At 39.8% G+C, this 122,527-nt stretch overlaps 1 protein-coding gene across 3 annotated transcripts; it reads right to left on the bottom strand.

Moving 5' to 3' along the window:
- Positions 1–27,494: 27,494 nt before the first annotated feature.
- On the bottom strand, positions 27,495–120,697 carry LOC121672995 (tensin-3-like). 3 transcript variants are annotated; one of them, XM_042045984.1, is made up of 18 exons: positions 120,553–120,697; positions 119,528–119,593; positions 116,123–116,227; positions 92,251–93,510; positions 77,640–77,818; positions 77,181–77,298; positions 76,987–77,070; positions 52,479–52,650; positions 49,494–50,134; positions 48,788–48,874; positions 44,677–44,805; positions 42,246–42,341; positions 38,765–38,842; positions 37,003–37,080; positions 32,725–32,893; positions 31,665–31,733; positions 31,496–31,522; positions 27,495–30,527 (listed from the first exon to the last, which is right to left on the bottom strand). In XM_042045984.1, exons 1-18 carry the CDS (start codon positions 120,680–120,682, stop codon positions 30,383–30,385), a joined length of 3,633 nt encoding a protein of 1,210 aa, XP_041901918.1. In that variant the 5' UTR covers positions 120,683–120,697; the 3' UTR covers positions 27,495–30,382. The 3 variants fall into 3 exon arrangements, with proteins under 3 accessions (XP_041901918.1, XP_041901919.1, XP_041901920.1); XM_042045985.1 differs by lacking the exon at positions 119,528–119,593; XM_042045986.1 differs by lacking the exon at positions 42,246–42,341.
- Positions 120,698–122,527: the final 1,830 nt, after the last annotated feature.

The following is a 122,527-nucleotide window of genomic DNA, read 5'->3' on the forward strand; positions in this document are numbered from 1 at the left end:
GGAATCCTTGAACAACAAAACAAAAAAGTAATACAACCGGGAGATCTAGAACGTTTTTTCATCTGGCTTTTCAAAAGGTTCTCCTATATTTCTCGAGACTTACTTTTTGATATCGAACCTCCTGAATCTTGTGAGGGGTGTTTCTGGGACGAGATATGGGATAAAGTATGGGATCAAAGAGAAGCTTTCCGTGCATACTTTATAATCAGGGAAGCTCTTGAGGAGCATTTGTATGGTCCCATTACCCCTAAAGCAGAAGATCATACTTATCCCGTGGCCGAGGCCGCGCGGCCACCATCCCGGGAGCACATGACTGCAGCCGTGCCGGCGGAGGTGCCTGTGCTGGATGCGCCCGGCCCCGTCGGGAGCGCGCGCCTTATCGCAGACCCCATCCCTGTCTCGGGGTCCCCGGCCACGCGGCCGCGAGTGAGGGAGCGCTGCCGCAGGCGCCGCGGGTGCCGTGGGCCACGAGCAGCCAGGAACCAGGGATCGGGGTGGCAGGCCGCTCTGAGCGACTGGCTCGGAGAGCCCTGTGGAGGGAGAAGCGGCGGTTTCCACAGCAACATGAGAAGCCGCGCAGCGCAGCGCCGAGCCGGAACGGGGCCGCACCCAAAGCAGCGTGGAGTTTGCGGAGCAGAACCACTCACAGGCCACGGAGCCAGTGGCGATGGCAACGCGGGGCCGCGCAGAGCCCAGACACGCACCGGAGCAGCGCCGCTCGGAGAGCGCGGAGCAGCCGCAACACGGGGGCCCGGCCGAGATGTCGGAGTCGGCGAGGCAGCGGCCACGTGGGACCAGCAGCCACAACGAACACGCAAGCACTTGATAGGAGGAGTTGTAGCCACGAAAGTCACAGGAACTGTGAAATGGTACAATGTAAAAAACAACTATGGATTTATAACACGAGATGATACAGGGGAAGATTTATTCATCCATAGAACTGCCATTAAAAGGAATAATCCTAAAAATTACCTGCAAAGTGTAGGAGATGGCGAAGTTGTACAATGTGATATAGTGCAAGGAAAGAAGGGTTTACAAGCAGCGAATGTTACTGGGCCTGGAGGTATTCCCATCAAAGGCAGCCGTTATGCACAGAATTATAAACAATATCCATCCCAGCAACTTCCCTACTCACAGCCTACTTCCCCCTTTTACCCTATACCCAATATGAACCCCTTCCTAAGTTTACCCTATCCCCAGTTTATTCCTAATCCATTTTTCACCCCATGGCTTCCCTATACAATTCCATTTCCCTACAATTCCTCTCTGATGCCGAAGGGGGGATGAAAAGGGGGAGGGAAGAAATTAAACCCTCTCCTGCCTCAGTTTCCCCACAAAGCATGTCCGGAGAGTTCTGTCTCCCTTCTGTCAGCCCTAAGATGTTCCACAGAATCTGTTTGGACATTTAAAGACTCAGGAGGGTGGCTTGTTTTGTCTTGAAACTGTTCTTGTTATGTTTATCCAGTTGTTTTCATTCTCTTTTTATTAAAATAAAACGGGTGAGATGTTGGGGTCCCTCCCCCCTGCCATGGAGCCCTGGGAGATGGGCCCTGGGGGGGAGACACGGGGTTTCCCTGCCCCCAGTCAGCTTCATTTCCCATTGGTTGGTTTGTGTTCCCTGGTGTGGCCAAGGACCCTCGGGTCCCGTGACTGCAGGGTTCCTGAGCTGAGCCCCGGCCATGCGGCTGGAGAAATAAACATTTCTGAAACATCTACCACGAATCTGTCCATATATACTTTGGTTTCCACGGGACTCCTGATTTGATATATGCTTGTTACAGTAATCCCCACTGCAACAAAAATGTAATCTGTGGAACAATTGGAAAGGAAGAGTAGAACTCAATAGCTAAAATGCTTTCACTTCCTAGTGTTTGGGAAGGAAACAATAAACATTCCCTTGCTTGAGATTTGTAGTAAGATACTTCATACACTGTTAAAAAAGAAATGTCATTCTTCACTGGAAACAGGGTAGATGGGAAGTCACATAGCAATTTATATTAACCGTATTGCACATTTTCACTTTTTTAGAGTGGTGATAATGTCCACTATTTATATTTTTTTTTCTCTTCTACTAGTCATTTTGGTTTACTATTTTACTGTAAGTAATCGTACAACAAATTAAAGATGGAAAACACATTACTCTCTGCATAGTTTAAAGTTTTCCCCCCTCCTTTGAAAAACTGCAGAAATTTCTTCACAGTTTTTTTTGATCACTCTCAATGATTTTTGTCACAACTTCACTAGGGCCTGTTGGCATTTGCTGTTTTAATTACCATATAAATGAGGTTGCAAGGGGTCTATCCCAGAGAACATTAGCCTACATATGTGCAGCTACTCACGCTTCAATGCAAGGTCAAGTCTCAGACTAATGTATCAAAAACAAGCCAGTGTTGGCCTAGTCTCCCCCTTATTTTTGCAATAGAAGGTCACTGACTTCTGACTCATTTACCAGCTGCTGATGATTTGTTTGTTTGCTTTTCCTTTTATTGTACCAAATGTTTCTTAGATGTCTGTAAACTTTGTTTTCACTTTGTTTATGTTTTTCTGGAAATGTGTTTTCTCACAGAGGTTTCTGAAGCAGTCATTATCTCTTCTTTCCCAGATCTGTGTTTTGGGCCACAAACTCAAGTAGCGACCTGTCTACTGCCAGATGTTGGATATCACATTATGTGTAGCACAAGGGAAAAATATGCCCAGAACCACAGATTTCTAAGAACTTAAGTCACTTATTCCAGGAATAGTATTCCTGGTGTACACCATACTGAAGCAGTGGCCGCTGGGTGCTATGTTTGTTCACATATGTTCACAGCATGGACCACAGTACCTCAAGCTGTGCATTATTAGGCCCAGCCAGTTTATTCACTTACTAAGTCATACTTGATGGTTTGCATCTGGCATAACTACTCCTTGAAAAGCTAGTGTCCTACATTTGTTTCATGTCTAAAATCAACCAGACCTGTAGGCAGTTCGCTTTCTGTGACATCCATTATGCCAACCAGTACTGCTAACAAAAGTTTAAGGCATTTAACCAAATTTCTATTGGAAGAAAAAGAATGATGGTTCAGTGACAACAAAAAAAGACACAAATAGTGACAGATACTCACTTGCTTAGTGTTACAAAAACGGTGTCTGAAAAACAATTAACTCATGAGTCAACAGTGTTACCATGCAACAGTGTCACTTACTCAAGGGATTAATTCAAAATTAATCTGATCTCAAAGATGAAGACAGCTAGAATCAATTCTTTCTAGTTTGTAAACCTCGTTCCTCCCAACTATGCCTTACACTCTGGTAACATCTGTATGATATAGCTATGTTTTTTCAAGTGCTAAGTAATAGGTTGAGCTTTGTGACTACCAAAGTTATGTGGCCTCTGAAGTTACCGTATCTAATAACAAAGTCCTTTAAATAAAGCAGTGATCTTCTTTTCATAATACTCTTTTAAAATAAACAAAATCTGATTATTTCATGCATACATGGTGAGGGAAAAGAAACTCAAAGGAAACTGTTTCGCACAGGAAGTTTATGGCAGAGTTAAAAGCTTAAGCCCAGTTTTCTGCCAAGCCACTGTTTTGAGCCTGAATCTCATAGGCATCCTTTCAACTTCCCATTTATACTCAAAAGTATAGTCTATTTACATACTTAGCATTTATAATAGTTGAGTTTGATCCCAGCCACAGCTCTCCTCCCACTGCCTCCATGCTGCCATGACCACACAAACAGGGACAAAATGTTTCTTTTAGATTAAATCAAATTAAGGAATGCTTAAGCATAAATGAGTGTGTTTCTAACTTGCTCCAGTGGGATCTGTCTATGCGGAAATGTGAAGCTATGTCTACTCTAATTTGCTGTGGCAAATAAACCCTTTACGTTTCTGAAGAAGCAAAAGGTTACATGTACCCATCAGATACACTTTTGCTCTGATTGCACTAAGGCTTTAAGCCTTATTGAGCAATTAGAGATTTATTTTAAAATACTGACATGGTTCTTTTCCTGTCTTGCTCATTTATGCACTCAGGATTGTAGATAATTCCTGTGGCACAGCATTTTTCAAACACTAATTTAAAGTAGCAGTATCCAGTTCTGTTCAGGTACCTGAGGTTTGAATAGGAAGAAAAAAGAATGGAGTAGTATCTACTGAAGAAAATAAGGAAAAAAAAAGACAAGTGATTCAGTACTGGAATTTACACACTAAAACACAGCTGTGTAGCAATCTGCCACCAAGAACAGAGAACAAGATCACATGGGAGTTAAAACTATGCATTGCCATATGGTAGATTGAGTGAACCTAAGTCTGACAAATAACTGAAGTTTTCTACTTTTTTGCACTTTCAGAATATCCCTACAAATTAAGACAAATGTAACCCAAGGAATAAAAAATGTCACTTATCCCTCTGAAATTGGGACCTTGCCCCCACATTCTGTGAATAAATTTGAAAAGAAAAAGTGAACTATGAGAAAGTTTTCTGATAACAGGAAGAAAACTCCTCATTTCAAAATTGCCTTTCCCTTGTAATCAAATTCCACACAAAGTCTGTCATAAGAATAACATGACAGCCAATTGCTCACGAGAGAATTCTTCGTAGGAGTTTTGCCTGAACTCAAAAGCTCTCATGTCTTTCATCTACTGTCATTGCTTTGGTGAGCTGTTTCTTTTAATCTCAAATTCTGATGGTATCAAATTCATGGAAGCAGGTATTAAGCAAGGCATGGGGTTGTGGAGAGAGGGTTCCGTGCTTGGGTTAATTTACAATATTCTTTGTTGACTTCAAAATATTTTTATAAGGGTAACTTGCTAGGAAATTGTAAAAAAATCACTGCTGCTTTCTAAGTGCTTCAGACTGCTGACTGCCAAAAAAGTGGGGGTGGAATGGGAGGAGTTCAGCTGGCTAAAATATGTTCCATGGAAAAAAATATCTTAATTAAAACATGAAACTTTTTTTTTTTAAGTTTACTTTTTAACTTCTGGAAAAGTAGTCATTGCTATTTTTCATTATCTGGCCTATTTGTAAATGTCCTGGAAAGATCTCTTCTGTGTGTGTTGGAGGTTAGGATTTTTCCTCTTTTTTTCTTTCTTATAGGGAACTTTCTTCCATGTGTTGCCTAAGAGATGATAACTACAATGCTTAAGAGACAAAAGAAGTGGCTGGGAGGAGGAGGAAGGGGAAGGGTGCAGCTTGCTACTGTCTCTTACCTGGGCAGCTTTCTCTTGGGAAGTGCAGAGATACCTTGAGATTTTGGCTGGGGGGTGAGGGGCTGGGTTAGGCCCTCGCGCTCTCTGTCTCTTAGGATCGGGCTGGGGTTTTGGTGCTGGACCATTGCTGCTCAGAGAATTTGCTGCCACTGTGGAGTTTTTGTCCTGCACAGCTTCTTCTTATCATGGGTGAGCCTTTGCTCATAAGACCAGCTGTTGAACTGGGACCTTTTCAACACCCAGTCTCACTGGAAAGGACCCTAGCCATCTACTTGGGTGCCTCAGAGAAAACCCGGGACCCTGATCCCCAACCCCCTCCAGAGGGAGTGTCTCCTGGTTGCTCGTGGGACCCCGGCTGCCACTGCCCAGCCCCACTGTTTTCTGCCACTGCTTTGGGCTTTTTATTTTGCTACAACTTAACCCAACACCCTGTGTCCCCCTACGACTCCTGGCACAGCTTCAGAGTTTTTGCTATACTTTTTTTGCTGCTCCAGGTGTGCTCGCCTCTGCTGTTCCAGCCTGCTGCTCCAAGGTTCCTGCTACAGCCCATTTCACCATCTGGAGGGGCACTGGACCGGCTGCCCCCCGTGAGTTTGCAAAGGAAGAAGCCCCTTTTCAATCTCTGGTGCCGGCTGCGCCGCCATTACCCGTGTGGACAGGTGGCTGAGCTCGCGCCACAGCGCCCCCTGCAGCCGCGGGGGAATCACCGCACCTGCCCTGCCCGGCCGGGAGCCACCAGCGCCCCTGCCGGCTGTGGCCGTGACTGCAGCAAAGGGGAAAGGGCCTGACAGCCGAGAGAAGGCTGGGACTGGGTTTCTGGTTTCGTTTGTTGTTGCTGCTGTTATTGTTTGTTTGCCCTGTTATATGTATAGACTTATTCGAGTAAAGAACTGTTATTCCTTTTCCCATATCTTTGCCTGAAAGCCTCATAATTTCAAAGTTAGAATAATTTGGAGGGAAGGGGGTCATATTTTCCATTCCAAGGGAGGTTCCTGCCTTCCTTGGCAGGCACCTGTCTTTCAAACAAGACAGTGCGCTAAACTAAACTATTGGCAAAATTAGGAAGTCAATTCCTCCAGTGTCCATCAACAGTTCAGATTATTTATATTCTAATAAAAGACTTTCAATGTTTTCAACCTATCCATAGGTAGCAGCTACATGCATGTAACAGGAGAGGTGGTCTAAGAACAGAGTCCTCCACATACATCCAAGAGATAAGAAGTTTGTTTACAGTGAAACACTACAAAGTAAAATTGGGAATCAATTTGGGGATCAGTATCTGACCATAGTGTCATATGTGGATAATCACAGGTCTTTGACAGATATTTGTTAGTGAACTAAAATGACCTGGCTAAATTTTTGCTAATGGCAGGTACCTCTCAGACCTCTTTGACTGTTGCCAAACCATGAAAAAAATCAGCATTGAGAATTAAGTTCAACCAGCAGCTAATCTAACACCATGTTCCCCAGTTCAGGAACTAGGCTGTGAGGGGTTGGATTATCTGTCACTTTGAGGAAGGAAAGTATAGTGGAAGGTGGGATGTGTAGGAGGTCATGAGCCGTAGCAACCTTCAGGAAAATAGCTAACATGCTGTTAGCTTAATTGATACTCTGACTTACTGAAGTAACTTTTCAGTGTAGACAACAAGGAAATTCCATTCCAGGTCCCACTTACGACAGAAATGAATCTGCTTCATGCCTCAGCTACCCCTCTATTAAACACAGATAATGTTATTCTAATATAACTGGGATACTCTAAGGATAATTCCAGGAACGTTTTGCAAAGCTGTGGTAAATGATCAAGAATCAGTGAATAAATCTGGAAGGGACCACAGGAAGTCATGTATCTCAACTTAAGTGACAAGATAGATTATTCTAGCGCATAGTTAATAATGACCTGACTTCAAGAACAATTCTAATCCTGAGCTGGCAATATGATAGGTAACATCTCTAAATATTAAAACAGTCATTAAAAACTTCTCAAAACTCAGTAATATGTATTCTTTTTTCCTAATTTCAAACTTAGTTTCAGCACCTGACAAAAGGCAGAGTGAAACATAAGCTATACCCACAACAAATTTGGGAAACTCTTGTAACCACTTCATAGTAAGAATTAGGAAAGCATCTATGTTCTGAATAGAAAACTATATTCAAGAAATACAGTTTTTTAAACCTAGGAGAACACTACAAGTCTCTGAAAGATCAAAAAAAGAACCAGTGACATTCATGAAGCAAGATCAGGATAACACACTCACCTTCATCCTCTAAGAACAGGATTCTAGTGACCTCAGTCAAGATATTTTTTTATCTGATGTTTTCTGTTCAAGACCAGCTATACCACACAGTCAAAAGTTAAGCTCCAGTACTGCAAAATGCCAGGTTTCATGCCATATATACCAAAACGTAAGGACTATATGAACCCACTATACGGACACAGAATAAGATTTTACTTGTATAGAAGAATTTGAATTACTAGGATATACAGGATCTTCTACATGCACTAGTGCATGCTGCACTAAAATAGAAAGCTATGAGGTAAAAAAGTAGTTTAAAAAATAGAAGGGAAAAAAGGGAAGGTAGGTCCAACAGAACACAGTGCATGGGAAAATATTACATCAGAGAGGGTAAAGATGACTAAGCATTTTTATAGTCTGAATTCATTGAAATTACATTAAAAGATTAAAAATTTTGCATCATTGAAGCAGTTTCAGCCCTATTTAATAAAGGCAGATTGAGTTAACATATGAAAGTACTGCTTGCTTTTATTGTTTTTCAGTATGTGCAAGACATACAAATCTTTGCATACAATTTGCAACTTCTACTATGTAAATATCAACCAGCTGATGAACCTTAGCTAGAAACATGAAGATTTAAAATCTGTGTTCTTCCAAATACTTGTCTGAATTATACAAAGCATAAATATAGCTGAAACATCTGATGGAAGGTCAAGGTTCTCCAAAGGACCCCTATTGTCTCTCATCAGTCTCAGAACCCTGATGTATAGGAACATTAAATGTTTGGCCTCATTCTAACATTTTGTTGTGAAGATTTTATGTGTTTAACACACTGGCGGTATCTATTTGGTGCTGTCATCCTCAGCCACAAGGAACTTAGGCTGAAGAGTATTTGTATATATCTTACAACAGCTGTCTTGGATTTTTCTACATTTTACAGATTTTTGTGTCCAGTCATACATTTTCAGCTCTGTTAGTTGGACAACTTGAAAAGCTTGTCTATTCAGCTCATTTTTGCCTCTCTTCCTTCTTTTCTCTATTCTGCACATAACAGCAGTTTAACAGTGAAATGTGCCATTTCACCTCTACCGTATTTTGCTGAATGTCACAGGTCATGAATTGAAGTGAAAGAAAAACATGGCTGACAGAAAGACAAAAGCTTTGTTTGCTCACACTTCATGAAGTAGGTGGTGGGAGTTTATTTTAGTCTTTTACAGGGTTCACAGGGTGCCAGTGAGGAAATGTTCCTCTGGCTTGGCTTTGATGGGGTTCTTTTGCCCAGCTGGTACAAGCAAGCAGATACACAAGATTTTGGTTATTTGCCTCGGAAAAAACAGGTACCTGCTGTGCCACAGTCACCTGAGGCAAGGAAAGGATAGGCAGGTGGGACTGGGCTGAAAGCATCTTCATTAAGGATGGAGCTAGCATTCTCCATCACAAAAGAGAAATTATACAACTCTGCTCATGGAGAAACAAGACTGAACAGGAAGGAGACTCACTCTTGATATCACATCAGTTCAACTTTCAGCACACATCAAATGTGGGTATATGTAAACTTGGAGGAGCTGCAGAAGGAAGTTTATGCCATTTTGTTTGAGCTGGACTACCTATCTTAAGAAACACTAGTGGGTCTTGTTTAGTATTTGTGCATAAAGCTAAAAGCATAATAATTTTATTATTATGGCCTACCTAATCAGCTTCAAGAGTAGTAGAGCAGTGGAGAAAACTGGCATTGAAAAGGAATACAACAGGGAAAACATGTGATTTGATTTGGGGACATTGTTTGTTTTCTTGTTTATACTCTGCTATTATGGTAATCAGCTCATTTGCTCTAATCTCTAATGAATTCCACCTAATATGCAATCCTGGGCAAGGGCACCCTTTGAAGAACGCATTTGGCATTACTTTAGCTTTATCAAATGCTCTGGGCCAAATCTCCATATTGGCAGATCTTCAGTGGATCTCGGCCAGTTTATATTCAGCTGAGTATTTGACCTAGTTAAAAGTTTGATTAATACCATAGTCACTGTTCTTATCCCAATGCAAAGCACATTTGCACAGAATTATCACTTGTAGTAAAATAGTTACTCTGGGGAAAAGAAAGGATGGGAGTGAAGTAATTTTAAAAAGTTAGAAGGCACGATACCTTCTGTTTACAAGTAAACAGCAAGACCAACTGCTACTTACAATAAAAAAAACATTTTACAATAATAATAATTGCCATAGACAACTCTGACCCAGTTTATACCAAAAGATTAAGGCTGCTATCCCCTACAATTGCATTGTACTCACTATTGTATAACTGAAGAATCTTCTCACCGTAAATGTTTTTGTGAGTCCTCTAGATGCTTCACTTTATCATAGAGTTCTTCCTTTTGTATACAAGGGGACATTCGAGCATGAAAGCAAAAAATTATAAAGTATCTCTTGTGCAATATTTTATAAAATAAACCCATTTATTATGAAAGTATCATTTGGAATTACAACAATTGTCCTATCATTTAGAGCTTTTCTTCTCTTACACCTCTTAGTCATCTCTTTGGAAAAAAAAAAGCAAGGGCAAGATTTTAATGCCTGTTGTCATCTCACTGCCTTTTTATTGAAATTCCTTAGCTTCTGCTATATTCCTTTGAAAATGAAATGTCCAATTCTGCATTCAGGATGGAATAGCCAACTCTCTAATTCCCTAAGGAATCTGTAATTCCTTCATTGCACTACTTTGCAAACTGTCATTTCTGATTGCTGTTGCACATTGACCAGCCCCTACCATCGACCTACCTACTGCTCTGAGCAGTCAGACAACGTTTACAGCCTATCCAAAAGTGGAGTGACACTGAACCGTGCCGTAAATCAAATCTCTCCTGATGGGAGAGGGTGTTTTAAAAGTCCTTGCAAGGAGTTTGAGAAAACAAACAGAGACTTTCCTGGAGTTTCACTGCTGCCAGATAGTTGTTTATTAAGTCTTATCAGAGAAACAGAGTCACTAGTGTGACCCAGGCATAACACAGAGCAGAGAATGAAGGAGAAAGGTCCAATTATCAAGATCTACACAGCCTTTTAAAGACAATTTAACCAATGGTTACTGAAAATGTACATTATTTTCACTTTCCTACCAATTATTCAGTAACATGGCCAGGAACTGCAGAATTTTTTGTCCAATCATTCCAAATTACTTTTACTGCAGAATATGGAGTAGAAAGAAGAAGAAGACGAAGAAGAAGAAGAAGAAGAAGACGAAGGTTTGGAGAACAACAACAATTCTCCATTTTGATATTTTTTGCTCTTATCTATTTACTACAAAGAGAAGCCCAAAACCTCTAAATTTTTCACCCTGTGACAATCTTACATAGTAGTCTATCACCTAATTCACACCATTGTATTTTCTAGTTCTTGTCTGATCGTACACAGTTTTTTCCAAGGTTGGAGGTCAAAACAGTGTTGTTCAGGGGGGTAAAAACCCTTCAAAATAGGCAGAGAAATATTCTCGGCACTCTGGTTCCTACATCAGAGCTGAAACCTTCCTCTGGAGGTTGTAACAACTTCACTGAATTTAAAGTACCACTGGACAAAATAATGTAGTCTAATGCTGTAACACCATTCTTCCATTAGGCACATATGAGTGAAAAGTAAATATGATAATTTTCTGTGATTTCTGAAATTCTGGTGGATTTTAACTAATTTTACCAAATGAACAGTATTTACCTAAACCCTTAACACTTTCCAAAATTTTTGTGCAAATAAAGTAATTAATTTTCATGTGACTTATACTCTCAATATGTTTGTCTTACCTTTTTTATATAAAATTATACTCACATGTTGATATGTCTTATAAGCTGAAATAAACTGTTTGTTAACTGATTATTAAATTTTAACTTTTAGGCAGAATAGGAAGAAAATCACTCTATATTACCTATAAGGACCAGTTCAGGCTGCTTGATGCAGCTTGTAATTTAACTTTTATGTGACATCTTCTCAAAGAAATGCCCACCTTTCTGGAAAAACAATTACTGAATAACTTCAAAGACATATTTTTAAAAAACTTATTTCCTTAGGTCTCAAGAAAAAGAACTACTAAGTTTAACTCAGTTCAAACAGTTTTCTTCATCTTCAGAAGAGATGTAAATATACACCTCCTAAAAAGTGGCACATCAGATAGATAGGTGTCACACTACAACCTTACAGAGAAGCAAGCCACATAAAAGAATTTGCTTAATGCACCTGAGAGACGAGTGAAGCTCAGTAACGTTAGAAACCTTTTATATTGAAACGTTCGTGCAAATGCAAAAAAAAATCTGTTGCTGTAGCCTTCTCATTATTTATTAAGGTCTGATCCATTGTTTCATGAAGTGAGTGGAAATATTTCCACTATAGTTCTAACTGGGAAGCAGATTGGAAAAAGCACCTGCAGCCACACTAAATGGGAAAAGCTGCAACAATCCCAGGAGCAGTAGCTGTGCAGCCTGATTGGCAAAGAAACATCCACTAATTTTACCACTACCAGGCAAGTTTACAGGGGCAGAAACAAGAGTGCTATTCAATTAAGAATACTTCTGCAGACATAGCTAGATGAGAAGGGACAGAAGTCTCTAAGGTAGCAGCTTGCCAAACTACCTCTTTAATCCTAACATTTGTTCCCATGTTTCCTCTGGTAGAAAAAGCAAGACATTTAGAGATGGACCTATGTTGGAATACAAAGACCTTTCATTTCACTATCTAGAGCGAACACTGGAATTGTGCATTTGATCCTCAAAAGTATAAACATTAGCAAATGTCCATTGGTAGGTAAATGTCCTTTCCTTGCCTGTAAGGCTGAACTGCAGGGAAAAACTATTTCAAGCAAGAGGCTGCACCTAGCATCAGCAGACTTGTATCAATCAGCAGAGTAGCTGCAGACCAGAGGACTGCACTAACTGGGTTTTAAACTCTACTGATCTCCATTCCAGAACAAATCCAAGTCAGCCAAAGTTTCCTGGTAGGAACACCAGCTATAAGATCTCATCTAAACAAATGGATGACCATCTATGGCTCTATGTGGTCTTTTAAATAAAAGGCATAAAAAGTTCTAGTAATGGTGATTTGGCCTGTCCAATTTTGAAAATTATAAAACTATTCTAAAAGTTATACAAAATTCTATTCTAACTCCTTGTAGTTGATGATGTAATGACTCGGCTTCTGTGCATGGCTGAATAAGTATAGTAGAAAGTGATGTGACTTCATGGAGCTTCCGGGCAGATGAGTAACTCATCAAGCATACAACAGTAATTCTCCTCCAACTGGGAGTTCAATAGAACAAAGAAAAGAAACTTAAAATCCAGGAGAGGATTAGGAAAATATCTTCTAAAGACATTGCCATGGATTTAACAGAAAAGGAGAACAAGATGAGGCAGCCTTGAAGTGGATCTTTAAGGGTCTATTACAAAGATTAATAGACGCTGAGTTATTTTAACCTAAAACATGTGTATGGCAATGTAGATGTATAAAAATGAAGCCAGCTCATGAGGCACTGTTGGACAGCTGTGACCAAGGGTAGTTTTTTTATGTGCACTGTGCAGCTGTACTTTGACTAAGCAGAATAAATTCTCCCCTGGTGCAACTCCTCTACTACTGCTGTTTGGGTGAACTGGAATAGTGACTAGACATCTAACACGCTCTGGTCTGCAGTGTATGAGTACAGGCAAAATTAAAGACTTGCCTGTAACCAGGATATTTAATAGTTTTTCAGTGACACTAATCATTCTGACTATGAAATCTGATTATTTTCTGGGCTTGATCATGGACTTGCAGTATCAGCACAAGCACTCTCTTAAAAGCTCAGTAAGAAAACGTTATGTTGTAACTGCACTGTTTTTCTCCTTAATTTAACCACAGATTGCACAGATATCTTCTATGAGAGAACCATAAAAATTGTAGGGATGTGGCTCAGACTACATTGCTCTGCTAAAGTTTTTTAGATGTGACAAAGCTGGAAAAGTTCCACTCATACATCTGCATTTACACTCAATCTTTCTTCACGGATGAGAGGAGTCAGTGAACAGTAATTTCAATGCTGTGAGCTCACTGTTGAGAAGGCTCACTATTTCCCTATTTCTTTCAAGAAAAGCAACAAAAGGCAGAAGTTGGATTCTTCACAGAGCATTTCTCTACTTTCCACAAGTTTGCTATGTAGGGCACAGGTGAGGAAGAAAAATGTCTATGCTAGCCACAAGCAATTTTTTATATTTGTAATTCCATATTTAATATAAAGCAGCTCAAAATATTTGCAAAATCAAATGAAAATATTTACTCTGATCCAGCTAGCTGACAAATACAAACATTATTAGGGAGCAATCCAACCTAAAAAGCCTTTGACTAAATATCAGATTTTCAAGTTTCCCACAGATTTCCATAATTGTCATATTTAGATACCATTACTGTAAAGTCATTAGAAATAGTAACTGGTAAAAGAAACAAGTATTATGCAAGGATATGCAAACTTTCCAGTTTCAAGTATAAGAGACAGCTCTTAACACATGAGAGTTCAAAGATGTGGTTAAAAAGGCCTGCTTGTACAATCAGGAGCAGGTGTTGCAGTTTCTTCCTTTCAACATCAATGTACTAAGAAGATACAATTTCTCTTTATAATTCAAATCCATTCTCATTTCTGGATGTTCTCATGGAAAAAAACAAACAAACAAAAAAACCCCCATAAAACCCAAACAAACAAACCCCTTAAAAAAACCTACCACCCAAACCCACCAACCCACAAAACCTACAAAATAACCCCAACAAACCATGCCACAAAATCCTTACCAGACAAAGCAAAAAACATTGTCTAGAGAACACCCATTAGCAGCAGGTTTGAGTTGATTTCACCTAAGCCTTAGTACACTAAAACCATATCATGCTTTTTCAATGCTAACTATGCATGGAATATGCAAGTTCATCATTGCTTTCTAATTCCACAATAGAATACAAGCATTTTAGAATGACATCAGGCACAAATTTTGCTAGAAATTCACTTACAAGGTGTTATTTTGAGATGAGGTTAAAATTTATTCAGAAATGAATAATATATATATTATTCTATACTAATGTCTTAAAGGAAAGAAATGTCTGTGTCAGGGTATGCTGATCTAGTCCAGGACAGAGGTTAGTGATACAGCAGGTAAGGGTGACATGCTGTCTCACTCACAATTCTTCATATTTCCCTCTGGAAACTTTAAGTTTAATGCTGAGGAGAAGGAAGGAGGTATACTGAGCTATCAGAGCGGCCATGGTGGGGATGTGGAGGTACAATTTCCAGGAGAGGGGCACCAAGAGGTCAGCGTTCTCCTTGATAGGTTTCTAGACCCCATTCAGATACTCTTCATTGCCCACATTCACCAAAATCACCTCCAGCATTTCCTGCATTTTAGAAACCAAGTGGCACCATTCCATTTAAACAGAATGGCTTCAACTTTAGAATAAAACAAAGATGAACAATTTACACTGTTCAAAAGAACCATCTCCTCCAAGGATACTGATGGACACAATATGCCCCTTTTCTGTGGAGCAAAAAGTGTACATATAACTGTGCAATCAATCTGTGTAATCTTAACTAGCTGAAGGGCATGAAGGAAAGCTCAAGATCAGAGAAGCATGCTCAAGCAGATCTCAGGCGCTATACAAATGCGCCATCTGCTGGGCAGAAATTTTCAGCTATCGGCAAAAACATCAGAGGAACCCCAGCATTTCGGGAAACATTCAACTACCATTGCTGAAAAAAGAGATGAAAGGGTTGACAATGCTGGGAGGTAAGGGAATATCAGTTAACCAGCCTGACTCCACCGTGGAGAGTTTCTTCATGGCTGCTTAATTCCAAAGGCCTTTAAGCAAGAATCAGTGTCTTTAAAACTTGTAAGTAAGTACAATTCCAAGTACTGCCAAGCACAAACAGTAAATTAAAGGAAAAAAAATTCCCAAGAAAGAGTTCCATTTCCATCCCAACCATTCTCTCCCAACTCTGTTCTCTAAACAATAATAAAGGCAGGTGATCCCAAGGAAATGAGCCAAAATAAACTTGGGTACAGCAGTAATTTGATGGCAATTGGGACTGTCAAGAGTTCTGAAATTAACTTTGCTTTTGGTTCTGTCATCACCTTGTCCGGCCAGACTCCTTAAATTTTCCAGGCTTTCACTTCCCTCCATTTCAGCACATACAGAAATATGATACAGTGCACATACATAAGTATATAAAAATATAACGCAATAACCACGTTCATGATAGCTTTGATTCTGGAAATCTTTGGTTAGTATTTTGGTTACATAAGGAAAATCTAGTCCTGTATAAAAGTTGGGCAAAATTACTTCCACTCTCATCACAGATCTACTTAAATTTTGCCAAGCTTTTACCCATGTGTAGAAATCATCATATCAGTCATTAAGAAACCAGTGGGAGGTAACAGCACCCATTGTCTTTTCATTCTCTTGAACCACCTGGCCATTCTACACTTTACCCAGACTCTCCACTGAAGAGACCAGCACTCAGCACTTAAATCCACATTTTGCTTGCTTTAAAATGCACTACTTCTGAAATTCAGAGCTCCTGAATAACTAACTCCTGTGAGTTAGTATCATTTCTGTAAGAGCAGATATCCTTCTAAGATATTCCCCCTTATGATAAATTCTAAGAAAAGGAAGAAGAAAGTAGAAAGTATGTAAAACTTCAGAAACTAAGCTGGACTATCAGATGCAGATGTGCTCTTCTTGTCTGTGAGAATGCACGTTCATCATGTCATCTAAGACCTCTTCTCTACAAAAAAAACATTTTCTGTCTGCATCACATGTCCCTGAAACAGTAACCCCTGATTAGTCTCATCTTTTTTCTATCACCACGCTGTCCAAGCTGTAACGAAAAATTCTCCATTCCTCTGGACAACTTACAGCTGCCACACAATAGCTGTGTTGTCAGTGTCACATCATTAAGTACTGATGAGCATGCTACTGATGGAGTATCTGAACTACAATCAGCTGCTAATTACAGCAAGGAGGACTTTCAGTTTTAAGCATAGTTTTTAATGAGATATTGGAATCTATGCCCACAGCAGAAATATGTATTAAATGCACAGTCTAGTAAAATGAACAGGTAAACATACAGACATATGTATATAAATTTCATATTAATATATCCATACAAGATTGGTGATATAGCAGCAAAATAATGTATTTAAATTAATTATCTTTGGCATTGTGAAATTTATATAAAAGACATATATACATACAAACACATGTACATATAAATAAGACATATACTTATGCATATGCATGCATATTAAAGGTGTTCAGATAACTTTCCCTGATATATTCAAGCAAGTCATCAGTTAAGCCAACAGTCATATCTTACTGCACAAATACTCCTTTTAGGGTTATGTGCATGCCTCATGCAGGGAACATTAAGTCAGCAGGAAAAGACACTGAGGATGGCACCAAAGATGCCTGTAGCATGGCTTCAAATAGCTGTGTTCTGGTTTGGCCAAATTTAGAAATATATCCTCTGAGAGAAGGCACAACCACCCCTCCCCCACCAGGTTCAGGAAAAAATAAATTTTCCTCAAAGGAAAGTGAAGGAGATAAAAGCTATTTATTTAACAAACACACGGGAAAAGGATAATAATGCTAAATAATAAAATCTCTCCCTGTGGAGAAGAAACCTGGGAAAGTGTTCGAGTCCTCCCTTTGGTCTCCTCGGAGCTGGGGCTTGGCCCAGGGCCAGGCCCTCTGTGCCCGGTGGAAAGTCCTCCTGATGTGCTCTGATGTTAAAGCAATCAAGCAGTCCAGTAGAAAAGGGAGAAAATCCGAAATTCCAGGGAAGGAAAAATTCAACTCTCAGTCTCTCTCCGGAGAAAAAGCAGCTGAACCACTGGCCAAAAAAACTGTACCAGGAGCAGCAAGCTGGGTGCTTCCTCCCTCCCCTGCCACAGCTGGGAAACAAATTGCTATCTGTGTGTGACCTTGAACAAGCTGCAAACTGCTTTGAGAAAGTTTTGTTCAGTTTTCCTTCCCCCTCTCAGGCTCAGTTTAGAGGCATCGAAAGGCACAAAAACTAATTTCTGGGCATAGGCAGCGATATGGGATACACATCATAAGGTCACCCCAAGACAAGCTGGCAATCAGGCAAGTAGAGATAAGCAGAGTTGGTAATAGCAAATAAAACCATTCTATTTCTTGGTTTATACATATGTGTCAGCTTTCTTGCTCCACAATAAAAGCATCACCAAGATTATTACAAACCTACTAAACCTACTATTTAAGCTCACACCTTTTCTTAGGCTAATTTAACCCTGCAAGGATGCAAGTGGGTTTTACAGTTTTAAAACATAGACTCTTAGAACAGCCCAGTCTGGAAGGTCATCTGGCCCAACTTTTTTCATGGGAAAGTGCCATGATGAGATTGTCCAATCCATCTTAAAACTCTCTACCACATCCCTGGGAAGGTTGTTCTGGTTTACTCCTTTCTTAGACATGAATAAGAAAATAAAAATAAAAAAAAAATTAGCCATATCTATGCCAGTCTACCAATGCCTAAAGCACAGCCATCTCAACTACCACAACAATCCTACACGCTCTAGCTGCAGGATCAGGGTTCACATTATGCTACAAGCAATCTCCAGGCACAAACAGCTTTGCGAATGACTTCTTAACTTTTCTGTTTTTCTAAACTGCGTATCATTCAAAAGCAATCTTTTCCCCAGTTCACACAGCATCCTGAGTGCCATAACAAGCTAATGCAGGCTTCTTAGGATAGGCGGGAAAAAATCAAAACCATACAGTAATTCCTTCATTTGGTCCCTTCCCTTTTTTGGCAGGGTAAGTTAAGGAAACTTTCATGTCTGACCATTCTGACGTCACTCTAGCAGTCACACTTGCACCACCGCAGACTTTAACTAGTGGGACCTGTTGGGGAAGATGAAACAGGAAAACCTTGGAAATATGATTGCCTGACAAAAGATTTTGGGAATATGAAAACTACAGGCAACATCGAAATGAAAGCCACTTTTGAAATACCAGGTCTTAGTTACTGAACAACTGGAAAACAATGGTATGGCCACTGAAGTAATCCCCTCTTGATGGAACAATACCCTCTGCTTGCAGGCAGGTCCAAGGGTCAGAGCAGACCCTACTAGCTCAGCAGAAGGGGTCCAAAGAGTAGTTTTTAGAAGTTAAGATGTAACACTTTATGGTAATATAAGAACTCTTATAGGCTGTATGTAAATGCTATAGGATTTGTATCTTGTATTAGATTGGTTAGTGACAATTAGAATATTCAGTACAGAAGATGATTTATTGTATTGTAACCAGGACTTCAGGCACTCTATTCCTTACTTCCACTTCATTCCTTTCCTTCCTTACTTCCACTCTTGCTCTCACACCCTCTCTCTCTCTCTCTCACCTGCTTACTCTCTTGGGCCTGCTCAGAGCTGAGTCAGGCAGCTCTGAGCAGTGCCCCTATACCCAACGCCTTTACAATAAACCGACTGTGTCCCAAGACCTGCCTATAGAGATCTCTCCATTCGTCTCCGTCCCGAACTCACCCGTAACCTACAGGGACCGAAGCCTTTTTGCAGCAGGTGGCTTCAGCAAGCCAAAAGGTACTCTGCTTGACTCTACACACATCTCTCTCATACAGTCAGACAGGTTTCCCCCACAAGTTCAGCCCCAGGTTTCCTGTAGCAGAGTCCCAGAAGTCTGGTTCCTTTAAGTCATTTAATCGTGGTGCAGCAGCAACACAACAGCTCGAGCTGATGGCTCTGGGGAGGGACCCCAAACAAAGGGATCTCTGGGCTTTTGTATCCCTATGGTCTGTGGAAATGTTCCTCACACACATTTCATGCCCCTTACATGTGTCTCCTGGTCATGATAATTGGTCTGGAGCCCCCTCTTTGTTTATTTGGGTTCTACAGAGTCCCTTGGTAACCAGCCACACACACCACACACCCCTGTCTGCTGCCACAGGTCTCCATGCCCTTCGTTAGGCAAAGTCAGTGCCAGGTCAGGACTGGTGGCCAGGGGCAATTTCCCCCCACCCAGGGTACAACCCCCAGCTTGAACTGCAGCTGCTCACTGAGCTGCCTGCACTGGGAGTATTCCTCAACTCTGCAGCTGCCATATTTTTTTTTTTTACTGTCCTGTCTTCCTGGATAAGCTTTGCCTTCAAATAAGCACTGAAGTGCTTACGATGCAAGGTTATGCTTTGGGGACTGGTCCCCACTCAGCAGTTGCCCAGCATGCCTCACCATTAGTCACTTGGTCAAGTGTTTGCATGATTCTTGCTGTTGAGGGACACCTGTCCAGCTTCCCCCTCACCTTTGGTGCCTTCCCTAGTTCTTGTGGGGTCTTTGCTTGAATGGCAAGCATTCAACACTGCTAGGATGCAAAAGTAAATGCTAGCAAACCTCCAAGGCCAGAGCCAACAGACCCAGATGATCTCAGAACTACACATTGTCACACAAAGATCCCAGAGTGACTCAGATATTGTATTTATCCTAACTATCCAAAACTGCACTGCAAAAGACCATGTGGACATCCCACAAATACATTTGCATGTGGTCATACAAGAATGTCATGTTGTGGTACATTACCAGAGCTATAATCTAGCACATTGATCTATCTGGTATAATTAATTATCTGCATACTTCTAAATATGTTCCATGAGATGTGCATTTGCCACTGGCAATTCTTACTCATTGTAAAAGTCAGATGATTCTTTCAGTCTTATCTAATACAGATACAGAAACTGATCCAGCAAAACAATTAAGTTTGCTTATTATCTACGATTCTCATATGCTCTGAAATGAGAACATTTTACTTCATCAAAAATGTGTACAAAAATGAACTGTGAGGTCATCAAAACACTTCAACTTCTAGTCACAATTGTTATGAGGAACAATAAGACAATATTTAATCCTGCTAAGGTGAAATTTGATCATGTTCCAGTTTCTTATTTGCCTATTTCATGGACATATGGGAATAGAATAGACTATTTCAGTTGGAAGGGACTCACACTGATCATCCAGTCCAACTGCCTGACCACTTCAGGGCTGACCAAAGGTCAAAGCATGTTATCAAGGGCCATGTCCAAATGACTCTTAAATGCTGAAAGGCAAGGTCAGGCATGACTAGCTCTCCAGGAAGCCTGTTCCAGGGTTTGGTCTTGGTAAAGAAATGTTTCCTCATGTCAAATCTAAACCTCACTAACTAACTAATGGCTTTCAGCCATTTCCAGTCTTGGCACTGTCTACCAGCGAGAAGAGATCAGCACCTGCGTCTCCACTACTCCTCCTCAGAAAGCTGTAGAGAGCAGTGTAGTCACCCCTGAGCTTCCTTCTCTCTGAACTACATAAGCCCAGTGTCCTTAGCTGCTCCTCAGAGAAAATACCTGCCAGTCCCTTCCCCAGCTTTGTTGCCCTCTGCTGGATCCATTCAAGAACCTTCACATCCTTTTTACATGGTGGGTCTCACACAAATACTCAGTTGTGAGGCCATGCCAACAGTGAATACAGCAGGATAATCACGTCTTTGGACTGACTGTGTTTGATGCATGCCAGGACATGGTCTGCCCTCTGGGCCGCCCAGGCTCACACTGCTGTATGATATTGAGCTGGCTGCCAATCAGCGCTCCTAGACCCCTTCCTGCAGGGATGCTCTCCAGCCCCTCCTCACCCAATTTAGACTTGTGTCAAAGTGCTACTCCAACCTAGGTGCATTTGGACTTGTTAAATTTAATCCCTTTAATCACTGCCCAATGGTCCAAGCTACCCAGATCCCTCTGCAAGCCATCTTGTCCCTCAGGAGAGTCAGCAGCACCTCCCAGTTTGGAATCATCAGTGAACTTGCTAATGGTGCATTCAAGCCTGCATCCAGATCACTGAGAAATATATTGAACAGAACTGGCCCTAGGATTGATCCCTGAGGAACACCACTGGTGACCAGTCACCAGCCAGATGTGGCCCTGTTCACCGCAACCCTCAAGTTCTGCCCTTCAGCCAGTTCTTCACCCAGCACACCATGAACCCACTCATCCCATAGTTGGACAACTTGTCCGAAGAACAGCCTTACCGTGTGAAATACTGAAATGAATTCTTTGTTTAGCTTTGCTTGTTCATGCAGCTATTGCTTTACCTACTAAGCTGTCTTTATCAACTCAACCCATGAGTTTTCCCACTTTCACTCTTCCAAATCTCTCCCCCATCCCACTGCAGGAGAGTGAAAGAGTGGCTGTGTGGGGTTGTCACTGCTTGCATTGCCATTGTCAGTGGGTCCAAGGTCAGCTGGGGAAGAACAACTTCCATTCACACAAGCTCTGCCTTCTCTATGTGTGTCCCTTCTCCTGCACCTGCTGCCACCCATTGTGCTGCTCTGGTGTGCGTCGCAAATAGGTACAAACCAAGAAGTAGAAAAACAGTGTGACAGCTCCTAAAGAGATGCTCAGGAAACCTCCTCTGTGAGGCTGTGCTACTGTGAGCTGCATCACTACAGCTTTATGTCTACATCATTCCCTCAGCTGGCAAGAGGTCAGATCAGGAGGAGATAAAAAGGAAAAAAAAAAATCAGCATTTCTATTGAGTTTTTTTCATTGCGCTTTTCCTTGTGTTCTCATAAAGGTCTCAGAAATGGCTAATTACACGAGAAGCTGAGCTGTAAGTTTTAAAAATAAGCATGCTTCTAACCCTGAATAACTCCTGAAGGTCTAGCACCCAAGAACCCCCAAAACCACAAAGCAATCTTTGTGACATCTTCCTGATTTCTTGAGTATTCTTTGCAATTTTTCATTTCTCAAGGTCAGCATTTTTTTTTAACAGTTAAAGTATTTTACATTTTCCTTAATGGCCTGGTTTTGTCTAGATCTTCCACTTTTCAATTTTTTCCTATATTACTGCCCTTATATAAACCTAAATGTAAGGCAAATGCAACTCTCAACCACCTATACTTTTACTAGAGTAGAAATGAGTAATATTGGTGGTATTTTAAAAAGAAATTAATTAAATTCACACTTACTCTTCCTGTTCACAATATCCCACTTTCCAAAACCCCTATATCTAGTTCTGCAGCCTCCTTTTTTTTCAAGGCTCAAGTTCATACTTTTTTTCATAGCATACCGTACTGCTAAGCTTCCTCTCTAAGGCATGTTGCTCTTCCTTTCTCAGTACAGCCAAAAGGACCTTGTGGATAGTGGGCAAGATTCCACACGGCTTTAAGAGCACACAGTTTTAAGGACACAAAGACCTCAAAAAAACAGCTCTGGAATGTCCCAAACACTTACAAACAGAGATACAGACAAGTCCAGAGATACTAAGTCAACGTCAGCTACTGCAATTCAATATAGAAGGAATGGGTCAAAGTCATGATTTTCTTGGTGCACACCCCTACAACTTTACCCACCTCAGAAATCACAATTCATAAATTTACCACAGTATTAATGTTCACAGGCATTTGCCAACAACTACTTTTCTAGTTTAAAGACAAGAACTTGAGACTGGATTTTTCCTCACAAGCATCTACCATTTTATAAATGATTCATCACCTCCCCTAAACAAAAATAAAAATCATCGAATCAAGTCTTGTGAGACATTTTACATTGCTTCACTTTTACAGAGATTCCATGACTTCAAACTCATGCAGGACTTTTTTAATCTTTCCAGTGCTTTCTAAAAATCTTACCTATTACATCTCAGCAACATCTTGCTTGAGTCTGAAAGCACAGACACACTTAGATAGCCTTACTGTGAACACAGTACTTTAAAAAAGCCTTTGTGTGACAGTGCACACAGTGTATACTCAGACTGCATGTCACTCAGTGAACTGGACTAAGGCATGAAAATATTCCGCACCTAACAAATGTATCAGAGGTAGGAGCAAGCAAAATTCTGAGCTATTCAACATTCTGAGTTATTCTAAAAAAATGAGGCACAAAAGTCCCAAGTTATAGTGAAAGGTGACTAAATATTACCATTGAAGAGAATCAAACCGTATTTGTTCCATTTTTTCTGAGAAACGGGTATGAATGGGTCCCATGTAAGAAGTAATACAGAAAAAATATCAAATCTGGATGTTCTCCAAATGGTGTGAGATCAAATATATATTTGACAGGAACAAATTCATATACAGGTTTCAGCACATGTATATACCATATACTGTAGTTTTGTCACTACGTGATCAATACCACCTTTAGGGATTTTTTTCATAATTGCCTTGTGACAAAACATATTGACACATGTTAAGACAGAGTTCCTCATAAAAATCCTTAGCAGATTTCTAAGTGCTATTTCAAATACCTGATACCTGGTACTTGTTCTGGAAAGAGACTGAAGTGGTCAGAAGTTGTTTGAGTGCTCCAACAAGGAAATTACCATCTTGCAGTTACTTTCAGGGATTTTTGTCTTTTTGTCAGTTGGAGCAAAACATGCTTACACATGAGAAGATGACTCCAAGTTTGCTGTAGCACTAAGTTACATGAATGTATCGTAACTATTTTCATATGCAGGGAGAAATTTGTGTGCTGTGAAGCTTCCTGCTGAAGTCTGAGAGCCTCCTCTCATCACTCACATATCCTAGGTATAAACAGTTACCATGTGCTTCAATGAGAGTTTCACATTAGCTTGCAAATAGAAAGGCTTGAAACTAGTACTTCAATCAACATAGTTCTGTTTGTTTTTAAAGCTGGATTATTCTACTGCAGTAAACATAAGCATGCAGGTCTCCTGGGCCAATTTGATTACCCATCCATAGAGCATTTCATCCAAGCTCGTTTTTCTGTATTTTCTTTCATACCTGCCATTGGCTTTACACAAAAATCATGACATATATAATACAGGTGGCAACAGCGAAAAATCCAAAAGTCAGATTTAGTAAGACTGGATATGAACAGTTGTAGATATTTAAAACAAAATTTGAGGACAGTATGTAACAGAAAATAAGTCATTGTGACATAAAAAGCTAATTCTGCTTTTTAAATAACTCTTCAAATAAATCTACCAAAGACATTAGAAGAATTTTACAATTATGAAAATGTACTTTAATGATTTTAAAGACTTAATTTTTTAAAAGGTCATGCAGAAATTTCAGGTGAATCCATTCGTAAACACTTCTTATCTTACTGGAAAGGGACCAGTGGTTAGTTGCAACCTTGAACATCTGCCATAAAACACTGCCAAACTTGTGTACCTAGAGAAGAAATCTTCATAAGGCAAAGCACCAGCTGTTTGTAGGTCACAGAATCATAGATCATAGAATGGTTTGTGTTGGAAACGATCTTAAAGATCTTTGCAAGGGCAGGAAGACCTTCCACCAGATAAGGTTGCTCAAACCCCAATCCAGCCTGGCCTTGAACATTTCCAAGGATGGGGGCGTCCACAGCTCTCTGCGCAACCTGTTCCAGTGCCTCACCACCCCCTAACTTACAGACTTCCTCTTCTAAACTTACCCTCTTTCTGTTTAAAACCATTACTCCTCTACCCATCATCTATCACTACACTGCCTGATAAAGAGTCCCTCCTCATCTTTGCTGCAGGCCTTAAGTACTGGAAGGCTGTGGTCTCCCTGGAGCCTTCATTTCATTAGGCTAAACAATCCAAACTCCCTCAGCCTGTCTTCATAGGTGCTTCAGCTCTCAGACCACTTCCATGGAGTCAGCATGGCTTCATTAAGGGGAAGTCATCGTTGATCAACCTTCTGTGATGAAATGACTGTCTTGGCTCAAGGGAAAGTGGTAGACATTTTCTTCCTGGACTTCAGTACGGCCTTTGATGCTGTCTTGGATAACACTCTCATAGACAAGCTGTTGATGTAGGGGCTAGATGAGCAGACAATTAAGTGGATTGAAAACTGCCTGCGTAGGTGGGCATTGACAGTGCTGATGAGCAGTGCAAGGTTTAGCTGGAGGCCAGCAACTAGTGGTCTACCCCAGGGCTCCATATTGGGTCCAGTCCTTTATAACATGGTAATCGATGATCTGGGTGGATGATCAGGCAGAGTGTATCCTCAGTGAGTTCGTCAATGACACAAAACTAAGGCTGAGGAAGCTGTGCAGCCTGGCAAAGAAGGCTCAGGGGGAACTCATCAATGTGTATAAATACAAGGAGGGTGCCAGGCTCTTTCCAGTGGTGCCCCATAACAGGACAAGAGGTGATTTTCACAAACTGAAACTCAGGAGGTTACCTCTGAATATCAGGAAACACTGTGAGGGTGACTAAAAACTACCAGAGATTGACCAAGGAGACTGTGGAAGTTCTACCCCTGGTGAATTCAAGCTGTTTGGGCAAATGGTTCTAGAGGTCCCTCTTTAAAAACAGAGTTGGACTAGATGATTTCCTTAGCTCCCTTCCACCCTCAACCACCCTGTGATTCTGCAAATATTAAAACATTAACATTGGTTCAAACACTTGTACTTTATGAGACACTAAATGTCTTCAAAGGAAGGGAACAGTTCCAGTTTGATATCCCTTGTAGTGACACGTAATGCAAATCCCTTCTCAGTTATTCAGCAAGATCCTTTAATACTCTAAAAGGCTCCCCTTTGCCCTCTTGGTAGTTTGCCAGATCTGCTAAGTCTCCTGAAAGCTTCCTGTTTCTGACTTTGGTTTTTAAGAACTTCTTTAGCTATTTGCCCTTGTAATTTCCTTTGTCCACACTGCCTGATACAGTTTACACTACTTGATGCTAGGTATCAACAGCAGAAGCAGATGAGGGATTTACTCTGCCTATCTGGTGAGCCAAGTTTTCTTGTTCCAAGGTTTTCTAATATAAATGTTTTAAAAATTACAAGGCAGCAGCTTCTGCCCCCTTTTTAAAGAGTCTGGCTGTATACTTAAAGGTCTCTCCAAAGAAATTATGTAACTGACAAAAAACAGCCTTTCAAAGACAAAAACACATAAAGGCCAAGAGCTGACTTGTTTAGCCTTGCCAAAAGAAGACTGAGGGACACAAGGGGGAGCAGATCTCTTGCTATGAATATCTCAAAGAGAGAACAGTTATTCATACTAAGAGAATACTGGCATATAAATACTGCATATAAACTAGTTGTGAATATCTCTAGGATGAATACTGAAAGCAGATTTTCTTCCACTGGAGCAAAGAGACTCCAGAGCAGCCTTCAAATGTACCCAAAAGCAGCCCATGTACACAATGGAATCCAGGTTCAAGGACAAGGGTTTAACAGGAGAGACTGGACTCTTGACACAGAAGATCCATTTTACTATTGCATCCTTGTCATCTGTTTCACATTATAACTCATTCTAATAAAAGATGAATACTTTTCATGAATAACTGTCACTTTACACCCACGCATAAACCTCACAATGGCCTGTAGTGATGAATGACAGTCAAGCATAATGAATGAAAAATTCCTGCCAGCGTATGCCTCATAAAAAAGGCATCTGCATGACACACCAGAGTTTATCAGTCTTGGAAATAATCCTGATAAAGCATGTATATAACTCAACCTTCACTGTGTGTCTGACGCACTGATTTTGTACCTATTTCAGCCAGGGGTTAAATTTCTCATGCCCTCTGGAAGGTTTTCCTTAAAAAGCTTGAAAGGTTTTCCTGTAAGCGCTGTGGAGGCACAGTTAGATGGGTACAATATCTCAGAAGAAGATATCATATTCCTCTTTCTTACACTGAATTATGCAATGCAGGCAATAGATACTTTTATACCATTATAACCACAAATTAACTAGGAAAATCATATGCTTTAAATGACTTGAACCACTAACACAGGCTCATGTGAAGTCCTTGAAAGAAATCTCAAATGTTTCTTAAAACTGAACCCCAGCACCCAAATTATTCTTAATTCATGAAGAAGGCTTTGCTTATTAGCTGATTTCAAATGCCAGATGGTAACTTTCATTCAGAACAGACTGCCCTGTGACAATTGTGTGGTGGATTTTCACATTTGTAGTTTTATCATAATTTGAAAGAGGTGGTATCTGAAGAGCAGAGAAAATGACTATACAAAGAATTTATAGACTAAAGACCTTTAGATGCTTCTTTACAGTTTCAAGAAAAAAGTGGAAATTTTCACTAGTAAGAAAAATCAAGAAAGAAACATTAAATATTGGATACAGTGAAACCATTTAATTAAAAACATGGCTTTTATCATTTTTGTAGTTCAACACTGTATGATTATAACAGTATATTTACTAACCACATTAATAGGAGTCTGGCTAAATATATGTGTCAATTTGCTGCCATTAGTTATGAAACTGCATATACACATCTACCAGAAATCTTGAAAGAAAGTGCTATATAAAGATTAGTCTTGTATTTGCCATGAACATATAAGTTTCATTAATATTTTTCTACACAGACTACATAATGGTACATACTGAACTATCTTGCTTTGTGCATTTTTAATTCATTAAAAAGCAAATGCCCGTGGCAATATACCATCCAAAGGAATGCAAAATAGAAAATCTCCCTTAGAAACAGGGTAACTTCTTTTTTCCCACTTAGCAAGTAGAGCTAAACTCCCAGAAAATATCACCAGGAGTGTCAGCATGCAATCCCTCATGCTTTTGATTTCAGCAGACCTTGAGAAAGCACAAGGAATAAAAAATAAGGTCCTAAATGGAAATGACAATACACAGGAAAAAAAAGACATTTTATTTTCAGCCCAAAGGCCAACACAGTTGTCTAGGAAAACACACTAAAATTTATTATCTACAGAAGTGGAAAAATATAGTAAAAAATTCCTCCGCATTTCAATGCTCACAACACACCAGATTAACATCTAATTGAGACTCAAGTCTACTTGAGATGTCAGCTGAAGAAATTCTCTGGGCTTCCACTGGGTGATGAGATTAGGCAACTGGAATCTTTGTACACCAAAAGAATCTTAAAAGAAAACTTGTTCTCATATTTTATAAAAGAAGTAAAGCTCTGAGAAGTAAGAACTGCAATCTTTTTTTGGATGGTACATAAACAATAGTAAGTAATATACCTCTGTGCCAAAAGAACAGAATTATATATTACAAATCAGAAGTACTTGCCTTTGTTGCTTCAATGGTAGCTACCGCACTTTGGATTGCTCCACCCTTCTACAGACACCCAACACCCACTCCTACTAATAAACCACTTTCTCATCCAAATACATTAAAATTCAGTAATTTCCTCTCTCTCTTCCTCATCACCTTCCTTTTAAAAAGCATAAAGTTATTTACACAAAATTGATAGTTACACAAATAATTTGGTAACACTTCAGCTATGGTCACTGAATAAGGTTTTAACATGGTCCTAATACTTCAGGAAATACAAAGAGAGCTGTTAAAAATCCTCCCTATTTTATACAGGACAAATGTAGTTCAAATTGGTGGATAAAAGGATTAAAATCTACAAGTGGGTAAAGTGGCTCATGTATCAACATGCAAAATACAGCATGCTATTTTATTCCTCAGGTTGTTAATATAATGTTGACAGCCACACATGAAAGAAATAGAAGCAATGAAATTTTTCAGCACTTGCCACACTAAAGTTGTATTATAACCATCAGTTCTCATACAGGGGGTCTAGTACTGCTCTTTTTGAGTGAATGGGAGCTACACAGTAGATCTCAGTGGCTTACTCTCCTTGTGCAGGCTTCCACTGTAACCTACTGCATCAATTTTCTGTAAAGCTAAGCAGCATTTCCTTATGCATTTCAAATATCAATGTGTTAAGAAAGATAAAGAGATATGTACAAGTGTGACGGATGTAGAAATCATGACATAAATGCTCTCAAGAAATGGGACAGAGTAACAAGATAAATTACATTCACTTTCAAATTCCCTAACTCGAGGAATAACAAATCAAATATAGTTCCTACAGGTTAAAAAAAAAAAGTTAAAAAATCCTCAAAACTCCAGCAAAATAATGGGGTAAAAGAATCCATAAATATAATTACATATTATGTAGGGGAATAAAACAGTATTGCAGAGGCAGAAAATGGGAAGTGCCTTGTCACTGTAAGACAAAAGACAAAATACCAGACTATTGTCTCCAGCAAGGCACAGGCTACACACACATTCACTTACACAAAATAGTGCTAAGGAGGCAAAGCTCAACATTGGTCTAGTTTAAGAATTATCTCTATGGCACACCAAGATCTGGGATCCACTACTCAATCTCTCACAGGTAAAAATGCATAAATATACAATTTTCATCTTTGCTTTTCCCTCATTTTCATCCTGTAATTACTAAAATGCTTAATCTTCCCTGCTTACTTCTCTGTATTAAAAAAAAATACAAAAAACCCCTAGCTACAGAACAGATTTTCACACTTTTGTTCTGCCACTTCTGCTCTACTGAAAAACTTTCAAACTAAAACAGCTCAGCCTTCTTAACACTAAATACAGAGCAATCTTCCTGAATATTCCACACTGCCACTCCTTTCTTACCAGAAATCAACTTGCACAAACCTTCTTTTCACATACATCTTCCCCTTTCTCCATTCAGTTCTCATCACTGATCACAAAGACATAAGGAAGAGCAAGCAGTCTTCCTCAGATGATCATTCTCCTAAAAACATGTTTGCAAGGCCTACAACTACAATTGCTGCAACCATGGCAAGTGCCTTTGTGGAGATTTTACAAAACATTTTCTGAACAAAAAAGTAGCGCAATCTATTAAGTATTTCTGCTCCAATAAATTATGAGAAACAGCATGTGAAGATATATTAGAAACCCATCAGGAGAAACGTTCTTCATTTATGCTTCATTCAGGTAACAGCTACGTGGGTTTGGGTGGCACCCAGCTTCTTTTGTTTTGTCCTCTGATATAAAAACATTTGTGAAGCATCCTGAAATAAAAGCCTGAGCTCTCACAAGCACAATACACAGATCATCCTCTGCTTTCCTTATTGGGAATGACAATATTCAGATATTGTTACTGAATAGCCTTTCTCCCTCTCACAGTGATTTCCTTTGGTGAAGTCAGCGATGAGCTCTGAATCAAGGATGGAAAGGCATCAGATCTTCTTCTGGGATCCAATCATGACCTTTGATACAAAGTTCACAATGGCACTGGCAGGTTGTTCTGGATCATGTTCTGCAAAGAGGTGGCATACGTTGTCTGTGGCACTGCCTTGCTTCCTGGCAATGAACCCAAACACTCTGCAAGGGCAGCAATCACAGTATGTCAAGAGAACTGACAGATAGGCATTGCCTCATTTCATAAAACAGAAAAGATACTGCAGAAACCAAGCACACAAAGCAGACTTCTCTGTTCTGACGGACAAGGTTCCATGTGACTGCTAAACACAATGGTCCAGATGGACCAGCCAGCTCAGAAAAGAATCAGGAAAGGAGACTGACCCCTTCCTTCTACTCTGTTTATATGGCATCGTGTGCTGTTTTGCTGTCAGAGACATGCTGCTGAGCCTGCGGACGTATTTAATCTGATTCAATACTGCTGTTCTCTTACCTACTTTGGGGGGCTCGTAGTGTGGTGTGTCAGGGACTGCCCAAAGAGAGGTTTTTGAGGGCCACACACCTTGGTGGACAGAGTATTGGAAAAAGGATTTAAGCCATCTATTTGTGTTCCTTTCCAGAAACACAAATGCTGAGCCTCTCTGTTTTAAGTTACTTCTTTGGATTAACGGGTGACAACGTTTGCCTCCAACAGAAAACACTTTGCAATCCACAGGTAACAATGAATTTATGCCACACACTAATATTACCAGGAGTGTTTTCATCTATGTAGCGAGGGAGGGATTTTTTTAAAGCTATCAGTCTAAGTGAGAAAAGTTTGTGTTAAGTCTTGCTGGACAGGTGGAACACAAAACTGAGAGGCAAATAGCTCTAACTTTTGAAACCATAGTCAAATCACAGACCTGCAATCTAAACAAACCATGCTAGCGCTGGCTCCAGACATCCCACCACCACCGATTACATAATTAGGCCCCAACTTGCAAAGGTGTAAATGAAGTAACCAAAGTCTAATTACAGAGGGCTGAGAGACTTTAGTCTCTGAACAGCTTGCTTTCCCTTCCACATTTCAAACAAAAGTAATTTATAACACCAAGAAACTGATCACTTTAATAATATTCCTATAACATTCAGTTAAAAGAGACTCCACTTACTTTGCAGAAAGGCCATCTTTCATCCACCTTGTCCATTAACAAAGCAGTAAAAAAACATAGAATGGAGAAATAAAAATGAAACCTATGTTAGTTTTGGTTTGTTTGCTGGGTTTTTTTGGTAGATCAACAATACAAATAACATATTAAAAATACTACTTGTCATACTTACTTTCTGTCCTGTGGATCCAAAGCACAGAAAATAACAGTATTGACTGAATAATGTCTCCGGAAAAAGAGTCTGGATAGGAAGAAATAGAACAAATTTCAGAAACAGTTAAGATGCTTAGAATTCTAAACAATAAACAAATCTGAAAAATAAACTCTATTTAGTCTTAATTTAATAAAGACAATATATTCCCTTTGCTCTCTCTGAGTGACTTTGAAAGCCACCTGAACTGCTCCAACCAAATAAATACGTATTTAAAATACTAACATCAAGTTTTTGAAACAAAGGAAAACTGACTCTCAAGCTAAGAAAAAGGACTAGGAGCATGAAATGTATTTTTTCTAAAAACTGGCCATTTAGTTTCTATTTTAGTGGGAGAGAAAACTTCGTGGAACCTGTGAATAATTTGATCATACTATGTTTCAAAATATTCACACTCCTAGGCATTACAATTAAAGGTTCTGTGATCTGCTACAAATCATTGTAAACCCCATGGAATTAAGAAGTCTGGCACTTCTTCTTTTTTAACCTACAATAAATTCCTGTTGTCCTTCCTTTGTTATTGTCATTTTTGTAATTGAAAGAGTTTGTAGTAGCCTAACTAGCACCTAGAACAAATTATAAATTGACTTTTTATCATAGTTTTTTATAGGCTATCCAAAACACTGTTTCAGATCCTGGAGATACACATCATCTGCTTAAGTCAGCTCTGTTCAGTGATACTGGTGAAAGACATCATGAAGATAAATTATTTCACTGAACAGGCACAATATCAAATGCTAGCAAAGCCATTACTTTCCCTTTTTATAAGAAATAACAATAAAAAATGTCATATCAAAGTGACCTTCCAGAGTTAAAATATGCCATGTGTAAATAAAGCCCACAGTTTAAAAGATATATTTTCCTGTACTGCAGCCATCTTACACAGTCACCATCATTCCTATAATCCTAGTATCCTCTGAGACAGAGATTGCAAAATGTAACTAGGAACGTCAAATCAACAGTGGCCAACACTTGATAGGGACAGGGACAGATATTCTCGTCCCATCCTTCTTTCGCTTACTTTCTTTGATTATCCGTCAGTGTGATTCCCTGAGCAGACACCTTGAAATGGACAACGGTTGAGACAGGAGAAGGATCTTGCATCAGGGTCATGCTCAAGGCTTTCTGTACTGCCTGGTAGCCTGTGAGGGACTCCATCTCCACTGAATTCAGGTACCAAACGTTACAAGCTGTAATGGAAGAGAGGTAAGACTTTGAGAGGTCACAGGCCTTTTGCTCTCCCTTTGGTTTTAATACCTTTATATCAAAGCCAATGACTATATTTATCTATTACCCATAGATACCCTGAAATTTAAATAAATACAAGACAGCACTAGAGAGTACACTTGTAGGTAGTACTGGAGCAAAGGTATTCCAGAGAGGAAAGAATGGGGATATTTTGCTTTAAAGTTCAAATACATCAGCCAGTAAGAAAATACACATTTGCAGCATACATTCACATGTTCTACAGTTTCAAATGGTATTTGAACTATATTCAAAGAAAACAATTCACTTGACTGGCACGATAAGAATGTTTTCACACCAAAAAGAACTGAGGGTTATTGAAAAGCTCATTTCTCATTCATTCCGTAGTGTTCTGTATATTTAATGATTTCAGGGCAAATAAAACAATTTCCACACTGATGAAAATTACTACATATATTTTTAGGCCTTTTCTTTATTTCAGCATGCACTTACTTCTAAAAGTACTATTCCTCTTCTAGAGATATTAGCAACTTCTGAAATATCTCTATAAAATAGATAATCATTGGTTTCTAAGGCTACCAGTTACTTTTTTTACATGGTTTCATATCAATCTGCAGCGAGCACTAGGAAAATATGTATTAATATTATATAACTTTACATAGTAGTTCTGTACTACTGTAAAATACTACAAAGTACAGTGCCATCTACAGTATAAACTATTATTATTATTATATAGTATTAACAGAATCACTCACATGCTTACTATGGGACTGTGGTATAAAGTCAAATTTACAAACAAATTTAAGAACAAGCAAGAAGGATTATGCACATCCATAGCTAAACACTAGTACCAAGAGATTTTGTGTTGGTAAAAACATTTGTGTAGGTATCCAGGACAAACAACTGTCAGTTGACACATACAAACTACCATGGTTATATTTCATTTGTTTAGCAGTTTCGTTTGGCTTGCCAACGTTACTATGAAAGCAAAGATTAAATTAAATATAACAGTTTCTCTTTTTATATGGCTATTCTGTAATCTGTCTTAAGCTTTCTCCTATGACTATTTACATAAAATTATAGAGCTAGACACTGGCTAGCTCAAAACAACCAACAGTTAAAAACTGCGTAAGCCTAAGTTTGATTCCAGCATAATGATCAGCCCAGTAACTTCAAGCTCTGGAGTCCATCAGTGAAAGAAGGGATCCTGAAATTTCATTTATTTGATTTGCCAAGTGTAAAATTTCAAAAATGTATTTGTGCATTGCTCTGAAAGTTCCAATAACTTTTGCTTGACTCAATCACAATTCATGCACAGAGGGATTTAAGATGACGAGTAGCAACCCAAAACTGTTATGAACATTCCAAACCATAAGCTCTCTTCTTCTCACCTCATTACTGTGTATGGTTGGTACAGATCTAAAGCTCTTCACTATCCTGTGAGTCTTTCCCAGAACAGGAAGCTTCCCTTCTTTCATAGCCACACAAATCAGAGTCCCTTCCTCTTCTGCCACACAGTGCATTGCTGTCAACAGACTGTTTTCAGGTTTTGTTTCTAAATGAAATTTCCAAGCATTTTATCTAGATTGCCCTCAAAGTAATAGTTCAAACACCAGTTACCAAATACAGTAGATTGCTTCTGTAGCACAAAAAATAATAAATGAAACCTTTTACCAAAGTGTTGCAAAGTGAAAACATATCAGCATAAAAAGGAGAGGAAAGGTAATGAGAAACACTGAAAGATTTCTCATTTAGGAACATCATGCATGGTCTGACAAGGTATCAATAACAGTAATCCCAGAGAAACCATACTCCAACCTAGAACAAAAGGAAGACCTTTCGTTCAGTGCAGCTGCCCTGCAATGTTGCTGCTCTCATCTTTCACAGGTGACATTTTGGAGCACGTCTGTGCCACCAGCAACAGCTTAACAATGCTGCTTTTAGACTGGAAATGTCCTTTGTTCAGAATGCTTAGTTTCTTGACTGTATCAGTGTAAAGAGAAGTTAAGAACTGCAATTTATTTGGGCAGAAAATTTTGTTGCTGAACAGGAAAGTTAATAAAGCAAGGTGAATTCTACTAGGGAAAAGCCTCTTATTTGTATGGTTTCTAGTCTTCAACTGTCAGTGTCTAAGAAGCAAAGGATTTCTAGTCAGCTTCAGCACTTAGATAGAAACTGGAAATGCTCATTAGGTTTTTCAGGCAGCTATAAAAAATAATCCTTCTAGGAAAACACATCATTTTTTGCTTGTGCAGTGAGAAAAGTGTGGGTAAAGAAGGGCAGGGAGAAAGTGTTTCTGCTTTAAAGTTTCTTTGAAAGGACTCAGTTTACATGTTTTGAGTCTGCACTTCAGTGTTGAACTCCACAATTTGAACGCTTCTGTGAATGGAAAGGGACCCCTGATGTATCAAGGCAAAAAAAAAAAAAAAAAAAAACAAACCTCTGAGAACCTCTCATAGCTAATTTATCTATTTGGGTTCTAAAATCCTTGTTTAAAAACAACAAAAACAACAAAACAGGTTAAAACCAAAAGTACTAAGTACCCTAATGATCCATAATATGACAGATCTCATGTAGAGTTATCTGACTACTGCCCCAGCTGAAGAACTACTTCTTTTTTTATGAAAAGCATTGTCCGAGCAAGGAGAAACCAACATTTCTTGAAAGACAACACATGCCCCTTTTGATGGCTTTTCTAGAAGTAAAGTGCTACAAAAAGTTATTCTCGTTTTTTTCCCTGTTGGCCACAACAAACACCAACCAGTGAGCCAGCACACGCTCACTCGCAGCACAGCCTCCCAAAGGTTTGCCATTCCCTCAGCCACACATGCCTGCTCAATTAGAGCGCTCAATTAGAGCACTCAAAATGGTGCTTCACATTTAAAGTTGAAGCAGACTGCTGCACAAGCAAGGAGCAACACTCTCTCCAGAGCTGGCCAGACAACTGCCCCTTCAGAAGTGCTCTAAAATGCATGAGGGCAATGAGGCAGCATTCTTAGAAAGGCATGCTTTGCCACAACACTCACTTGTGGATCCAGTGGTAGGCTAAACTCGAAAGAAAGTGGCAAAGGTAGTGTATTCCTGTGCTCTAACGGCACTAATTGGGTGACTTCTGGGGAGAATTCATAGCAACCTGAAAACCAAGGACCATGGGAGAGCATGGGCAGGTTCCCCTGGACATGCCCACTGTACAGCAGAGTAACACAGTGGCTGCATTTCTTCTAAGGACAACCTTAAGATTATGCAGGAATACTCACAGCATTGTCCAATACAGTGAGTTAGGATGCCACCACACTTTTTCAGAGAGGCTGTTTAACTAGCTCTCTGGATCAGCTGCACACTAACAAAGCAAATAAGAAGCAGAACACATCTCTACACAGCTGTTGCCAACACCCCACGTTTGAGAGCCATACAGATGGTAACAATGCATAGCATCATATCATTTGGAGGTACTCTGGTCATGGTTCTTCTGTCACATCAAATAAGCTTGTGGTAACACAAGTCAACTTGCCAGAAATGGTGCTGCATTACACACAAGAATCCATAGAAACATCCAATGGAAAAGACACATGACATTTCCTAGTAACATGCAGCACCAAGTGAAGTACAGGGAATTGTTCTTTTTTTTCAGATTGATGCAACAGTAAGCATTTTGCAGTGGTATTGTTAACCCCTATGATGAGAACTTAACCCTAACTGAACACCTTCCTTAGTTGGCTTTTGCAGACCTCACACATAGTTCTTGAACCTTTGCAACCACAGGTTGAAAATATCCTCTCAAAGTTTATCAGTTATGAAAGCAATATCCTGCTTAAAAATTGCCACGCTTGAAGAAACCTATGTATACCTCATATTCTCATAAGACACATGACTAGAAACCAACTACAGGGTTGTAGAACTTAGGAACTGGTTGCAGAAAACAGAAAGAACACGGTACATATCCTCACAGTGCCCTTTACACTTCCTACCCAGTGCTCTAAATTTAACTGCTACCTTTACATATCCTTCAATCCAGTCTAAGCTTCAGCTTCTCCCAACCTGTAAAATGCAAACTTTGGTAACAGTCAAATACAAGGTTAAAAGTTTAACAGACCTGCACCCTGCTTGAGAAGCTCCGCAGCTGAGTTTGCAGCAGTTTGTGGAGAAGTTTCTGCTATCTCCTCCAAGGGATCTGCAAACAGAAAACACTGTCCATGTCTTGTATGGACTTGAATCAACAAATCAAAGTCCACAGTCAAGTATGAGCTTAGCATTTGTAACTGTGATCTCATCTACTGGACAAATCTTGGCCAGAAACATGAAACAACCTTTTATTTGCAATTATAATCATTTATGTAGGCTTTGTGCTGCATCAGGCTTTTTTGCCTCAAGCACCACAAGCAGGATGCTTAACCTTTATTTCCTGACAATAAAAGACATAACATAGGCATATGCTGCAGGGACTCACATGATGACACATTAAGACAATACTTATAGCTATATTCCCTCACTACAACCTGAAAAAAATTTAAATAGTGTGATTTTAATGATCTCATTTGATTTTTATAACTTACACTGATTTATACAGAAAGACTTTGTGTTGCCATGATTTTGATTCAGAGGATGGCAACATAATTTTCTTCTTAAGCTGAAAAAACCCATCTAAACCATTAAGACAGCAGTAGAACGTTTCCCTCCCAATTGTTTGTTAAAAGTAGTAAGAAAACTGTCCCCCAGCATGTTATTTCAGGTATATAAATGCATGTAAAAAGGTCTCACTTACTGCTGCATTTAGCATGAGGTATGCTGTCTTTGAGTATAATCAAATGAGGAAGAGAGCCATAATACAGTTTTTGACACTATTCACATGTCTAGAATTACAGTTATATAAACATTTAAAATACTTCAGGCACTGTATCCTGTCATTAACCACAGAAGATCATCTTAAAATGCATGATCAAATCAGATTAATAAATCCAAAATAAAATTTCACTGTGGTATGTTTATTCAAGACAAGGCAAATGCTTTAGTCCTGCACCTCTGGAGGAACAGAGTAAGTTTTCCATCTTCAGTGAGGGGGATAAAGAGAACAAGCCCACCTCCATACTGCTTTGCCATATAGATGCATGAGATCTTTTGTCACATCTACCACAGCATATTTTTGTGCTAAAATAGTGTCATTAATGTATTCACATAAATCAAATGCTATTTTTGTACATTAACATACCATTTGTAACAAAAGTTTAAAGGGGTCATTCAAAAACCACAAGAACATTTAATATTGCAATAATGTGTCTGGGGTTAACTTAATGTGGGAAAATATCAGGCAACTTAATTACTGGACAAGCATGAGCATTTTGTTTTTGTCTTAGAGTGGTTTATGAAATCAGTATAAGCAAAATTAGAATCATAATCCCATGAAGCAACATAAGACTTTCTGATAATTTACTTAAACAAATTTGAACCTGTGTAAGTTGCTACATTCTTCCTGCCAGTGCTGCACTCAGGGCACTATCTGCTCTCTATCTACTTGTCCTTTTGCTATCCAGACCTGAATGAGTGGTTAAATCTAACCATACACTGGCATAATGTCACGTCTGAGAAGTACATTTGTCTTCCTACATGGTAAATTACTGCATGTATTTCCATGATGCATATATGTTTATGACTGGAATATCACGGTACCAGCACGCTCAGAACCACACTTTGGATAACGGTCATCACCAATACTGAAGAATATCTTTTACAACACAGCTTCCTCCTTGGTGCATTTTTGCTTAGATCTCAACTTGTGACACATTCACCTGTCTTCAGACACTGACACTTTGAAGCAAAACTTGGCTGGGAGTATCTCTTCTGTACTTCAACAAGCATACCTCTGTCTGGGATGAGGAGCTTGCAGGGCAATGCCAGTGGAGTGATGGAATGCTGGTACACCAGAGCTGTTAAACTCCCTGTGGTCAGAAAAGTAACAAGACATGCACAGTTAACTTCATGGACAACAAGAACGCATAAGTTATGTTTGCTCTCAAGTTAGAGTAAGGGCCCCTTCTGCTTCCCTTTAAAAATCTCTTGGGACCTAAGCCAAGATCATCTTGAACTCATTAATCACAATCATATGCTTCCTTTCCCTCTTAAATACACTGCTTAGATCCTAACCTAAATGTCTGTGCTTCAAATGGAGAAAGCACAAAAATGACAAAATCAATAGCATATAGAAGTCAGTAAATTCTTTCCAACGCTCTTAACTTCTGCTACATCAAATGTAGTAAAATCTTAGAAAGGTGGTAAGAGCACAAGAGGTCACTTGTGCTATATGATGAGGTAAAAAAGAGCAAGTTCTACCTCTTAGCCACCTAGTCTTCATCAGCTAGTGTTCTGTCTACATGCATCTCTATTTTGTACTTCTAAAAGTATAAAAGATGGTCCAGGTAAAACCTCTTCCATTCAATGCAGCAATGATGTATGTAGCATTCTCTATTAAATGATTCTTCTTTTCTATTCAAAGTCACTCTTGCAATTTGGTCTTGGCTTAACTGAAGTAATTCAACATTAGTTATCTCTGATATTAGCATGTGAGACTATAAGGAGTGAGAGGAAGGCATAGTATTCATCAATCTGTACAAAAAGCCATCCTTCGATCCCATTTACTAACAAGCAGCAAACGTTCTAACCATGTGCTGGAGAAAAATCTCAGTTCAACCATAACAAACCTCATTTTTACAGTCCATCAAAAATTTCTTTGAAATGGAAAGATGACCCAATTCTACAAGTGTCTTACAGAAATGCAAAAACTGATTGATACTGTTAGTCTTTCACTGTCTTACCCATAAACATGTGCAACAGTGCCTGTTCAACTACTTTGTAAAGCAGTTTTGAGGCTGTGTCCTGGGATACAATGTGGGGTGTAACCAAGTTATGTACTCTATTTCCATCTACATAATTCTTGATGAACTGTTAATGCTGGGTCATTTGCAACAGCTGCCCAGTGCACACCCAACCCCTCAGACTGCAAGCTGGGTGTTAGATAAGGGAAAACAGGCAAACCCTGCAAGGCAATGTTTCCTGGTCTTCACAATTAACTTGGCCATGGTAACTACACCTATCCTGAGGGGGTCATCTCTGCTTGGAGGCCACCCTGGACTCAATGGCCCTAGCAAGAATGGACAACTGCAATGACTCAAGAGTATTACATCATTCTATTGTGAAACTCCCCATCCTGAGGGAGGTACCACCTGAACCTGACTGTATATAATCTGGGGTTTTGGGGACTTGGGACAGCACTACCATTGCTCAACAGACCCAGAGGAAGACCAGAATTCCACAGGACCACCACTTTCAACAAGACTGCAATCATCACTTCAGTAGGACTGCAACCACTGCTTAATCAGACTGCAACCATCACCCAGACCAACAAGGTGCAAGGCTGTACTCTTGACTTTGTGGGTTTAAGCCAGTTTTTCTGTATCGTTGCATTTACTGTAATCTTTTTTATTAAATTGTAACTCTGACCTGCTCTCAAGGTATTTGTGTGGGGTTCACCTCTCACTGTGGTTTATTTTCAAACCAGCACAGGCTGTACACATTGAAAGACTAGGAGATGTTCAAAGTAAATGACTAGTAGGGTTGCATAAGTGCCTAAACAGGTACTTCAAGATTGAGGTAGGAACGGACTAAAAATTCTAATTTAAGATACGTCTCATGCCAAACACTGATAAACTTCAATCCACCTTTATTTTAAATACGACTTTCATTTTACATCTGTTAATTTTATGGTAGATGACCCTTTCACAGGTGTATTTGATGTATGTGACAAGGCCTGTAACAGAGGGTGGGAGGGCGGCAGGATGACCTCTGGGTAGAGTCCAGGGGCTTTTCATGCCAAACACAACCCGTTCCAGCAGACCCACTGCAGGGCACCTATAGAAAAAAGGTTTGGTGAGACACAGCAGAGGGAATGCCATGGACAGAGGAGGAGAAGGAGATGCTCTGGGTATCCAAGTTTCCATCCCCACCCTCTGGAGGACCTCGCAATGGAATAGATGAGACTTTTTCTGTGGTTGACAGAGAGCACATGCTGAAACAGATTTTTTTCCCCACAGGATGGCAGCCTATGGGGAAAGCCCACATCCCAGGAAGGAAAAACAGGGAGAGGGATGAAGCAGCAGAGGAACTGTTCTGTAATGACCATATGTGAGGAGTCTGGAAGGAAGCAGTGAAACTGAGCTTGGAAAAGGGGAAGAAAAAGTGTTATTTAATACTTTGTTTCTCATGTTAAGGAAACTTCCCTGTCTGACCATCCAGGAGCCACTCTGGCAGTCACTCTTGCATCACCTGAGCTGGTACTCAAAGCCCCTTCACAGCTACGTACCCCACACTTACAGTCAGACATTTCCTCACTAGCTCAACCCCAGGTTTCCCTTAGCAGAGTCTCAGATGTCCAGATCCTTAAAATAATTGAATTTTGATGCAACAACTCAAAAGCAAAATAACAGCACAAACTGGGTGCCTCTGAGGAGGGATACCCTTACAGTCTAAGGGCAGGAAAGTCTGGGGGCTGTTGGCTGCTGCTGCGTCTCTTGAGTGTCTGGTCACCTGGCCACACAGGTCCCCGGGTCCTTTGTTATGCAAAGGGTCAGCAGGTCATAGCCTCTTGCCTGGGACAGCCATAGATCAATCTGCAGTTTGCACTTCCAGCTTGCAAACCCAGATACCTGCACTGAATGTATCCCTCAACATCTGACTACCTGAATATTGATTTTAATTGGAAAAATATTGAAACAGTTTTCCCCGAGTTTCTTTTGCCCTGTAACTGGTTAGCATCTCCCTGTTTTCATCTCAACTCATAAGCTTTCTCATCCTATTTTCCCCTCCTACTGCAAATCAGTGGAAAGCAAATGAGCGAACAGCTAGGTAGGTCTTTGGCTGTTTGCCATTACAGGTATTGCACTTCCATCATATTATATTAGGTAGGCTTACAAAGCATAATGTACTTTGCGAATGTCTCACTCTGGTGTAATTTTTAGCCACCTTATATGCAGCATAAATATAACACAGGACAGAAGGTCCTAAATCAATTAGGATTATAAGAGTGATCTAGTTCAGCTTTCTGCAGCAACATTGGTATTAGTAGACAAGCCTGATTGTTTGAAGCTTGGTCCTATACATCTGTGCTAGAGTGCCCTGCACACCTGCTTAAGGTAAATGTGTACAAGGCTCCTGGAACCCTGGAATGGGCTCCTACAGAAGTCATCAGGATTCAAACAAAGCAGTCTCTCATTTGTATTCCATCCAAGTCAGCACTGGCAAATGCCAACTGCTTCCATTTTCTCTGTCCCTGTGATGCACAGTACTTACCAAAATATGGTTCATTCGAGCATCCTTTCAAGCGTACCCCCTTCTGAGTACATTCAATCAGAAAATGCCTTACAAGTTCATTTGACAAATCTCCAACTGTGTTGAAAAAGAAAGCTCACAAAAATAAGCAATTAGCAGACAAGTCTTACAAACTAGGTCTTTATGAAGCAGTTTTGCCACATTACCACCAAATGTTTTATATGCAGAATGCAAAGAATACAATTAGACCTACTCTGCAAGTTATGAGATGTATTTAAAAGGCCATTTTGCAAAAAACAAATAAGCAAACAGCTCACTTTACACAGCCAGAGGAATGGGTTTATATTCTTAAGTGTCTGACATGCAAATATACACTGGTGTCCAAAAATGTCCAAGTATGGTCCCAGCTGCAGACAGGAAAAGAAATTTGGAAAATGAATGGTTAGAAATTTTGATGCACTTGCCCATTCAAAGAACTTGTATCCAAAGTGACAAGAAAGTAGAAGTATGAAAAAATATTCCAATTTCCAGTGACATTTCTGTTCACAGGAGTTCTCCAGATTAAAAGAGGAGTAGATTTAGCTACACAAAGGTAATGATGGCATTTCTCTCAGCAAATTTTAAAGTTTCCAAATGTTTGCAGCTTTATGCTATGTCTCTGCTCCTGAAAACAAACAATTACATGAAACACTAAGGTTTCACTAGATTTTAAGACAGTTTTTATCTCAGGATTCTAAGACAAACCGAAATTGCTGAGTTGGATGTAAAGAGGAGATTCAAAGTCCAGGAGACATATAAAAATTCCCTTGAGATTTAGCATTCTTTTAAGTATATACATACATATGCAGATATATAATTAAGACAACTTAAATATTTCTTGAAAGATGGATTCACAGTACGTCATACCTGACTACAAACCAAATCCTTCTCCAAATAATTAAAAGGTTATTTCATACCAACAGGACAAAGCTATCAAACCATTCAAACCTTAACGAAAAACCTACAAACACATGTGCTCCTTTGATCTATCAGGAAACACTTCAAGAGTTGACTTCCAGGCTAATACAGATGAACGCATTAACATGGACAGCAGAAACCTCTGTGCAAGCAAGTATTACACTTAGCACTTTTTCAAACAGCTTAGTGTTTGTTGTTACGTGCTCACAAAACTAAAAATAAATGACTACAAGGTATGTGCGAAAGGGAAGCCTGGAAAAAGAAACCCTACAGGAAACTGAACCAATCTGTGCCTTCTGGGATTAAACAGTGGAAACGAAAAAAGCTAAGTATCATGAAGTGAGAAGTGGAAGAATGCTACAGTCTTACTACTATTTGCCTGTCGTTGTTCTAACATAAACTGTCTCTTAAAGGCAGGCAGAGTTTGAACTTTCATGTCTTCCTGGACTTCACCAATGATTATAAAAAAATATTACTAAAAACACCTACAAGCCACTTTCAATTTGCCTCCTACTTGTTGCTATCACTACTCCAGTACATCTATGCTGTGTTCATTACGTAAGTCATTGAAGTGGTTCTGCTGATGTTTATTGGCAACAAAAAGGACTACATGGCAAGTTGTTATTAAAAATTGTTTCAAGATACCAGATTAAAACAGAATTTCAAAGTGTTACTGTAATAGAGGTGAACTGCTAACCTTGCCCCAGAGTAAGCAAATCCAAACCAACAGCAAAACAAAAAACCAAACCAAAACAGCCAAAATCATACTTTCATAAAAACAACACTAAGAATAAATGCTTTCCTGTAATCTTAGTTGCTTACCTAAACAGTCATTATGTACTAATGAAACATAATAAGCTTTGTAAAAGAAAAACAGCAGCAATAAAAACCACTCCACTAACCTTGCAGTAGTACAAATGGAACCAAGAACACTACAGATATTGGCTGCTGAGTTTCCACATACCAATTACTGATTTCTGCATGTTCTTCTCATTTTATGTTTCACAACCAACAGGCACAAGTTATATATGGAAGCACTGGAGCTGACAGAGTAAGTATACAAATCACCACTTCTTTTAAACAATTATCCTTAGGAAATCTCTTCAGATTAATATCTGAAGTAGAACTGTGTCAAAACAAAACTTTGGCATCAAAAATATTCAGCCCTCCAGCTGAGAGAAAACTTTACATTGTAGTCTGTGAATCAAATGCAGACTTCTGACTGCTAGGGAAGACCAATTGCTGAGATGACACTGATTTTCTATTAGGTTGATGAGGTACAACACATGCACAGCCACAACACACATACATTTACAAGTCATGGTGAAACCATACAGTACAACAGGCATCATCTCCAGTCTCACTTAACAACGCATCAAATGTAGTCTGCAATTCAAGTTGCACTTACAAGAAGAGGGGAAAATTCCATCATTTTATTACCCAGCAATAAGGACTACCTACTATGTATAGCTTGTTTAATAACATACAGAATTACCTTTCTTTAACTGCAGCACAGAAGGAGGTGGTGTGGCAACTTTCATAGCTAGCCCATAGGCTCCTCGGAAAGAATGACTGTCTCGAACAATGAAAGACCCAGGTTCCTTTTCCTTGAGAACAGCAATGGCTGCAAGAGATTCCAGCAAAGAGACAGAAAAACAGTTCAAGAACAATGCACATAGTCAAAAAGTACAGAAGTGCAAATGTATAATGAATAGGACACCAGAAGAAGTAAGATCTTTTCCTCTATCATCACTGCTGTACAACAAAATACCATCAATCATATTTGTGGGACCCAAGTGGAAACATCTTGTTCAAATCTCACAGATACTTATTTTAAAAGAAGCCTGAAGTACAGAACCCTACTGATTTTTAAACTGAGAAGGGTGCTCAGGTCTCACATTCCTACAACCAGTGCAAGAGCAAGTCTACTCCTGCTTAGATTTTGTCAACTTGTTAAAAGACTCCATAGCTCTCTGTAATTCCCACACTGACTAGACAGCACTGTTTTTCACTTCCTATTAAGCCTCAACAGGCAGAACAGATTAATTTCCATCCACCAGCAATTTTTTGTCCCTGCAAAGCCACCTTACTGCCTTAGGAGTTTTAAAGCAAAGGAAGGAATGTAAGTGTGTATTTTGCTCTTTGACTTTGAAATATTTTTCATCTGTATTCTGGGAAACACTTGCAGGGAAATTGCTGCTGCTTTGCACAAGTCAGTTGCAGACTTTGAAATCTAGTAGCTCAAAATCTTAAACTTACTTTGAAAACAGACACAAAGTTAATCTAATGATTGATCTTAATAAAATTTTTGTACTTTGCTTTCTTTCCTCCCCCATAAACTTTTTAGAAATACTTGTTTATACTAGTATACTTTGTTTCTAGAATTCCTAACCATCGGCAATCCTTCAGAGAAGCCCTAGAAAAAGCCCAAATTTGATGCTGGACTCCTTAATTGACTGTTCACACAGAACATGGATATTATGCATACAGGGCACAAAGGCATATTTTGCAAGCCCTGAGCAATGTTTATAAAGCAAAGGTTCTTTTCATGAAAAAAGAGGAAGTTCAAAAAAAAAAAAAATCAGGAAAATGCAGACATAATTGTCTCTTCTGTTAAAACGAGTAAAGCAAACGTATGCATTCTATTCTCTTCATCTGTCAGACAGCAAAGGAAAGAACCTTTTTTCACAACAATGTCTTGTTTTGAGAGGATTAGGATGAATACGCAAACCCCTGCAATTAAGCAGTACTCACATAACACTTCTAAATACAAAGGGATGCAGTAATAATTTGTCACAGGAGCAGTCTATTAAACACAGGGAAAAAAGGACAAATACTCCCCTCCTCATCAACAGTACCCTAAAACGTTTTTTAAAAGGAGTTTTACTTCAAGGATGAAAAGAGGCATATTAAAAGGTTGGGAAGATTGTTGTTTCATTTATTCAAGCAGTTAGCTTTAACACTGCATTTTATCTACTTCCCTCTCTGGACACACATCAAGTCAAGTATTTTTCTGCACATTTAAAGACTCAGTTCTCGTTATGGGTGGTGAGCAGATGAGGGGAAAGGGACTGGAGTGAAAGGACCAGCAAAGTATCATCAAAAAACGAATTAATGTTCTGTTTTCTATGATCTTTATTCCTCTGGCATCATATTTACCACTACACAAGAACATCCTCACCATCTGAGAACCTAATAAATAGACAGACATAGCATTTCATCATTTGCCAATAGCTGAAGTTCACACTATTTTGGTTTAGTATGAACATCCTTCTGAATGCAGAACTAGTTAGTAATTTTCCCTTTTTGACAACTACATTTTAAAAATCCCAGTTTAAAATCCCACCTTATCTCATTAATCATAATGCAGTATAGCTGATTATTACTGTATAAACACAAGCACAGTCAGATCAACTGCATTTGCAAAGCACTGTCAGAGACTGAAATGTTATAGTTTCATGGCTGAAACACTGTTATAAAGGACTTTTGTCCATTATGGCAAAAGTGTGTAACAAAGCTGCACCAACAAAGCCCACCCCAAATGGGCCTCCTGACTGAAACTCTGAACTGTTAGTCAAGCCACCTAAAAGAACCTGAGGTAAGATAAAAGTGATCCTGTTTTTCAATCATCTCAAGTCTGAGAAGAAATGGATAAGGCTAGGGAAGAAGGATGCATTCACAGAAAGGCCAAGCCCAGCAGCTGTCCTGAAAATCATCCCCAGCTGGCTTTGGGGTGGAGGCCATAGCCCACAGGCTTATCTGCAGCTAGGTTTGCACAAACTCCTCTCCAAACAAGGGGGGAGGAGGAGAGTTTTGGGCGTACGACATGACCTCTGGTCAGAGGCAGTGAACACCCACCCTCCATTACACAAACTGGCTCAGTTGTAAAATCCCCCACACCGGGAAAGCCACATCCACAGGACATTCACGTGAGGGACAGCTGAGGAGGTGTCATAATCCATCAAAGACCCCCAAAGCACTCCCCAGATTCATTCCTGAGGCCTTCACCAGGGCACTACACATGATGCAAAGTGATGCAACTGATCCAGAGTCTTGCGAGAGACAGTGTCAAACCTGCCCCCCTTCAGGGGAGGTACTTGGGCATTCCCACCTGGCCCAACTTACATTAATCGCTTGAACGCTATGTTTTTTGGCAGGGGACCCTCACCACCAAGAAGACCTGATGGAGAGGACCAACAGAACACTGCTGGGACCCTCAGAGGGGTCTGTATTTCTACTTACTCTGTTCCTGTCACTCTTCCTGTGCCCCTCCCAACCTCTTTTTCTATTTCTTTCTTTCTCTTTCTCTCTCATTTACTGTTAAATAAAATATATCAATTTTCTGGTATCAACATTTAACCTTGTTTGGTTTTAATCTCATTTCACAGAATATTCAAACCTGAAGTTCTATCCACTATCCACAGAGTGAGCTCACCTTGCTCCTCTATGATTAGTGGATTGTAACAAGAACCCAGCACACTTACACACATACTGTTGCAGGGACAGTATGTAAGTTCACAGAATCATGGAAGAATGGCCTGGATTGGAATGGACCTTAAAGATCATCTACTTCCAACACTCCTGCCACAAACAGGAACATGTTTCATTAGGCCAAAGCCACATCCAACCTGGTCTTAAACATTTCCATGGATGGATGGCATCCACAACTGCTCTGGGCAGTCTGTTCTTATACCTCACCACCCTCACAGTAAATCATTTTTTCTAATATTTAATCTAAACCTACTTTCAACTTGAAACCATTTCACCTTGTCCTGTCACTACATGCTCTTCTAGAAGTCCCTCTCCATCTTTCTTGTAGGCCCCCTTCAGGTACTGGAAGGCTGCAATCACGTCACTTCAAAGCTTTCCCTTCTCCAGACTGAACAATCTCAATTCTCTCAGCCTTTCCTCACAGGAAAGGTGCTCCTTCCCTCTAATCAACTTGGTGGCCCTCCTCTGTACTCGCTCCAACAGGTCTGTCTATGTCTTTCCTGTATGCCAGATGCAGTACTCCAGGTGCTCTTAAGTATTCACTTTCACATAGGTAGTAAAACCTTTCTTCAGTTCACTGAATAATACATCTACATACAAATGTACTCTTATCTGCATTGTTCCATGGTAGTGACCTTTAAGAAATAATGTAAGTCACTTGACATTGAAATTCAGATTACAAAATGACTGGTAGGTGAGGATGCTTTTGTGATGACCTAGCTAATAAATTATTCTGAGATCATGTCAGAACAGTACACTTATACTCAAAAGGTTTTGGAGAGCAGACAGTCGTTTGGTATTGTTTCATGCATATCTGCCATTCAAAAATGACAACAAAGAGCATTTGCAGCAGCTACCACAGGTAGATCTATATTACTTCATAGTTAGTTCAGTTAGGCTAATAATTTGTCTGATTAACTGAATATTTTTCAGGACTATTTGACTGCCCTCCACACTCAAATTCAGCCTTCCAACAAAAGAAACTAAGAGGGGTTGTCTGTGGCCCTTCTAGGTTGTATATTCCTTTTAGAGATCAGGTATGAATCAAAAATCGAAACTTCACCAACTAGCTTTTCTGTGAACAGATATGCCAGAATATATATCAACTGATGTACCTTGTTCTCTTGAGATATCTGGCTTATACCAGAACTTGGACGTGTCCTGAACAAATTTTACGGTCACATGTATATCAGCTGTGTTTTCTGTGAAATAAAAGGGAAAAAAGTCAAGACATTTTTTAAAATACAAAAGTGTTTTTACTTTTCTTTCCAACTTCCAGTCACCATGATTACTCAAAAAACTCATCATTAGGACGGGTTAGAGAAACTGAGCTGTTTTAGAACCAGCAAATATAACACCATACGCTAAGACTCTGAAAGCATATTCAAAGTTTCATTTTGCAAAATCCATAAAATGTTAAAAACTTTTAGTTATAAAGCTGTATTAAATACAAACTTCTCAACAGGGCCCAGTGAACACACATGTACATTTTTAAATTTTCTTGGCACAAGAAGGTGCAGAGAGAAGCCAGCCCTTTTTAAAAGAAATTGGACTCCACCCCTGTCCATTTTAGTTTGACAGCTGAAAAGGTAGGCTGTCCAATAGCTGACTTCTAGGAGGCACAGGAAGAAATCTGCAGCCTTGTTTTCTGAATAATGCATCCAAAGACAGTGAACTGGCACCATTTACTGCAAACGTTGAAGTCCTCTGTGCCATTTTCATTCCACTACTTTTTTTTCCCCGTCTCTACTTTTAAAATCCCCAAAGTTCTTTTTATAAACTCATATAAAATCTAAAGTATTTCTCTGATGCAGAACTTACCTGGCACTGGGGAAGGGCTTAACATTTTTGAGAAATCTGGGAGGACATTTGGGAAGGGAATGCTGATTGTGCTTCCACTGTGTGGGCTAGAGAAGCCACTTGAAGAAGGTGACACAGAGGCAAAGGAACGTTCTCTTTCAGAGGACCTCTTCTTCTCTGGAAGAGGTGGTTGAGCATGTTGGTTCCCTCCATGGTGATGCTGAACTGCACTGTTCTGGCTGTTGTGTCCACAGGCCACTGGAAGAAAGTTTTGTGTCAAAAAGTCATTGCCATCAGCACTTGCCACTGATGAGCTCAGGGTTTTAGATGTGTTAGTATTGGCTATGCAAGTAGCTTGTGTCGCCTCTCGGGGGGAGCTACTGTCCCTGGTACCCGCACTGTAGCTTAGGTAGGCACGGGCACTGCTGCTGATAGCATGTTCTTGGTGTGGCTCTGATGGTGAACTCTCCAGGTTGCTCAGGGTGACAACTTGAAGTCCTGGAGTTTGGAAATGAGACAGGAGAGAGACATCCTGCACAGCACTTGAAAATTCAGAGGGCACAAGGTAACCGCCCGGCTGCCTGGTATTTCCCAATGAAAATTGGGTTGACAGGGAAGCTTTAGAGCTGCTTTCAAGCCAAGGACATTCTGCTGCAGAAGAGCTGTCAAAAAAAAAAAGCCAAATATTGAATACCTAAATGAAACAACAGCCAAAATCATTCCCTTAAATGTTACTGTACAACCCATACTTCAGTGATCATTGGAAACAATGAAACATCACACCCAGGACAAAATCTCAGGGTGCTCTTTGAAAACATGCTGGACCAAGTAATGCAGCTGGACCAAGGGATTCCAGCCTTACCCTGACCAGTAATTTCTTCAATGTAGGTCATTATGTTCTGCCTTATCTCACCTCCACCTAGCCATGTTGATGGGATAGTTTCTGAGTTTGCACTGTAAACCAGTCCATTAAATTAACGACAGCTAAAAATACTTCTCTCTGTCTGAGGGTGTTACTTTTAATATGAATCAGTTTAGTGAGGCTGTTTGCAGCATTGCTTCACATACAGTGGTCCTGATGAGCTAAAGTGCTGCCTCAAAAATAGCAGTAGGAGGCAACAATTTCTTATGCCAAAGCTGCATAGAGGTAGAGGTTTATGGAAGAAACCTGACATGGCCACACCAGTTCTTACATGCAGAGTGTCTTACGCTCACCAGAATAAAAACAAAAAGAAATGGGCTGAGGAGGTGGTTGTGCACCATCACAAAATAAATCAGTAACTATGATAATGATAAGAACACAGTTCACAAGGAATAACTTGCAGACCAGGTCTCTTTGAATACAGTTTATAATGTAAGGTCCAGTGGTTAATTTATTTGACAGTGGAAAAATTCTGATTTACAGAATTAAATATTTCAACAGCAAACATTCTGTTTTTCTACTGGGTAGCAATTCTACCTGTTCAAGTGAAAAATAAAAAAAAAGTCCTTCTAAGCAAGAGCAACTAAGCTTCTGATAAAATCATCTGATAGAAGTCTAAGTTGTCTCCTTGCTTCTAAAAGTGAAATGCCCTTAGGCTGTAGCTGGAAAGTATTACTAATATTATCAAATCTAGAGAGAACAAACTCATTGGGAAATGCAAAGGGAAAAGAGCTGACATAAGACATACATCAAAAAATAAAGGATTTTTAATTAAAAGGGAGCTGTGGAAATGGATGCCAGTAGATTTAAACAGCTGAAATTAGAAGGGCCATAAAGAAATGGAAGGTAAGCAAATTGAACAAGACATCACTGCAAGAAAAAAACCTCTAGAGCTGTAGCTATCTGCTAGGTGAAATAAAAAATTATAGAAAAAATATTTAGAAAGAAGGGAACAGAATTTTCTAGATAAAGTCTGAAGTAGGAATGTAAACTTGATAATGACTGAATTGCCTGATAAGCTCTTAATACATATCCACTTGTAATTGTTACATTGTCTCCTCTGCAGCAAATACCAACATATTTTGTTCAGTCTCATGGTTCACATTCATAATCGCAAAACCAAAACATTCTTTCACAGTCTCAGTACTGACTGAAAATGAAACCAATTAGATTGGAAGATAAATAAAAGATAAATAGGTAACAACATACTTGAAGTACTCATTGAGACTCTGACACTCCACCCAGAACTATTCTCAAATATTTACTGTGAAAAAGGAGCCAAATAGCTAAGGATGAGAACAGGATAATTAGCCAGAAAGGAATGTTTTTGCAGAGTGATAGAGAAGGTAACTTCATTAGGTGTTATGTACCACCTTGTCTATTGAGTTAATATGGTGCACAGCTAATGACTGATCATGCATTGTTATGTTCTTCTGAACCTTCTAACAGTAACTAGGGACTCCTTGTTTGTTCGCTGTTTCTTGCCATTTCTTAGCTTATGCTGTAAGCTCCTTTAGACAAGGACTACTTTGTAAATTTATACTATTCAAGCTCTTGTCCAGAGCTCTACATGTTTACCACAATATAATTATAAAACAATAAAGTTTCTAAGCCTGCTGAGCCTGCTGAAAGGAAATAGGCTATATACTACCAAAGCAAATCTACTGAAATTTTACTGACTAGAAACACGTCTGCAGTGAGAAGAGTGCTCCCTTTCTCTCATATACAGCTTATTCCAATGTGCAATTTCATGACACAGCTTTAAGTAAAACATCAGAGAACTCAGTTAAGCACACAGAAAAATATATGTGAGCTTGTGCTAGCACACAATAACATAACTGAGCTATAAAATTCTATTTACTTTTGTCTTCCCACTTATCTTCAAAGCTAATTGTGTCCCTGACATAAAAGTAATATCTGTGTACATGTTAAAATCCAGGCGATGGACAACATCAACATTAAATGTCACAACCAATCTCAAAGTTCTTGGAAAAATAGTCTGCAATGAAGATGAAAGCATAATGTGCTGGCTGAGAACGATCATTATGAGAGCTAAACAATAAAGTAGGAGAACTTTTTCCTACCTTTCTGCCCCTGCGATAGGACTGCTACTTGAAACAGTACATGAAGATGCAAAACAGTGCTGAAAGGAGGGATCAGACTGCATGTTGGCCCTCAGCAAAGAAGAGTTAGTGCCCACAGTGCTGTCAGACATCACCATAGAGAGGTTAATGGCTTCCATGTAACTTTGAGATTCTGCAGCAAAGAAAACAAAGTAAATGCAAATTTAAAAACAACATGCATTTTTATTGACCTTGTACTGAAAAAAGTGTTCATAAAATATTTTGGTTTTCTCTTAATAAGATTATAAAGAAGAGTTTTTGTTTGTTTGAGCAGCAGATGTTATTTCACAAAATTATGTTTATTGCTGAAAACATCCAGCAGGTCAAATGGCAGAGGGAATAGAGATTACAGAATTGCAACACTCAAACTGTTTGATCATTCTCCAGAATACATTCTCTAGCCCTAAAGATGAGAATGGACTGTCTGTTCCAAGATATTTTGCATTCCACAGTCCACAGTGTTAATCAGTACATCTAGTCAAGTGCACCATTTGCACTTAAAATACCAGTAGAAAATGGGGTGTCACGAATAGAAAACTGGGTGTCCTGGTCCAGGCTACAATAGAATTAGTTTCTTCAGTACGCAGTAGAGGGCATGGCCAGGACCTGGAGTTACTGTATACCACCTCATGTCATTGCTGGGGGCAGGGCAAGGGAGTCTCTTCCAGGGAAAAAGGGTCCTTTCTGATTAAGAAAGCATGGTGGAGGGAGCAGTGAGGTGGTGGTGGTAGCAAGCTGGAGGGAGGAGCTCAGGTCAAGCTCTGCAGTGAGCATTTCTGCATTTGAATCACTCTCTCTTTTCTTAGTATTGTTACTCTTACTGGTTTTTTTCTCATCTCATTGCTTTTTTCAGTAAATTGTTCATATCTCAACCCATGATCTTCACTTTTTAAGCCCGACAAGCCCATTCAGCCCACTTGCTGAACAGGGCAGGGAACCTGGTGGATAATGACAGATGACACTGAGCTACCCACAACCTTCTTCATATCAGTCTTTATCAGTAAGACAGGCCTTTAGGAACCTCAAGCCCCTGAGACCACAGAAAAAATCTGGATCAAAACATACCCTCAGTGGAGGAGGACTAAGCAAAGGAGAACTAAAACAAACCAGACATATTTAAGTCCACTGGGGCCTGAGAAGTTGAACACACACAAGAGCTGAGGGAGCTGGCTGATACCCTGCAAGACCACCCTCAATAATTAAAAGGTCTCAATGACTGGGAGAGATTCTTAAAAACTGGAAGGGAGCAAGCATCACTCATACCTCCAAGAAAGGTATGAAGGATGATCCAGGGAACTGCAGGCTTGGTTAATCTAACCTCAGTCTCTGGAAAGCTGATGGAGCAACTATCCCTGGAAACCACTTCCAAACACATGGCAGAAAAGGATTGAGAGTTGTCAGCATGAATTTACAAAGGGGAAATCATGCATATCCACTGAGATAACTTTCTTCAATAAACTGACTAGCTTAGTGGCTAAGAGAAGAGCAGTGGATGTTCCTTATGTTGACTTTAGTAAGGCTTTTATCATGGTCTTCCATTATATCCTCATAAACATGCTGACAAAACAAGGGTTAGGTAAGTGGAAGTGAGATCTACTAAAAACTGGCTGAATATCTGGGCCCAGAGGCTTGTGATCACCTGCAGCAAATCCACTAGAAGGCAAGTCATAGCATTATACCTCAGGGCTGATAATAGGACCAATACTCTTCAACACCCTTCATTAATAACGTGGATAATGGAATGAAGTTTCATCAGCAAGTTTTGCAGACAACAGAAAACTGTGAGGAGTCATCAACAAACCAGATGGTTGTGCTGCTATTTAGAAGTGGGAGAAATGGGAGAAATGCTATTTAGAAGTGGGACAAAAGGAATCTTAAGTTCAACAAGGGGAAATATAAACTCCTGCAACTGAGACAGAATAATCCATGGCACCAGCACATGTTGGGGGCTGACTGGCTGGAGACAGCTCTGCAGAGAGGGACTTGGTGGTTCTCATGGACAACAGCTGACCATGACCCAGCAATACAACCCCATGGCAAAGGTGACCAATAGTATCCCAGCCTGCATCACAAAGTGTTGCCAGCAGGTCAAGGGAGGTGATCCTTCCTCCCTGCTTAGCATTAGAGGCTACATATGAAGCTGTGTGCCTATTTACGTGCTCCTCAGTACAAGAGAGACAGGGACTTGCTTGAACAAGTCCAGCACAAGGTCACAGAGACGCCATCACTGGGACTGGAACATCTTTTATAGGAGCTGAGTCCCAGAAAGCTAGGACTGTATGGCGTGGAGAAAAGAAAGCTCAGGGGTATATTATCACTGTGTATATAAACCTGATGGGAAGGCATGAAGGTGAATGAGCCAGTCTCCACACTCTTCTGCTCACAGTAGGAGAAAAGAACACAACTGGGACTAAAAGGCAGTTTAGCAACACAGCGCAGCACATGGTTTACCTGTTGTGCTGGTTTTGGCCAGGGTAGAGTTAACTTTCTTCTCAGTGTTTGGTATGTGGCTGTTTTGGATTTGTGCTTAACACAGTAATGATAATACAGAGATATTTTTGTTATTCCTTGTGGAAATACTTACAGCTTTTTACCGGCTAGGCTCGTAGTTCAATGCTTTAGAAAGCCACGAGCAGCCTAGAGAGGTAGCACGGGCAATCTAGCAGTTCAGTAGCTCAAAAAGCGGCAAATAGTAGCTGCAAAGCTGATACCACCAGTAGAAGCGAAGAGGGAGAAATACAGTCTTCAGCTTGCCTAATTCCCGCAATTAGAAGCTTTCAAACAGAGACAGAAACACACAGATGTTCGCAGAAGGACTGCAAAGCCAAAGAGCGTGGGCCCCCTCTCGTGCCCTTCTTTTATTCAGAGAAGGGGAAAGGGGAGGACTGGGGGCAGACCTGGGGTGACTGGCCAATCAGACACTGCTAAAGAGTTTGAGTTACATTTGGTTTTGCCCATGCTTGGAACAAAGGAGTTCAGAACACATGGCAGAGGCAAGTCCTGGCTTGTCTTGGGGAGGGGGAAGGGAAGCTCAGAACAGGCAGCAACAATTCCTGGCTCACACAGAGACAAACAAGGCCTTTTCTGTTTTCCATACTGCCACACTGGCAAGGCAGTTGGGGGTGTATGGGAGGTTGGGAGGAGACACACCTGGGACAGGTTACCCAAATTGACCAGAGGGATATTCCAGACCACATGACTTCAAGGAGAGGAAGGAGAGGACATTTGGAGTTATGGCATTTGTCTTCCTAAGTAACCATTACACGTGATGGGCTCTGCTCTCCTGGGGATGGCCAAACATCTGGCTGCCCATGGGAAGAATCGAATTAATTCCTTGATTTGTGTTGCTTTTGTGCATGGGGCTTTTGCTTTCCCTCTTAAGCTGTCTTCATCTCAGCCCACAAGTTTTCTTTTACCCTTCCAATTCTTTCCACAATCCTAGGAGCTGGAGAGTGAGTGAGCAACTGCACTGGGCTTGGTTGCTGGCTGGGCTTAAACCATGACACCTGTACAGCTACAGTTTTCAGGTGTGACTTTTTACACACCACACAGACAAAGAAGCAAAACAACTGTAATCTTTATTTTGTAATAGCCTGCAAACAGCACTAGCATAACTGGTTTCTAAACTGACTGAAATCTGAAATATGTTCAAGTTAATTATAGTGGACATAAATACTACAGGATATAGATAAACAGATGCGTTTAGATGAGGAATAATGTGGATGCTATTACTGCAGAGCTTTATACAGGAACAGTTTCACCTCGTTTTTTAGAGGTATACTTAAATAACCAGTCAAGCTCTAATGGGGATTACTTTTAATTTTTCTGGATTCGTATAAAAAAGTCAACACCTATTGACAGGTCCAGGCTCAACCACACTGTTTTCCATGACAGAAGACTGTAATACAACAAATGCCCATGCATCTGAATAGCTTCATTCACCTGAATAGTCCTACTGACCTCAAAACTGGCAGGACTGAAACCCAATACAACAGTCAAAGATGAAACAATCTCTAATTACTCTCGCTTGACTTGATACACTTCCAAAGAATAAGGGAGGGGAAAAAAAAAAAAACAAAACCAAGTAAGTTATGGAACAATTCCATTCCTACAAAGACTTAAGATCACACTACTGCATCTTTTCCATAAGGAAACCTTTCTAATGTAAAAAGCCACTGAAACAAGTCTAAATGAATATTGTTTTCCCTTCAATTCATGGCAGAGCTTGGTTCTCCTATTACTTGAAATGAGGAGTGTGCAAGGTACTTAAAAGATATGTCTTAGAAAATCTGCAAATTAGTGCCCTGACTATAAACCATCTGAATTTATCACATAGCACACATGGTACAGAACAAACATTTAACTGGATGAGGGAAACAGAAAACTGCCTTTTAACAGAATGTCCTGGGTTGCAGTGTATTCTATCACCATCCTCATGAGCTGTTGAAATCAGGTGGGGCAGTGTTTCCTTGCCTCCTCCCCCCAGACTATCTTGCTGTTAATGGCCCATCATTGTCCTGCCACATGACTCAGAGATAACTCCCTCCAGACCATCTTCTGTTAATGAGCCTAATCAACACTTGGCCTCATGACTTATTACCCCATTGTGAGATGCTCCACCCAGAGGGAGGAACCAAGCATCCCATCGTGGATATAATCTGAGATGCTGAACACCAGAGACAAGCTTTCCACTGGATTTCCAGAGGACAGGAGCTACACAGCCACCACTGGACCTTCTGAGGAAGAGCAGACCCTTTTTTCTACAGGATCACTGCTTCAGAGGACTGCAGCCACCATTCTACCAGACTGCTACCACCACCCTGCCTAACAGGGACTCAGGTTGTATCTTGACTCTGTCAGTTTGAACCAGTGTTTTCTTTTACTTTTTTTCTTTCCTTTTCTTTAACTTCCCCGTTAAATTGTTATTCTGACTTGGTGCCTCCCACTGGTTTGTTTTCAAACTAGTACACAGAAACTGTCTTTTAACTATACCATTACTTCAACTATATTCATAACAGCCATAAAAGTGAACTTTAAGGAAGTACTGCAGAAACGTTTAGTGTGGAAGAGCTACAGAAATCTCAATATGTATTTATCTACTAGATCAGCTACATTACAGTCATCTTCATACTGGTGCAAACACAGTCAGAAAAGCTGGCTGCACAAACCCATGTTGGTCAAGGTATGTTGGTCAAATTGATGTCGTATGTATGAAGACTACTAGAACCTCCCCAGCAACTCAACTTTGACTAGGCTAAAAGCAGACAAATTTCCAGAAACTAGCATTTGACAAAGTATCTCAAGTGCAACAGGCATCTCATCTCTACACATGAACTTCCCCAGATGGTTCCCAATTACACTGCAGGTTGAGATGATTCTGCTTCTGAATGTGAGAGGTTAATGCGTTCCCCAGAGGAATAGGAATTACAATCACAAGCTCATCTCTATCTGCTTGCTTGTTTTCATGCCTGTGTGTCTGTTCTCCTGATACCAGACTATACAGAGGAGTCACTGGAATCCAGTTACCAAGAGTCTGGGGGCAGGGAGGGGAGTGGCACTCCTGAAATAGCTTAAAATCTTCTCCCACTCTAATATGATCTCAACTATGTGCATATGAGTTAATCTAACGGATTTCCTGTTGGGGAAGATGAAACAGGAAAACCTTGTAAATATGATTGCCTGACAAAAGATTTTGGGAATATGAAAACTACAGGCAACATCGAAATGAAAGCCACTTTTGAAATACCAGGTCTTAGTTATTGAACAACTAGAAAACAATGGTATGGCCACTGAAGATAATCCCCTCTTGATGGAACAATACCCTCTGCTTGCAAGCAGGTCCAAGGGTCAGAGCAGACCCTACTAGCTCAGCAGAAGGGGTCCAAAGAGTAGTTTTTAGAAGTTAAGATGTAACACTCTATGGTAATATAAGAACTCTTATAGGCTGTATGTAAATGCTATAGGATTTGTATCTTGTATTAGATTGGTTAGTGACAATTAGAATATTCAGTACAGAAGATGATTTATTGTATTGTAACCAGGACTTCAGGCACTCTATTCCTTACTTCCACTTCATTCCTTTCCTTCCTTACTTCCACTCTTGCTCTCACACCCTCTCTCTCTCTCTCTCACCTGCTTACTCTCTTGGGCCTGCTCAGAGCTGAGTCTGGCAGCTCTGAGCAGTGCCCCAATACCCACGCCTTTACAATAAACCGCCTGTGTCCCAAGACCTGCCTATAGACATCTCTCCGTCTCCATCCATCTACGTCCGGCCGTCCCGACCGAACCCACCCGTAACCTACATTTCCACAGCAAATTCCACTCCTCCTTCCACAGCACTTGCTTGAATAAAGGGACCAAGGCTTGATTCTTCCCTGTTTCAGGCCTTGGATTGTTGCTATCACCTTTAGAGCACCATACACTGCATGACAGAAGGATCACTGTCACACTCACAGATGCATTTCACACCCCATTTTCACAGGTGTAAAAAGAGTGAAAAGCCACTGGCAACCAGGCATGTAACCTGCAGAAAAAACACACACTCAGTACAACTCTTCCCAGGCTAGAAACAAATATATCTGAAAGGCACCTCCCATGAAAGCAGTCTTGTTTTTACTTCAATTAAAAACAAGACTGCTGGATATTTCAGCTATGTCCTCTCATTGTCTGATGCAGAGTTCACTGGTCAGCTGTTAACCCTTTATCTCATGGAATCAATAACTCTGCAATTTCACAGCTTCTACAGAATTAACTGGCCTGACACATTTGACAGAAAGCAAAGCATCAGTGCTTCTTGGTTCAGGCCCCTACCATGCCATTTATAGCCGTGAAAACACTGACAATGTAAGAGTGCAGCTCCCTGTTTCACTAAGAGACATGACAAAGCCAGGACCATTCATGTTTGTATCTTTTCATGCACCCAGATCAGACCTACATTTACTATCACTGATGATCAACTTTAAAGGCAGGACCTTAGAAAGGAGCTGGACTGTTTGGACCATACACTACTGAAAAATGACATTAACTGTGACAACTATTTGTGCCAACGTGCAAGGCACAAAAATATCCAGCTCACTCTTCTACTTGGCAGCAACAGGTAAAACCTCTAAAAGTTGCAGGCTTTTTTCAGCTGTAAGCAGGAACTCCAGGATGTGCCTAGCACACAGCTACATAAAGTATGATCTTACAAATTAACCCATATTTTAATCCACTAAACCTGTTGAAACAAAGAAGAAAAAGGAACCCACCACCCTGCTCCCCCTGCCCTCCCCCCCCCCCCCCCCCCCAAAAAAAAAACCCTACTGAAAAAAACCAGAGTAGCTTAACCCACACCATGGTCCAGATAAAAAATAGGTAACAACACTCCTTTTCTTTTCTTGCAACAGCTGAAGGGCAAAATCATCTCACACCTTTGGGGATGTTATAAAGAAAGTATGTAATTTGTGCTATTATGTATAAAACTGGAATGTAATCAGACCATGCAGAGACAGAGTTTCAAAATCCCTCCACCAACCTGGCTGAGAGAAAAATTTCACAACACTAAAAGAAGTTCTCACACAGTAAGTGAGGATTCCACCTAGGTGGGGTTGGATCTTATCACCGGGACATTTGCACCATGACGACTTGATTACCACCTTCTGATATCTACATCTCATCTGATAAGGAATAGGACATTCCAGGAACTAAAAATAACTGTTCCACGAACCAGAGATGGCCCATTCATCATCAGAGATGGCCCTTCAATCACCAGAAATGGCCCACTCATCACCCAGGATGGACAATTCACCAGACCCAGGAAAGGCTTTGTGCAGCCCAACTCCGGGACAAGAAAACTTCATGAATATGCTAAAATTACGAGAAGACTAGAATTAATTTGGACTCTGCCCAAAAACTGTATAAGAAGAGACCAGCCGAAGCAGCACTCGCGAACTTGGGAGGTCTGGTGCGATAGAGATCAGATCTATGCCTGTTCACCCAGCTCCGACCACGGGCTCGGAGCTGCTTTTGGAGCTGCTTTTCTCGATCGTGGCCTTTGAGACCGATATTTCGGTGGCATAATAAATGTTATTTCTTTATAAATTTTGATTGGGCAATTCTGTTTACCTCAGAGACAATCATCCAACAACAGTGGGCAAGTAAAAGCAGTCATTTCACTACCATACCTTGTATTTTAGTAAGTTCCCATACATTTCAAACTTTGTAGTCCTTTCCATGAGAAGGTGATAGTTAATGTGAATCACATCAGCTTGAAAACTCGAGTCAAGATCCTCAGTTACAACTTTTGGGGAAAGGGAGCTTTAAGTCAGTGTTCTGCTTCCAAAACGCTCAGCTCACTACCTCACCACTACTTGAGCCTAGCCTAAAAGCTGAACGGACAGAGAAAATAATACTGCTCTGAAGTATGACAAAGTAACGAAGCCACTTGATGGCCCACTTGAGCCAGTTTACAAGTCTATGTGCACTGTAAGATTATTATCTAGCTTCCCTTTAACTCCCCTGCTTTTCCAAATACAAAGGTTCCAAAATTAGCAGTCTGCGAAGTATCAACTTTACTGAAATTCTGACCTTTTAAACTTGTTACGTTCTGCTTTCAATGTCACAAAAATACAGTGAACCAAATTATTCCCTCATATGAAACCCATCAACTTTGGTCACACTGCTCCTTCTGATACCTAGGTTTCAACTTTTCTATTTTTCAATCCTGTACTGCCTAGCATGCAACTCTGAAACGTCATATGGCCTGTTAGCTACTGTTCTTTCATGCTGGTCAGAAGTAACAAATCCTCTCTAGGTTTGCACTTCAAGGACACCTTGCTCTCCCAGGCCTCAAAATGTGTAAACTAAAGCCTTTGAGAGGAGGAGCAAACTTGGGGTAATTACATCATTAATTGAAGTTAAAATTGGAGAATTAACCCTGATATGCAAATGAACCAAACTTATAAAAGTGCGAAGAACCCATGACCCAGGGTCCATCCTGGGCGTAGCCTCTTGACTGCCCAGGGTGTGGCCTTAAAGGCCCTTTGAATGAATACCTACTTTCATTCTCTCAATCTTGTCTAGCCTGTTTTCAGGTAGCCACTTCAAAGCATCACTTCCGTTTCACAGAATATGTGGGAATCAATACAGGATGCTTAAAGTTTGGTCTTTTATAACTTCAGACGCCAGGGAATGGAATAACTTTATTGTGTCTTTTGCACAGTACGTCCTTTCCTATTCAACACAGGTACTTCATTTAGAAGAAGTACATGTCATGAGTCAAAATCATGTACCAACATGGAGACACCTGCAGTTCCCACTTTCTGAAAACCCACCAATACCAAGCAGAGAGAATGTAACAGGATTTTTTCATGTTTGTGAACGAAAAGACAGAATTACTATTGCTTGGAGATTCTGCTAATGCCTGTTTGAGTGGACCAACTCTCTTTGCAAGTAATCAATCAGTCAGGCTGAACCAGGGAAAGTCATTAAAACAGCGGCTCTAGCATCCAGGTATTAACCTCTCTGCACAAAAAAAGGTCAGCTTCAGTTGCTTCATCTGAGAAGAATCTCAGTGGAATATGTATTACATGCTTGGATATTACAGAAAATACAACAATGGAGTGGCTGACAACCTGGGAAATAAAACAGCACATCTGGAGAGGCAGTAAAGTATTTCTCAGAGATGTTTATTTGGTGGAAGAAAAAACACATTCAACAGTTAGAACCCAAACTGCTAGTAATTAAATGTAATGTACACTACAGTACTGAAGGTTTTTAACTTCATGCAATTATTTATTGTGTGCATTTAGAAAGCGATCACTGATCACTGTGTTGTGGGAGCCTTTGAAATGTATTTAGAATTAAAAAAAAAAAAATCATTCTTGCCTTATGTCCTAAAGAGAGCTTTAAATCATCCGTGTCACCCCTTGAGGAAATATCCTTGGCACAGCAGTCTCCCCAGCAAGCACTGGGTGAGGAAGGCTGGCACTTCACCACCTTCACCATGGGAGATTCTGGCCTGCTGGCAAGATGCATGACAAAAGTGGGAGTGTATTGGGACACTCCTGTGTTCTGCAACTTCTACCTCCCATAATGGCCTGCCAGTAACAACCAAATGCAGACTCTGAAGCTATGACAGGTGTTCAGCTTATCTCCAGGCAACCACAGGCTGACACAATTAACTACACTTACCTTCTGCCCACTCTGCACATCGGTAAGAATCAAAAGGATGATTTACCAGACCCCACTTTACCCCACTCACACTCCCTGCCCTAAAGCCTGTACTATCTGTCTTCTTTTTGACTGAGAAAATAGCTAGACCATTTTACAGGTAACTTGGTATCATACATTCATATAAACACCAAAATACAAATAACTCCTATATGCTGAACAGAATTAACAATACAGCATCTTCAAAGCAGAAAAATCCTTATCATGACTTTCTGAAAGGCTTTCTTATACTAATTCATTTCATTCTCCCAAGTAGTACGAGGGGAAAAAAAGAAACTTCCCCAAGGACTAAAGCAATCAGTTGCATATGTCTTTTAATGTATTTTAAAAGTTCTTGCAGATGCTCTGCTACTGACTTTAAGCATAGCTTTGCTGTCTTAGGAATGCAAATCAGCTGCAGAGGCATGTCCTCAAGACATCTGGATCACATACAAACATAAAATGTGACATTTATGATAACACTCTTTAGGAGAGAATCACTATCATTACACAACACATAAACAAGAGAACCCCTATTCTGTCTCCACGTACAGCAGATCATTCAGTGGTGAAAAAAAATAAATCCAATAAAACAATTAGAACACAACTATTAACATGCCCACACTAAGTTTGCACAGCAAATTAGTAAAATGGATTTGGAGACAGACAATTCCATTCTTATCACAGTTTCTCTCATAATGGAATTTCAGACATTCACATTGCTGAATATGACAATTTTCATCAAATTGTAAAATTAAATTGCAATAGTTTCAGAGAAGAAAAAAAGAACCTATGAAACACGCAAATGGTACCTTCAAAATGAACAGTAATACTTTTTCAGGCAGAATGCACTGAAAGACCAAGCACCTTTCAAGAAAAGCATAAAATATCAGCCTTGTGCACCAAAGTTCATTATCCATTAAAATTGCTTGAAATGTTGGAGATGCAGGTCTAAGATATCTCTGCTCAATTGAAAAGTGCCACTCATGCATACTGACAGATACACCGCAAAGCCAAAGGAAAGGAGGCAAGGGGGAAGGTACAGGGGGCAAACTGGAGGAAATACTGAGTGAAAGAAGAAGGGAGAGAGCTTGGGTCTGATTTTGACACTTCTGAGAAGCAAGCACGAAGACTCAATGAAATTTTCTATTTTGTGTTATGACCCTCTATACTTTTCCTAAGGTGAAAGAGAGGAAAAGAAGGAGTTTAAACTCCCCTTTTACAATCTCAGTCCAGTTCCCTGGTGTCACCAGGCACCAGAGAGGTCCCAGTATGCAGCTTTTGATGTCTGAGGCATACTTACCTCATAGAAGGAATGGAAGCAATCAAACTGATGTTCGGACCCTCTATCAAAACTCTCACTTTGGTCCTGTTCTGCTGTGAGAAAAATTCGGCATAAATGTGACCCTCTTCAACCCTTTTTCACTAGAAAAGTGAAAAAGTTCACTTTTCTAGTCACTTGCCTGCAAGAAAATGCTGAACCCAGCTCACTGCAGACTGAAAAATAAAAGCAAGGGCTGCTTTTTGATTTTCAAGTAGTATACCTAAACCAACCTATTTTAAAACCAGAAAATGAACTGACTTTTCAGAGGCTGCTTTTAATAACCTGGGATTGAAACTGGTAAAAACAAACTCAGTTCAGTTTACCTTCAGTGTTGTTCAGTATCACAAAACACAACTGAGAATTGAAGCTCTTGCAATTTTTTTCTTGGTCTGTCTCTCGAGAACTGTGAATCAGTAACTCTTAGGGTTGCAGTCTTTACCCAAGCATATACTGCTACTGCCTGAATAGAAAAGTTGTTTGCATTAAGGCGGTAAGAACCAGGGTCTTTATTCTGGTGCATCCTGTATATTGCACCATGTAATAGTTGGCTGCTCTAAGACTCTATTATAATTTCATGGAAAAATCAGATCTGAAGAAAGAAAGTGAGAGTGTTTTACATATATTTTACACAAATACACTTTTGTCTTGGATGCAAGAATTAGAGGCATTACCCTTCCAGTGCTAAGGCACAATAAAGTGTTTTTCTCATTAAACGAGAAAGCACAACAACTATGCCATATTCCTCATTTAGAAAAGACTCGTGTTTACAAAATCTGTACATCTTTCATGCTTTTGAAAAGAAATTCAGTGCTGCCATAATATTACTAAGAGCTCCTCAGGGGAGGAAAAAGACTCAGTCTGGACAAATTTCTTCTACGTAGACAGAAATTATGTATGTTCCAGGCAGTCCTCATTTCTTCAACTTTGAAAAAGACCCAACACGACCCACAAAAAATTAGAAGCCTTCCTCGGCAGGAAAGTGACTAAACAAATCTCTCAAGCCCTGCCTCACGCCCTCAACCATTCCCAAGCGATTGCAGAAAACTCTCATACTGACAGAACTCCTTGTCTGCAAACCTTCTCAGTTTCTGTGTAGACTCCCAACGTTGTTACGTGACTACAAAAGGCGTAACTCTTCCTCCCACTTCAGTTCTACAGAGCTCGCAGCAGCAACAGGCCGCAGGCTCCGTGCCTTCTCCCAGCTCCCCGCCCCGCCAGCGGAGCGGCCCCGGCGGCCTGTCTGAGGCTGGTTCGCTTTAGTGAACTCCCACCGCCCCCCCCTTTTCCCAGGGTCACGTTTCGCTGCCGCTGAGGCGAGCGCGACCAGCCAAACACAAGACCAACCCACAAAACGAGTTTTCAGATTTAGGAAAATGCACAAAACACGGGCGCAGGGAGCCACAAACCTACCTATGGAAGCCATCGTGACAGCAACTCTCCCACTGGGCTGTGCGAAATCCTCCTTCCCTCCCTCCGTGCCGCATGCTGCCCGTGGCTCACCGAATCGAGGCAGCCGGGCGCACCGCCCCGCCACGCAGAGACTTGGGAAAAGCTATTTCCCGCATTTGCCAGCACCCTCCGCTCTCCCTCGCGTGTTAGAACTTCACCGCAAAGTGGGTTCCAGTGTCTGCAGCGAGAGAAGCACAGGCTCCCTGTCTCAATACAGCCACCCAGATGAAGAATAGCCAGAGTTCACTTCATCCAGGCAGAAAGTAATTCCCCGATTGTTGTTAGATTAGGCTTCCCGCTCGCTCTTCAGCTCGACTGCCCATTCCGTGTATGCCTGCTGTGCTGACTCCACCTCACTTGCGTTTGACTTGTTCCCCCCTTCCCCCGCCCGGCTCACACCGCCTCTTCCACGCGCAGCGCCGCTCCCAGCGGGTCCTGTGCTCCGCGCAGCGCCGCGGGGGCGGAGAGCGAGCGGCCAGCACCGCTCTCCTGGGGCGACTGGAGGCTTGGCTTGGGGGGGAGGGTGTGTGTGTGGTGGTGGTTGGTTGATTTGGTGGGGGGAGGCAGTGCTGGGGGGCGGGGGAGGGTGGTGTTGTTCGTCCCCCACCACTTCATTTGACCTTAGCTATGTATTTCTTTCAGAGAGATGAACGACACGGAACCGAGAACTGTCAGATTAGTGCTTTTTAATGTAGACCAAAGCCCAGCTACTCTATTACACCAAACTAGCTCAACACTCTTGGATAAACTTAGTATCCAGAGCTCTGACTAAAGTTTTACTCGAGTCCCAAGATCATAAAACACGTGTAGCCTTACTGTGTTGCATTCAACATCCCCCTAGCATTGTTCTGAGCAGGTTTTATTTACAGGTCAGGAAGACGAGTGGAAACACTGCAGCTCCACAATGAGCAGCACATTTCCTCTTCAGATTGTTCTTCAGTGCCCAGCACACCGTATTTTCTGAAAGGATGACTGCAGGAAATTACTAGATATAGACAGAAACAAATACAACCATTTAAAGCTTTCCCATAATGAATTGCTTTCAAATTTCTACCGGCACCATCTTTTGAATGTGTATACTAAACCGTTTTGATAATAGTAAAATACACAAGCTGGCTTGGTTATAGAGATGAGTACTGGTAAACTAATTAACATTTTGCTTTCTTCCACAGACCATAATGTAAATCAAACTATTCCTTTTAAGAATATTCATTCATACCACTGTTTGTCTTTATATCAGCTGCTCCCATTAAACATGTTTCATAAAGATTGCACTCAGAAGAATGCAATAGCAAAGGTTAGTTGTGATATACACCATATTATCAGGTAAAAAGAAGGGAAAATCCTTGCCACAGGGTCAGAAGAGGTTATTATGCAGCAGTTCAGAACTGACATCAGTTACTTCGATTAATTTATTATACAATTATACTTTGTCTTGGATGCTTCCTGGCAGAGTCAGATGCAGTCAAACACAGTCTTCACACTCCTATAAACAATAATGATTAGAGAAAATTGCTCTCCATAGAAAGCATCCCTGTCTCTGCATAAAAAGCACTAATCACAGGACCTTCACATATCTCATTTCTTTCCTGATTTTCAAGTCTTGAAAGCTTTGCTTGTTTGGCTATTTACACATGCTGAATTAGAAGGGAACAAGAATAGTAACCTTTAACAAAGAAGATTACAGCAGTATGAGACACCATATGAAGAAGGTTGGTTAAGTAAGAAACTTACTTTCCAAAGTAATATAAGGATGTAATGTAAGCAGAAATCGTGTAATTAAAAGTATTAATGTACTTGAGTTTTGTCAGCATTTATCAAATTCACCCTTTCTTAAGATTTTTTTGCATGGATCCTTCTAACAGACTCAGTTATAGTTAGGGGGCTACTCATCAAAAAAATCCCTCTGACCTAGACAGTTAATGACAAACAAAAGGGTGCATAACAAAAATCTCACCTTTTGCTTGTCTTTCTGTCACAAATTCAAAGTTTCAACCAGATGAGATGAGCTCCAAGGAAGAAAAAAATCTGAAACTCTAAAGCCAGAAGATATAAAGGGCAAGGCTGATTATACACAAAGGAAGAGTTAGGAAGGGAAGGAAGGGCAGTGTTAGACATCTCAGGTGAGGAACTGATCAGCACAGTGTGTAAGATACTGCCATCTCAAAAGGAGAAGGTCTGTTATTTGGCAAAAAGAATTGGTTTCATGGCTGTTTCAGGGACAGCACAGTGATAAGAATCAGGTCTTTCAATCTCCGCCAGGTGTTACCAGTATACAGTTCTCCTAGATATAGTACACAAGGTTCCTGGTTTGATCAGAACCATTGCAGTGCAAAATCTATCTAAAATAGTTTAAAATGCAGGGCTCAAATTATAACATGCACCTTTCTCCAACAAGAACCCCTGCAGCAGAGTGGCTATGCTGTGTCCTTCATACAAATTCAGCAAACTCCACAATTTGTGAAGGAATGTCATGTGTTTCCCTGCTACTCTGATAATTGACAGAAGTGTGGGAGTCAATGTCAAGTAGATTGCTCATTTCGGATTTTGTCTACACGGTGCCTGAATATAATAAATATTTGTGAAATAACATGCCTAACTCAGGCATAGGAATACACAGATTAATTTGGTTTTCTCAATAAACATGGAATAAACATGAAGAGAATTAATGTAGGGTAGAACAGCATCTTAAAAAACATAGAGCAATAGGACCTTTAGACTATAAACAATTTAAGTGGAACTGAAGGTGTATTTCCTCTCTGTTCCCACTCAACACTGGAAGGTCTGTCATTCTGAAACTGCACAATATCTTTTACTTGTGAATGCAGTAGACAGACCTTCCCAAATACTCAAACAGAGAATCATTTTAAAACTGCAATTTTTTTAAAAAGTGTGCTCACAGCTGTACTTCGATTTTTGAAGCTTTCTTCAGCCTTCCCTCAAACTACATGGATTACTCTGGCACATCACAGTCGTGAAAGTGCCACATCACATAGTAGGAGGCCTCACCCTGGAAAAGTTGAAAAAATTTCATAGAATCATAGCAAGAGAAGTAGTTGTTCTCATGGTTTTTTGTTAATTTAACCTTTTCCAGACAAAGTGACTAGTGACATCTCAAAAATGCATGCTATGCACATGCACTGCAAACAAGCAACATCAGGTATGTGTAAAAACAAACACATCTGCCAGGCTGCCTGCTCATCCAATCCTGTATTACTATTAAATTGTTTTTAAGTTTCTGTCAATGGCTTATTGTTTGCATCTTCAAAAGAAGCAAAAATTAGTGACAGACTTCTCAGCTTCAGATTCTTTTGGTTTTTTATATATGTGTAAGATATTATTCATCTATACTCAATGAATACATACAAAGGTAGTTATTTATCAAATGACTAATTTATGTGGGGAAATGGATGACTTTTTCCCACAGAAAGGGAAAAACCAAATGCTCTAAAGCAGTGGTTTAAAAACCTCTCAAGTAATCAATTTTTCAGTGGTTCTTAGCAAAAAAAAGAAAGGGGGAAAAAACCAAAACCAAATCACCACCACCCACCAATGTATTATCAGGGTGTATTTCAAATTTAACAGAAGAGGCACATATGCTTTGAGACCATGATCAAGTAACAACATTGAAGTATTGTATAAACACATTTTCCCCATGTAATATTTGATTATTTAAACAACTTTTTTGGGCATTTATATATAACTTCAGAATTATACAGCTTATTTTATTGCCTTAATTTTAGAATTTTTGAGCTCTCGCAGATAGTAGTGAACATAACAGCACCCTTGGAAGTGCCATCATCTTTTCAGCTAATAATGCGTATTCCAAGTACAGTCAGTTATCTTGGATGGAAAGTATAAAAAAAAAATCCCACAAAAATAAATAAACACAGATTAAAACAGATAATGCTACTGCTTTCTCTCAAGAGAAAATGCCTTTGGACTAGAGCTACAGGAAGGATGTAAGCTGCAGGCTGCACAATTAAACTTTCAGATGTATTGGTTCCTGAATGAAACTGAAACAGGCAGTAACATGCATCTTATGCAAAACTTCTTCAATTTTTTTCTCAGTTACTAAATCCTTTAGAAATAAGGCAGTTGTTTCATTTTCAGTTCACAGTGGTATGAAAAGTTAGTCAAGACAAAATAACAGACACACTGGATAAAAGTGTGGTGCCCCAAGTAAGGGAAGCACTTACCAGGTGGGTTCTTGAAGAAGAACCTATCAGCAGGTGCTTGATTTAATGCTACTAGTGAGGGATCAAGGAGCAGTCAGACTTGTTGAGGTACCACTGATGAAAGACAAATAACAGGCAAGAGACTTCAAAGATATCCCAAGCTAGAAACCTTATTTCATATGAATTCCTGTAGGAAAACTCTTTTGTCAGAAGATCTGCCATTTCTTTAGTGCAGTTCAACATTTGAATTCAGGACAAAATGAATGGATAAGAAAGTAAGAAAGCCTGTTTCTGTAGTTAGGGTCCCCACCACTTAGATACTCATTTCCCTATGAGAAAACTTAATTCACGTTTGCTGCTTTAGGCAGAAGACTCCATATAACTTTTCAGAAGTGTCTTGGTTCAAATTGATAATGCAGGCAGTGCCAGGTCCCCTCTGAGAGGGCCATTTTTAGGGGAACAGTCTCAGTTCTCTGATTTACATATCTATCAACACTTTGCCCACATGGAATGAAAAGTCATAATTAAAACAAAACAAAACAAGCAATAAATACTTGCACAGAAAATTAAACAGGCAGTATAAAACAAAGTCTTTCCAAATCAGTATCTGATACTTTCTCCAAAGCAGTTTCAACAGGGCAGGATATGGTTTAAGGCCTATTCTGATCTATGACCACAGTGTTTCTGTCCAGATGAAAATCCTGCTACAAAAGCAAGGGGGGTAAGAAGAGGAGACAGTGAATACTTTCACAACATCTCTTCAATGTAATGTCTGAAGAATCCATCTTCTCTTTTTTTTTTTTTCCTTCAAATTCTTCATTATTATAGAGAAGCTGCACATGGGATTATATACGTGTGCACTAGATGATGCATTCTGCGAGCAGAGCCTTTTCCATGACCATCTGCAGCACTTGAATTTTTCTCATGTTCAACATGATGTTCAACATATAGGTCACAGCAGACCGTGTCCCTTTCCAGAAGTTTAGCTCGTGCAGCTGTAAGAACAATTCATCATGAAATATCTTTGTCTTGACATAAGCATCAGATGTGAAGAATTTTTGAGTCTGTGATCAGATACAACATTGGCTACAAAACAAAATGTATTCATGTTCCAGAATATTTGATCAACCTAGAGTATCCAAAACCAATGGAAGAAAGAGTATATCTTAGAGAATGAGTTTTCTTATGAAAATCCAGTAACGAAAGTGGTTTATTTTGTCAGCTTTAACATATCAGCCAAAAAAACCACATATTTATATTATCCCACTGGTTTACCATCACATAATATCTGGCATGGACTTGGCATGCCCTAGCTTTTTATATTCAGTTATTGTAATTATATTCCTTTCTCCTCTGAATCAATGGCATATTAGAATGTTTACTGAGTGGCTAAAGTATGTACAGATTTTTTTAAGTTTTATGTAGAAACACATAACATAGCTGTAAACAAAACCTGTCCATATCTAGCTAGCTAAATGGATTAAGCTCTAAATCATTTAATCTCTAAAGCTTTGGGAAGTTAAGTAGTGTAGAGGGGGAGAGTACCTCCCATGAAAATCTTAGCCGAACTGAGTGGGGGGAAAAAAATGCTCAATTAAAGCTGATTACCAAACAGCTCAGTTGTACACATTTATACTGTAAGTATTTCGGTTAATACCCCTCAGTAAAGGCAGACATAGACTACAAATATTTTAAGTTATTTTCAGTTTCAGTTTCATTCTACTGTCACAAGATATTTTCCACCATTCAGATTGATATAAACTAAATTAAATGGTTAAGCTTTTCAGCACATGAGATGGAATATTAATATAAATTCACTTTGCTGTGAATTTAGACTACCCGAGTGAAATCACTGATAATAAGCGTTGCTTATTTCTCTGCAGGCCAAACAAATACATCATTTCCATTACTGTATTTGAAAGATATGTTAAGAACTCTATTATAATCAGTGACACAAAGGGAAGGAGATCTGTGACAATGAAGACTTGAAAATATATCATATCCAACCTTCATGCAATAAAAAATTTGTATAAAGATTAGTTTTACTGAGCTGAATGTCTCAATGAAAGTAACCCAGCGATGAAAAAGTGTGATAGATCATAGTACATTATATTGACTTCAGTGTTTACAACAGCCAATAAGTGGTCTCTGAACATTTATGATTATGCTTTACAGCATTCCACATGCTCTTTCTGGAAGCCCTCATGAAGTTCATGGTGTTAGAATCCCAACAGGAGATCCAAATAGTTTCCTGCTTGCTCCTGAAGCCTATGGAGGCTTCTTATGCACTAGTAAATGGTGTATTTTATAATAATTAAGAAACATTAGGTGTTCAATTATAAAAATATGGTGTAGATGAGCACTGTATTCGTCCACAAGATAAACATGTCAAGGGCAATTGCAGGACGATGAAAAACGTAACAGAAATCTGGTGTATCTGCTTTGCATTAAACATCATAAATTTCCTTTCTCTAGTTGTATTTTTTATCTCATTGATAGGCTCAACAAACAAACAAATGAAAATCCACTAAAATAAACAAAACATCCAAAAAAACTTAAACACAAAACTGCAATAGCAAAAACAAAAATGCACCTATGTTTCCAGGAGAACAGAGCTTATCATAACCATCACGTATGTTCTAAGCAAATGAACCCAGATGTCTGGAAGAGTTCTGTACCTATTACTTGCTTTGGACATGTATATCCTACATAAACAGGTAAATGGAGTAGAGAAAGACAGGTATAAATGAATATTATATGAAAGCTTTTCACAGAGAGAAAGTTTTTGCCCATCATAAACAGGAAACTTTTCCCTTTCACAAATTGTTTCACTTTTATTCCCAATGCTACTGACCGTCCTGACACAAGGAAAATGTTTTCAGTTTAGAACCCTGACATTTTTTTAATCAAAAAATTAAGCGGTATGTATCATTTCCCTTGCAACTCAGTAACTGGAAGAAATTACAATCCCGGAATAATAGTATAAAATCACAACAGTATAAAATTCTAATCAGTAATAGAATTATGCAATAATGAGGCTGTTAGGTTGTGGGTTTGCCTCCCAAAAGATTTATTAAACACTCATCACTCTACTGGATGATGTAATAGAGTAAGTCTGTGTTAGTCAATGAGGGGAATTTAGGCCTACAATGTCAAATAAAAACAGAGTCTGTATGAGAAGAATTGTGGAAATATTCCACTGTGTGGTCTTGAAGAGTTCCACGATGGCATGAGGAGAAAAGTTGCCCTTTTTAAAATTTTTAGAACAGATGCAGCTCATACACAAGCTTTGAGTACAGTATCTAGGCTAAGCTCCATGGAAGAGATGAAAAGGCAAGGCCTTACACATGGTTGAAGGCTCAGAGATTCCTTACACTGGCAGCAATGCTTTCATTCCATCATTTGCACTGCTTGAACTACACAAGTCTAGTTAGGCTGCTCAGAAAAGATGGAAAAAAAAGGCATCATGTCTTCTCTTTGTCAGTACATTGATAAAGGATTATAGACAATCTTCCCTTGTTCCACAGATCCCTGCCTTCTGTTGCAAGACAGTGCCTGTTTGTTAATGCAGACCTTCTGCAAAGTTCTTTCTATGCTTTGACCAGGGCTGAAGAAGGGGCAGCTAATCACATCTAGCCTCAGGCGTGGAGTGGCAGGACAGCTAGTCAGCTTCAGTCCCCTGGCAAAGAGCTTGCTACGCTTTTATTTGTTACTTCTATATACAAAGGGACTTCAATTAGCTATCTGCTGTCTGAGACAAAAGAGCCTTTATAAGCCTCAAAATAGCCTACAAATAGTGCTTCTGTTCCTTCACTGATATGTGGGACTCTCCCTCCCATGGGATATACATCAGCTATTGTGATATTCCAGAGAGCTGTATCTGGGTTCTATCTGGAGCAGCCCTATTTTTTGAGGGGTATTTATAAAACTAGCCAATTTATAGACCACTAGCCAATTTATAGACTACTTAGGTTCATCTCAAGAAACAAGGTGTCTTTCAAAGAAAATTCAGAATTAACTCCGTGGGTGCTGTATTACTTTCAAGCTATGTAAAGTGAAGAAAAGGGCAATGAAACTATGGCAGCAAGTGATCACTGGAGCAGCAGTGCTGACACAAAATTGACTGCATGCACACAGACTGAGGGAGGTTAAATTTACACCTGTTTGATAAAGAACAAGGCTCTGAAAAGAAATCCTACAGGCAGGACATCTCCAATAAATGTACAGGGAGAATGAAGAGTTAGGGCATAGCTAATGTAAGGGAGACAGATACATAACACTACTTCACTGACTTTCCCTAGCAAAGTGGTTTTGCCTGGAAAGAAAATAAAGATTTCTAGGGATAACAGAGCTCCATTTTATAAGGCTTTATTAAAGACAATGTCCTTCAGTAAACAGGTTAAAAATCAGATGCATTCAAGATACTAGATACACAGTTTACAAGAATAACTTAAAGAAGAGAGAATTTTATCACTTTTTAAACTTACGGACTGGATGCCATTGCAATTCTTGACTACAGGATACACAAAACCATGTATTTTTCTTTTAAAATATATACTTTCGTGCTTTTCTAAAAGCACAACAGAATCCCTTGATATGGTAAGTGCTAATTACACAGAACGCTATTCTCCACAAGGAAACAGGGAGGAAATAAAACAGTAATATGTCTAGATAACTGGCAACCAGGTTACAGCATCCTCACTGGTAATTTAAAAAGCAGATAAACAGCAAAGTTGAGATGCATAACAAAGCAATTTTGAATTCAAGGGTGATCTGAACTGAGACAAAAGTGGCAATATCTTAATGGCAAAAATCAAGATGCCAGAGTCCATGACTCAAAAGGCCTCTACCTGTTGAAAATTTCTGAAGAAGTCAGTATATTTCCCAACTTTTACCAAAACAAAGACCATGTAAGCATTTAAAAGAAGAGCTAGGCTGCAAGGGAAAGTACTAAAAATCAAGGCTATTAAGAACTCTTGTAAAGTACACACTGTTAGAGTCACCTTTGTGGTATGTGCATTAAAGCAGTCTCAACCACAGGAACAGCTGTTTCTGTTCCCTTCAGATTCTTGGCCTCTTCAACACACAAAACATAACGCTCTTGCTCTGGGCATGAATTAGGGATTGGTAGCAGAAATAAGAGCACTTCTTGCAGAAGAAATCAGAAGACACAGAAGCAAGTAGGTACTTACTGTAGATAGAGGCAATAACTATAGGAGAAGCAAAGGGAAAAGAGAAAATTTTTTAAAATTTAAAGTATGATTCTAACTTGCCTCTGACAATAGACATTTCTGTACTCTGATGGGAAAGTCACCCAATTAACATTTCTGAGAAATGCTTGCTAACAGGTCTTTTTTAACTGCATGTTTTCTAGCTGACCCATTTCATACACCTTTAATGTTTAACTAACAACTAACACCTTTAATGTCAAAGTACCTTACGTTTACAGCTAAAACCAAAGCTGCATGGAGATGAGCACTTAACGTGCAGCATTCAGTACACCTGAGCCTCATTTTGAAACAAGCACTCAAAGGAAGAATTGCCTCCTTTTCTAATAATTAGAATAATTATTTTCAGTGTTCCATTAACTGAGTATCTAAAACCAGCATTTGAGAGATGACAGCATTTAGAATTAAGCAGAGAATCAAAATAGAGAAATACATTGAAAGCCAAATATTTTTCCAGGGCAAGTCCTAACTCTTAACAACATTAATGGAAACCATTTAACAACAAAGTGTTCAGAAGATTTTTGGGGGGTTCGAGTGCTGAAGAGCTAGCCAGAGTAACGACACATACACCAATACGATTAAGCATCGTTCTCCGCTTTATTGTTCAACTATGCCAACTTATATCTACTTTTGCAAAGATTCACGCCCAGTCCCTCTAGACAGCCTCTAATCCGCGGGGGAGCCGACCAGTGTATTGCTTTGCCAAGGACTTTCAGGGCTGCCTGCAGCCAGGTGCTTTCCAGGCCTGCCTGCAGCCAGGGGCCTGTTCAGGGGTTTTTCCTCAGCAACCCTGGGTTGTCCAATTTTTCCAGGGGTATCATATGCCCCTGTTCCACAAGGAATCCCTCTACAGTAGATCAACCTATAACTGATTTGCTGAAGTTGTCCTCAGGAGGCTATTTGCCACTAATTATTTAGAAGTAGGGAGAACCATAAAAAGATGTCTTGAACCGGGTAGAAGATTCTTCTATAGCTAAAGATAACTTTATTCTGTGTTGATGTTATTTGCTTTTCACTATTAAGTGAGGCAAATTAAACATAAAGGGTTTTTTTTAAGTTAAAACCGTAACAATAACTATTATTGCATCAAAACCCATTATCACATTTATTGAAATCTCTACTATCAAGATCCTCCTGGAGAAGACAGTCATAGCCTAAGTAGTAAAACTATATATAATATACATGAATTTTCATTTGAACATCATGGAATGCATAAAATGAATGCCCGTGATTTTTATTCAGGTTTTAAATACGTTAGCTGGCTTCCTGCTATGTCCAGCACTTTCTGATACAGTGCAGAAATACTTTTTTCTTTTAAATCTTAGTGTTTTCAAATAATTTTGCACAAAAAAGGTGACAGGTAACAGTAGCTTAGCTGCTATTTTTAGTAGCAAAAAGTTAAGGCCTCAAAAATAATCGTTTATTATAAAAAATCATAGCTAGATCGTATTAAATCTTTAAATATGTAATCATCTACTACCAACTGCTTTTCTGTGTGCATTTACAAACTGTATCATGGCAAAAAAGCCCTCCAGAATATCCATTCCTCTGGTTAAGGATCTCCTTGACTTGAGCATAGCTACTGTCAAGCTGTATTGTCAGCTTCACTTGCCTGGAAAGATGGCAACATGGATATCACCCCTCTTTCCTCAGATGGAGACAAAACCTGCTTAAAATCACAAAGAACTCAAGTCTCCTGATAGTACTATTCTGACATCCTCAAATACTAGCAGAGACACTGTGGAACGTTGAAACCATGCAAACTGATAGAACAAGAGAAGGATAGCCTCAAACACTGAGCTGTATTTCATCTTATTTCTGTGATGCAGCTGCCTAATTGCTCCACAGTGAATTTGCACAATGAATGTGAACATGGGACTCCCTGTTGGCAGTTAAAATCTGGAAGGCATTAAATATTTCTTGGACAATTCTTCATTATTCACTTCTTTTTGGTGTGATTAAAATAGGACTGCTAAAATCCATTTCTCTGACTTACACATCTAAATTCATTGTGTATATGTCCTATTTATAAACCACTGTTGTCTTAATTGCCTTCATCCACAGTTCATTTTCACATTATTTAGGAAATAGGGGTACCTTACCAGGAATGGTTCTGTACAGCTCAGATGGGCTGCTGATCTTTTGGCTGGAGGGAATCTGCTGATGACATAGTGGAGGTGCTGTACCTAGGAAAGAGGGAAAAGTGCAATAACAGCTCTTCAGTAACAGCTAAAATGTCAAAAGTGCTATTTAAATAAATAAATAAATAGGTAGGTAGAGACAGACATCTTCTTACCATATGTCATCTCTGGTGACAGGGAAAAAGCTGATGTGAATGTGACAGCTTCATTTCCATTTTTTATTGCGGAGAAGATTCCCCCATCTATTTCATCTTGGTAATGTACGACAACCATCTAAGAAAAGGCACAAAGAAGCAAAATTACGGTGTGATAATTCTCACTTAAGCCTATGACACAGTGGGGCATTCTTCATCAAATTACATAAGGTTTCTGTAATCAGATATAATGTGATCTACTGTTCTGGCAGAGAGATCTTGGAACACTGAAAACATGCAAACACAGAATAGACAAGAGCATTTAAACATTGAATTGCATTTTTGAGATAACTGCAGTTATTTGTTCTTATTGCCATGATGCAACTGCCCAATTGCTTCACATTAATTTTGGACACACAACATAAGACTTCCTACTGGCCACTTGCTTCAGTATTTAGTGAAAAATTCTTGATTGTTTACCTCCTTCGTTTTCCCTACAGCAACTGGTGATCCTGGAATTACAGCCTGGTGAGTAGCAGGAGACTTCATCCATCCACACCTGTTATATGATGGCTCCCCAGGAACATCATTGTCATACTGCCCAACACTTAACTTTCTGAGCCTTTTCCCTGTTGCATCATCATCTTGCATACCTGTTGCTGAAAACAAACATGCAAGGTGAGTAAGAAACTTTTTTCTTTCAGTTAAAACTGTTAAAACAAACTTCACTATTGTGTCTGTAGTGATTATAATCAAGAATGTTCAAACTGTTTTACAAACCCACATAGGTGGGGAAAAAATATCACTTGTAGTTAGCTTTGCTGACACCAGTGGGAAAATATTCGCAGTCAGCTTGTTTTAGAGGAGTCAGTCAAGCAGCATGTTTCTTCTGATGCTCATTTTCGAAGCGATCACCCCCAGTGCCATTGGAAGAGCAAGCCAGCAGGGGCCACTACGGGCACTCCAATGGGAAGCCTCTCTTGCCGTTTCTGACACACACAGTGGTGCTTGGCAGAAAAAACATTGCTGCTGTCCAGGACTGCATTCCCTCCTCACCTCTCACCCCTCCTCCCTCCCTCCCTCCCTCTCCCCCCTCCGCCCAAGCAGTTTATTTTTAGCTAAAACAGACCCTGGCCCTTATAAACTCAGTTCACTGTACACCTTTTGTGACACGTAGCAATCACACTTAATCACAAAAATTAGGTATTAGTTACACACGGAAGCTGTAATCGTTTTGAGGAACAGCACAGAAAAGTAAGCTAAACCAGCAGAACGATCCAGTATATTCAAGGATATAAAGCAGCATTTGTTTCCAAAGATGTTATTGAGAGCATGTCACTAGATGCAGTTATGATTAGCAGGATTTTGTATACACGGTCATTCACTCCAAACAGCAGGGGCGTCCAGATTACTCCTGCAACAAGGCTTTTGCCACCCTTCTTAAGTCAACAGTAAGGATCCATAGAACTTACTGAGTAGTCACAAAAACAATCACATGCATAGCAACTTTTCAAATATTCCTCTATAGTCTTCATATGCAAAATGGTCTTTGAGGATTAGCTATTTCTCTTAAAAGAGCTCAGTATTCCCACAAGAACTTACTTTAATTGCTTGGTGTCATTTAAACCTTTACAATCATTTCCAACTGTATGTGTTGTTGAAGCACATCTCCTACACACCCTGATCGTGGAGCCATAACACTAGGAGTCCAAAGTGTGTACTTCATCTAAACCACCAGGAGGGCTGAATCAGTAACTTGGGTAGAGAAAGACAATAGCATACACCTTTCACACACATCGATTTCCTAAGCTGAAGTAGCTGATAGAAGCTAAGGTGTAAAATCCAGCATACAGCATAAGAGTCTGTGTTACAGACATTTCACCTTGATTACACCACACAATTATAGAGCATCAATGCACAAATAAGTTTCTGTATAGGAGAACAGTTTTTATTCAAGCTTGAAACAGAGACAGGGATTTTAGACTAAAATCTATGGTACTTAAGCGATTCTGCATTGACATACGTATGTATCAAGCTGAGTAACTTGCTGGCAAGAAATGGCTTATCCTAAAAATATTAATAAATCTCTTGTTAAACTACAGAATTCGACACTTCCAAAAAATCCATCTCTGCTAGCATCAGTGTGATAATAACTACTACTGAAGCAAATAAATACATAAGTAAAACCCTGTTAGTAATTTTTGAAAATTCTACCAATAGGGTTAAATCTCAGGGTCCAAATACAACCAGTTATTAATTTTATCAAGTCAATATTTATAAACCTAGCACGTTTTTAAAAAGTCACAACTGAGATTCTGTTTTTATGGTACAACTTTGAAAACTAAAATACTTTTTAAGCACCTATATTTAACTCTTTTTCTCTTGACTTAAATCTTTATGTGTGGTCTCTCATTTCTGGAAAGAATATCTGCTGAAGACACTGTGAGGAAACTAGATTCATCACTCAAGCCAGAAAAGGACATGAAATCACAAATATCTTCCAAACCTCTTACATGATACTAAAAAGTCATGGTGAATTCTACTGAAATTGGAAACACTTAAGAATGTAGACTGAGTTCATACTATTCCAGCATTTACCAACTTTTTGCATTGGATTTCTTTTTTTATTTTTAATTTCTGTAAAGAAAAATGAGTGGGAATCACTGCAGAATCTCAGACCACCTGAGACCAGACACTCCCAAGCCCCACCACTTCTCCACAGGAGGCAGTGGGAACCAGGAACAGCGCATAAGAGTTTCACTCCACTTGTAACCAAGTTACAAAGGTATAGACAATTTATTTCAGAATATTTCTCTTAGTTAACATGGCCTTGTAGATTACTTTATGATAGAGAATATCTGTGTTTTGGAATGGGTCAAAAGAGACCTTTAAAATTTACTGCAATTTTGCTTGTCACACTAATGATAGGATTTCATCATCAATAGTATTGATACACTCATAAAGCTTGTAATTTCTACAAAGTTAATGTAGTCGTCAGAAAGCTACAAACAGGTCTCTCATTTTTCAGAGATTTTAGAGACTCTCTTATTTTCCTTAAATAAACTGGAAGTGCTTTACATGCCAAATTACCAGCAGATGGTGGACAACAGAGGGGAGAAGTTGAGCTGATGTATTTCAATAAAGCTTAAAGCAAATAACTCAAATCTAAGAGATTAAAATTAAGTGGCGTGAGCAAAAAATTACTTCTACTTAATTCATTAGTTTCAAAAATGTACTTCAAAGCTGCTTCATTTAATGCAAGAGATGTTTTAGACTTACTTACTTAAAAGGCACCTTTTACAGTGTAATATGTCAGTTGCCAAGACTCCTAGAAGTTACAAAATTCACTTTTGTTCTTATAATTTAGCGTAAAGTTTTGACAGAGCTTCATAAATATCCCAGGAACATATATTCGTCTCTTTGAAAACATTTTGTATACTCTCATTTCTCCTTTCCCATGTGAAAAGTAATTTTTCCCTATGAAAGTGTTGGGGTTTTAGGAGTTCTCCTAGTTTTTTTCTGTTAAAGGAATTTCCCCCCCATACTGTTGCTAAGAGGACAAATTGCTGGGTACTTCAGGAAAACAAAGAGCTACCCACTGGCGGTGGGGTGCACCTGGCTACTCTTTTGTTTCACCTGGGTATGTGGGCAGTTCGGTCCCCGAACGCCAGAGAGGGAAGCTGTTTTTTCGTTGGCTGTTTTTTTCCTTCTGCAGAGAAAGACCCCAGGATCCCCGGCCCACCTTCCCTGCCCCGCCGGAGGCCAGGCCATGGCCACCCTGCCCCACCGCTGCTTCGAGCCTTTGCTACGCTGTAGCCCTGCCCGACCTGCCTAGACCTCCGGGGGGTTCTCCGTTTGGATACACCTCGTCTGCCATCCAGGAATTGTGCTCGTCCCTGCTGTTCCAGCCTGCTGTTCCAGCCTGCTGTTCCTGAGGGTCTGGCCGGACACCGGGATTGGCTGCCCAGGGGGTTTGTGAAGCCTTTGTTCCGTCCCTTCCTGGGATCCCAGGCCACCAGTGCCACGTTCTCCCCGAGCTCGCTCCAGAGCGCCCCCTGCAGCCGCGGGGGAACCATCGCACCTGCCCTGCTCACCGGGAGCCACCAGCGCCCCTGCCGGCTGCGAGCGGAACTGCACCCGAGGGGAAAGGGCCTGACAGCCGAGAAGGCTGGGACTGGGTTTGTGATTGTTTGCTGTTACTGCCATAGTTATTGTTGTTTGACTGGTTATACACATAGAGATATATGATAGTAAAGAACTGTTATTCCTATTTTCCACATCTTTGCCTAAAAGCCCCTTGATTTCAAAATTATAATAACTCGGAGGGAAGGGGGGTTGCATCTGCCTTCCTTAGCAGACACCTGTCTTTCAAACCAAGACAGAAAGTAATTTTGTTTTCCCCCATGAACAAATAATAACATCCCAACAGATGGGCATCAGAACAACATCAGGCACTTATCTTGTTAGATAGTTATCACCATGCAAAAGCTACAGCTAACAGAAGCATGGCCAGTGATTAAAGGTTAATCGTTGTTTGGTTTCTTTAACTGCTTAGTTTTCCTCAACTCCTATTGAGAGGTATTTATAACTATTAGAAAGAAAACAATACTAAGCTTAAAATCTTGTCTCCAGCAGCTTGTCAATAACAGTGCTGTATCTCATATATTAGCAGTTGCCCCAGCTATACTTCAAACACAGTTATGTTGATTCTTCATCTGTTAGACACACTTTTATTTACTGAGTGCATGAGGCACACCATAAAGAAAGTCCATATTTCCTTTCAGTTACCCCGGCAACTAGCAAGAGGATGCTTGCATATTTCCATTTGATTCACCCAGTTTGTGGTGGGCTAGCCTCAAAACCAGCTTTACTTGAGAGCAGGGCAAGCACAGCATACATGGTAGAACTCTGTGAAAAACTTTTCTTGTGGAGGTAGAAAGAGAAACTGGGCTGATAGCCTTTCTACCCCTCATGGAAGTCCTTATCATTTGTAAAATAGAACTATCAGTCTTTTCCAAAGCCAAGCATTGTCTATTGAAGACCTCCCCTTAACTTCTACCTAGTTTGTATCACAGCCAACTGTGCAAACCACAGTCAAACTGGTAACCCATTACAACAGATAATTACAAAATAAAGTTCAAAAGAAATATGAAAGTTTCAACATTTTGTTGTTTGCTACACCATAAGGGGCTCTAAATCACATGACTTTGAGCATGCAGAGGTACAGTTTTAATGATCTGAATACTACTGGAGGCCACCCAACTGTCCTTCCATATCTCTGCGTTGTTTTTCTTGATAGAGGGGTTGGGGTTTTTTTGCTTTTTAAACAAAGCAATATGTTACAGAAAATATTTTAAAACCCCTATAAATAAACTCATTCAAACTGCTTGAATGACATGGGGAGATGGTGTCACCCCTCAGCCTCCTTCTCTCTGAACTAGAAAAACCCAGTGTCCTCAGCCACTCTGCACAGGACATGCCTTCCAGCCCTGTCTCTGAACACATTCAAGCACCTTCACATCCTTTTTAAATGGTAGGGCCCAGAACTGCACACAGTACTCAACACGAGGTCACACCAACACTAAATACACCTTATAAGGCAGGTTTATTTGGCAATACTTCCTTCAATCAATGGCAGCACAATTTACACATGATATCAAATCACCAAGAATTAACTTAAAACTGGAGTCATTAACTGTAGATTTTTCATATTTAAATGTAAGATGAAGCACATTTCCATTTACAGTATCTTTTGGAAATTAGCAAATATTTACATCAGCTTCAAAGTTTTAAGAAAATGTGTTAGATTGTTAGACTTTATTAATAATTTTCTAATGAAAGGACTGATCAAAGCTTGTGTATAGGTGACATTCTGTTTTTCTAAATCAAAAGGTGCTATCAAGCTTTGACCCTAATACTATTAACTGGAATTTCACACTGACCTTAGAAAGTACTGGAAATTTGGAAAGAAAGAATTGCTGCCATCAAAAGGAAAGAAATTGATTATTCAGTTTTTACAAGACACTTATTTTAAAAATTCTTTACTGAAATTATCCAACTGGTTGCAAACATGATTCCTTGTTATAGCACTGAAATATAAATGTCTGAACTTGTAAAACTGATTTTAACCACTTGAATTTCTATCATCCATACTTGAGCAACAGTTAAGACCATTTTCTCTGAATAGAGCTTAAGTAATGTTAACTATATTGTTTCACAGGCAGCTTCTCACTTACTTAACTTCATTTATTGCCTAGCAGGAATTTTGGAATGTGCAGTTCATTTCAATTCTAACCCTTTCACAAGAGACAAAAGAAAACATCTATACATTCAAGAAAATCTGACAAGCTTTTAGGTGGTTTAAGAAAATGACATATTGTTTGAAGAAACAAAAGGAAAATTTACTAGGATGTATGCTTAATCAACCAATCAGTACAACTTAACAGACTCTGCAGATATACAAGCTGGAAATCATTCTGTGTACAAGCATATTACACACAGAGAGGAAAAGTGCTTGCACTTCAAGTGAGCTTCTTACCACAGCTCCAACTGGTGTGGAAAACTAGCATGAGATAAGAAGCTCTCTACCAGTTCTACCCACAGATCAATAAAATGCAGGGCTCTGTTGTGAAAGGTACAGTGAAAATTTCCACAAAGCTGTTTTTCCAGTGCCCCTTTCACAGACCTCAGCAGAAGTCAAGAAAGCTGAAATAACACTGAGGAGAACTGTGTTAACATTGCAGAAATTCCAGATGCCAATGCCTAAACAGCAGTTTAAAAAGACCTATCAATTACTGTGAAACAAGGTGATTCAATCAACATGAGGCTTAAGAATGCAACAAGGAAAAAATAAGTCCATTAGTTAACTTCTAACAGAGGACCCTTCAGGGACTATCCCACATACTAAAAAATGTTATCAACAACATTATACAAACCAAAAGTGATCTACGTCTCTGCCACCATTTATCTTCTACAAAGTTTAAGATTTTTAAAGAAGGCATATAATGATCAAGCTTTTGAGACAGCTTTACACTTAAACCATAGCAAATCTATTTTAAGAATTTAGAATCAGCTTTACAATCACTATTACATACTGAAAGAAAAAATATCTTCAAAGATAGCAAGACAAAACTTGAGCTAAACATTGCTGTGGTGGAAAAAGGATAAGCAAATATATACCCAGTTGAAGCAAAATCACAGAATATTCTGAGTTGAAAGAGACCCACCAGGATCACTGAGTCCAAATCTTAAGTGTATGGCGATTGAACCCATGACCTTGGTGGATTTGTGATGCAAGTACTAAATAAGAATCTTGATATGCTCAAACTTTCAGATTCCCAGAGCTATAGGAACACTGTTTCAAAGGGATTAACTAGAACAAAAGCGTGTGATACATTCAATGCCTTAACCTTTCTAAAATGTAACACAAAGTGCTGCTAAAGTCAGAAAATCCCTTCATTCTTGAAAAAATACCCAATAATTAGCAATGATTAACAAGCAAACTATTGTTTTTACCCCAATTTTTAACAGTTATTAGACTAGCTGTTAAACTCCTTATAACCAATTAGTCTAACAAGCAAATGAAAAGGTCTAAACTCTACCCCAAATTCAAGTAGACCATTACACATAGGACACAGCAGCTCTGCAGGTCTGTCATCTTACTTTCATAGCCCATTATATTATGCTAAGAATGGGGAGAAAGCCGGGTGCAAAATACAAACTGGTATCTCCTTAGAGAGAGTTCATAATGATGGTACACTCAGGCCCACATGCTGAAAATTACAGGACTGATAAAAATCTGTGGAGTAAGTACATGACATAAATTAAAAATTACTGTGCTGCTAAATGTAACTGAAATACAAATTTTAACTGTAGCTTTTAAAATAACTATTTATTTAATTTAGTTTAAAAATCGAATCTAGTTAAAACTCCAGTTATAATCCAGAACTTCAAATTTTACGTTTAATTTAGCTAAAAACTCAAATTTGCTCTTAACCACTGTAAAATTAACTCCCAAGTCAAGCACCAAAATGTTCCTATCCAACGGAAACTACAACAGGTTTTGTAGTGTAGTGTACACACAAATAAGGCAGGTGACAAGTTGGACAAGCTTTGTTTTTCTCTCACTTCAAAACTTATTTCAGAGGGACTGTGCTTACCCACAGAATAGCACAGTAAATGGGAATATCTGTAATGGTTCAATGCTTTTAAAAAATATTATTTAATAAAGTATGCAAAAAGGATTTCTTCCCCTCTCCTTTGTCTGCAGAGACACTGTAGTATAATTTATGATACTGTATCTTGGACCATGTCTGAAGGTTTATTTTTGATAGAGGAAAGATCTCTGAAGGTATTTCAGACATATAACCAGATGCTAAGCCACCTCAGTTTTATTCATTTCGCAATATTTTTTTGAGAGGGAGACTTTGTTTAATGCTCAGTTCTGTGTTGTGTTGAGAAACTATATAAATTCCAAGTAAAATGTAAGGCTGTATGAATTGTGTATCTGTGTTGCTCTTACAGTAGGTAGGCTAGGGAAGTTTTGAGATGATAACTTCAAACACCATAACTCATGCATGAAGAAGAATTAGAATTACCTGAGAGCAACAATAGAATTTCAACCTTACGGAAAACACAGTCTCTCTCTTCCTTATGCTGGCAAATTTAGACAGAAATGCATCTCTCGGTCACAGTAATTGAAACAGGCTGCCCCAAATATTGAATGCATGTGTTTCTGTGTTCTGCCTTAGCTTGATCACATAATTCCTCACCTGCATCTAATATTTTTCTAAAGATGCAAATTGTAACATTTTAACAGTGAAAAGGTGGGGTGCACAGATGAGACATGGTTTACAATGATGGTAGGCTATAATGAAAATGGGTAAAAACCTTTCCATTGTCCACATTTATTAGCAGATTCTTGCTTTTACAGTTTTGTAGGTGGAAGCAAAACATTGATTTAGCTTTCCTTCTTTACAAATAAGCATAAGCCATGTGGTAAAAGACAGCCAATTTGAGAAAATAAGTCTTACAAATATCTTTAACAGTAGACTGAGGTCATGTGTTACTAGGCATAAAAGAATACACAGAGAATGAAGTAAATGGGGAACATAAGGCTGCAGAGAAAAGCTTATATACACATCGAAATTTCTTCATGCTACAAACTTCCTGTCATTTAAAATTAAGCACTATTGCAGCACTGTGTTACTAGTAAATGGCAGCTTCATTTACTACCGGAAACTCATCTCTCCATAACTCAGCTCATGTAAAAGATAAAAACTGGAAAAATCTTAATGAACAGTGCAATGATTCACCTCTGCTAAGCAACACATATAACACCGAAGGAGAGAAGAGGTCATCAGCCATTGTTCTACATGGTTCATAAAGATACATCCTAGCAAAAAGAAATTCAATGATCCAAAAATGCTAAGCACTTAACCCAAGACGTCATTTCAGACAGAACCCAGAACTCTGCTGCATGGGCAGTCAGTAGTTTGTGCCATGTTGACCTATGCTAAGGATATATGTGTATAAAAACATCTAGGAAGAAGCATGAAAGGAGAGGTAGTTGCCTATCTGTGCAGAATCAGTGCACAGTGCAGAATCATATGAGCAAACAGAAGCAAGAATGCACCATAATGTACATCCCAGCTGACACACACACATTTCATTCTTATGCACATTCTTCCAGCTTTGCAGGGCACTGGAAACATGCACATGACATTTAAGGCATATATTTTCTGCACACTCATGCAGGAAACCAGATAATTCCACCATCCTCATGTAACACAACCCTCAAGTTAGATGCACACACACCATGCATCACATTGATCCCATTCACCTCCAGCACTATTTGTTCCTGCTCACACAGAATCTCTCATTCATCCAATCAACCTCACTCAAACCATTCAGTCCTGATCTGCCAACTCTCTTTATCACAGGCCAATTCTTTCTATTAATATACTTGTTAGGTCAAGGACTGCTTAAGTCACAGAGTATAAAGCTCCCTCTAAAACCTGACTCTGTAAGATCAGCCATTGTGAGCAACTTGTGTTGTTTTGGTTATCCATTATTAATGGATAATATAATATATATAATATATTATATATAATAATAATAATCTAATAATTATTATTATTCTAAAGCCATAATAATTATTTTTAAAATCTTGTTTAATTAAGAGCTATTCTAATGTTCCTGACTACTAAAGTCTTTCCTCTCTGTCTTAGGTTACAGTGCAAGATGTAACCAAAAGTATGTATTCTATCACCATCTTCATAAGCTGTTAAAACCAGGTGAGGCAGTGTTCTTTATGTCTTCCATGACACATCCCTGATAACTCCCTCCTGGGGATGCCTTCTGTTAATGGGCTATCAAGTCTCACTGCATGACTCGTAAAACTACATCATCCCACTGTGATATGCTCCACCCATGGGGAGGAACCAAGCATTCCTACCTGGATATAATCTGAGGTTTGGAACACCACAGGCAGCCTTACCTACTGGATTCCCAGAGGACAAGAGATACATAACCACACTGGACCTTCAGAGGAAGATTCTACGGGATCACCACTTCAACAGAACCACATCTGTCACTTTAACAGGACTGCAGCCACCATTTGATCGGACTGATACCACCACCCTGACTGACAGAGTGTCAGATTGTGCTCTGACTCTGTCCGTGTTTCTGTATTATTGCATTTATTTTAAATTTCCTATTGAATTGTAGTTCTGACTTGGAATCTCTCACTGGTTTGCTTTCAAACTAGTACACTCTCTCATACTATGCCCTGATACCTCCTCTCAAATATCCAGGATTTTAAATGCTGTCTATATATATATATATTTGATTCCCTTAAATATAGAAATTCCATAATTTAATTATTTAAAACAAATCCTCTTCCAGATCATTCCCCAAGTACAATTATTTTCACTGGTCTTTATTTACCTGACATTAAAAATGGAAGGGAAATTACAGTGACTCCTACTTCCTTTGGGAGATGACCAGAATCTGTGAGAAAATTTCAAGTATCTCTTTTTAGCTTCATATATTTAAACACAGAAGTGTAAAAGGTGGCTTATTCTAAATGATCTCTTTATTCCCTTCACTGTTGCAGTGGGGATACTGCAACATGCATATATCAAACCAGGAGTCCCGTGGAAAGGAAATATATACGGACAGACAGATTCTTGCTAGCTGTTTCAGAGAGATGTTTATTTCTCCAGCCGCATGGCCGGAGCTCTGCCGAGGAGCTGTTTCAGTCATGGGACCAAGGGTCCTCCTGCCCGCACAGGGAACACAAACCAACCAATGGGAACGAGGCTGAGCAGGGACAGGGAAACCCCGTGTCTCAGGGCCCCTCTCCCAGGGCTCCATGGCAGGGGAGGGATCCCAACACCTCACCCGTTTTATTTTAATAAAAGGAGCATGAAAACAACTGGATAAACATAACAAGAACAGTTTCAAGACAAAACAAGCCACCCTCCTGAGTCTTTAAATGTCCAGTCAGATTCTGTGGAACATCTTAGGGCTGACAGAAGGGAGACAGAACTCTCTGAGCATGCTTTGTGGGGAAACTGAGGCAGGAGAGGGTTTAACTTCTTCCCTCCCCCTTTTCATCCCCCACTCGGCATTGGAAAGCAATTTTTGGGGAAACAATTGGCAAAAGCATGGTTTTGTGAGGGAAACCATGGATGAAAAAACGGACTGGGAATACACTGGGGGTAATAGGACATAGGGTAAAAGGGAAAGGTGGGATTAGGAAAGGGAGACTGTAGGGGGGGCTTACAATGTCTAACATGACTACGATTTTTTGCATATATACTGCCTTTTACAGGAACACCATCAGGCCCAGTGACCTGCGATGCTTGTAATCCTTTTCTACCTTGTATAATTTTGAATTCCACCACCTCTCCATCTCCCAAGCTTGGGATGCATTTTTCAGGGTTATTCTTTTTAATAGCAGTTCTATGCACGAATATGTCTTGCTGGTTGTCACACCTTGTTATAAAACCATAATTTTGCTTAACATTATACCATTTTACTATCCCTAAGATCTTAGTTACTATGATCTTTTCCTTTTTCCAAGTGGCTGCTGTTTTCTGTCTCGCTGCGTCTTTGCTCTCTCCTTCGGTCGCTCCCATGTTGGAATTGTCGGGGCTGCTGGTGCCTGCGCGCTCTTCCCGGGGTCGCGTTCGGGGCTGCGTGGGCCGGGCCGCGCCGCTCAGTTCTCCGTGCGTCGCCTCCTCTGGTCGCAGCTTCGCTGCCGATGCAGGGCGCTGTACCCGCATCTCGGCCGGGCCCCCGAGCGACAACCCCCCCGCGCCCTGCTCCAGCGCGCGTCTCGGCTGGGCGCGGCTCCGTTCTACCGCCACCGCCGCCAGGCGCCGCCCGCGCGCCGCCCCTCTCGGCCGGGCGTTCACAGGGCTCGCTCCACCACTCACTGCACAGGACCGGGCGGGCACCGCCGGGTCCCGCTGCTCCCGCCACGCCTCGCTCTGCTGCCAGCACTGCGGCTCACTTGGCTCCGCCCGCACGCGGGAACTGCCTCGCTGCTGCTCGCAGAGGGCTTGGTGCACGTGGCCTGGGCCGCACAGTCCCTGCGCCAGGCTTCCCTTCGCCAAGACACAGCTGACATTGCTCAACACTCTCGGTAATTAAATAATATTCACGAAAATATTCTTCCATTGGCATATATTTTAACTCCAGTATTAACTGTGTCCAAACAGTTTTCCAAAAGCCCTTGGTAATAATTAAATCCCAAGAAACATAGAAAAAGTTCTTAAACAACCATGCCAGGAAGTGTTTCAGTTCTTTTTGAGCTTGAATCAAGCTAAAATTTACAAATCGTTGTTCAAGAATCATTTTAAGTTTAAGATAAATGTCCATATGCGGCTCTGAGAGCCAAGAGTCTTCCCACGGTTCCTCCATAGTTTAGATATGGAACAGCAAAACAAAACCAAGGAGAGGAATCCAAAGTTTCCAGGGTTTACTCACACAAATCAGTCGCTTAGGGATCGGGGATCATTCTGCTCTCAATTCTCCACCATTATGTTGCAGTGGGGATACTGCAACATGCATATATCAAACCAGGCGTCCCGTGGAAAGGAAATATATAGGACAGGCAGATTCTTGATAGCTGTTTCAGAGATGTTTATTTCTCCAGCCGCATGGCTGGAGTTCTGCTGAGGAACTGTTTCAGTCACGGGACCAAGGGTCCTTCTGCCCGCGCAGGGAAACACAAACCAACCAATGGGAACGAGGCTGAGCAGGGGCAGGGAAACGCCGTGTCTGTGCCCTCAGGGCCCCTCTCCCAGGGCTCCATGGCAGGGGAGGGACCCCAACACTTCACTAGATTTACTGTATATAAAGTGAAGAGTTCTCTCCTGTTGGGAAACGGTTAGAGGATCAGGGCCATGGGTCATTGATAGAATTATAGGATCAGTAAAAGAACTGTACAAGCAATAGGCTTGCAAGCAAAGGTTAGTGTGAGAAACTGTCTCCATGAGAAAATCCCTGTGTGAGAAACAGGCCTGAGAAACAAAAAGGGAGTTTTGAAGAGAAGCAGCTGTGCAGATAAGATGTACTGACCAGGAGAGAAGGGAGGGTGAAGTCTGAATTCTTTTAATCATAACATAACTAGTAGAAGCTTGCCAATGTAGTCCAATTAGGTAGAAGCAGAAATGCACTTTGATAAGTTTTAAGCCACTTAACAAGCTGGTATACTATATAAGTGCCTCTGGATTGCTAATAAATGGAGCTTGCTTTTATCAACCATATTGGCTGGACTGCAATTTCTTCCTCCCCCCGCTGGAGTCCACAGACCCTTTTCCAACACTCTCCTGCTGGAAAAATCTCTATCTGTCCATCAGCTAATAATTTGGAAAGATTCAAGAGAATTACAAACTAATGCCACAAAATACATACTGTGTATTGAAAATAAGCAGCGAAGCATCTCACATATATTCATAATGGATTTTTGGACTTCTTCCATGTTCAGTTACCCTCCTAAACACAGAACTGTGATTTCACCTTCTCTACAAGCATCACCATCCTTGATCACATAGGCCTGCCCGTGAACAGACACCACACACTAGTTAGGCCCATTCATCATTGAATGGTTTAGCATATCCTACTGGGCTTGAGCTGAAGCAGCTCATTTGTGTCCAGTGAGGCCATGGGCACATCTTTTGTCATGCTGGCTAATACTGAATTAAATCCTGGAGACACAAGCAAGTCTTTCATTGCACGATGACTGGAGACAAGAAGAGGAAGAAGAAGAGGGAAGGAGAGAAAGGAAGGTAAGGGCGTATGTTTTGCCAGAGAAATTAGACTACATAAAATTTTCAAACATGACAGTTAGACCAGAAAGAGCGTTATTTGTCATAAATTTTAGGTATACCATTAATAATAGGTTTAGTGGACTTAGCCAGAGGCAGACTACTCATCCTTTTGCAAAGCTGCTAGTTCTAGTAGTATTACTTAGGCAACAGAGCCAGCAAGTGTTGCATATTTAATTCCACCAGCTGCAGTCATTTCAGAGTCAGAGACAACAAACAAGCACTGTGACTTATAAATTTTTATACTGAAAACTTTCCGAAAGAGCATGTCTTAAAATATTTTACTGGTAAATACTGCATTATTTGTGAAAACATTGCATAGAAATTTAATGCCAGAATCATTACACTAAATTTGAAGATAAAGTTGTTGGAACTTTTTCTCCTACTTTAAATGGAAATAATAAAAAAAAGTAATATTAAAAACGTACACCACCGATGCCTTCTAAAAATGTGTCAATGTACAAATTCTGGTCCCTTATAACTTAAACTCACAGCAGAAAAAAAAATCCCAACAGATGATCTATAACAGGTAAGAACTTTTTTCAAGCAAAAAGGCAAGTACCTGCAAAACTCACTTATCTTACATCAATTTGATTCCCTATCTTGGATGATTATGTTAAGAAAGCATCAGAAATAATCCCTTGATAATCATTGTCGAAGTTTTAAGTCATGACCTGAGGGTCCTGCTATACCATGTAATGAACACACAGGTGCTAGAAAGAACATTATTTTCAGAAAGTATTACAGCTTACCATGCCAGGAGGGATTCCTGTTTGTGACCTCTAATTTGTCATGGAAGCCAGAACTACGGTTAAGCTCTTCCATGTGTGCATCAAGGCTGGTAAAGCCATTCACTCGATTTCTGTCACTGGTGAGAGTGTTAATGCGGGTTGGGATAGGTTCAAATGTAGGGTCTAACTCCAAGATCAGCCTGTTCAATTTTTCAATGGACTGATCAATATCCAAAGTTGGAGAAGCTGGCAAGTCCCCAGAATTTTGGTCTAGATCCAGGCCATTTATATTCCTCTGAGGCATTGGCCTTGACTTAAAAATGTCAGCACTTGCACGTTCTTCAGGTTCTGCAGCACCCAGCATGCTTCCTAGCCCTCTCTGCACAGCATCTCTGCTGCTAAAGCCACGTGTTGGGGTGCCTGGGACGTGGGACTGGCTCTGGACACTGCCCAAATTCTCCACAGTGTTATGAATGCCAACCCTAATTTCATTCTCTGGGGCAAAACCATACTGGTGAGCAGTGACCATCTGCTGCTGGCATACCCAGGTCTGAGTAGAGTAGTTACTTCGTCCATAGGCTTGTGGATGGGGTAAGACAGAAGGATTCTGTTGCAATTGCTCAGTTGACTTTGGCTCAGTGCTTCCAAATGATCTCTCATAGAGGGAATCCACACCAATTCCCAGGTCTGCAGAAAAAGCATTGTGATGCTCTTCCCCAACATTACTTCCAAAGCCATCTGAAAGAAGTGAGTTCTGACTGCTCTTGTGGCAACTAAAGTTCCCTAGGTGGGTGGAGTGCTGCCCTTCTGAGGAAGACAAAGTCCCAATGCTGTCCACACTGTGAAGGTCATGATTAGGCATTTCGTCATCCAGAATATCAGTCTCCCTGTCCTTCATTTTGGTGACTTCATTCGTGTGAACTTGAGCTGGCACTATGTGGTGAGTGGCACTGTAGTTGCTTTGAGCATCAGTCATATCCTTGGTGGTGCTGACAGAATCCTCCAGACCAAAGCCACTAAGTAGTCGGTCCAGTTCTGCCTTCTCTTGTGGGCTCAGACCCCGTTTGACTCTTGGGACAAGGCGTTCCTCAGTCTTGTCTGTCCTGATGGAAACTGTGGAGTGTCCTGAATCACTACTGACAGACAGGGTGTGATCACTGTGATCAGGACTGCCTGTAACATGAACACCCTGAGAAACACCAGGGATGTTGCTGTCTGAAGAGCTCTTCTTTCTCACTTTTGCATACAGACTGCCATCAATGGGACCTTGGGTATGCAGCACTGTGGAGATAAAAGTAAAAAGGAAAGGGAGAGATAAGGACAAGGCATCATATAAGGGCTATGACTAGTGTCGTGCCACAAGTATTATTAACACTAACGGTACTGTTTCTGCCAAACTAAATCAACTCTATAACTACAGCAAACACCAATGACATTATCTTCTTTAATTTTACAACACTTTTCTTGATGGAAATACAATATGCCATTTGTAGCTCAAGATCAAATCCTCTCTTTTTATGCTGTTTTGAATGCATGTTTATGGCTCCACAAACTCTTCATACTAATTTAAAGAATCCCACTATTACAGCACTAGAAATTTGAAAGATAGCTACTAGGCATTCCACTCAGAGCCAGAATGGTAGAAACCTATCAGCAGTACTTCCCTTAAATATATATATTCTGTAATTACTACTTCATCCATTTTTACTTGATGGTATAACTTGATGGTATAACTATACTACAAAGAATCATTTTCTCCTTTTCTTGGTGGCGCAAGGAAAAGACAAGCTTTTAATTGGAACTGCAGTCCTTGGAATATACATAAACACTCTTCACAAAGGAATGCATGAGTAAATGTTAAGAGTATGACATTTCTACATATGTGGAGGATCTGGTATGCACGTCATGTTTTTGCTTCAAAAAAGGACTAATGAACTTAAGTGGAAACCTCCACGGAAGTAACTTATGTTTGTCTTACTCCCATCTAACACATCACACCTAACACATCAGGTTTAGGCCAACATGAGGTTAAAGTATGGCAACTGAATTTTTATCCAGTGCTGAAAATGAGCACAATTCTATTTCTTAAGAAAAGTTTTAGGAATAAATATGTCTAGTGTCTGTAAAGCCAAGAAAGTAAAGTAAGTAGTTCTACTTTCAAAAGATTTAACATTCATTTACACAAATATTTATATTAAGCAGATGTTTCTGAAAAACTTTTCCTACCCATAGTCTGAGAATAAGAAAATTAAACCATTACAATTTAGGAACAGGCAGACTTTTCTTAAAGGAACCATCAGCTACAACTGTTGTAGTTTCAGAATCAAAAGCCCCATGGCAAGCCCAATGCATTTCAACATCAACTCTATCACATATTTTCAAAATATATGTAAAATGGCATCATGATTATAAACTTCAAAACTACAAAGCTTTTCTAGGCAATACCCATTTAGAAAAAGCATTATGCAGAAATTGTACTCATAATGGTAATGAATTCATTGGTTTTTATAATGGCAAGAAAAGTGGTCTGGTTAGAAAAAGTTTTCATTATGGGACACACTGACAAGGTTCCATCAATTAATATACTTACATACTGTCCTGGGTTGCAGTGTATTCTATTACCATCCTCATGAGCTGTTGAAATCAGGTGGGGCAGTGTTTCCTTGCCTCCTCCCCCCAGACTATCTTTCTGTTAATGGCCCATCAATGCCATGCCACATGACTCAGAGATAACTCCCTCCAGACTGTCTTCTGTTAATGAGCCTAATCAACACTTGGCCTCATGACTTATTACCCCACTGTGAGATGCTCCACCCAGAGGGAGGAACCAAGCATACCATCCTGGATATAATCTGAGACTCTGAACACCAGAAACTACCCTTTCCACTGGATTTCCAGAGGACAGGAGCTACATAGCCACCACTGGACTTTCTGAGGAAGGGCAGACCCTTTTTCTACAGGATCACCACTTCAGAGGACTGCAGCCACCATTCTACCAGACTGCTACCACCACCCTGCCTAACAGGGACTCAGGTTGTATCTTGACTCTGTCAGTTTGAACCAGTGTTTTCTTTTAGATTTTTTTTTTCCTTTTCTTTAATTTCCCCATTAAATTGTTATTCTGACTTGGTGCCTCCCACTGGTTTGTTTTCAAACTAGTACACATGCTAAAGGTTATATGATAATTTTAATAGATTTTACCTAAACTAAAGCACAATCTTTTACTTTCTAAGGACTAGGAACTATCATTTGTCTGATGTTGATTTTAAAAACAGCACATGCAAAACACCAAAATACTCCTTTTCAGAAAAAGTTATCAGACTGAGCAAAAAGGAAAACAGCTCCCCTTGCTATAAAATTTCTCTGTGGATCAAGTTTGATGTGTAAATTCCATGGTGAAAAGGGCTGCTATGCATGAGGTTGAATATCTGTATAGAGATACTTAAAAATAATATTTATGAAAAAATAGGTATCAAAAATACAGCCAACAGACAGTTTCTCAGGCTCTTTCATGCTGTGATTTCTCATAAGCTCTCACTACCTTCTAGGACAATGAAGCATACCTGGTGTTTCATGTGGAAGTATTTTATACAGTTACCACAATAAATTGCAAAATTTTAAAACAAAAAACCCAACCAGAACTAGGAGTAACTGTTAGGTGGATTTTTTTATTGTATGCTTAGTTTTGAGTTTAAAAACTAAAAAACAATAAAAACCCAGCTTTGATTAGAACAGTTGTATATCCTGACACAACATAAACTTGAAAAAGTTACAGGTCTGAACTGGAATGCAGTGAAGTAAATACAGAACTATTAAATTTGAACTATTACAAAGTCTTCCTGTCTGACTGTTCTGTTACTCAGAACTAGGTTCTGTGCTGTAAACATGCTAGTCAGCTTAAAGACTGTAGTGGGTTGACCTTGGCTCTTATGCCAGGTGCCCACCAAGCCACTCTATCACTTCCTTTCCCAGCAGGACACCAGAGAGAAAAATAGGATGGAAAACACCTAGTAGGTTGAGATAAGGCAGTTTATTAAAGCAAGAAAAAAAGTGAAGGTTTGCACACGCTTAAGCAAAGGAGAAAAAAAAAAAAAAAAATCTCTTCTTCCCAGCAGAGAGTAATGTTCATCCACTTCCCAGAAAGTAGGACTTCAGCACACAGAGCGGATGCTCCGGAAGGCAAACACTGTAAAATAACAAATTCCCCTCTTCCTCCTCCCTCCCTTAGCTTTTATATCTGAGCTGACATCATATGGTCGGGAATATCCTTTTGGTTAATTTGGGTCAGCTATTTTAGCCTAGTTGTGTTCCCTCCCAGTATACTGCCCATACATCACAGCCCACTTGATGGGAGGAAGGGAGGAGAGCATGTTAAAGAGACAGCACTGATGCTGTGCCAATGCTGCTCAGCAGTAGACAAAACACTGGTGTGTTATCAACACCTTTCCAGCTACAAATGCAAAGCACAGCATTGTGAGGGCTGCTAAGGGAAAATGAACTCCAGCTCAGCCAGATCAAATAAAATACCTCACTCCAGATCAAGCATTCTAGCATGCAGATCTGGTTCTCCTTGTGGAAATGACAAGTACAAAAAAACTGTCAAATTCTCAAGTACAGCCATGGAAGCAATGGAAAACCTTTGTGTATCTCCCTCCCTTAGCCCTCCCAGTATCATCACACAGTACCATGCAAGCATAGTGGCAGAAGTACAGACAAGAAGACAGATATACTGACAGTGCACTACTGACCCAAGGGTCTCGCACATGTGCGCTCTGTAGATTCAGAGATAACCCTGTCCAGTACTTTTTCCACTAATACAAAATTACCAAATTTATTCTACATCTTGCTTGGAATGTTAGGCAACCCCAAATGTTTGGGGGTCTTCCAGCTGTGAACTGTAAAGCTTCCACTCCGAAGAAGAGACACAAGTACAGTTTACTGAAAATTTCATTTAGGAAAAAAAAAAAAAAACAGAACAGCAAAACCCACAAACAGAAAATTAAGTATTGCATTTATGTGTTAGTACAAACCTTAGCCTTAAACTACTTCTCAGACAGCTTTTAAGTTAGTTTAAAAGTATCTTTCCTGGTCAACCAAAATTTTATTTATTCCATATCTATCTGTGCCCAAGATTATTATCGTCTCTTTAAGACCCAGAACCATGGCTGGAAACAGGGCCAGGGGTTGCCAGGGTTTCTTTAAAAAGTCAGAGCACCCAAGCCAGGTTCTCTTTTGCCTGGTGGCTTTTGCTCAAGGTAAAGGCTCTACTTCGTCAAAGGTTGTTTCAGGCAGGTTTTTCTGGGCTCACAAAAATAACAACTCATAAATCTGAGTTTCACAATCAGAAACTGTTTCAGAGTGAATTTTGCAAACTCTGTCAGCAGCACAAAGCCTGAGCCAGTCCCAGGGCTGGGCCACCCCACGTCAGTGTGGGCAGACCATTTTAGGAAAAAAGACATCAGTGCTGAAAGTCTGGTCCACTACCAAGTTTCAAAAATCCCTAAAGCAATTTCTTGAAATAATGGCTTCCCAAACAGAGGTCTCATTGATCACAAGCAGGATGGTGAGCCTGACAGACATTACTTTTGATATTTATGCTAGAACTTTAGGAGCCATATTATGGCTCTACAAGTGAAGTGAGAAACAGAAGAGTTAGGGATCTGCTGATTTTTGGCTCTAAATTTAAATAGCAATACAATTATTATTAGATTTCACAAGGAAACAATTGTGATTGTGGGTCAAAACAATTTTACTTGCAACTAGACAATTTGCTTTAATAGACAGCTGCCTTTTCAGGAAACAAAAAATACCATTCTGCTTTATAAACAGACAAGAAACAATTAAACTCACAGCTAAACAAAAATCCAGCTGCTCCTCAGGAGTCTGGATATTTAAACTTGCAGCTTCTAATAGTGAAAATAAAATGCATATTGCACATAACAAAATTATTTTCTGATTTGCACAGTTGTAGGAAATCATTCTTAGATTAATTTGGAGTTTTTAATTTTAACTACCATCATACAATATATCATAGAATGGTGTGGGTTGCAAGGGACCTTAAACATCATCTAGTTCCAACCCCCCTGCCATGGGCAGAAACATCTTTCACTAGACCAGGTTGCTCAAAGCCCCATCCAACCTGGCCTTGAGCACTTCTAGGGATGGGGCATCCACAACTTCTCTGGGCTGCCTCTTACAGTGTCTCTCTACCCTCTATTTATTCTTTATATCTCATCTAAATCTCTCCTCTTTCAGTTTAAAGCCTGTCCGGTCACTACATGGTCTTGTAAATAACCTCTCTCCATCTTTCTTGTGGGCTCCCTTCAGGTACTGGAAGGCTGCAATTAGGTCATCCCTCTTTTCCTTTCTCATTTCCAGACTGAACAAACCCAGTTCTGTCAGCCTTTCCTCACAGGAGATAAGGAAATCCATCCATTCTTCCAACGAACTTGGTGGCCTCCTCCGGTCTTTCTTCCTGGGGACCCCATAGCTGTATGCAGCACTGCAGGTGGGATCTCGCCAGGGTGGAGGGGGTGAATCACTTCCCTCACCCTGCTGCCCGTGCTGTTTTTGATGCAGCCCGGACACCTGTGGCTTTCTGGGCTGCAAGAGCACATTGCTGGATCTTGTCCAGCCTCTCAACCACCAGCACCCCCAAGTCCTTCTCAGCAGGGCTGTTCTTGATCTGTTCATCACCTAGCTTGTACTGATACTGGGGGATGCCCCAACCCAGGTGCAGCACCTTGCACTTGGTCTTATTAAACTATAAACTATATATATAAAAACTATGAATATATGCAAGTATAAATATATAAAAGATATATATATGTGTGGTTTGTTTGTTCATAAAACTAGGACAAATAAACTATTCAAATACTACAAATCTACAAAATGCAAGGGTTTGTAGTTGGTCTTCTCTTATATAACATCTTTATTTCGTATTCTACCTTTTTCTTATACATAATTTTAGAATACCTCTGCACTAAGACTTTCAGACTTCTCTTTACTCTGGTCTTCATGTATGTTTTTTCCCAAAAAAGGTGATAATCAACTTAATTGTAAAAGCAAAGCTATGCATATAGGAGAGGAACATTTTGACAAAAGAAAATGAGAAAATACAACAGCAGTGCAACATTTTATTCTGTACACCTTGCTAAGTAATGGTACTGCAAAGGCCTTACAAATTCAATACCTCATCTCCATGCACAATTCAATCCCTGCTCTCATTTTATCCAATGTGGGAGTAACACAGCTGTCAAAAAACAAGATCACAACAGAGGTGACCTAAGTAATGCTGGAATTTAATTAACCAAACCGAAGGGGCCCACTTTCTTTCAACTTGACCACTTTTCTCGGGAGCTGTTTCAACTCTCTGAACTGCCCAGGCTGAAGCCCAACAACATTCCCATGCTGAATCTGAATACCTGAAAAACCCCCCCACACACCCAGTATCAGGGACTCTCTTATAACTGAAAATCTCAGAGCAAAGGGTATGCGTGTATTTTCACCCCTATACCTGATACACAAAGAGCAACTTACTTAAAAATTAGGACATGAAATACTAACGCATACCAAATTTAGTGGCATCCTTCCAAGCCTGTGTTTTCCCAGCACTTCTCTCCTTGAAATCCAAATACCCAAAGGCAGGCTTGTGAGTTAAAAATATTTCAGTCTTTAAGCCTTTTGACTTGTCCCCACAGTTACCCACTGTCCACCCACCGCTTGGGAAAACGCACACAAATGAAAGCCAGCTAGGTAAACTCATACACCACAAATTCAGCAAGAGCTGTTCTGATGCAGTCCACCTGAACAAAAGATGATTGCAAATACACAACCTTTTTCAAACTGTACCCTTGTTCATGTTGCAGCAGGAAATATCACAGAAGATCTGGATTATCTTTTATCAACCTCATAAATAAATACTTTTACCTTCAGGCAAACCTGGACAAGTCCTGAGCTGCATTCTTTTGAAGTTAAATCTTTTTATGTGTGCTTGTCTTTTCCTTTCTCCCTCTCTAACAATAACAGGCCTTCATTCCTTACAAACTCTTCCTGTATAACTCCTATAAAATCCATAGAGAAATATATGTGGTTTGTATTTCCAGCTCTTGAACCAAAGTGAAGCTACTCACCTCCTTACTAGGCATGACCAGGAATTTTCTGCAAAAGTCAATCACTGGCTTATTTACGTCAACTAATATTCTCTAAGCAAAGCTCTGCACATAGGAAAACCAAAGTTAGGGCAAATCCCCAAGCTTAAAAAGGCCAGAAATGTCTCTAACTCCTGCTGTTTGAGCTGCAGCCACTGTTTCTGCTCCTGGAGGTAAGTAGTCTTGCTAAAGACTTGTGAGACTTGTATCAGCCAGAAAAAGCAACTGAAAATCTAAGCACAAGGGAGAAGCCAGAGGAGACAATCATTTTCAAGGAAATCTGCACTATTGCAGCCAAGGAGGAGTGGAAACATGTTGGCTGGAAAGCTAATTCAGTCTACAAGCTATTCCCTTACAGTGGTTCTTTTCAGAGTCTGTTTCAATATCTAAAACAAAGCTGAGTGAATTTCAGTCTCTAGATCACTGACATCATTTTTCCTAAAATAAACAGCTGCTAGAAAAAGTTGTTCTCCTGCACTGACCAATCAGGCTGGACACTCGTCCACATCTTCAAGAATTCATGTATTAATGGAGTTCTCAGGCAGGAAAAGCTTTCTGGAAGTCCTGTAGCAGTAACACTTACTTTTATTTAGCAGCTGCTGTTCTCAAGCTCCCAGATCCCAGAATGCTTTACCTTCTCTGTCTCTGGAATGAATCACCTCAAACTAGGGGAAGTGAACCTCTTAGTTCCTCCTTTAGTAACAGCTGTATCTCACCACAGAGCAGACCATAAACATGTGCTCTAAACATTATTCCAAATGTACATACGCATCACCACCAGACAGCTGGGCCCCTGGACAATGTTCATTTTCTATTTCAGGTACTGTCAGCACTTTAATCACTTCTCAGTTGAACAAAGAATGAAAGTGGCTCTTGTATCCCCAAAATACATCTACCTGTTCATTGTTCATGTAGGAGTTAAAAGTTAAGTTCAAACCTAATGCAGAAAGTACATATTTTTTGGTTCAAGTGTTGCTGTTCTTGCAAATCAGTTAATGGTTGCACATGAAACAAGTCAGGACTCTGATAAAAGACACAAAGCACACAGCACAAACTATGCTGGCAGTACTCTTCCAGAACCAGGGAACTGGCTCTCTCCTTTGGGATGATGCAGAATTGCTTTTAAATTGGAAACATCCCACATTTGCCTCAAAGATATGAAAAGAAAAAAAGTATATTAAAAACTCTTGATGCAAATTGATGAGTCTCACTTAAGATGCAAATTTAGTTTTAATCTCCCTGCATTTTGGTTCTCTGTGAGGAAAAAATACCTGCTGTTTTCCTTGCTTCAATTACAGGCCTCTTTTGCTCCTTCATAAGCCTGAACTGCATGCACTTGCTGGTGATTTTGGACCATTAACACTCAGCATGCTTGAATACAGGCTGAGGCTCAACACTAACACCTGCACTTAGCTAGATTACCAGAAGAAACACAGACAACATAATAGCATCACTGCATGAATTAACTTATCCTATGGATAAGTTTACCTGAAACAGATTCATTCAGACAGGTCACCATGTTGCTTAAATTCTATTGTTCTAGATATAGACCAATATGGTGCTCTTGGTTGTTGGGGTTTTAGAAGTTCTCCTATTTTCTCTTCTCTTAAAGAATTTTCCCCATATAGGTTGCCAGGGGGACAAATTACTGGGTGCTTAAGAAAAACAAAAGACCTGGGCACAGGGGGAGGGGTCCATCTGGCTACTCTCTTTCACCTGGGTTTTCTTGTGTAGAGTGGGGGATACCACGAGATTTAAACTGGGAAAAAGGGGTTGGGTACAGCTCCTGGCTGGCTGGCGTTCTTGGCGGAGGGAGAGGAGGGCTCCCATCTTTGTGGAGGGAGTTCGTCGCTGCTGGAGGCTTCTGCTTTCAGCTGCCTTCCTTCTACTGTGAGTGGAGTTTGCTCGCTGGAGCGGCTGTTGCACTGGGACTCTAATACCCCACCTTACTATAAGAGGGACCTTTTCACCATCTGCTCGGGTGCCTGAGGGAAAACCCCGGGATCCCAAGCCTGCCTTTCCCTTCCCGCTGGGGAGCCGGGCTGCAGCCGCCCTGCCCCCACCATTGCTTCGAGCCTTTGCTACTCTGTAGCTCTGCACACCCTGCCTACTGAGACATCCCGGGGCTCCTACCGCAGCTCCGGAGTTCAATACATCTTGTCTGCCACCCGGGATTTGTGCTCATCCCTGCTGTTCCCGAGGGTCCGGCCGGACACCAGGATCAGGTGCCCAGGGGTTTGTGAAGCCTTTGTTCCGTCCCTCCCTGGGATCCCAGGCCACCAGTGACACGTGCTCCCTGAGCTCGCTCCGGAGCGCCCCCTGCAGCCGCGGGGGAACCATCGCACCTGCCCTGCTCACCGGGAGCCGCCAGCGCCCCTGCCGGCTGCGAGCGGAACTGCACCCGAGGGGAAAGGGCCTGACAGCCGAGAAGGCTGGGACTGGGTTTGTGTTTGCTGTTACTGCCATAGTTATTGCTGTTTGTTTGCCTTGTTATACACACATATATATATATAAGCAAAGAACTGTTATTCCTATTCCTCATATCTTTGCCTGAAAGCCCCTTAATTTCAAAATTATAATAATTCAGAGGGAAGGGGGTTGCGTTTTCCATTTCAAGGGAGGCTTCTGCCTTCCTTGGCAGACACCTGTCTTTTAAACCAAGACACTGGTGGTGCTCCATCACAAGAATGCTTTGGGATAACCACTGGTTAAACCTATCCATGGATGTGTTTAGAAAGATGTTCTCTAACCATATCACTCAAACGGTTTTGCTTCCTCTGTTATCAGTACCAGGCTTTCTGGGATGCATCACCTTTTTGCAGTACTAGGTACTTCTGGCTATGTGCACATTCCCACATCTGAGGGCAACTGGATTACTGGGTGTGCCAGTCTCATTCACTTCAGATATAGATTTAAATTCTGTAAGCAAGGCTACAATAGACACCTCTTCAAATTTTTTATGCTGACTGTTGCAAGTGCAGATGGTACCTGGACTGATGCAGAGTGGCAGAGAAGGGTCATGCAAATGAACCAATCACAATGAACTGATCAAAAATTTTGGGGAAAACATATGGATTGTGAATCCATATCATCTTAGAACCTGGTATTGCTGTTTTGTGGTGCTTTCTACAATTTGGAGACCTAGAACTGCATTTAATGCAACTCTCAAACAGTGACATAAAAAGTAGGTCCTGATTTAGTAAATTGGTACAAGGCTGTGAGATCAATTTCTGGTTCATAAACATTCATCTGGCAATCCTTTAATATGTTTTTAAAGAGTTTTTAGAAAAATTATTATTTGAGGGTAACAGAATTTAACTAGAAAGGAAGGAAAAAGGTATGAAGTCATCTATCACTTTTTTCCTTAACATGACCCAAGCAAATGCTGATATTCATATATGCCTTGCATTTTAAACAAAACTAGTTTCCAACATGAAAGAGCAGTACCTAAGTCATCAGGAAACTGTTTGGTTTGCTAGGTTTCTCAAGTCTGTGAATATAACAAAAATAAAGGAGGCTGAAGAAAACAAGGCATGTTACTACAAAAACAAAAAGTGAACAAACACTATGAAAGGAGAACAACTGACGGGATTGTTTTTAGCAAAATGCTAACAAGCAGAACACACAGAAACATGAGGTCCTTAAATCTTGAATCTTTTGAGAAGCAGAAAAGGGGACATCCAAGACACCACAGAACCTTTATCTGTGCAAAGGTTAAGATTAATTTCCCAGACAAAAGGATCACATTTGTATTTCAGTGTTTTTACAGGTACACTGGAGCAAGAAAAAACTGCTTAACAAAGTACAAGCTTGTAGACCAGAGGCTGGCTGCTGTTCAGCCAGTATGGAACACAGGCAGAGCCAGCCAGCACAGACTCATCCTTAGAATACTACTGAAATTTATCATTCCACTTTTACCCACCTGGGATCAAAAGAAAATAATACCTGTTCCATTATCCAAAAAGAATACACGGATACATTTACAACTGTCATCCAATATACAGAAGCTATTGTGTCATTTTGATTATACTTCTGCAAACTTTTCTCAGTTATTTTAAGCAAAGACTTAACTTGAAGAACCTTGTGCTTTGATAACCAGCAAAAGAACAATATAACATCACAGTACAGGAACATTGCCACAAGTACAAAACACTAAGTAAAGTTTAAGGGTATTTCAAAGTCACCAAACTATGTGAAACTATCTCCCTTCATTCCTATCAAAAACAAAGCCCATCTTCAGGAACACTTCGGTAATTTGCAAGTGCATACTCCAAATGCTGACGTTCAGAACTCATGACTATTCTTTCTAACAGCTGAAACAGCACACACACCATGAATCATGGCATTCCTCTTACTACACTGCTAGGCTTTCAGCAAAAATTAGTTATGGTCATTAAATATAAAGCAGCAGAAAAACACTGATGACTCTACATGGTTGCTGAAAACTGTACAGAACCACAGTGAAAAGGCTTAAAGTGGCTGTCTAAAAGGTCAACCTAATGAATTTACTCCTTTTTTTAAGTATGGACCATGTAGTTCCACAGTATTGCCATTTGTAATAAAATTGCTCCACCACTCTATGGCACAAAAAATTGATCTTCAGGTGTTTCTAAGCAAGTACACATATCAAAAAGGGAAGTTCAGGCACACATATGTTTAGCAGAACTCTTTGATTTTCCAACTCACTAATTGAACTTAAAGGATTTTGCACTGGGACTCAAAAGACTTGTAATTTATTTTCAAGTAATAGAGCAATAGTAGAAGCAATATGGGGTAAACGTATATGATAATAATTATAGTATTTACTTCTTGTCAAAAAAAATTGAAGATGATTTACACACATTCAATACAAGCATATACTAACGTAAAAAATTATGTATATTTGGTGGAAAATTTATGCTGTACCTAAATGACTTAAGAACAAAAGTTCTTCATACAAAGAATATTTTATGCATATTTACTGAAAGGAACACAGGGAATAGCCTGACACCAGAAAACTTCAGATGAACTTCAGAAGTCTACCAAGTTTCTTAAATGGGTAACAGTTTAGGCAATGTTCTTCAAGGTTCAGAATAAGGTAGAGAAAAACAGTATCTAGCCCATACTACTCAACAGAGAGAGCTCACCGCTCTGGGCCATCTCAGAAACTGGACAGATCCTTCTGCCTGGGACTCCAGGAGCAGAGAAAATATAAACAATGTGAGAGAGCTGTAGTAATGCAGCTCTCTCCTTACACAGCTGGAGAAAGCGTGTCCACAGTAAGAAATAAGATTGGGTTCTGACAAAAAAAACTTCCCTCTGCTTACTGAAAGTTGCCTCCATCTGTGCAGTCTGGAAGGAGTTTGAACTAGTGCTCTTCTTCAGCATTTAGATTCTGCCCATGTTTGACAGCAGAATCTAGAGGAGGTATGATAAAAATGCAGGCAGACCTGCAGTCTACCCCATCTCTCACTTTCCTCTTATTGTTTAGCAGTCTGATCCAAAGCTTTCCGATATCCGGGGAAATCTTTTCGAAGAACTTAGGCTTTAAACAGGAGGGATCACAGACAAATATTTAACGCTTAATAAGTGAAACTGCTGGAGCAGGGATAGAGATGCCCAGGACAGCTTTCTGGCATCCATACATGGATAACAAATTGTACTACGTTTAGCAAAGCTTCCCTTACCACAAAAAAACAAGCAAAGCACTAGAGCTGACTAGGCTAAAGGCTGTTAATGTTATTTGTACAGCTAAAATTCTTCTGTTGGTCACTAAAAAAAATATAATCTCCTGGTTTGGAGGAATTTATTCAACCACAATTTACTATCAGATGCGTCTGTGGTCTACAGTGCTAAAAGAACACTTACAGAGTATTAAGCTTCACTCTGTACAGACTATTGAATATAACAGGCACCTCTTCAAAATTCAGACATTAAAATCTAAAGTTGTGGGACTCAGGAGGGTTAGTCTCTTATTATACACTTTTCCAAAGTCAAGAAAAAAATCCACCACCACATATATGAGGTGGTTGTGCATGTACTAACACCATCTTGGAAATACATGCAAGGAGATAAAAGATTTCTCTACATATCACTATTTGCAGAAGATGCTTCCTGCAGAAACTTTTCCAGGAAAAGTCCTCAGTTCTTCAGTATCTGTTGTATGTATTCAACGGCAGAAACTTAACACGTTGTTTAATTAACCAGTCTCCGACACTAAAAAAAATGGACAGTTACAGGATAGTCCAAATAAATCCCAGCATGATAAATTTGCTTAAAGAGCCATCCTTCAAAAAACAGTACTTGTCATAGAACCAAGCCTTCCTAACCAAAGCACCTTCATAACAAAAAACCACATTTTGAACAAGCTGTAACCAAAAACTAATGAGGCCTTTCTAATCAACAGAACATGCTTGTCAATGGGGAGAAAAGGGTGAATACCACAAAATCCTTATCTTATAAAGGGCGTGTTGCAGTGGCCAACTGAAACAACCAAGCAAGACCAAGAGAGTCACTGGAAAGAAGTCCAGCAAAAAAAGGAAAGGTACATTATGTTAAAAGACCAGCAAAAGGGCAGAAATTACACCCAATCAGAACAATATGATTACTTCAGGATTCACCAGAAAAAGGATTGCTATTGCTTCATGGTAGCCTAGAAAACCCAAGAATCTCCCACGAATTTTATGCTGTCTCTTGTTCTGTAAGTCTTCCCAGAGATTTGTCATTTGGCAATCATAATGAATTTGGTATCTTAACTCAAGCTCATTCATGCACATGCAATGGTTCTATGATCTCTTACATCAGATATAAATGGCATCATGACTGATAATGCCCTCTATTCACATTTCCTTTGTTTACTAGAGTAAACATATATATGACACATAAGGTAGTTCTGTGTATGCATGCTTTTGGTACAGACACGGAGTGGGGACCTAATTGCTTCTCCTTCTGGTCTTAGGAAAGTCACAGAACAAACAAGAGCCAAATCCTAATTTGTACTAAGGCATTTTGGATTGTTTCTTCCTTACTCTTTTAATCTCTGATGCTGCCATGCTAATTTTACTCCCGAGCAATTAAGGTGTTAAAATATATCCAGTACCTATAACATCAAGGTTATTTTTCCTTGTCTAATGAAGCTGAACAGGTGGGATGCCCTATTGCCTTCAAAAGAAGGAGGAAGAGTTGTCCAGGAAGCAGGTGCAGGGAAGGAAAACACCTGTGGCAGAGGCTTGCCTCTTTGAACTTTTTATTCAACCTGGTCCAGTAAACAGGTTGTAAGATTGGATGAGGAGGCTTCTCCTGTTGTATCTGTACATGGGAAGAGATACTGATTTGGACATCAGTGTTTAAATTAACAACATTAACAACCATAGATTGTAGCTGATGTGACTAAGAAACAGGCACATACTAAAAGATAAATACAAACCTGCTGAAAAAAAACATAAACTGGGCAAAGATAGACTTGGTTGAAAAAGCAGTGTTATATGGCCCCTAAGATAATGCTATTCACAGTCCCATCTGTTACCTTCCTCCTACTTTCTACTGCCTGAATCTACCATGCTGAAGAGAGGTCTTTTGCACAGTCTTATGAACGTAGAACTGCAGAGTTAAATGTACCATAAACTACATTAACATCTATTAAACCACTGAAATTGCACCCTATGGTCTTTGGGTTTAAAAGTGTAATGAAAGCTTTTGATAAAGGGCTAGTGAATAAATCCTTGGGATAACAACCCTGCCTATCACTGAGACAGAAATAAATTGGAGGATATTAAAATGAATTTTTTCTTTTGAAAGCAAGAAATTGGCTCTGCAGTATCTTGGAGTATTTGACAGGTGCAACCTGTGCTTCAGATAAACCTGTGCACTGTTATAAACATTGATACCAAGGGCTGTGGAGGCAAGGGTGCCCAGAAATGGAAGTACAGGTAGTGAGAGGCGGGAGGCTCATGGAAAAAATCCAGGGGCCTAGGGAACCCTGGTTCTAATCTCTTTTTGTCTTCAAACATAAGACTTTAAATATTTAGGTAAGGTGTAACTCTTCCTCCTTGGCTCTTAGCATTTTGGGGGAGATTCTCTTTTTATCTGTAAGTTTAAACTCAGCAAAACTGACAAATGGTACCTAATGAAATCACTGTCTCAGGGCACTAAGTAAAATGTACATAATTTCTCACTTCAGACACCGTCTTATCAATGCACTTATATGTTTGGGTAAAAGGATGTCCTGGGTTGCAGTGTATTCTATTACCATCCTCATGAGCTGTTGAAATCAGGTGGGGCAGTGTTTCCTTGCCTCCTCCCCCCAGACTATCTTTCTGTTAATGGCCCATCATTGTCCTGCTGCATGACTCATAACTCCCTCTGGACTATCTTCTGTTAATGAGCCTAATCAACACTTGGCCTTATGACTCATCACCCCATTGTGAGATGCTCCACCCAGAGGGAGGAACCAAGCATACCATCCTGGATATAATCTGAGATTCTGAACACCACAGACACCGGCTTCCCACTGGATTTCCAGAGGACAAGAGCTACACAGCCACCACTGGACCTTCCAAGGAAGAGAAGCCCCTTCTACAGGATCACTGCTTCCACAGAACCATATCCACCACTTCAGGAGGACTGCAGCCACCATTTTATTGGACTGCTACCTCCACCCTGACTAACAGGGTGTCAGGTTGTATCCTGACTCTGTCAGTTTAAACCAGTGTTTTCTGCCTTTTGTTTTTTAATTTCCCTATTAAATTGTTATTCTGACTTGGTGCCTCCCACTGGTTTGTTTTCAAACAAGTAAAAAGGAAAAAACTATTTTTCAACAGACCTGGACAGACTAATTTCTGGAGCTCAGCTTAGCACTTAAGCAAACATGGAAGACTTTCAATTCAGTATATCTTAAGACATATTCCTAAAAGAGACAACAAAAGTAACTTCGTATCAGTAAATCCTTTGAAAGTCTGGCCCCTGGCTGCACTTAACTGTTGGTTCCTATCTGACCAATCCAAAATGCTAAAATAACTTTCTTTTTAACAAAAAAAAAAAACCAACAGAAAAACAAAACAAACCCAAAATCGAACACAACCAAAAATCCCAAGTCCCCAAAGCATGAGTCCAGAGAAAATACATTCCAGATCAATCTCAGTTTATCAAGCACAATCTTGAAAACATCTGTGTGAAATTATATTTATTCCCTAACATCTTGAGGTAACAAAAAATTTAAGCCACAGTACCGTTACAATTAATGATGCATTAATGAAGAAGGAAAAAGAAAATTACCTATTGCTGCACACTTAGAAATGAAACCTTGTAATCCTATGTTTGCATTCAATGTCTCTAACACACAAAAGAAACCATTTTATATTAATTTTTTGCTAACTCTTTATCAGCTTCATGATTAAGTGGACTAACTAGATTTAAATTGTATCTGTTAAAGAAAAGAACACACAAAACTTCAAGAAACAGAAGACTTAAGTTTCCTCAGAGAAAAATCAATTAAAAGCAGCCACTCCACAATGGTTCAGATACTGTTTCAAGCTGGCAGCATTTTATAGTCTAAATTTGTCTATCTTCTATAGTAGAGGGGAATTGTTGGAGGACACCTTTTTATCCCTACCTTGTACCAAATTTCACTTTGTCTCAAAGAATACTGCATCCAACTGGTGACTAAAAACTGAAATTAACATTTATTCACTAGGAATTTGTTCTTAAGCTTCACTCACCAGAAATGGCATCAAAGCTGCCGTTTTCTTTGGTAGTCATCTGCATTCCTGTTAAGGTACCAAAACCAAGCAGTTTTGCCTCAACCTTTGAGTTTTGCAATAAAGAAGTGGCCCTCTGGGAAAAACAAGCGTTTAACAACATAAGAGGGCACCTCCCTACTGAATAGCTATTTACTTTGGGTTGAAGAGGAGAAAAAAATCTCAGTTAAAGTCAAACATCCCATCTCATCACATGACATGGGTGCATACCAGAATGTTGGCTATTTATTGCCTCCATGGAAACATTTACTGCGTACATGGAGACACTTCTCAGATACTTTCCTTTATGAGAAGAAAAAAACAGGAGCAAACCAGCTTATAAATATTTGGCAAATTTTGACTGATTGTTGTTGATTACAGTTACAAAAGGCTAGAAAATCTGGAAAGCAACATTCTTGAGATATAGGAATTTGGGTTCGCTCAGCCCTACCCTATTTGGATTAAATTAAAAACATCTTTTTTTTGCCAAAGCTGTTTCTGTTCTAATTGTTAAACACCAGTGAGCAAGCAAACATACTTTGCTAGGAAGCAAACAGCAAGGCTTTGTTGAGAAAGAAACTTAAGTGTCTGCTTTCTAAAGACTTAATCAAAGTCCTTCATTTATCATTTCAAGCAATTTCTAACATGGACATATGCTTCTCTTTCCACAGACTGAAGAGCTGGAAGACAAAAGAGTGCAGAGGGATTTAGCAGTTGTTAAAGTAAGTGAAATGTCTTAAAACGGAACACAGAACAAGAACCATGTGCATTTCTGTTGCCAATCCACTGAATTCAGTCGAACCAAAACAAATACTATTTTGGCCAACAATAAACTTCGGGTTTACCAGTTTTCTTTATTAAAAAAAAAATTTAAATCCTTGTCATGGGTTAGCAAGCATAGTCCCGGAAGTGATGTTCTTGCAAAGGGGTGCTTACAGCTTCCTCTGTGACCAGACAGAACCTATCACATGGCCAGTTTGAATACGGACAATTCTTTAAGCCACTTAAAGTTGTGACCACCTCTGTGATGCACACTTAAGAATAGAAACCCTGAGGCAGAGGCTCTCTCTCGTTTCCGGTGCTGGGACAGGTGGCTGCGGTCCCTGTGGGGGGGCCAGTGGGCCCGGCCCAGGCCATGCTCGGGCCAGGCTGGGCCGGGCCACGGCCATCCTGGAGCCAATGGGCCCTGATCCACCTGTGGACCGCCCCCCCCCCCCCCCCCCCCCGCAGGGCTGTGGGCAGCCAGAGCAGCTCGGAAACCCGCCCTCCAGTGCCAAGGCCAAGATTTCAGCTAAAGCTGCACCGCTGTCCAGCAGAGGTCATGTGACCAACAGTGATAAGCAACATTCCAGCTGCAAGGCCTAGGTGAGATTAACCCTTTTAGTGCTGTGAAGAGCTGAAAACCCGAGGGAAGAGAAAGAGGAGATGCTTAAAGCTGAAATTCTGTTGTAAAGCTATGATATATCAGAGTACCTGTTGTAATTTCATGAAGATATGGGGGGTGGAGCGTTCAACTTGTACTTGCAAGCAAAAGCACCTGTGCTGAGATAGGCAGATGCTGACGCAGCTGTAATTTCATGAGAAGTTTGAACAGGGAGAGATGGAAGCGATGAGGACTTTTGCTCCAAATGGGAAAGGAGAAAACCTCAGTTCCTAGACATGCTCCCAGAGATAGTCCTAAAGATGAAGATGAGGAGGACCCTTTGCTCCCAGGGAAGGAGAAGGGCCTCTGTTCTTAGAGATGAAATGCTCCCAGAGATGGGTGAAGAGAACTTTTGTTTCTGAACGGCTCAACCTTAAATTGTACCCCAAAAAACTTCAAGAGTGGACCCTCGAAAGCAGTTGCGGGAAAGCTGCAAGTTGGGGGAAGGGACTCACATGCGAGCAGAGACTCCTCTTCCTAAATGGACTGAGCAAAGTTATTTGGAAGTGGGCGGCTGTCTCGTTGTGATAATGTGTTCATAGCATGGGCAAGAGAGACTCCTCTTCCTAAATGGACTGAACAAGGTTATTATGGAAGTGGTAAACAGACTGAACATCTGAAGGGTTGTCTTTTTACATTGTCAGTGGGAGAAGGGAGAAAGGTGGGGGGAGGAGAAGAGTTCTAAAAGTGTGGTATGATTTTTTTTTTCTTCTTTTAGGTCTGCTAATAAACTTCTTTATATTCTTTCAAGTTTGGTGCCTGCTTTGCGTTTCTCCTAATTCTTATCTCACAGAAGGTAAACAGTAATGAGTATTTTGGACCAAACCACTACAATCCTGTATCTCAACCAACTGAATGCTGCACACACAAATGGCATTTTCTCTCTAGAATAATTTTAGCGTGCTATCAGGATACTTAGAATAGACCTGAGATAAAGCAGACAGTGCCAAAGGAAGAGCAGCATTCATCTGTCCTTCCAATAATTCACCTTTTCTATTAAAACGAGTTTATGATCTTTAGCAATATGTATTATTTTAGTATCTTTTAATTTTAATATCTTTTTTTAATCTGATTTAATTTTCAGAACACCTCTGAGCCCAGGCTTTTACCAGAATCCACTGGCAGGTTTCACATAAACCGGTGGTTTCTATTCAAAAGACTAGCATTTTCAGCAGGAGGGAAGTGTTTAAGAACAGTATTTCTTATGTACTATGCCAAGTAATAATCCTGGAAATTATCACTGAGAACTAAAAAAAAACCTCAACAGGAGACAAGTCAAACCTTTACCACTTACCTCAATCCCTCTAGTTTGTGGAGGGGGGAGCTTTTTTCAAAACTATTTGTCATTTCATATTAGAGAGAGATTTTGGAAGATAGTACATGTATGCGGCCACAGGTATTATACCTTACTATTTTGCAGCAAATGAATAATCTTTTGTAAATATGTATGTATCTATTGTATGGTAAGTGATATTTAAAGAAAAAAATAAGAGTGCTCAAAAAGACCAAAAAGTAATTTCTGTTCCTTTCGATCTCAAAAGCCCTTCCTGACTTCAAAACCACAGGAAAAGCAATGGTAATTATGTCAGACATGGCAGTAGGAAGATCCAATTCTTCTGCTTTCAAATCCTACACTTAATTGCATACTTTTAAATCGGTGTAACAGAAGTCTCTGTGCTAATGTACTGCTCAAAGAGGATGAAATCTGATACAAATTGAAAATTAGGAATTTAATATAATTTTCCATCTATTATGGACGACCACTTCCCAAGGGATATGAAAAGAAAAAGTATTTATAAGAAGAAATGCAAATAATTTATTGCTTTCCAATTGTCAAAATTCCTTAAGAATATTAAGAATGAAGGATAAGGAACTAAATTGGGATAGCAAACTGTCCATAGCCTGGCTATATTCAACACCTACGTACACAATCTTATTAACAAAGGGTTCAAGATAATTTAAAAGGCAATTGCTTATGTCTGCAATATTGTATCATGCCAGCAAATCAAGAGCCTCTGGGTATATTTTTCCTTTATCATGTATTCCCATCTTTTGGTCTTTGCGTAATAAAGCCAAATAGTTGTACAATGTCAAAAGAGATACTACTATCTTATTCACTTCTAATTTCTATTTTAACACATCAACTTGGAAATAGCCATTCCATATACATATACGTATACCTACAGAGAAACTAGTGTTCACAAGTCTCTGCTGTAGCCTTCCTGACCACCTTGGTAAGGAATTTCATAGGCCCACATTTTTTGAAATTAACAAAAATATGTATAACTGTAATATAAGAATCATCTGTCACACTAACATCTCATACTATTACTACTGAAATTCCTGTGGGAAAACAGGTACAAGTAAAACCATGAAGACTAGATCCTACACAAGGCTAGGGGTTTAACCTAATGTAAAGTAGAACTGAAAAAGGCGCTCTGTATGAGACTTCCCTGCACCTTAAAGATACCACCACTGTTATGCACTTTCAAATGCACCATGTCTTGCACCCTAATATTTTCTGAAGTACAGAAAAGATTCTCTCTGAGACTTCAGGATTATAGCTAAAGGCTTCATATTCTAAGGTTTTTGACTTTGATCACATTCTGGATGTGAAATCAGCATCTCCTTTTAGTGGTTTCTCACCTGTAGTGAAAACTAGGACGCATTATACGTTTTTAAGGCACAACCATGATACCAAACGTCTGCACAAACCATAAAGAGAAGCTTGTCCTGGTGTTTATAAATCTTAAACAGAAGATGACCTAACTGCCCTGTATTTACCTTAAGCAGCACACTAAGCTCAAACTTGTGTTAAGTACAGACCCCATCCTTAAGAGAAAAATACAGCTGTCGTCTGTGTACGTGCTTTAGCTCCTTGTGATCTTTTGCCCAGCCTATGCAGAGGCATTGCTCTGCCTGCAATTCCCTTATTCAATATCATAGGGTAACAGTCTGCCTCCTAAATATTTACTTGAGAAAAGGATAACATCTATTCTCATGGTATATTTTCTAGCTTAAACTCAACTGATTTTTTTTTGCAGATTTACAATGAAATTCTCAATATCTATGCTATCACATCGTATTTCTGTTCTATCTCAGATAATTTTAAAACTACCCTGCACACAAATTAGATACAAAAACCTATTAAATGGCACATGTGACTTCTGAGCAGCAGGCAAACAAGCTACTTGTACTTGTGAATGGTCTCTGACTAACTCTTATCAAAGACATCAGCAGCATACAATTCTGTATCTTCCAACAGAGTGCTGCCTGCATGCTTATCTCTGCTTTCAACTTCCTGTACTGTTGTAGTTACCTACAATGCAATGCATGAAAACGGGAAGGTAAAATCCATCCAGCCAATCAATCCCAGCAATTAAAAAATATTTGACATCAATGCATTGCTTGTTGAGGGCTAGGTCTATACAAAGGAAGGGGGAGAGGATGGCAGGGGGAGGAAGAGAAAGGAATCATAAATTATATGGAAACATCATGAATAGGAATTAAGACATCACCTCCAGTCAAGATTCAGTCTCTCTGATGCTACTCTTTCTAAAAAACACTGCACAGTCTCATCCAACTCTGATGACTCCCAATGGAGTGCTCTACCTGCCACATGCAATGACTGTTCTCTTTCCACCCTCCATATTCCCCCACTTTTCTGCAGATTGCAATCTGCTGTGCATTAGGAAATACTCCTATTACAAGAGTGAGGCAGTGGAAAAAGATCAAGCTCCCAGTAAGCTTCTGCCCTCACTGATATGGTCATTAGATGGTCAATGCTAAATCCAGATTATAAAAATCAATTGAAACTGAACCTAAAGAGAAGCTAATTAAATATCCTAGCTTTGTGTGTCTCTCATTTCATAACAGGCAAGTTGTAAAAGCAAGAACTTCGGCATTCATTTAATACCTTATCTCATGTTTTTACTTAGAACAATGTCAGGCTTGCATGTGCACTGAGGTGTGCAGCCACAGGTGTAACATTCTGAGTCCTCACATCAAAACTACATCCATTAAAAGCACAGCATGAACTCAAGAAAACATCAGGAGAGCATTCACACTGGAGTCAGAATCTGAAGGGACCTACTGGAGGTTTTCATCTTTTGTATGTGCCATCTGGTTAGAGAAAAAAAAAATCTAATTTATGGTACATTTATGGAGATACGCGAATAGGCATATCCTTTACTGTTTATTTATTTAAAGCCTAGTGCACCTTCTGAAATACTCCAGATACACAGTAACCAAAAGCTACAAACTCACCATATAATTTTGTTGTTTTTAAAATTCTGTATTAGAATTCCAACCAGAAACTTTTGAACAAAGAATAAAGTCTTTAGGCAAATTTACAAGTAATAAAGTAACTTGTATCAGTCAGTTGCATCTCAGTTCATTCTGTGTATTGACAGGGATCATATTTAACTACCACAGCTTTCTTTCCTAAATTAGAACCACTAATGCTAAATAGGGAAGGGTAGACAGCTACTTCAGACATCAGTAAAGTGGCATTAGCTTCAAGCAAATGAGGTCTCCTTTCTTCTTTCAAACACTCTGGAACAGTTGCAAAAGATTTTGCTTTGGTCTCATGTGACAAATGTACTCACCTTCCCCATCAGGGCTCATATTTTCATAGGAATCCCAGCGTATTAGTGGGTCTGATGTATTGTAATCAACTATTACTCCATGATCATTTTGAAGGTGTTCACATCCTAAAATGAAACATGTTTGAGACCAAAAATTATCAGTCACATATGTAATTATACACACACACAGATGTATGTATGTAGGCTTCTGACAGACGTTTGCTCCCTAAATGGCAACACCCTATTCTGAAAGGTAAGAAGCAGCAAGAAAGGAAGAAAGGTTAAATAAAAGAGTTTAAAAAAAAAAAAAAAAGGTTAATTTATTATTCAGAGACTTTTATCTTGAGCTTTTTGATTATGATGTAGGCTGATAATTTGGATCAGTCCCTAAACACAAATAACACAGATGATCCACCCAGCCCTAATAGGTCAGACATGATAAAGAGCTTTTGAGAATGGAACCACGAGCATCTATAAGAAGATGGTTCTAAAGGAATGATAAAATTAGACTTTGTTACAGATTTCATTCAGATTCATACAGATTATCATTCTGATACCAGAGAAATTTAACACTAAGGATGAATAGGGAGAGCTGAAAATTGTGACTTCATGTCCCTTTCAGTTCCCCCAAAGTGGCAGCTCTGCAGAATCTGAGACTAAACAGCTGCCTTTCAATGTGTTTTGCTGTGTTTAAGTATGCTCTGCCAAACATACCTGGAATTTTCAGCAGTAACCCATGTTTTTGTGCCTTTAACAAGGCATTAAATAATGATCAGGTTTTAAATTGATACAGTGAGGAACTTAGGTATAGTCCAGTCATTCAAATGCTAAGCACTTGAATCAAAGCACTTGATGCAAGGCATCAATAATTCATGACCTTGAACTTGGCTTTGATACTGATACAAATCAAACAGTTTGTCTTTTCTATCTAGATTAGGGAACAAAGAAATCCTCAGTTATCAAACCTTTGGCTGTGTCTACAGAAGCAATTCCTACTGTAGATTGTTCTAGAGCAACAGTATTATGCACATGCTGTGACTTTTAAAACAAAAATAGTTACAGTTAGAACAAGAATGCTATGGTCCTGCACCTTTATATGCAGCCTGGAAAAAGCCATCTGTAGAGTTTCTGTGACGTTTGTCACAAGGCAGACTTACGAATTTTATTATTAAATATTCAGGGATCTTATATTCTTGGCAACTGCATTCTTTCTTAAAAAACATCACAGTCAGTTATGTTCTAGAATACTGTGTACAGTTTCAAGCTACAGAATACAAGAATTATATGAATAAAGTGAAGCAAATGACAGGACTTTCCCTGTGAGGAAAAGCTGAGGGATCAGGGCTTCTTCAGTCTGGAGACAAATGGTCTTGACAAGGATCTGACAACAGCCTCCTAAAGGCCATAGAGGAGACAATCAGGTTGGAACAAGGCAGACAGACAAGAAACAGGCAAAATTTGAATCTAGATAAATTTAGAGTTAATATAAGGAAAAATAATTCCACTGTGAGAACAGTCAGACACAGAAATAGCCCACCCACTGAGGCTGTGACATCCTTTCCTTGAAGTTTTTCATTATTTGACTGGACAAAGCTTTGGCAAAATGGTCTGATCTCACAAATGAGCCTGGTTTCAGCAGAAGGATGGACTAGAGATACCCTGTACTTATTCTAGAATTCTATAGTATTTTCAGATGTGGAAAAGTGATTTTGCAGAAATTGTAAATAAGTATTTCAAGGTATCACCAAAAACCGGGATATAAACTCTCCAACCAATTAATAGGTTAGAAAGCCAACATTACTAGCAGTGCTGGCTGCGTGGGGATTTCTCCTCAAAGCATGTATCCCCAGTAACCTAACAGACCAGGTTATATTCCTGAAACGAATACATACTCATCACGTTTCCTGAATACATGTATATATACTAATTATTTCTGTGGACTTATTTGGATATGGTTCCAGATTTTCTGATTAATCCTTTCTCTTTCAGAGTATTTTAAACATGTGGTGAGGCCATAATTTACTTCTCTTATCATTCTTTGTTCTAATACACAATCCTTGTTCCCAAGGATTGAATCCTTGATCTCAATTAGATCTCTGCTAGTACATATTAATCACTAATATAAGTAAATAAGGAAGCATTAGCTGGCACAAGACTTGTTAGTCACAGATGTAGAGAATTAACACAAGGTCACATTAATCTCTGGTATTTGTACTAAGCACTGTATGGTGCAAAACTAAGCATTAACCACAAATATAGGGATCATATAGTGCTAAAGTTAAAGAATTTTTCAACATCTTCCCAGACTGCTGCATAGACTTCTTCTTAAAGAAATATAACTTGTTCAGTAACAAAGGTGAGCTGCTCTTCCTAGCCAGTTAATGCCTCAGGCAGGAATTGAACACAAATATCCAATTACTTAGAGCCTTACTTTCCAACAGCTTAAAGCCTCTCATTTGTCATCTAAGGAAGCGAAATTTGAAAAAAATCTTGGTCCTTTTTTAGATGTGTCAACTGGCCTGTCTTCAAGCATTTACTATCCAGAAACACTTAGAACAAGCTAGACAAATTCATTTATAAAACTGGTTTTCTTTAATGGCTTTCTAACAGGCTAAGTGAGATCTTTGTGCTCAGTTGGGCACAATCCAAATTCTTAGTGACTGCTGCCATAATTTTCTAAATTATCAAACTCGTGGAAAAAAAAGGAGGAAAGCATGCAATTCACAGGACACTGAGGACACTGAATGGGAATATGTATAAGACAGACAGTTAAGAGTATTTGGTTTTCAATCAGTCTCAGGCAGAATCCATACTTTTTGGGACACCACAAAATGACTAAAAACACATTCATTAACAGAATTAAACTGCAATGATCTGCATGATCTTAAGTTCTTACTGTAAGTAATAATTATCACATAATCTTAAACATATTAAAATAGAATTTTGGAAGCATGCAGAATATCCTACAAGCCTACTTCAAAGGAGAAGCATTTCCAGGAAAACTATAGCTGTATCTCTTTATGCTAAACTGAAGATAGTCCAAACTTCAATACTGCAAACATAATCAATTATGACAACATCCAAAAAAGGTTATGGGATAGGCCACTTGCTGTCACTCATGCTGAGCCAAACCACCTACTATCCATGTTCTACACAGGTACACAAATGTTTTCTACTAGTTGTAGCAAGTGTTCTGGCATAGCTTTAAAACAAAATCTGGTGACTTCTATGCTGATATAAATGCAGAGTCTTTATTAATTTTTTCAAATTTAAACCGGTAACTAATATATTTTAATGAAAAAGTAAAATTGCAGATTTTTTACAAGAGAAGTGGAACAAAAGAGGAAAAAAGATTTTTTTAAAAAAATGCATATTTCATGATGATTTGCTTTCAAATGAAGCATATATTTGGTTCTCTATGCTCACCTTGAATTTTCTCTGGAGTTCCTGAAAACACTAATTCCACCTTGCTGTAATCAGGGAAACGGTCATCTGAGAACAAAGGATAGGATTTCAGCAAGATGTTTCCCAGGAGAGCAGTTTCAGAACACTCAGAAATCAGGATTCTCTATAGCTATCTATACATATACCCTTCTTCCCTTCTCTCTTCCCTTCTCAGTTGCAGCTTAGTGATCTGCTTTTCAAAGCTACATTCTTTGTGCCACACATTTTCCAGAAAAGACCACATAAATGCCAGCTAGAGTTTTGCTTGCTTTCTAGAACAGCCAAAAGAAGAGATGTACAGTTCCTAACCCCCTCTCTAGACAGACATGGCTTATAAAGAAAACACACCCAGGTAAATCAAATATGTTCCCCATATTGGCTAAACCACAATACTTGACCACAAAATTTTTGGTAGTCTTATGTTGTGTGTTGCAGGAAAATAGCTTGATTTTAGTTTGCTAGTAACATAGGCTGAAGTTCCAAACCTGATATAAACATAATAAAACTGAAGTTTTAATTTGGAAAATATGAGGACTAGTATGACACATTTTCAAGTGTGTCTGAAAACTCTGTGTCCATTCTTTGATACTCTGAAGCATATTAAAAGACAGACTACGTCACAAACACATTATCAGACTTTATGACTGTTTTCACTAGCCAGAAAAGGGAACAATTTAGCTCATATTATTTCCTTCAATGGTGACTAAGAGAGAATGTCTGTTGTTTTTATAAATGTGAGAGAAGGTGATAAGGACTATGTAGGAGTATCTGAATTATTCTGACGAGTTAACTCACGTGAAGAGCTTTTCTTGTCATTAGCGTTTTACCGGTGTTACACGCTATAATTTAACTAACTCAAAGCAGTCTCCCTTTCCCCAAAAATAAGAAAGGAGGGAAAAAAAAGAAATAAGAATCCTTTTGAAAACAGGTGCTGAGGAAGATCATCACATGCACATGCCTGCACGCCCACACATATACACATCCAACCAACAACAGAAGACAAGTACCTTTGTTGGCATTATCCAAATCTTCTTTGCCAAACACCAATCCATGTCCTTGAATAGCTCCAGTGTGAAACTGAAGGCGAAAAATCACATCACGAGTAGCCGACCTGTATTTTTTGTGATAACACTTCATCTAGAAAGACAGAAAAACATTTTATGTCAGAAGTATTTTCTTACAATTCTGAACAAATGAGTGAATGTATTAGTTGCTAATTAAAGCAGTCACAACACAATTTATTGTAGACACCTCTGATGTTGAAACAAGCAGGGTATGCATTATTCTATCCTTTAAAATTACACAGGCCCAAGGCAGGATACTTCTAGATACGTAAAAAATAATAATCACTATTTTCATCACTATCAGCCATGTATCAGTAGGTTATGAGCCAGAATCACAACGTCTGGCAGTACAATAATGAAGTGCTGACAGACTTCTTCCCTACCAAATTAATGAATTTCAGCACACACATTTCAAAATAAGTGAAGAACATGAGGACTTTTTCAAAGCAACGCTGCAAGCTGATTATATCTATTTGAGGACTTTTAAAAAACCTGCTCTAGTGATGACAGGATCTTGTTTTAGGTTACCACAGGAAGTTGATAGTAGTTTTGACACCTTGGATAAAACACGGAACTCTACAAAAACATCTAGTATGAATTTCAGTAGCTAAAAGTGAACACAATATACCTATTCTCTAACACCACCTTCCCTGAGACTAAACCTATGGATATTTTACCTACTAATTCTCTGAGTCTACTGTAATACAAAGCCACTCAGCATTCTTACAGGAATATGTAAAACTTTTGGCAACCTTAGTCACAGGACTGAAAATTTTATTGTATTATCCTTATTGTATCAGGATTTTATGATAAAGCAGATATTACTGAAATGCATTAAAAAGACAACAAATATCACTTTTACTAAAGCCGGAATAAAAAAAGCATCCTAGACATAAAATGCCAAACAATTCAAGAGCATAGAGTTATTCAAATTAAATGATGCAAGAAAGATGTAGGAGCTTACAAGGTGCAGTGTTTTATTTCCCCACTGCTTTTCTTATTAAATGTCTGCCTTCCACATTGTCCCCACTTCCCCTGCCCCTAGTCCTGGCCACTCCCGCAGGTTCTCCCTATTGGTTCCAGTACCTCAACTCTGCCCATGTACCACCCCTGTGCCCTGAGATCATTTGTCCAAGTGCTCTCTCCACCCCCTTCATCCCCAGATAGGACCCCAAGCTCCCTGACCACATGGTCTCTCTGCCTCTGGGAACCGGTTTGTCACCATGTAATAAAAGTTCCTCTGAGGTCCACATGGAGAGACCCTTCTCACCTCCTTTACTGTCACTGTGTTGTGGAGCTGTCAGCTAGCTGGAGCAGGAGCACAGGGCCGTCCGGAAGGACTACAAGAGAGCGGAACTGCTGCTCTATCCTAAGCACCCCCGCAGTGCTTTCTGAGAAGGCTGCGGCTTGCTAAACCAAACTAAGCAACGCAACAACAAGGGATGCTTCTGAAAGTTGGAATTAAAACACAGTTATGAAATTCTTCTCACTACAAAACTTGAAAAATCTAACATAAGATGTTGCTATCTAGCCTTCTTTATAGTAACCCCATGATATCTTAAATTCCAGAAGTTAATCAGCACTGACCATATACATGGCACACAGGACAATTTCTGAAATATTTCAGCCCATATACCAGAAATGCTTTCTTTTCAAGTATTCTGTACGCAAATCACATATTCCTAACCTAGTATAAGGGCTGGGAGATTCTCTATGCATGTAATCTTCATTTTATCTGAAAGCGAGGTTGTTTGTTTGTTTTTAAGAGAATCCCCTACCGTATATTGGCAATACCAGGTAAAATAGTGTTCGCTTCTTTCTTCAGACAGTGCTTTACATGCAGTAAAAGGAACATTTTGTAAAAACCCTTATCTATTAAAGGGATCTACTTCGTTTTAGTCCAACACAACTACCAGCA

Source organism: Corvus kubaryi, unplaced genomic scaffold (assembly GCF_017639235.1).
Source record: "Corvus kubaryi isolate FWS band 111438036 unplaced genomic scaffold, C.kubaryi_AGA036_p1.0 65076, whole genome shotgun sequence".
NCBI lineage: Eukaryota > Metazoa > Chordata > Aves > Passeriformes > Corvidae > Corvus > Corvus kubaryi.

What these genes read in the sequence shown, in the direction of transcription:
- LOC121672995 (XM_042045984.1), bottom strand. Translation starts at nt 120,682, where the DNA reads ATGAAGTGTTATCACAAAAAATACAGGTCGGCTACTCGTGATGTGATT. An exon ending in GTCACCAGAGATGACATATG is followed by an intron (nt 77,071 to 77,180) that starts GTAAGAAGATGT and finishes CCTCTTTCCTAG; the next exon opens with GTACAGCACCTCCACTATGT. An exon ending in AAGCCCTTCCCCAGTGCCAG is followed by an intron (nt 48,875 to 49,493) that starts GTAAGTTCTGCA and finishes TTTATTTCACAG; the next exon opens with AAAACACAGCTGATATACAT.